General features: G+C 62.1%; 9 protein-coding genes, 2 long non-coding RNA genes and 1 pseudogene across 26 annotated transcripts; 6 read left to right on the top strand and 6 right to left on the bottom strand.

Annotated features, from left to right (window-relative positions):
- Positions 1-2,712: 2,712 nt before the first annotated feature.
- On the top strand, positions 2,713-6,902 carry PTGDS (prostaglandin D2 synthase). Its single transcript, XM_055270297.2, has 7 exons — positions 2,713-2,929; positions 4,150-4,289; positions 4,372-4,448; positions 5,095-5,211; positions 5,331-5,432; positions 5,969-5,991; positions 6,742-6,902. The coding sequence occupies exons 1-6, from the start codon at positions 2,816-2,818 to the stop codon at positions 5,989-5,991; spliced, it is 573 nt and encodes a 190-aa protein (XP_055126272.1). The 5' UTR covers positions 2,713-2,815; the 3' UTR covers positions 6,742-6,902.
- An 88-nt stretch (positions 6,903-6,990) lies between these two features.
- Positions 6,991-10,258, top strand: LCNL1 (lipocalin like 1). Its single transcript, XM_055270298.2, is given in 5 exon segments — positions 6,991-8,879; positions 9,662-9,735; positions 9,885-9,990; positions 9,992-10,109; positions 10,111-10,258. Coding segments are annotated over 5 exon segments (474 nt in total). The 5' UTR covers positions 6,991-8,757; the 3' UTR covers positions 10,165-10,258.
- Positions 10,259-17,722: 7,464 nt separating this feature from the next.
- Positions 17,723-20,389, top strand: PAXX (PAXX non-homologous end joining factor). Of its 2 annotated transcripts, XM_063636710.1 has the most exons (8): positions 17,723-17,947; positions 18,026-18,086; positions 18,322-18,371; positions 18,450-18,640; positions 18,740-18,808; positions 19,293-19,377; positions 19,483-19,828; positions 19,946-20,389. In XM_063636710.1, the coding sequence occupies exons 1-8, from the start codon at positions 17,829-17,831 to the stop codon at positions 20,009-20,011; spliced, it is 987 nt and encodes a 328-aa protein (XP_063492780.1). In that variant the 5' UTR covers positions 17,723-17,828; the 3' UTR covers positions 20,012-20,389. The 2 variants fall into 2 exon arrangements, with proteins under 2 accessions (XP_063492780.1, XP_055126270.1); XM_055270295.2 differs by lacking the exon at positions 19,946-20,389 and having other exon boundaries at positions 17,737-17,947; positions 19,479-19,689.
- CLIC3 (chloride intracellular channel 3) lies at positions 20,339-31,234 on the bottom strand. Of its 2 annotated transcripts, XM_063636711.1 has the most exons (7): positions 29,959-31,234; positions 27,574-27,833; positions 21,350-21,459; positions 21,144-21,269; positions 20,888-20,994; positions 20,633-20,808; positions 20,339-20,543 (listed from the first exon to the last, which is right to left on the bottom strand). In XM_063636711.1, exons 2-7 carry the CDS (start codon positions 27,739-27,741, stop codon positions 20,385-20,387), a joined length of 846 nt encoding a protein of 281 aa, XP_063492781.1. In that variant the 5' UTR covers positions 27,742-27,833; positions 29,959-31,234; the 3' UTR covers positions 20,339-20,384. The 2 variants fall into 2 exon arrangements, with proteins under 2 accessions (XP_063492781.1, XP_055126269.1); XM_055270294.2 differs by lacking the exons at positions 27,574-27,833; positions 29,959-31,234 and adding an exon at positions 22,214-22,489.
- A 328-nt stretch (positions 31,235-31,562) lies between these two features.
- On the bottom strand, positions 31,563-52,250 carry LOC129478653 (ATP-binding cassette sub-family A member 2). Of its 3 annotated transcripts, XM_055270292.1 has the most exons (49): positions 52,092-52,250; positions 48,180-48,273; positions 47,875-47,877; positions 47,016-47,127; positions 46,777-46,940; positions 46,426-46,553; positions 45,993-46,103; positions 45,494-45,712; positions 44,815-45,182; positions 44,450-44,609; positions 43,291-43,419; positions 43,017-43,184; positions 42,833-42,929; positions 42,294-42,467; positions 42,089-42,191; positions 41,904-42,018; positions 41,619-41,809; positions 41,313-41,463; positions 41,029-41,233; positions 40,684-40,848; positions 40,401-40,581; positions 40,072-40,284; positions 39,786-39,982; positions 39,525-39,707; positions 39,107-39,291; positions 38,867-38,987; positions 38,345-38,581; positions 38,011-38,217; positions 37,640-37,742; positions 37,198-37,514; positions 36,909-37,122; positions 36,682-36,787; positions 36,464-36,575; positions 36,307-36,367; positions 36,049-36,223; positions 35,838-35,953; positions 35,611-35,758; positions 35,414-35,537; positions 35,202-35,334; positions 34,880-34,997; positions 34,404-34,582; positions 34,194-34,335; positions 33,986-34,120; positions 33,757-33,860; positions 33,586-33,678; positions 33,232-33,334; positions 33,012-33,149; positions 32,700-32,906; positions 31,563-32,253 (listed from the first exon to the last, which is right to left on the bottom strand). In XM_055270292.1, exons 1-49 carry the CDS (start codon positions 52,155-52,157, stop codon positions 32,218-32,220), a joined length of 7,311 nt encoding a protein of 2,436 aa, XP_055126267.1. In that variant the 5' UTR covers positions 52,158-52,250; the 3' UTR covers positions 31,563-32,217. The 3 variants fall into 3 exon arrangements, with proteins under 3 accessions (XP_055126267.1, XP_055126266.1, XP_055126264.1); XM_055270291.1 differs by lacking the exon at positions 47,875-47,877; XM_055270289.1 differs by lacking the exon at positions 47,875-47,877 and having other exon boundaries at positions 36,909-37,514.
- A 687-nt stretch (positions 52,251-52,937) lies between these two features.
- Positions 52,938-56,966, bottom strand: FUT7 (fucosyltransferase 7). Of its 2 annotated transcripts, XM_055270293.2 has the most exons (3): positions 55,884-56,032; positions 54,706-55,740; positions 52,938-53,001 (listed from the first exon to the last, which is right to left on the bottom strand). In XM_055270293.2, the coding sequence occupies exons 1-2, from the start codon at positions 55,894-55,896 to the stop codon at positions 54,725-54,727; spliced, it is 1,029 nt and encodes a 342-aa protein (XP_055126268.1). In that variant the 5' UTR covers positions 55,897-56,032; the 3' UTR covers positions 52,938-53,001; positions 54,706-54,724. The 2 variants fall into 2 exon arrangements, with proteins under 2 accessions (XP_055126268.1, XP_063492758.1); XM_063636688.1 differs by lacking the exon at positions 52,938-53,001 and having other exon boundaries at positions 54,191-55,740; positions 55,884-56,966.
- Positions 56,941-59,389, top strand: LOC129478655 (putative uncharacterized protein LINC02908; annotated as a pseudogene).
- A 119-nt stretch (positions 59,390-59,508) lies between these two features.
- On the top strand, positions 59,509-62,242 carry LOC134736272 (uncharacterized). 2 transcript variants are annotated; one of them, XR_010120167.1, is made up of 3 exons: positions 59,509-59,732; positions 61,195-61,342; positions 61,567-62,242. It is a non-coding gene; the product is annotated as an uncharacterized lncRNA (long non-coding RNA). The 2 variants fall into 2 exon arrangements; XR_010120166.1 differs by having other exon boundaries at positions 59,509-61,342.
- A 1,467-nt stretch (positions 62,243-63,709) lies between these two features.
- NPDC1 (neural proliferation, differentiation and control 1) lies at positions 63,710-70,494 on the bottom strand. 2 transcript variants are annotated; one of them, XM_055270287.2, is made up of 9 exons: positions 70,143-70,494; positions 67,187-67,333; positions 65,313-65,438; positions 65,065-65,235; positions 64,922-64,988; positions 64,765-64,849; positions 64,608-64,687; positions 64,216-64,312; positions 63,710-64,109 (listed from the first exon to the last, which is right to left on the bottom strand). In XM_055270287.2, the coding sequence occupies exons 1-9, from the start codon at positions 70,252-70,254 to the stop codon at positions 64,017-64,019; spliced, it is 978 nt and encodes a 325-aa protein (XP_055126262.1). In that variant the 5' UTR covers positions 70,255-70,494; the 3' UTR covers positions 63,710-64,016. The 2 variants fall into 2 exon arrangements, with proteins under 2 accessions (XP_055126262.1, XP_055126263.1); XM_055270288.2 differs by lacking the exon at positions 67,187-67,333 and having other exon boundaries at positions 70,143-70,487.
- Positions 70,495-72,378: 1,884 nt separating this feature from the next.
- ENTPD2 (ectonucleoside triphosphate diphosphohydrolase 2) lies at positions 72,379-79,319 on the bottom strand. Of its 7 annotated transcripts, XM_055270286.2 has the most exons (10): positions 78,759-79,319; positions 78,357-78,570; positions 76,373-76,490; positions 75,647-75,797; positions 75,348-75,507; positions 75,040-75,267; positions 74,350-74,676; positions 74,152-74,271; positions 73,229-73,363; positions 72,379-73,151 (listed from the first exon to the last, which is right to left on the bottom strand). In XM_055270286.2, the coding sequence occupies exons 3-10, from the start codon at positions 76,449-76,451 to the stop codon at positions 72,948-72,950; spliced, it is 1,404 nt and encodes a 467-aa protein (XP_055126261.1). In that variant the 5' UTR covers positions 76,452-76,490; positions 78,357-78,570; positions 78,759-79,319; the 3' UTR covers positions 72,379-72,947. The 7 variants fall into 7 exon arrangements, with proteins under 7 accessions (XP_055126261.1, XP_055126260.1, XP_055126256.1 ...); XM_055270285.2 differs by lacking the exons at positions 78,357-78,570; positions 78,759-79,319 and adding an exon at positions 77,926-78,331 and having other exon boundaries at positions 73,229-73,294; positions 74,422-74,676; XM_055270281.2 differs by lacking the exons at positions 78,357-78,570; positions 78,759-79,319 and adding an exon at positions 77,926-78,330.
- On the top strand, positions 74,448-77,124 carry LOC134736271 (uncharacterized). 2 transcript variants are annotated; one of them, XR_010120165.1, is made up of 4 exons: positions 74,448-74,526; positions 74,935-75,017; positions 76,235-76,334; positions 77,061-77,124. It is a non-coding gene; the product is annotated as an uncharacterized lncRNA (long non-coding RNA). The 2 variants fall into 2 exon arrangements; XR_010120164.1 differs by lacking the exon at positions 77,061-77,124 and having other exon boundaries at positions 76,235-76,429.
- A 6,946-nt stretch (positions 79,320-86,265) lies between the features above and the next one.
- Positions 86,266-95,801, bottom strand: SAPCD2 (suppressor APC domain containing 2). 2 transcript variants are annotated; one of them, XM_063636685.1, is made up of 7 exons: positions 95,151-95,801; positions 91,854-91,966; positions 91,333-91,422; positions 91,113-91,259; positions 89,661-89,768; positions 89,446-89,562; positions 86,266-89,328 (listed from the first exon to the last, which is right to left on the bottom strand). In XM_063636685.1, the coding sequence occupies exons 1-7, from the start codon at positions 95,722-95,724 to the stop codon at positions 89,200-89,202; spliced, it is 1,278 nt and encodes a 425-aa protein (XP_063492755.1). In that variant the 5' UTR covers positions 95,725-95,801; the 3' UTR covers positions 86,266-89,199. The 2 variants fall into 2 exon arrangements, with proteins under 2 accessions (XP_063492755.1, XP_063492756.1); XM_063636686.1 differs by lacking the exon at positions 91,333-91,422.
- Between the last annotated feature and the right edge of the window lie 6,011 nt (positions 95,802-101,812).

Raw genomic sequence — 101,812 nt, 5'->3', positions numbered from 1 at the left:
GCTGGACAGGGCACCACTGCCCCCAGAGGATGCTGGCCAGGGCCCCAGGGTGGAGACAGCTTCCCTCCAGGAAAAGGTTGGGGTCAGTTCTGGGAGCTCAGGCCCAGGCCACCAGGCTTGTCTCTGACCTGCCTGGGCCGCAGGCAGGGGGATGGCCTTGGTGACCTCTTAGGGTGGAGGCCAAGTCCTTGCATTCTGTGACTCAAAGCGACTGGTTCCCAGAGCAGCGGGGTGGGGCGGCCAGCCTCCTTCCTGCCCAGCCCTCCCCCAGGCTCCACTAAGGTCCTGCCTGGCAGCCAAGCTCAGAGCAAAGGGAAGGGCACGGAGAGTGTGCAGGGTGGTCCTTGTCCCTGCTCAAGCTGCAAGAGGCTCTGCGAAGGCCCCTCCTGCCCCTGTCCACCTCGCACAATCCTAGCCGGGGGAGGAGGGAGAAATCTGGCGTGTGTTTACCAGGAGCTGGCAACTGCCCAGCCCTTCCTGGATGTGGTGAGAGATGAATCTCCAGCCCTCGGGTGGGCCCAGGTGCGCCCAGGAATCAGGACTCGTGGGCAGCTCCCACTCACTGGTCCTCGCTCAACTGTGTCTGGGGAGTGTCTCTGACCGCCCGCTGGCCATCTTGACCACAGGGACTGAGGAGTCCGTCCCGAACCGAAGCATAATCTTGTCAGCTCTTCCAGCTCTCCAGGCACCAATGACCACACGGTCTCAGTAACGACTGGTCAGGGAGGAGAACGGACCTGGGACCTGCCGGGCTCTCTGCTGCCCACTAGAAAATGGGGAAGAGGAGGGGCTTGGTCCCTGTTCCAGGCACTGGGTTTGAGGGCTGGACACCCGAGATCCCTGGGAACCCCTCTGGCTATGGGAGGACCTTGCCCCATCTGGCTTCAGGGTCCCTCCCTGGCAGGTGGCCCAGGCCTGCCCAGACGGAAGGCATTCAGACCCAGAGCCACGTGTCCCGGCTCTCCCTGCCCTGGGCCACCTGCCACCATGCCCCAGAGCTTGCTCACCACCGGGAGGCGCTCTTGTCCTGGACCGGCCTAGCCTGGGTTGGGACCTCCAGCCAGGACAGTCAGCGAGCCACCAGCCCCACCAGGGTGGAATGACAGCCAGGACTCCGCTGGCAGCGGGCAGGAGGCCAGTCTTGTGGTGATGTCCCAGCCACAGCCCTCTTCCTGCCCCTCCCCTGTCCTGACGGGCGCCCCCAGCTCTGCAGCTGGGCCAGGCCTGGGGGCCATGCGGGGTCCTGGGTTTAGCCACCCCACCCCTATCTGTTCCAACAGACCCTCCCTCTCAGCCTAGGGCACAGATGGCGTCTGAGCCAGCAGCACACCGCTGCTCTGGGCAGGGGTTGATGGGAGGCCAGGGTGGAGGAGTGGGTTCTCAGGACTGCCTTGGCCCCCTTGGACTGCTGTCCTCCTTCTCCCTGCCTCTCAGGTGCCTCCCGGCTCCCTGGGACTCACTCCCTCACCTTGGCCTCTGCCTGGGACGCTGCCTGGCCACCCCCACCAGCCCCGACATCAGTGCTGCCCACTAGCTGCTGCTACTACACAGGCATGCGTCTCTCCAGTCTGGGCTCCTTGACCCCCGGGCACTGGGGAGGGGGAACAAGGAAACAGTCCACACCAGCCCACTCCCAGGGCTCGTGTGCCCCCAGCAAGGGATGGGCCACAGAATCCAGGAAGAAGACGGACTCCAGCCCCCAGAGGTCGCCAGCAGCCCCGTAGAAGCTCACCACCCCACCCCATCCCACTCACTCCTGCTACATTTCCCAGCTCCCCACCTGGGCTCACCTTCAGACCAGCGGCAGCACTCACCCACCACGCCTGCCAGGGAAGCTCAGTCCCAACAGAATCCAGACAGGGCCCACAGCATGTGCCTGCCTGTGACAGCCTGTGACAGGGCCCCAGCCAGGGCCAACGAGCTGGAGGGACCCAAGGAGCTGGGTGCAGCACTGGGGTAACAGGACAGCCCCACGGGGTGTTCCCGAGTCTGGACCAGACTCCGGGTGGGGAGGCCCAGACTCAGCAGGGGGCAGACTTGGGGTGGGGGGATTGCTGGGAGAAGTTGGGACCTCTGACAAGGGATAGGGGCTGTGCTCAAGCCCAAAGGTGACCCAGGCTGAAATGGGCGCCCAGGGGTCACTATCAGAGCCCCAAAACAGCTGGCCATGGGGGAAGCCGTGCCCAGCCCACCTGGCCCTCAGGGCCCTGCAGGGCAGATCAAGTTTCTCTACCTTGGCCTGAGCTTCTCATCAACACTTCACTTGCTGGACGTTTCAGGATCAAACTCTCAGGATGGAAGTGGGGCTTGTGTCCCCTTCTAGAGTGGCAGGGCTCGGAAAGGGAGTGATGGTAGGGGTTGCGAGATGTGGGTCCCGGCCCCCAGTGGGAAGTGACCAGAGGCCTCGGAGGCGGGCATGGCTGAGGAACACAGCCCCTGCCCTATCAGGGCCGCTGGGTCGGTGGGCCCTGCCAGCAGGAGGAGGGTGGGCAAGGTCCCTGCCAACTCTGTCTCTGGGACCAGTGGGCAGGGGCCTCTGCCTCACCCCCACGCTGCCTCAGCCGGGGCAGCAGGCCCAGGCCTCTTGCATAAGCGCCCTGTGGGGGACCAGGCTGCAGCTGTGCCCGGCCACCCCATCCCCCAGCATCACGAGTCTTCAGTGGGCTGTCCTCGGGCCCGGGGTGGACGCCAAGCCTGGCCCATAAATAGGGGTCTCCTCAGTGCCCTCCGCTCCTCCCGCACACCTCCCGCACACCTCCCTCGCTCTCCCACACCACTGGCACCAGGCCCCGGACACCTGCTCTGCTGCAGGAGAATGGCTACTCATCACACGCTGTGGATGGGACTGGCCCTGCTGGGGGTGCTGGGCGGCCTGCAGGCAGCACCCGAGGCCCAGGTCTCCGTGCAGCCCAACTTCCAGCAGGACAAGGTGAGGGGCTTTCCTGCGTCATCCCCAAAGGCTACAGGGCCGTGTCAGGGGAAGGGCACTTTCCGGCTGGGTCTTCTCCCCGGGAGGACGGAGCGAAGTCCCGCAGTGCCGGCCAGGGACTGAGCGGGCGCGCAGGAAGGAGGCTGGGTAGCTGCCCGAGGAGGCTGACCGCGAGCCCTCCCTGGGCACCGCGTCCCGTCTCCCCTGATGGGCCACGCAGACACCGGGCCACACACGCGACCACGCCATCCAAACACGGCCACCCCTACGGGCACGCGACCCCCGGAGGACACACGAGCGCACGTTCCACACCTGGGTGCCAGGACACGGGCGGGTGGGGCGCAGGGATGGCGCCAAACACTCCGTGCGCGGTGGGGGGTTGGGGGGACGCGCACGGCGCAGACAGCCAGCGACGCGCGCTCTCGCTCGGGAGCTGCTCGGGGACGCGCCGGAGCGCGGGTCCCCGCGCCGCGCGCCCCTCCCCAGCGTCGAGGAGACCCCCGGAGGTCCGCAGAGCGGAGCCGAAGACCCGCCCCGACCCCCGCCAGGAATGCGACGTCCTCTGCCTCCCGCTGTATGGGCCAGGCGCTCAGCCAGGGCACAGAATCGGGACCCGGGGGCGGAGGGGCCGAAGATGGCTGGTGGGCGGTGTGCGAGGGTGAGGGAGTGTCCTCGGGAGGGGCGTGGCCAGACCGGGTGCTGGGCGTCGGGGGCGTGGCCAGCTCCTGGGGCTGAGGCGTGAGGGGCGGGGCCATCTCCGGAGGAGGGGGAAGTGAGGAGGGGTCATCTCCTGGGGGTGGGACGTGAGGGGCGGGGCCATCTCCTGGGGAGGGGACGTGAGGGGCGTGGTCAGCTCCTGGGGAGGGGCGTCGGGCGTGAGGGAGGAGGTCAGCTCCCGGGTTGTGGACGTGAAGGGCGGGGCCAGCTCCTGGGGCGGGGGCGTGAGGGGCGTGGTCAGCTCCTGGGGAGGGGAGGGAGGGGCAGGGTCAGCTCCTGGGGCGGGGGCGTGAGGGGCGTGGTCAGCTCTTGGGGCGAGGATGTGAGGGGCGGGGGTCAGCTCCTGGGGAGGGGCGTCAGGGGCGTGGCTGCTCGGGGGATTGGGCGTGGGGGCGGGGGCCGCGTTGGAGACCGGAGGAGAAGGGGCAGAGGCGAGCCCCGCGGGTAGGCGCAAGTGGGTCCGGAGGGTCCTGGCCGACGCGAGTGGGGGTCTCTCGCCGCAGTTCCTGGGGCGCTGGTTCAGCGCGGGCCTCGCCTCCAACTCGAGCTGGCTCCGGGAGAAGAAGGCGGCGTTGTCCATGTGCAAGTCGGTGGTGGCCCCTGCCGCCGATGGTGGCCTCAACCTGACCTCCACCTTCCTCAGGTGGGCAGGTGGGCTTCTGGGGCGGAGAGGTCCAGGAACACCCTCGGGCCTAGCCTCTGACCCCGAGGTCACCCACCTGCAGGAAAAACCAGTGTGAGACCCGAACCATGCTGCTGCAGCCCGCGGGGTCCCTCGGCTCCTACAGCTACCGGAGTCCCCGTGAGTGGGGCCTCCACCGGCCCCCTGGGCCCAGCCTGGGGGCGACACTTGCCGGGACGACACTGGGCCAGTCCCCTGCCGCGGAGATCCATGGGGTGGGGGGTGGTGGCTGCCCCACCAGCGTCAGAGGCCAAGGCCAGGCCTGGGCGAGACTGCCCATGCACAAATGTTAGGGACAGAGAGACCCTTCCTCCAGGGGATTGGATCCTCTCTGGAGCCCACCAGTGTCTTGCCAGGCCCCTTCCCTGCCCTCTGGAGTTTTCCCCACATAAGCAGCCCCCCAAGGCCCCTCCACATGCCTCCTCCCAGTTCTCCTCCCCAGCACCCAGGGGCTTCCTCACTCCCACCTGGGGAATGGCTCCCACAGGGAAACCTCTTCACTTCCGGTTCTGGCAGCGACTTCTGCGGCTGCACCAGGAATCCTGGTTTTCTGAGCCTGGCTCCCCCAGATGCTGGTTTGGGGACAGGGTTCACAGGCTGTGCAGGCGGGAGCAGGGCACTGGCTGGAGAGCAGCCGGGTGGGGGAGCATCCCAGGCCAGCCGAGGACCTGAGTGCCCCCACAGCCCACAGGTGCACCCCTTCCCTGGAGCAGAGGTGAGGTTTGGGGGGCTGAGTCCCCAACAGGGTCGTCTCTTGGGTTCCCAGACTGGGGCAGCACCTACTCTGTGTCAGTAGTGGAGACCGACTACGACCAGTACGCCCTGCTGTACAGCCAGGGCAGCAAGGGCCCCGGCGAGGACTTCCGCATGGCCACCCTCTACAGTACGTGCCCCACGGACGCCGCCCGCATGCAGGCCTGACCAGAGGGGGCTCCCCAAGACCCAGGGCAGGGTACACACCGTCCCCCTGCTGAGGCCAGCTCCGTCTCCACCCTGTCCCAGGCCGAACCCAGACCCCCAGGGCTGAGTTAAAGGAGAAATTCACCACCTTCTGCAAGGCCCAGGGCTTCACAGAGGATACCATTGTCTTCCTGCCCCAAACCGGTGAGGGGTCCTAATCTGATGGGGAGAGGATCAAGGTCAGATTAGAGGCAGGCAGGCAGTCTTCTGATTGGGGGAGGCAGAGGGGAGGAGGTGGCCCCGCCCTGCTTGAGGCCTGGGCCAGGGACAGAGGGGGTGAGAACCTCCCTCCTGCAGCCCCTTCATGAGGAGCCCCCTCCATGGGGGACATGGAGACCAGGCACCCACTCTGTGCCAGGCCCCAGCAGCTCCCAGGATGTGGGGCTTCAGACTGGTGGGGGGCATAGGGTAGAGGGTGCCCATGGGGGATACAGGGGAACCAACCATACTGGGCTCAGGCACAGCCTCCTAGGGGTGGACAGCCTGCTCTTGGCAGAGGTGAAGAAAGGCCCTCTCTTTGTTTCGAGGGGCCGGGGAGAGGTGGGAGGTGATGGGGGGTCTGTGCAGTTTGGGGGCTCAGTCAAGACGAGCTCTGCATTAGGGGAGGAACAGGAAGCCCAGTGGGAAAATTGGCCTAAGTCTGGGGTTCTGACGACAGCCCTCGGCTTCTTTCTTGGCAGATAAGTGCATGACGGAACAATAGGTGAGCCCCTCCATTCATTCATTCGTTCATTCATTCATTCAACACACATCCACCCAACCCACTCTGCGATGGATCGGGGCCCCAGGACAGCCCTGGTGCTGCAGACCTATCCTTCCCGATGGCTGCCGTCCAGGGCCGGGCGGGAGACACAGGGGCTGCCCACATTGATGGGTGCACAGGTGTGAGGCTCAGAAGGAAAACCTGTCCCAGCGGCTGGAATAGGGCTGACTCCTGAAGGCTCACGGTTGGGGGGTGCAGGTGCGAGGCCCCAGGCAGACAAGGCCAAGGGGCTATACCACAGGGGCCACCTGGCAGCGAGAGCGTCTGGCTCCTGGGGTAGGAGGAAACCAGGGTGGGGGAGACAGGATGGGAGGGGACAGGGGATGGAAGGGGAGGGCCAAGGATGCTGCATGGATGCCGTGGGAGAGCTCGGTGGGCAGGTTCCGGGCAGATTCACCCTCCACCCCCAGAAGGGAGGCCTAGGCTGGAGCTGGAGCCTGTGGACCCTGGGACTGGGAAGGGTGGAGTCTGTGGACCTTGGGGCTGGGAGGGGTGGAGTCTGTAGACCCTGGGGCAGCGGGGATCCGAGCCCCAGTGATGGATCTTGCTCTCTCAGCCTCTCAGCGGGGCTCAGCGGGGCTGGGGGCAGAGAAAAGTCCCCCTAGCCCACACCTGCTCCATCGACTGGAGTGGAGGTGGGTTGGGGAAGACTGCAGTCCTCCATCCTAGCCTTTCGGTCACACCCCTCAGGACTCCCCAGGGCTGAAGCTGGGATCCCGGCCAGGTGACCCGTGCTCTGGATGTCTCTGCTCTGTTCCTTCCCCGAGCCCCTGCCCCAGCTCCCCGCCAAAGCACCCCTGCCCGCTCGGGCTTCATCCTAGTTCTGCGGAATAAACTCTGGAAGCAAGTCAGTAGGCTGGCTCCTGGCTATCTGCACTGTCGTCACCCGTCCTGGGCCTGGCCCTGGCCACCTGGACCTCCTGCTCTAAAATCTCAGCCTGACGTCAACAAAGGAACAGGCCCTCTAGTGTTTGCTCCCAGTGGAGTCTTGAGTCAAGACATCTAGGAGGGGGTGTCCCTCACTGTCTCCCACCCACCTCACACAGTCGTGTGCCCCTGCCACACAGCCCCACACGTCCAGCCATACCCCCTCAGCTGCCACTGCCACCAGGCTGGTGCTAAGCTGGGGGGTCAGTGACTCATCTAATCCCTCAGGCAGGTGCCCTGCACCCCCAACCCCACCCTGTCACCCCTTCAGCAGGAAAGGTCTGAGGCTCGAGGCCCCAGAGGAGCTTTGAACCTGTTGGGCATCTTGAGGTGTGGGATTAACGCACTGAGATTGGGCAAAGACGAGGGTTTCAGGGGACCAAAAGGAACATTTGTCTGAAACATGCCAGAGTGTCTCCACCCCCCATCAGGACCGACTGACGGAGTGGGCTGGGGACAGGCTACCCCATATCCCTTCTGGCTCCCTGAGCGCCCCCTGCCCTCTCACCTGGGCCTCCAGACCACAGCCTTGTCCACTCACCAGAGCCCTGGCACCACGGCCACACCATGCCCGGCCAGTGCCCTACCCAACCCTGCTCCCTCCCAGATTCCCACCCAGGCAGCCATTCTCAGGTACACAATGTGCAGGACTCACTGTGACCTGCCCACCAGGCCCCCCTGAGGCAGGCCCTGCAGAGGCACCAAGCATTTTGAGGCTCGGAGGTGAGGGTGAGCTTCTGGGTGGCCTTCCCGGAGAAGGGGGCTTAGGGCTGTGCCTGAGCTCAAGGTGGAGCGGGGGGAATCCAACATCCCAGAGGGGCTGCAGAAGGCCAAAGAGGCTGGATGGGTGAGCTGCAGGCCCCCTAGCCCAGAGGCCCGTCAGAGAACTACCCTCAGCTGCCAGGCATCCGGCCCCACCCTGGAGGAAAGGCAAGGGATGGCTGGGGTTGGGTGGAGGGAGCCAGGCCAGAGCGCTGCAGGGTGCATCTTGATCAGAAGCCTATCACAGTGGGTGCAGTCCCAGGCCAGCTGCCCCGGGGCACCTCAGGGGCATAAAGCCTACAGAGGAGCCACCTCAGCTCTGCCCTGCTCCCCTGTCCGGAGGAGACGCCACCTTGCTGCACGGTGCTTCGGGTTCTGCTGATCCGTTCCCTCCTTGCCCTGCTCTGGGCGTACCCAGGCCAGGCCCGGGTCCCCATCCAGGCCAACTTTGATGCCAGCCAGGTGCGCCCAGCCCTGTTTCCTCCTCCTCTCCAATGAGTCCTCCCAGCTTTGGTGCTGCACCCCGGGTCCCTGTCCACACCCTCTTTGATCCAGGCTCAGCAGGGCTAGGGGCAGGGGAGACCCCCACCACACCTGCTCCGTCTGACTGGAGTAGGGGTTGGCTGGGGAAGACTGCAGCCTCTATCCTACCTTTTCAGTTGCATCCCCCGTCACTCCCCAGGGCCCAAAGTTGGGACAAGTTGCAGTTGCCTGCGCCTCATTGTCCCCCACCCACCCCACATAGACCTGTGACCTTGCCACAGCCCCGCCCATCCAGCCATACCCCCTGGGTGCCAGCTGCAGATAGGCCGGTGCTGGGCTGGTGGGGACCAGTTGCTCATGTACTGAGGCCCCCCTCCCTCAGTTCTGCATTGGGGTCGAGGTGTGTACAGCAGCCCCTGCCCTGGCCAGGAAGCAGCTGTGTCGGGGCAGAATGTGGTGGGCTCAGGCCCAGGGCACAGGGGCAGCCTCCCAGCCTTCCCTGCACTTGCCCTGCGGTTCCAGGGCACCTGATACATGGTCGGGGTGGTGTCAGATGACCGGGACTTCCTGGACTCCAAGGACACCGTGAAGATGCCTGTGGTCTTAGTGACCCCCTTGGGGAACGGTGACCTGGCCCTCAAGTTTGGATACCCCACGTAAGTGACCACACGAGCCCATCAGACTCAGACTCAGCCTCAGATGAGGGCCAGCATGAGGCCAGATGAAGGTCCAGAGGGACCACGGTGTCCCCAGCACATCCGGGTCAGACCATGGGTCCTCGAGGGCTCTGTGCTGCAGAGTCCCAGATGGCAGCCACACGGAGTCCAGAGGGACCCAGGCCCTGGAGGAAGCACTGCCTGAGGCCTGGTGTTGAGAAAAGTGTCTGCATGTCTGTGTCTGTGTGTGTATCACTGTATGTGGCTGTGTCTCTGTGTATACGTGTCTATTTCTGCGTGTATGTCTGTGTGTGCATGAGTATGCATGTGTGTCTTCTGTGTAGCTGTGTACCTCTGAGTGTGTGTGTGTGTATCACTGTATGCGTCTGTGTGTCTGTGTATCTGTGTCTGAGTGTCTGTGTGTGTCTGTCTCGGCGTGTGTCTTGTGTGTCTGTGTGTGTGTCAGTATATCTGTGTCTGTGTCTGCCTGTGTATCTCTGCGTGTGTGCATGTGTGTATGTGTGTGTCTTCTGTGTGTCTGTGTCTGGAAGGGGGACCTGGAGACCCTGCATTCTAGACTGTGTGCCTGTGAACAGGTACTTAATACCCACCCCACCCCCAGCAGGAGTGTCCCCACCTCTGAGGTCATCTTAAAGTCCCATGTTCTCTAAGGATTGTGAGGGTGAACAGGGGACCCTGGGCTCAGAGACAGCAAGGTAGGCTCTGGGCCTGGGCGCTGGGCAGGGGTGGCCACTCAGGGGACTGGGGCTCTTTCTCCCCAGGCCCGATGGCGGGTGCCAGAAAATGGACACGACCTTCACCAACGGTGCTGCAGATGGGCAGTTCAGCAACCCAGGTAAGTTGGGGCAGCGGGCAGGGCTGTGGGGCAGGGGCCCTCGAGGCTGTGCGGGCTGCTGGATTGGCACCTGGGGCCAGGGCGTGAGGGGTGCCACGCTGGGGGGGGAGGTGCCCTGGGCCTGGGGTCAGCGGCTCTGGCTCCTCCAGCCATGGCCCTGACTGACGTCCGAGTGGCCTTCTCCGACTACCAGCACTTTACCTTGCTGTACTTAGAGACGTGGAAAGGGGGCCTGTGGAACCAGTGGCTGCAGACTCGGCTTCGGGTCTGGAATGTCGCCCCTGTGCCTGCACCAGCGCGTTCTGCACGTGGAAGGCAGAACCGCTGGCTCCTGGTGTCTGTGGCCGCGAGTCCCCGCCCCTCCCTGCACCTCGTGCCCCTCCCTGCCCCTCTCTCCCTCTCTTCGCCTCTCCAGCCCCTTCCCTTTAGCTCACCCGCCCTCCCCACCTTCAGCTCGAGCCCCGGAGCTGTTTCCCGAAGGCGCCCAGAAGATGCAGCTACTGGCGCCCCAAGTGGGCCTGAGCCCCAGCCAGGGCGTCCTGCTGCCGAGGTCGGGTGACGGTGCCCGCAGCCCTGCTGGGAGGGCCAGGCCCTAGTCACTCCACTGATCTCAGATTCGGGACAGAAGTGCCCGGGTCGGGGGAGGGCGAGGCGTTGCCCAGGCCAGTGTTCCCAGGGGGAGACCGCCTTGGGGCAGGTCGGGGGCCTCCGTCCCAGGGAAGGGGGCGCGGGGTGGCGCCTCAGGCCCCATCTCTCTGCAGACCAGTGTGCGGGCGCGCTCTCCCGGGTGAGTAGACCACGGCCATGTGGAGCCGCGGACCATGGGCCCTCCCAGCTCGGTGGGCTGCACCGCGGGGCCCTCTACCTTCGGGGCAGCTAGGGTCGACAGCGGGGGTGATGGGGCACCCGGGCAGATCCGAGCCGCAGCAGCCTGGAGAACCGCGGGGCTGCGCGTTGGGAGGGGGCGGAGGCAGGGGACGCCCCCCACCTGCTCCTTGTTTTGCAGTGAGGGGTCCAGCCCCTGAGTGCCCGCAGGGGTCAGCTGCTCCGTGCGCCCGGCCCTCCCCAAAGAGCCCCCTCCCTCCACACCCTGGCCCCAAGCGCAATAAACACCCTGAATGCCTGTGGCGCTGTGCGTTTCTTGGGGGCAGGGAGGGGTGGCGGGGGGCAGCCAGGTACATAGGCGCCCTGGGGGAGGGGCCGGGTCACCCCCTGTTGCCCGTCTGGGCAGGCGTTGGCCCGGGACGGACCCAGCCTCGGCTCCGTGGCAGGGAGGTTGCTCAGGACGGGCCCCAGCCCCAGCTCTGGGACTTTTCTACCACCGCACGGACCCAGACCCCCAAACCCCCAGACTGGGGGCGCCACGAGGGCGGGATACGGACAACACGCGGCGCGCGCCCCAGGCTCAGCGGACACCGCCGCGGGACGTGGCCTTCCGGGTCCTCCCAAGCGGCTGCCCCAGTCAGTGTCTGCGGCTTCCATCCCCAGGCGCCCCTCCAGGTCCCGCAGTTCCCCGGCCCCTGACTCCTGGCTCCAGGCCCCGCCCCAGAGGCCTGGCTGTTCCGGAGACCAACGAAGCGCCCCCAACCCTGACCCAGGGCCTGCCCATGGAGAGTGGAGGGCGAGGAGGACAGGAGGCGCCGCATAAAACTTCCCTGCCTTGAGTCTACGGGGGACAGTGTTGTCTTTTACAGACAAGTCTTGAAGAATTGGAAGGAAAATAGCCTACTAGCTGTAATGTACATAGTTCAGCAAAATAATAATAAAAATAATAATAATACTGGTTGCAAATTTGTCAACATTTTGATAGTTTTTAATCTGGGCGATGGGTCTATAGGGTGCAGTATGCTCTGATTTCTCCTTCTCAGTTGGTCAGAATTTTTTTTGTTTGTTTTTTTGAGATAGAGTCTCGCTCTGTCGCCCAAGCTGGAGTGCAGTGGTGCGATCTCGGCTCACTGCAACCTCCACCTGCCAGGTTCAAGTGATTCTTCTGCCTCAGCCTCCCAAGTAGCTGGGATTACAGGTGATCGCCACCATGCCCAGCTAATTTTTGTATTTTTAGTAGAGACAGGGTTTTCCCATGTTGGCCAGACTGGTCTCAAACTCCTGCCCTCAAGCGATCCACTCGCCTTGGCCTCCCAAAGTGCTGGGATTACAGGCATGAGCCACTGGGCCCAGCCCAGAAATTTTTTTATTAAAAAACACCACTCGGGCCGGGCCCAGCACTTTGGGAAGCTGAGGTGGGCAGATCACGAGGTCAGGAGATTGAGACCATCCTGGCTAACACAGTGAAACCCCGTCTCTACTAAAAATACAAAAAATTAGCCGGGCGTGGTGGCGGGCGCCTATAGTCCCAGCTACTTGGGAGGCTGAGGCAGGAGAATGGTGTGAACCCGGGAGGCAGAGCTTGCAGTGAGCCGAGATCGTGCCACTGCACTCCAGCCTGGGCGACAGAGCGAGATTCTGCCTCAGAGAAAAAAAAAAAGAGCGCCACCACCACTCAGCAGAGCACAGTGGCTCTGCATCCCCCCTGCATTCCGAGGAAGATTCCGAGCCGGGAAATGCAGGTTGCCCTCCACAGCCTCAGGGATGCCCTTTCCTTCCTTCCAGGGTGGGGCAACCTCTGGGGGTGGCTGTGGGTCCAGTTGTGATCAGCCCCCTATCCCTTGCAGTTCGGCCCTGGATGCGTCGAGTCCCTCACCTCCCATGCTCAGCCTGTTCTCCACCCAGAAGCTCAGGGGATGGATTCACAAGATGTGTCAGATCAGGCCCCCCTGCTCGGCACCCCACAGTGGGTCCTATCGCACTGAGAGTAAAGGCCTAAGTCTTTTTTTTTGGAACGAAGTTTCGCTCTTGTTGCCCAAGCTGGAGTACAGTGGTGCGATCTTGGCTCACTGCAACCTCTGCTTCCCGGGTTCAAGCGATTCTCCTGCTTCAGCCTCCTGAGTAGCTGGGATTACAGGCGCCCGCCACCATGCCTGGCTAATTTTTGTATATTTAGTAGAAACGGGGTTTCACCATGTTGACCAGGTTGGTCTTGAACTTCTGAACTCTGGTGATCCGCCCCCCTCGGCCTCCCAAAGCGCTGGGATTACAGCCGTGAACCACCACGCCCGGCCTCAGGTCTAAGTCTTGATGGTGGCCAACAAGGTGTTCTCTTTTAGGCTTTCCTCTGACCCACCATCCACGCCCCTCCCTCCATCCTGCTGCCAGCCCCTCACGTATCTCAGGGCCTTTGCCCAGGTCACCCCTGCCCGGACTGCCCTTCTCCCAGCGCCGCCCGGTGCACTCACTCCCGTCTCTGAAGGTCTTTTTGCTCAAATACCTCCCTTGGTTCTTGACCTCTGCTCCCCCGAACCTTGACTGGCCCTCACTCCCCTAGAGCTCGTTCTCCGGACCTTTTGCTCCTCTTTTCGGCCCAGCTTCCGGGGCTGTATGCCTTGGGAAAGGTCAGCCCTTTCCCTCCCCTGTTCTGCCTCCATCACCGACTTCAAGTGTGTGGGCGGGGACTTTGTAATCCCTCTGCTTTTGCTTGCAAAGCTCCGCTAACCTTGTATCTCATACACTGTATCAATGTATCCTGCATTAAAGAAAATTGCTCCCATGGCTGGGTGCAGTCGCTCACGCCTGTAATCCCAGCCCTTTGGGAGGCCGAGGCGGGTGGATCACCTGAGGTCAGGAGTTCGAGACCAGCCTGACCAACATGGAGAAACCCTGTCTCTACTAAAAAATACAAAAATTAGCCAGGTGTGGTGGCGGGCATCTGTAGTCCCAGCTACTCGGGAGGCTGAGGCAGGAGAATCGCTTGAACCTGGCAGGTGGAGGTTGCGGTGAGCTGAGATCGCACCACTGCACTCCAGCCTGGGCGACAAGAGCGAAACTCTGTCTCAAAAAAAAAAAAAAAAAGGCCGGGTGTGGTGGCTCATGCCTGTAATCCCAGCACTTTGGGAGGCCGAGGTGGGCGGATCACCTGAGGTCAGGAGTTCAAGACCAGCCTCAACATGGAGAAACCCCATCTCTACTAAAAATACAAAATTAGCCGGGCGTGGTGGTGCACGCCTGTAATCCCAGCTACTCGGGAGGCTGAGGTAGGAGAATTGCTTGAACCTGGGAGGCGGAGGTTGCGGTGAGCCGAGATCGCGCCATTGCACTCCAGCCTGGGCAACGAGAGCGAAACTCCATCTCAAAAAAAAAAAATAAAATAAAATAAAATAAAAAGTATCGCAGAGAAGGGCGTGGTGGAAGCCAATGGAAAGCTGCCAGTACCTGAAGCTGCCCGATGTGAGCCACAAAACAGAACATGACACTAGGGTGTGAGCCAAAGTGTAAAATAAACACCTGAGGTTCACATGGACCTGGCCTGCGGCTAGTTAAACGAAGGTTTTGCAGTTTTCTTGTCATTTTTTGGAACTAATCTTTGTTTCTGGTCTTGTGTCACTTCCTACGGCTGCCACAAATTATCACAAACTTGTAGCTTGAAGCCAGAGTCCAAAATCAGGTTAATAGGGTCAAGGTATCAGCCGGGCTGTGCTCCCTCCAACGGCTCTAGGGGAGCAGCCTTCCTTGCCTCTTCTAGCTTCTTTGTCTTCTTTTTTTGTTGTTGTTGAGACAGAGTCTTGCTCTGATGTCCAGGCCAGAGTACTATGGCGTGATCAGATCACTGAAGCCTTGAACTCCTGGGCTCAAGCAGTCCTCCTGCCTCAGCCTCCTAAGTAGTTGGGACTACAGGCATGCATCACTATGCCTGGCTAATGTTTTCTTTTTAGAGATGGGTCTTGCTGTCTTGCCCAGGCTGGCCTTGAACTCCTGGCCTCAAGCAATCCTCCCACTGTGACCTCCCAAAGCACTGGGATTACAGGCATGAGCCACTGGGCCTGTCCTCTTCTGGTGTGATACCCTACCTTGTTTTCACCTGAGTGACCCTCTCCTAGCAGAGAAAGAGCCGGACAGACTCCATTTTAGTTTCTTCACCTGCAGCCCCCTTTACCTTCCTCCCTTGAGGCATAGCTAGTGTAAACTGACTCAAAGCACGTCCAGGAATGCACCTACTGATAAGACATTGAGGCAAGCTGCACCAGCAGCTCCTGGGGACGCACGCGGTGGATGGCACACAAAACCCCTGCATTTATCCCTTTGTGATAGTTTAAGCCCCTGCACCTGGAACTGTTTATTTTTTGTAATTGCATTTGTGACCAATTAATTTTTTAACTTTTTGCCAGTTCTGCTTCTGTAAAAATTGCTTCAACTAAAATCCCCCCTCCCCTATTTAGACCACGGTACAAAACAAAACTAGCCCCTTCCTCAGGGCCGAGAGAATTTTGAGCGTTAGCTGCCTCTCAGTCGCAGCTAATAAAGGACTCTTTAATTTGTCTCAAAGTACGGCATTTCTCTATAACTCGCTTGGTCACAACACTGGCTTCTGATAGCCTGTAATCCTTGGCTTGTGGGCTGTATCGCTCCAGTTCCTCCCTCCATGCCACGCTGCCTTCTTTTCTGTCTCAAAGCTTCCTCTGCCTCAATTTTAAAAGGCCCTTGAGATGGCACTGAGGGCCTCCCTGGGCAATCCAGGATAATCACCCCATCTCAAGGGCACATCTGCCAACACCCCTTTTCTTTCCTTTTTTGGGGGGAAAGGGGAGACAGGATCTCACTCTGTTGCCCAGGCTGGAATGCAGTGCCCAGCCTTCTCCATACACAATAGCATTCACAGGTCCCAGGGATTAGGGCCTGATATCTGGGGCCTGCTACAGCCAGCATCTCAGAGTTCACATGACAAAGGAGAGGCCCCCTAGTCCTCTCTAAATCTGCCTCACCCCAGTTATCTTGGGGATGAATCTCCCCGTTCCACTCTTCCCAAATGCCGGGGCCATCCTTGATTGTTCTTTGTCTCCTCCTCTCTCCACCTCCAATCCGAGCCCATGGTCCACCCCTCTCCTCTGCAGCCCCCGTCCTCTCTCCTCACAGCACAGAATACGGACTTCACACATATAAGTCAGATGTGCCACTTCCCATCCACCCCTGCTTAAACCTCCAACAGCCACCACTCCCCATTCATTCATTCACAGTGTTTATTCAGTGTCTGTATGTGCCAAGCATTGTGTAAGTGCTGAAGAGATGGATACACTGGCAGGTAAAACAGACAGAAATCCCTGCCCTCATGGACCTCCTGGGGTAAATAAGTGTACCGGTGGTCACTTACTGCAGAGTGACAGGTTACCCCAAATGCAGCTGCTTAACCAGCAGGCATGCATCATCTCCCAGTGTCAGCCGGGCAGGACTCTGGGCCTCTGGCACAAAGTTTCAGGAGGCTGTGGTCAAGCTGCCGGCCAATGATGTGGTCTCATGGGAAGGCTCAGCTGGGGCGTCAGCTTCCCAGTTCCCTTGCTAGCTGTGGGCATCCCCTTAGGGCTGCCTCATGTCACATCCAGCAATTCAAGAGCAATTTTGTCCTATTCTAGTTGCCAGAAGCAAGTCATTAATTAAGTCCAGCCCAAGGGGAGGGGAGTGCAGAAAGGTCTATACCCAAGAGGTTATAATAGGGGGCTAGCTGCCAGAATAAAGCAAGCCAAAGTGTACTTTCTACAGTGAGAAGTGTGAAAAATAAGAAAATGACAGGAGAGAGGGATGTGAGAGCTGGGCAGCATGCTGAAATGTCAGAACAACACCAGGGAAGGTCTCGCTAATGTGACTTTTGAGTAAAGACCTGAAGGAAGCATGTGAGTCTGGGGAAAGGGTGTGCCAGGCAGAAACAGCAGCATGTGCAGAGGCCCAGGGGGCAGGAGCCAGGACTGGGAGTGAACTGGGAAGCAGGAGGAGGTGAGGCAGGCTTGCTGTGGGAGCACTCCAATACGGAAGCATAGCTTACAGACCCACTGGCCCTCCCCAGAGCACCATGCTGCCAACCTGGCCTTTTTGCCAAGTCTTGAACAGAACTGTTGTTTATGTGGCCAGGCCTCTGCCTGGGATCTCCCTGTCCCTGGTGGGAGCCATCCTCTTCCTCCTGACCTCATAGCACCCGCTGCAGTTTCTCCTGGTGCTTGGCCCTGCCTGAGAGTGAGGTGTCTCTCCTATTGGATCCTAGAAGCTCCAGGGACTCAGAGACCTTGTCTGTTGATCGATATCCAGGCCTAAGACAACAGGCACGTAGGAGGAGCTGGAGGAATACCATGCGCGGGACAGAGAGTGCAGAAGCCTTCTTCCCTGGAGATCGCTCTGTACTGTGACTTCTTTTTTTGTTTGTTTGAGACGGAGTCTCGTTCTGTCGCCTAGGCTGGAATGCAGTGGCGCGATCTCGGCTCACTGCAACCTCCACCTCCCTGGTTCAAGCAATTCCGCTGCCTCACAGGCGTGCGCCACCACACCTGACTAATTTTTTTGTATTTTTAGTAGAGACAGGGTTTCACCATGTGGGCCAGACTGGTCTCGAACTCCTGAACCTCAGGCAATCTGGCCGCCTCGGCCTCCCGAAGTGCTAGGATTACAGGCGTGAGTCACCTTGCCGGGCCAACCATAACTTCTTACAATTAGGGTTAGGAAGCTTCCTGTTTGTGTGTGAAGACGATGGGAGGGCGGGGCTCCAGGATGTGTTGGCAGTGCCACGGAGGGAACCCGGACTCAGCCGGCCGTGGAGCCGGGACGGGGACGGGAGGGGGCGAGGTTCGAGTGGGGCTGCTCGCGGGCGCGAGGGCCAGAGCCCGGGATCGCGCCGTGGAGCCCACGCCCGGCGAGGCCAGCGCTGGGGGCAGGCCCTCTGGATCCCTGACCCAGGACGCCCTGCTCCGGCCCGCCCCGCGCACTAAACCCGGCCTCTAGTCGCTAGAAGCCCGCGCGGGTACCGGGTCCGCCGGGCCCGGCCTGTGCCTTTAGTCCCGCTCCCAATCCCCCAACCCCCCTATAACCCCGCCCCTAGCCCCGCCTCCACCTACAGACCCCGCCCCCAGCCGGACTCCGCCCCGCGCAAGCTCCGTAAGCCCGCGACTGGCCTGCACCCAGCTCCGGAAGCCGTTGTTCCGCGCAGGAGCCCTGAGCCCGCACAGCCCCGCCCCTCCCGGCGCCCAAGCCCCGCCCCAGCGGGTTCCCGCTCGCCCGGCGCCATGGATCCGCTGTCGCCACCGCTCTGCACGCTGCCGCCGGGCCCCGAGCCGCCCCGCTTCGTGTGCTACTGCGAAGGGGAGGGAAGCGGGGAGGGGGACCGCGGCGACTTCAACCTCTAGTGAGTGGGGGGTCCGCGGGGAGGTAGGGGTGCGGGGAGCTCCGCGGGCGGCCCCGCCTGACAGGCCTTGTCCCCCAGCGTGACCGACGCCGCGGAGCTTTGGAGCACCTGCTTCACGCCGGACAGCCTGGCGGCCCTCGTGGGTAACTGGGCGGGTCTGGGAGCCGCCACACCCCTCCCTGCAGTCCAGATCGTCTATGGGGTGACCGACAACTGGGGTTCCCCAGAAGGCTCTGACACCCTCTGCCCGCCCTGTAGCTGTAGTCCTCACATTGGCTAGGGGTCCCAGGTGGCTCTGGGGTCGGGCAGGTTTCGGGTGCTCCCAGTGGGTCTCAGGTTCCAGGTAGCTGGTGACAAGCCCCTGTGCTCTCTAGAAAGCCCGTTTTGGCCTGAGTGCGGCTGAGGACATCACCCCCCGGTTCAGGTGAGACCCAAGCACAGAGGAAGGGTGGGTGGGGAGGAGGAGGGTCTGCCACAGCTCTCAGCACCTCTCCTCTCCCAGGGCAGCCTGTGAGCAGCAAGCTGTGGCTCTGACCCTGCAGGAGGACAGAGCATCCCTGACGCTTTCAGGGGGGCCCTTGGCACTGGCCTTTGACCTCTCCAAGGTACCAGGCCCAGAGGCAGCCCCCAGGCTGCAGGCGCTGACACTGGGCCTGGCAAAACGCGTGTGGAGCCTGGAGCGGCGACTGGCAGGTAGGATTGGGGGTGGGCACCTCATAGCTTCACTCGGGTCCCCTGCTCTTGCCCCCACTCCTGACACTGAGTGGGGTTCCCATGGGCTTTCCTCCCCAGCTGCAGAAGAGACAGCTGCCAGCCCGAGGAAGAGCCCCCGGCCTGCAGGGCCTCAGCTCTTCTTACCAGGTAAGGCATGTCCGCCTGTGACTCAAGTAGGGCTGTGCTCTTTAACCTGGAACTCAGTTCCCCCCCACCAGAACAAGCCTCATGCTCCAGAGAGAATGCCTATCTAGGCCGGGCGCGGTGGCTCACGCTTGTAATCCCAGCACTTTGGGAGGCCGAGGCGGGCGGATCACGAGGTCAGGAGATCGAGACCACGGTGAAATCCCGTCTCTACTAAAAATACAAAAAGTTAGCCGGGCGTGGTGGCGGGCGCCTGTAGTCCCAGCTACTCGGAGAGGCTGAGGCAGGAGAATGGCGTGAACCCGGGAGGCGGAGCTTGCAGGGAGCCGAGATTGCGCCACTGCACTCCAGCCTGGGCGACAGAGCGAGACAACGTCTCAAAAAAAAAAAAAAAAAAAAAGAATGCCTATCTATTCCGAGAAGGTTGTGGCTGGGATGCTGCCAGGTTCAGGAGACGCCCCCAACGCCCCCATCCTGTTTTCCGCAGACCCAGATCCCCAGAGAGGTGGCCCTGGACCTGGAGTCAGGAGGCGGTGTCCAGGAGAGTCGCTCATCAACCCCGGGTTCAAGAGGTACCCTCCCACCGGCCCCTTCCTGCGCCCAGGGTCCAACCCTAGACCCCACTCCTTTCTCCACACCATAGTGCCATAGTGACACCCCTCTTCCCTCCCAGTAAGAAACCAGCTGGTGGCGTGGACTTTGATGAGACCTGAAGGTGCAGCACAAGTGTGGCCCCGCGGGGAGTCTGCCTGTGAGGGGAGAGGCAGTCTCAAGGCCCGCATCAGAGATCCCCCCGCCACCACCTCCACCTGCCTGTTCTGGGCCAGGACTAAAGCAGCTCCTGAAATTCCTTCCCTGTCAAATAAACGGCTCCCTTGGTTGGAGGCTCTGACTCCTGGCACTGGCCTGGGAAGGGATCAGGGAACACCCCTGGGCCTGTGCTCTGGGTGTGGGGCCACAGGATGTGAACAGATGCTGCAGCCTCTCAGCTCCCTGGAGACTTCCTTGCTGGGCCGGAGGGAGGTGAGCACTCTCAGACCGTCCAGCTATTCCAGCCCTGCCAGCCCAGGAGCTGAGAGGGGCCCAGCCGGGCAGGGCCAGGGCTCCCCAAGGCTTAGAACTTTGTTCCCACCCTCCCAGGCCGCACCCAGGCAGGGCACGGAGCCCAGTAGGAGGATGCAGACAGAAGTCCCGTGCAGACCCTGAGACACTGTGGAAGTGCCCTGCGGGGAGGGGAGCACCTGCCCCGGGACAGGATTGAGGAATGTGCCAGCCCCCATCCACCTGGGGCACCCTGCCCCACCCCGGCCTGACTGGTTTGGGAGCCCAATCCGGTCCTGGAGATCCCTGAGGCCACCAGTTGCAGGAGGCCTGGAATCTGCGCCTTCTCGGCATGGGGGACGGGACCCGCCCGATCCCCGGCTCTCCTGCCCCTGTGGTTCTGGGCTATCGGGCTGAGCGTCCTACCCTGGGGTTTGGGGATGGGAAGGGATCACGAGACCTCTGGCCCCTCAGATGTCAGGACATCCTCACTCACGACAAAGATGCCTTTATTGGGCGACAGACGCGGGGTGGGGCGCTAGCGGGGGTGCACGGCGGGCCGGTAGGCCGCCAGGATCTCGGCGCTGTGCGGACACGTGTATTTGAACTCTTTCTCCTGTAGCGCGCTGTCCAGGTAGCGGCGGACGCCGCGCAGCTCCGCGGGGATGGGCGCCTGGCGGAAGTGCGCGCACACCGTCTGCGGGCCGGATCGCGGGGCGCGGTCAGGACCTGCCGTGCCCCAGCGCACCGGGCTCGCCCGCCCGCCCGCCCTCCCTCCGCGCTCACGTCGACGATGTGCAGCTTGGGCAGGAGGCTGCAGTCGGCCAGCGTGAGCCGGTCGCCGTCCAGGAAGCGGCGGCGGGACTCGCGCAGCTGCGGCTCCAGCGCCAGCTCGTGCTCCAGGGGCGCGCGCAGGTAGCTGTCTAGCCTGGCGAGGGCGCGCAGCAGCTGCTGGTACAGGGCTAGGGGCAGGCGGCGCGGTGAGGACCCGGCCCAGAGCGCCCTCCCGCCTGGGCACCTGACCCCCTGACCCTGCTTCACCTTCGTCCTGCCCGGGCACCGGGTTCTTGATGAACGCGGAGAACTTGTGGAAAACGTCGTTGCCGGCGGTGTTGGACTCCCTGTAACGAGGCGCCAGGCTGGGGAAGCTGCGGGATGAGGGGGTGAGAGACTCCATTAGACTAGGGCAGCCCCATCCTGGCCCCACAGTACCCCACAGCGACTTCCTGGGCTCTGTCCTGCGCGCGTCCTCCCTGGGCCCCACTCTTTTCGCCTCCCATCCTGCCGGGGCTCTCACTCGGGTGGCCCCAGCGTCTCCTCCAGAAAGTCCTCGATCTGCAGCGTGTCTGTCTTGGCGTCGCTGTCATAGAGCAGGATGGGCAGCTGCGAGCCGGGGGCGAAGTCCTTCAGCACGTCCGGGGACCTGCGGGCAGCAGCGGGGTGGGAGGAGGCCGGCCCACCAGTGTGCGAGGCCAGGCGGGGGTCCACAGGGTGGGGCCTCACCTGCGCGTGTCCACCGTAGTGAGGGTGAAGGGTACGCCCTTGAGGAGCAGGACCATGAAGAGCCGCTGGCAGGAGGGGCAGTGACCCACGCTCTCCCCGTCCTCACTCGCCTGGGTGGGTGGAGCAGGGGGAGTCAGGGCTGGGAACAGACCCAGGCATCCTGCCACCAGGCTGGGCGGGACCCGCCTCCCACTGCCAGTGGGACTGGAGGGCCGCCAGGGCTCCAGCTTGGTTGGCGCGACTTCCAAGTGCCCAGTGAGGGCCCTTGACTTGGTCCCCAGGACGTGGGGAGGGGCGCAGAGCTGCTGGGAGACATGAGGCCTGGGGCGGGCTTGGCCCCTGGAATCTTACCAGAGCCTGGACACAGGCCAGGCCCCTGGGTTCAGTCCCCAAAAGCTGGTTGCAGGGGTGGGGTGGGCCCCACAAGCTGTTTTCTAAGTGATTCACACATGAGACTGGGCACTGTGGCCAACAGCACATCAGCCCCCCCCACCCCAGTCCCCGACCTGAGAGCTGATGGGGCTGCCTGGCCCAGCACCTCCCATCCTGGAACACCGACTTTAAGCTCCACCGCTGGCAGCCTGGTTGGTACCTCCCCACCAAGGGGCTCCCCTCCAGAAGACTGGGCTGGGCCAAGGAGCCAAGGCTGGGAAAAGGACCAGGGCCACTGACCCCTCTCTGGGTGACTCGCTGGGTCCCACTTTACTCAGCCTCTCTGTAGGGCTGCCCGAGTCCCCTTAGCCACCCACAGGAAGGGGCTCAGACATTACTGGGGAGGCTCACCCCACAGCCTGCCCCAGAAAGCAAAGCCCAGAAGAGTGCCTCCTCCCAGACACCCTCCCCGCAGCTCAGTCTGCCCTGCACCTTGACAAACAGCTGGAGCTTGGTCTCCGCCATGGTGGGAGCTGCCGCCGTCAGGCGCGGGTGGGGACCTGGGGAGCTCTTTAAGTCTCCCTATGCGCCCCGCCCTCCCTGGCCGAGGGTCCCGCCCCGTGGAGCCACCTGGGCGGGCAGATGAAGCTGCCCAGCGCGCAAAGCCAGCTGCCTGAGCAACGCCAGCCCGGCCCCGGGGTGTCTGAGCCTGAGGGTGTGACCTCAGGGTGGGGGAATGGTGTGGGGGGCTGCCCTGGACTTGAGTCTGGTGCGCATGGAGATCCGCCCACCCGGTGCTGAGTGTGCTGGGAGCAAGCGTGGTGGGTGGAGACCAGGGGGCGGGGCACAGGAAGAGCCTACAGGCCAGAAGAGTGCAGGGGGTGTCACCTGGGAAGGGGGCGGCTCTGGTTCAGGACCACCTCCACCGTGAACCCAGCTCAGAACCTGCCCTATGGCTCTCCCTTCAGCAAATACCTCTTGTCAGTGCTCCCAGCCCGGAAAGCCAGTGGGTGTGGGTGAGCAGGAGAAATGACCCGCCCAGCCTGGCTTCAGTTCCCCGTCTGCAGCACCAGGGCATTGCGAGGGTGATAAGCCCACCTGGGGGAGCCACCCCTTCCCAGCTACGGAGCAGTCAGGCAGGGCCCTCCCCGCTCAGGGCGGGGCTCAAATTCCAGACCTGCCCGCAACAGGGCGGGGAGGCCAGCCTGGCTTTGGTGTTTGGCCGGCAGTGCAGGTCTCCACCCCACCTCCCATCCCTCCCACTGGCGCTCAGCACAGGTTTCTTACCCCCACCCCTTAACCTTTAAAAAGCAGCAGCAGGAGAGGGGTTAGAAGCCACAGCCTGCGTGGCTGGAAGAAAGAGGCCAGGGGAGGTTGGTGGTCCACAGGTGTGAGCCTGCTCTGAGCCTCCTGGCGTGATGGGAACCCACAGCAGTCTGGCCCTTTGGGGTCGCCAACTGTGCCTTCATCCCGCCTGGCCCTGATGCTTTAGGGGGCAGCCCCAGGGAGGTACACCAAGGGGAGACTCCACCCAGAGACCCGGGGTGCCCACAGGATTGGCCTGGCCACACCTCCCCTAGGCGGTGTGGTGCCTCATGAGCCTGGCCAGGGCGGCTGAGGTGGCACCACTTTCCTGCTCACCTTCTCCCCAGTGCCTTGGTACAGGCCCCACACCCGTCCCTGGCAGACCGCACTCCAGTGCTGCCCCAGCCAGCCCAGCCTGATTCAGCTTCTCTGGATACCACGCCGGTCGGGGCTCCTGGACACAGAGCCTTGGAAATATCATGTGGCTCCCCCATCCTTTGGTGTCCTGAGCCTCAATTTCCCTCCATCCGGCCTCCACCTCGATTCCGAGCCCTAGTATTTCGGCTCTTTCTTGACACTGTGGTTATAGCTGTGCTCACTGTTGACCCACATCCCTGGCAGGCAAATGGCCAACCACAGAGAAGCCCCAGGCCCCCAGCCCCCTCTGCTGCCCCGGTGTCCTGTGTCTTTAACACCGACAGACGCACCCTCGCAAACCCACAGGAAAAATGACGGCACGGACAGAGGCCGTGAACGGGTGGCTCAGAAGGAGAAAGAAAACAAGACACAGGAAGAGCGTTCACCTCACGCCCGTCTCAAGAAACAAACCGAACAAGACTCGGTTCATCGCCGCAGCGGCCCCACTGCGTTCTGTGGGCGTGGGCTGTGGACTGTGGAGCGGCGGTGGCCATCCAACACTCCCCTGTGCCCTCACCACCTGGGATCAGCCCGGTGGCTTCCTTGTTTTTTTGGCTTAATCAATTCATTTATTTGCTAGAAACACGGTCCTGCCATGTTGCCCAGGCTGGTCTCTACCTCTTGGGCTCAAGTGACCCACCTGCCTTGGTCTCCCACAGTGCTGGAGCTACAGGCGTGAACCACCACGCCCGGCTGGTTTCCCTGTGAAGGGCAAGTGAGTGCTGGCTGCCCCACTGCATGGCATGGCGTGTTGTGGCTCCGTGGCACAGCCACCACCCTGTCTATGGGAGACTCCAGTTGTGTCCAGGGAGAAGGACGGAAAAGGTGACTCCATGCATGCCCATTGCAGGGAGGGCCTGAGATTAGGTAAATGGCCTGGCTTGTGTCCCCTTAAATTTAAATCCTTAGGCTGGAGTCCTAACCTCTGGTGCCTCAGAATGTGACCTTATTTGGGCTGGGCACGGTGACTCATGCCTGTAATCCCAGCACTTTGGGAGGCCGAGGGGGGTGGATCACCTGAGGTCAGGAGTTTGAGACCAGCCTGACCAACATGGTGAAACCCCATGTTGGTCTTTAGTAGAGACTACTAAAAATACAAAAATTAGCCAGGCATAGTGGCAGGCACCTGTAATCTCAGCTACTCAGGAGGCTGAGGCAGGAGAATGGCTTGAACCCGGGAGACGGAGTTGCAGTGAGCAGAGATAGCGCCACTGCACTCCAGCCTGGGCAACAGAGCAAAACTCCATCTTGGAAAAAAAAATAAAGAATGTGACCTTATGTGGAAACAGGGTCTTTTTAAAATTTTTTTGAGACAGAGTCTTGCTCTGTTGCCCAGGCTGGAATGCAGTGGTGCAATTTCAGCTCACTGCAACTTCTGCCTCCTGGGTTCAAGCAATTCTTCCTCAGCCTCTGGAGTAGCTGGGATTACAGGTGCACGTCACCATGCCCAGCTTTTTTTTTTTCTTTCCTCGTACTTTTAGTAGAGGCAGGGTTTCACCATGTTGGTCAGGCTGGTCTCGAACTCCTGACCTCAGGAGATCTACCCGCCTCGGCCTCCCAAAGTGCTGGGATTACAGATGTGAGCCACTGCACCCGGCTGAAATAGGGTCTTTATAGAAGTTATCAAGTTAAAATGTGGTGAGTAGGATGTGCCCTAACCCACTATGACTGATGTCAGTACAGAAAGGTGAGTTTGGACACAGACACACAGGAAGGGCCATGTGAAGACGCAGGCAGAAATCAGGGTGGCACATCTGTAAGCCCGGGAGCCAAGCAGATGCTCCCCAAGGCCTTCAGGAGGAAGCAGCCCTGCCCGAGCCTCGGTCTCTATGTCTGACCTCCAGACTGCTAGGCAGTGAGCTTCTGTTGTTTTTGTTGTTTTTATGAGATGGAGTCTCGCTCTGTCACCCAGGCTGGAGCGCAGTGGCACAATCTTGGCTCACTGCAACCTCCACCTCCCGGGTTCACACCATTCTCCTGCCTCGGCCTCCCGAGTAGCTGGGACTACAGGCGGCCACCACCGCGCCCAGCTAATTTTTTTGTATTTTTGGTAAAGATGGGGTTTCACCGTGTTAGCAAGGATGGTCTCAATCTCCTGACCTCGTGATCCGCCCACCTCAGCCTCCCAAAGTGCTGAGATTACAGGCGTGAGCCACCGCACCCGGCGTTGTTGTTGTTTTAAGATGGAGTCTCACTGTCACCCAGGCTGGAGTGCAATGGCGTAATCTCAGCTCATTGCAACCCTCGCCTCCTGGGCTGAAGCGACTCTCCTGCCCCAGCCTCCCGAGTAGCTAGGATTACAGGCGCCCACCACCACGCCTGGCTAACTTTTGTATTTTTAATAGAGACGGGGTTTCACCATGTTGGCCAGGCTGGTATCAAACTCCTGACCTCAAGTGACCCACCCACCTCGGCCTCTCAACGTCAGTTTCTGTTGTTTTAAACAAAACAAAAGACCGCTTTGTGGTCCTTTGCATGGCAGCGCTAGCAAGCTAATAAATAAAGTGGGGAAAAGCCAGGCAATTGCAGAAAATCAGCATTAGGATCTGTCATTCTGAGTCTCTGCTTGTACAGAGCTGAAAAAAGACGCAAGGAGCCATCTGTGGGATGACCCCTGACAGGCAGAAACAGACTTTCAATTTTGCTTCCTGTCTGTCCACACTGTTTGCATTTTCTACCACATTTTTGTAATACCACATTTTCTACCACAGTTTCTTAATGTTTTGAAGTAAAAACAGTATCACAGCCACTAACCTTAACTACACCCTGGTCCCCCAGGCCATGGGGTTATCCCTAAACCTCCCGTCCCCTGTGGCCCCTGCTCCTGATTCATAGAGCCAGCGTTAGAGGGGCCCAAGCTGAGGTCCCGGGGCTGCTGCTCTGGGACTGACCGACTGGTGGGTTAAAACTCTCTCCCTCCCCAAAACCCCTCCCTGTAGGCCCCTTCCAAGGGGCTTTTTCTTTTTCTTTTCTTTTTTTTTTTTTGAGACAGGGTTTCACTCTGTCGCCCAGGCTGGAGTGCAATGGCTCAGTCATAGCTCACTGCAGCCTCCACCTCCTGGGCTCCAGTGATCCTCCTGCCTCGGCCTGCACAGGGCCACACCCCAGTGACATTTGAGCAGCTCTGTTCTGAAGGGAGACACACACCTGTTTGGGGAGCCGGAGGGCTGGGGGCGTTGTGGTATTGGTGGGAACTTGTGCAGAGATTTCTCTGCTCTGTGCATGAGACCCCAGGAGCAGTGTGCAGACCAGAGCTCAGAGTCTGGTTCCAAAACCCATCTTCCCTAAAAGGAACCAGGGTCCTGCTAGGGACTGAATGTGTCCTCCCCAAAATTTGTGTGTTGTAAACCCTGGCCCCTAGGCCAGGCACGGTGGCTCACGCCTGTAATCCCAGCACTTTGGGAGGCCAAGGTGGGTGGATCACCTGAGGTTGGGAGTTCCAGACCAGCCAGACCAAGATGGAGAAACCCTGTCTCTACTAAAAATACAAAATTAGCCGGGTGTGGTGGCACATGCCTGTAATCCCAGCTACTCGGGAGGCTGAGGCAGGAGAATCGCTTGAACCTGGGAGGCGGAGGTTGCGGTGAGCCGAGATCGCTCCATTGCACTCCAGCCTGGATGACAAAGTGAGACTCTGTCTCGAAAAAAAAAAAAAAAAAAAGAAACCCTGGCTCCTGCAAGGTGATGGTATTAAGAAGTGGGGTTGGCCGGGCGCAGTGGCTCACACCTTTAATCCCAGCACTTTGGGAGGCCGAGGCGGGCAGATCACAAGGTCAGGAGATCAAGACCATCCTGGCTAACACGGTAAAACCCCATCTCTACTAAAAATACAAAAAATTAGCCGGGCGTGGTGGCGGGTGCCTGTAGTCCCAGCTACTCAGGAGTCTGAGGCAGGAGAATGGCGTGAACCCAGAAGGCGGAGCTTGCAGTGAGCCGAGATTGCGCCACTGCACTCCAGCCTGGTGACAGAGCGAGACTCTGTCTCAGAAAAAAAAAGAAAAGAAAAGAAAAAAGAAGCGGGGTCTTTTGGAGGTGGGTAGGTCATGAAGGTGACACCCTCATGGCCAGGATCAGCGCCCTCATAAAAGGGACCCCGGAGAGCTCAGTCCACAACCCAGAAGAGACCTTACCAGCACCCAGCCATGCTGGCGTCCTGACCTCGGACTTGGAGCCTCCAGAGCTGTGAGGCATGAGTGCCACCCGTCCAGCGTCCTTTGCACAGCAGCCCTGGTCAGACCGAGACAGGCTCCTTGGAGAGAGGCTGATTCCAGGTGTGGGGCAGGGAAGACGGGACGCATTCAAAACACATCAGGGGCTGGTTACGAAGACACAGAAGCCGCGCTGGAGGGGCACCCACTGGAGGGGCACCGCTGGCTGGACCTCAGGGAATCTGGGCATAAGACGACAGTGAATTGTGCGTTATGAATGGTTAATGTGATAAATGTTACATAGATTTTACCACCGTCAAAAAATTTTGAAAGAGCCAGATGCAGTGGCTCATGCCTGTAATCCCAACACTCTGGGAGGCTGAAGTAGGAGAATCCCTTGAGATCAGGAGTTGAAGATCAGCCTGGGCAATATAGCAAGACCCCATCTATACAAAAACAAAAATAAAAATTAGTCGTGTGTGGTGGCACATGCCTGTAAGGAGGCTGAGGCAGGAGGATCACTTGAGCCAGGAGTTGGAGGCTACGGTGAGCTATGATTGCGCCACCACACTCCAGCCTGGGTGACAGAGCAAGACTGTCTCAAAATAAGTAATTAAAAGATGACAGTAATGAATGTTAACACATTAATTTTTTTAAACCTGCAAGTCTGTAGTGATAGATTTTTTAAAGTGGAGGGGGCCTTTGGTGAGAGGAAAATGCCAGCTAGTAGATGCAAAAATGGAATAGATGCAGGAAATGGCCATTTTGCAGCCGCTGGCCCTAGGTGACAGGGGTCGGGGGGTGCGGCCACACAGCACCCAGATCTCGTTCCCACATCTAAGGGAGGGAGAACTGGGCCTCAATCAGGCAGCCACATTCAGCATCACCTGCTGAGGGACAGATGGACACCTGGATGTGACCGACACAGCGTGTCCCAGTGCTGCTCTGACCAAAAACGTCCAACCTGTATCCGGCCAGGAGGCAAAGATCAGACACATCCAGAGCTCAGCCTGGGCCTGTGGAGCCTGTCCCCGGGGAAGGGCAAGAACGCCAAGGCTGGGGACGGGTCAGAGGGACCCGGGGAAGGCAGCAAAACACAAGGAGTGCCTCCTGGTTGGATCCTGGATTTTCGTTTCCTTTTTTTTTTTTTTTTTTGATACAGAGTCCTGCTCTGTCGCCGAGGCTGGAATGCAGTGGCACAACCTCAGCTCACCGCAACCTCCACCTCCCAGGCTCAAGCGATTCTCCTGCCTCAGCCTCCCGAGTAGCTGGGATTACAGGCATGTGCCACCACACCCGACTAATTTTGTATTTTCAGTAGAGACGGGGTTTCTCCATATTGGTCAGCCTGGTCTTGAACTCCCGACCTCAGGTGATCCGCCTGCCTCGGCCTCTCAAAGTGCTGGGATTACAGGTGTGAGCCACCGGGCCCGGCCTTTTCTTTTTCTTTCTTTTTTTTTTTTTTTTGAGACGGAGTCTCACTCTGTCACCCAGGCGGGAGCGCAGTGGCAAAATCTCAGCTCACTGCAACCTCCGCCTCCCAGATTCTAGTGATTCTCCTGCCTCAGTCTCCCATGTAGCTGGGATTACAGGTGCTACAATGCCCAGCTACAATGCCCAGCTACAATGCCCAGCTAATTTCGCCATGTTGGCCAAGCTGAACTCCTGATTTCAGGTGATTTGCCTACCTCAGCCTCCCAAAGTGCTGGGATGACAGGCCTGAGCCACAGCACCTGGCTGATCCTGGTTTTTTGGAAAAACTCTAAAGAGCATGCCTAGGGCCGGGCGCGGTGGCTCACACCTGTCATCCCAGCACTTCGGGAGGACGAGGCTGGGAGATTACCTGAGGTCGGGAGTTCGAGACCAGCCTGGCCAACATGGTGAAACCCCATCTCTACTAAAAATACAAAAATTGGCCGGGCGCGGTGGCTCATCCATGTAATCCCAACACTTTGGGAGGCTGAGGCTGGGCAATCACCTGAGGTTGGGAATTCGAGACCAGCCTGGCCAACATGGTGAAACCCCATTTCTACTAAAAATACACACACACACACACAAATCAGCCGGGCGTGGTGGTGGGCGCCTGTAGTCCTAGCTACTTGGGAGGCTGAGGCAGGAGAATGGCGTGAACCCAGGAGGCACAGCTTGCAGTGAGCCAAGATCGCGCCCCACTCCAGCCTGGGCAAGAGAGCGAGACTCCATCTCAAATAAATAATAATAAAAAATAAAAATAAAGGGCATGCCTGGGCCACCAGGGCCCGGAAAAGCCTTGCTGTACCCCTTGTTAACTCTGGGCTACCCTGGCTCTTGGGGGACGGAGGCTGCAGGGCCTGGAGCTGTGGGTCACAGCAGCTGCTGCTTGCTTACACATGGGGCAGCACAAAAGCGGGTAGAGTGACAGCGCGTGTGGCAAGATTTCACAGGAGCGTCGGCTGAAGACGCGGCGTGCGCTCTGGGCGCTCTGCTATTCTTGCAACTTTTCTGAAAGTTTAAAATGTTTTTGCTGTTGTTTTGACACAGAGTTTCACTCTGTCGTCCAGGCTGGAGTGTAATGGCGCGATCTCGGCTCACTGCAGCCTCTACCTGCCGGGTTCAAGTGATTCTTCAGCCTTAGGCTCCCGAGCAGCTGGGACTACAGGCCATCGCCACCACACCCGGCTAATTTTTGTAGTTTTAGTAGAGATGGGGTTTCACCATGTTGGCCAGGCTGGTCTTGAACTCCTGACCTCAGATGATCCACCTGCCTCGGCCTCCCAAAGTGCTGGGATGACAGGCGTGAGCCACTGCGCCCGGCGGAAAATGTTCTGAGGAAGATGCTAGGGGGTGTGTTTGCTTCCAGCGCTGCATTACACATGGTCAAAATGAAGCCTCTGGAGACGATGCCCCCATGAACTGTGTCGGTCTGTGGGCGGCTGTCCAGCTGCAGCCTGGCCTGGTCCTGTGCGCAGGGTCTCCCTGGGCCTCGGCTGGGCCGTGCTCCTTTTTCGACCTCTTCCTGCCATGATTCAGCCCCTACAGTTGCAGGACGGAGGCTGCTTCGGCCTGAAGCCCCAACGTCCTGCCTCCTGGCAGCTCCCCCATGCATTTCCCTTGGCCGACCACCAAACCCACACCAGCCCCTCCAGTGAGCGGGTGTTCCTCTCGGTTCTTCCAGAGTTAACCGCCCCCAGGGCCCAGGACAGCTTCACCCCAGTGACCCAGCCTCTCAGGGACTCCAGCACACCCACGCCACTGCCTCTCAGGTGGCCACGGGGAGCGTCTCAAAGGAACCCAAGTGGATGTCTCTGCCCAGCACACCCAGTGCCCTCAAGCCCACAGGACCCTCCCCTGTTGTCCCCCATGTGGCACCAGCCCTCACTGAGTCCACCCTCCACCCTCCTGAGGAGCCTTGAAATGGCCTAAGGCAAGAGTCTGAACTTGGCCCAGATCACGGGGCGTGAGCTCGGGGGGCCATTCATGCCCCTCTCCTGTCTCCTGCCCACAGTGCACCAGGCTCCACCGCCGATGAGCCTCAAAGCTTCCAGGAGCCTCAAAGCCTCCCTGGGGCCTTGGCCTGTGCCCTGCCCTCTGGCTGGGATGCCCTTCCCTTAAGGAATCTTCACCGACTTCAGTCTCCTCCCGGAGGTCGCCTCCTCCTGGAAGCCCTCCCTGTCCCTTCCATGACACGGAGACAGCCCAGCCCAGGCCGCTGCAGGCCCCACATGGGCAGCAAGGGGTGAAAGAGGCTTAGAGAGGGTGGGTGAACGGGAAGATGAAGGCTAAGGGGAAGGGGGCCGGGAACAACCCCTGAGGGTGGGATGGGGGGGGACAGTGAACCACGGTGAACCACCCTGCCTCAGTTTCCCTCCTCCAGGCTGACCCGGCCACCCCCCGCCAGCACCTGTGCCTGAGGGGCAGGACCTGCTGGAGTGCTAACCCAACTGATGGGCCCATCCTCCCCACCCCTCCCAACCCACACACGCAGGCCCGCAGGCATTTTGTTTATTTATTTAAAACAAACATCTGTGCGCTATATACAGGCCCGGCTCCCAGGCAGGTGGGCGGGCAGGGGGCCAAGCTGGGTGGGAGAGCGATGGCAGCTGGGGGTGGGGGGTGTCTGGCCCCTCGCCTGGCCAGCAGGGTCAGCTTCTCCATTCTTGCCACCTGCCAGCTGGCCCAAGCTGATGGCTTCCCGTGAGACAGCCACCTCCCTGCAGGAGATCAGGGCCAGAGGAGCCTCTTCTCAAAGCAAAATAAATATGGGACTGACCCAGCTCCGCCCACAGCCCGCTCTCGGCATCAGCCTTCATTGTAGGAGAAAAAAGCTGGTTCCGAGGCCGGGCAGGAGAAAGGCCAGCAGTGCCTGGTCCAGCCGGCGTCGCCTTGGGCGGTGAGCAGAGCCAGGCAGGGGTGAGGGGCCGGGCAGACCCCGAGGCTTTAAGGCAAAGCAGGGCGAGGGTGTGTGCAGCCTGGGCCGGGTCAGCCTTTGGCACAATTAGGGGCGGCAACCGCAATGACCACAGGGCATGGCCGAGTACAGGGGCTGGAGGGCCAGAGCCCCTTGGTCCTGAACCTCCACTCCAGGCCCTGGCAGGCACTGGGGGACTTCTGTCCCCATTGTTGAGTCCCTGGTCCAGCTCTGAGTGGTCAGCAGAGCGTGTCCGTGTTGAAGGACAGCTGGGCCTGTGCAGAGGCGAGGTCAGGCTTATAGGGCATCCTGTGCCACCCCCTGGTGGGGCTGAGGACACTTGTGCTGGCCCGCCCTGGCCCTCCTGCAGGCTGGGCCTGGACGAAGGGTCTCCCCACGAGCTCCTTCTGTGGGTTCTCCTGGGCCTCCATCTGCCAAGTCTGGGGGCCACTGAGTCTACATCGGTCCCCCGTTCCCAGGCCCTGGTCCCCTCTGCCCCACCCTGGCTCTGTCCCCCTCAAAGACTCCAGCAAGTCTGGACCATGCAGTTGGTCTCTCCAGGCCTGTCTGCAAGTCTCCCTTGCCCACTCTGCCCCCTTGACCTCTGGACAGCAAGCATCCTGGGGCCAGTTCTCCCCCCACCCCACCCGGGGCTGGAGCCTCCAGGCAGCCTGGGTCCAGTGGGCAGAGCCCTGGACAGCCGTGAGGGCAGCCTGCTCACCCGCTCCTCCTCGAAGCTGATGAGGCCCTCGTCCTCTGTGTCCAGGTCCTCGGGCTCATCTGCCACAAGTGCCCGGAGCTCCGTGGGGGCAGGCCGGGGCCGGAGCAGGCTGAGCAAGCAGCCGAGAGGCGACTGCAGTGCGGACGGCGGCTCCGTCTCTTGCTGCTCCAGGTTGTCACTCTGCTTCTTGGCGAAGTTCACGAACACCTGGTGGGTGGGGCAGGCGTGTGGGGAGTGGAGGTGCCGGGTGGGGGGAACAGGGCGGGTGGGGGGAGGGGCAGGTGTGGTGCGCAGTGCCCTCGGGGCGCTCACATTGTCCAGTGTGGTCTGGCTGACCGAATAGTCCTCGATGCCCAGCACGCCAGACACCTGCTCCATCTTGCTGAACACCTGGGCCAGCGAGATGTGTTCCGACTTGAGCTGGTACTGCACCTTCGTGTGGTGCCGCTCCTGCAGAGGGGGGAGGTCAGAGGCCTGGCAGCGCCCCCCACCCAGTCGCGCCCCCTCTGCAACCCTGCCCAGGACGGCACACCTTAAGCATAGCTTCCGGGAAGTTGCGGTTGAAGAACCGCACCACGTCCTTCACGCTCTGGCTGCTCTTGGTCCGCACCGTGATCATGTAACCATCTCCAAACCTAGTGGGACAGGCCGGTGGCCCGGAGCCCTGTGCCGACCAGCCAGAGCCCCAGCCCCCCCGCCTCCCAGCCCCACAGCCCTCACAGGCACCTCAGGAAGCCCCACAGCCTCCCACAGCCCTCCAGGCCCCTCCCCTGGCCCCACTGCCCCAGTCCCCCCAGCCCCCTGGCCCCACAGCCCTCACAGCCCTGCAGCCACCCCCACTCCCGGCCCCACCCCTGGCCCCATCCCTGGGCCTGTCCCGGCTCACCGGTTCTTCAGGTGCTGGATGCTGCCCAGGCACCGCAGGCGACCGTTCACCATGATGGCCAGCCGCGTGCACAGCGCCTCGCACTCCTCCATGCTGCAGGACACGCACAGGCTGGCACCGGAAGGGGTGCTGCGCGGTGGGGGCACAAAGGGGGAGTGGGGGCGCGCTCACCTGTGTGATGTCAGCACCACCGAACGCCCTGTCTTGATGAGGTCGAGGATGAGGTTCCAGAGGAAGCGCCGGGCCTTGGGGTCCATGCCCGTGGTGGGCTCATCCTGGAGATGGGCGGCAGGCTCAGCCGCTGCCAGGCCCACACACCCCGGCCTGAACACTGCCCCTGCCTGTGCTCACCAGGAAGTCAAAGGCCAGGCAGCCGCCCCCCACCCCACCCAGAGCTCACCAGGAAGATGAAGGCTGGGTACCCAATGAGGGCGATGGCCGTGGAGAGCTTCCGCTTGTTGCCGCCGCTGTAGGTGCCGGCCGGCTTGTCTGCGTACTTGGTCAGCTCCAGCTTCTCCAGAGCCCACTTTACCACCTGGCCGGGGAACGCAGGTGTCAGCGGAGGCAGGGTCGCCCGGCGTGCCGGCTCCCCACCCTGCCATCCTCACCCGGGCCTCGTCCTTCCAGGAGATGCCGCGCAGCCGCGTGTACAGCTGCAGGTGCTCCCGGGCTGTGAGCTCGTCGAACAGTGCGTCGCACTGCGGGCAGTAGCCGAGGCTCTGCTGCACCTGGAGCAGCTCCTTCAGCACACTGGGGACACGGCGGCCGTCAGCGCGTGAGGACGTGGAGGCCCCACCCACCCAGGGCTCCCGCCGCACCTGTGTCCATTGACGAAGGCCTCGCCCCCTGTCGTGCTCTCGTCTCCGGTCAGCATCTTGAAAGTGCTGGTCTTGCCCGCACCGTTGACGCCCAGGAGCCCGAAGCACTCTCCAGGACGCACACCCAGGCACAGGCGGTCAACGGCCAGGATGCGGCCAATCTTCCGGGACTTGTAGACCTGGCCAGGAGCCTGCCCGCTCAGCGGGGCATGGGGGCATAGGGGTGTGGGGTGCAGCGTCCCCAACTCCATCCTGCCCCCAACCCTGCCCCTCTGGCCCCACCCCACCCCGGCCCTGCCCCACCCCCAGAGCCCAGGGGGCGCCCTGCCCACATGCCCCACAGCCCCACCCCATGCAAGCCCCACCCCCAGAGCTCAGGGTCCTGCCCACCCAGGCTCCACCTGCACTGCTGCGGCCCCACCCCCCCGGCCCTGGCCCACTCCACCCAGGCCCTACCCCACACGCCCAGAGCCCACCTTGGTCAGGTTCTCAATCTTGACCATGTCGTTGTCCGCGTCTCCCCGGAGCACTCGCTGCCGCTCGCTGGCCACGTCCACATCATCCTCCACAGGCTTGGTAGACACGGGCATGCGCCTTGGGGGACAGGGTGGACAGTGTCTGGCAGCTCGCCACCCCCACCGCCCCTCCCAGCCACCGGCCTCGAGTCCTCTGGCTGTGGCATGCAGGAAGGGTGGGCAGGCCCCTCTGCTGTCCCCTGCCCCACCCTGCCCCACCCCTTGATCCCATCCCTGCTCCTGCCCTGCCCCCTGCCCCCACCCTGCCACGCGCCCCGCTCACTGTGGCTGCCGCAGGAAGTTGTACTGGCACATGATGGTCAAGAGGAAGCCCACGACGCCCTCAACCGCCATGGCCACCAGCCCGCGGGTGACAATGTCCCACTCGAACGGGGACTTCATCTTATCAAACTGGCCTGTGGGGAGCCAGCTCAGGGCCTGTGCTCTGGGCCTTGCGGGGCCCCCAACGCCTCCCCTGCCCCGCGGGCCCCTCACCAATCTTGGCGTAGTACTCATTGATGTACTCGTTGTAGGCCATCTCCATGAGCCCGTGGCCCAGGTTGTAGTTGGGGAAAATGAGGAAGCAGCTTTTCAGGTAACTGTTGACGACCTTCAGGTCCTGCGGGGTGGCTGGGATCAGGGGCACAGCCTCCGCAGGGCCCGCCGCCCCCACCGTGTGGTCGCCACCCCACCTTGTCATGCTCGAAGAGCTGTAGCAGGAAGGTGGCCACAGTGGCGGTGATGCCGATGAAGAGATTGATGACGATGAGGAACACGTAGGCCGAGCTGGGGACCTCGAACCAGAAGGAGGCCGGGTACATGATGGGCGTGATGGACCACCTGCGGGCAGGTGGCGGGCAGTGGTCACCAGGCAGCCCCGGCCCCACCTGAGGCCGCTCCCCACTCCGCTCCCCCTTACCCATAGAGCAGGAAGAGGGAGAGGACAGCAGGGAAGTTGGTGGGCGACGTGTAGGCCGGCAGGTCGAACACAAATAGGATGATGACGCAGCAGGTAGCGGGGACCAGGTAGTTGAGCTGCAGGGGTGGGGGCGGCTGGTGAGAGACCCGGGGCGGGGCAGGGATGGGGTATGAGAAGGGCCAGGGCACCCCCGTGGCCACGCCGGGCGCACCATGTCCCACACGTAGTTCGCCAGCCAGTAGATGATGGGGTTGCAGCCGCTGACAAACTGCAGGTGCTTGGCCTTGGTGGACTTCTCGGCCACGAGGAAGACGACGAAGCTGGCCGGCACAAACGACATGGCCACGATGATGAAGATGGCGATGACAACATCCGTGCCCTGCAGCCTGAGGCAAAGAAGCCCTCAGTCCTCACGGCCGGGGCTGCAGCGCCCACCTGCCCCACCTCATCCCCCACTGGCCACACTTACAGGTAATCCAGGGAGAGGCTGGCGCTGGTCTTGTTCATGGGGTGGTTGGTGACGGTGATGCCTGCACACGGTGGGGCGGGGGCGGCAGCTTCAGGCCCCTGCGCCATCCGGCCCGGCCCCAGCTCCTCCCTGCCTCGCCCCGTCCGCGTCAGCTCACCGTAAGCCGCCGGGTTGCCCTTGCTCTTGGGCAGGTTGGCACGCAGAATGGCGTTGTTGAGGCTGTTGAGGTAGGTGGGCATGCTGTGATAGCCCTTGTTGTTGTAGAAAACCTGCAGAAGAAAGAGGACACGGAAAGGCCCCAGGAGCCCCGTGGGTCCCTGCAGATCTCAGGCGGCGCTACACACCGCGGGGCCCCAGGGCTGCAGCCTCGCTCACCTGGGCAGCCCTGCGCACTGCGATCTTCCGTACCATGGGTGGGGCCCTGGTGCCAAATGAGGCTGGGATGGACTTGAGGACGTTTCCAAAGGTGATGGCCCCATACCTGGGCAGGCAGGTGGGAGGGGCGGTGAGGCTAGGCAGGCAGTGAGGCTAGAGGGGCAGCAGTTGAGACTAGGTGGCTGGTGGCCCGCCACCCTCACCCACAGCCTCCCCACCCAGCTCACCGGTGCAGTCGGAAGCGGTCGGAGGTGAAGAGCAGGTACTCAGAGACGTTGTGGCCGGTGATGTCGGTCAGGATGTCGCCTGTGACCACCCGCATCTGGGGCGGGTGCCCGCCCACACTGCTGGGGCAGGAGAAGCCGGTGCCCTGCGAGGAGCAGGTGCAGCGGACGGGCTCCCGTACCAGGCGCGGCAGGGAGGGTGCCGACGTCCACATTTCTGTGGGCACAGCGTGGGGCAGTGAGAAGGACTCCTCGCTGCCCCTGCCCCCCAGCAGGCCCCCTGAACCGCTACCTGGCCCAGCGGTGGGCGGCAGGGAGACGTTCCAGGCCTGCAGGTCCTCATCCGGGGACGCTGGCGAGTCAGATGGGGCGGGCGAGGGTGGGGGCGGCACGAAGTTGGACAGCGGCAGCCCCTGTGTGAAGGACTCCAGACACATGCTGTCGAAGAACCTAGCCGCCAGCAGGCGCGACTCCCCGCTGCTCAGGTTCAACGTGGGCCCCAGCGAGCCGTTGGCGGGAGACTTGAGCACGCAGGTGGCACCCACCCCGGATGGCAGCCGGAACGTGCTCACAAGCTGCTGGGGGCTGGCGTCGGGTGATAGCCGCAGCCTGCGGGCACGACAGTGTGAGGTGGGGCTGCCAGTCTCCGCCCCCTCACCCGCCCTGCCCACGAAGGCTGTCCCCACCCCCTCACCCGCCCCGCCCACCAAGGCTGCCCCCACTGGCAGCCTCACCGGTACTCGCGGCGCTCCTCGTTGGCATAGGGGATGAAATTGCCACGGGGCTGGGTGTAGTTGTGGTACTGGGAAGGTGACAGGACCAGCGGGGGCAGATCACCTGGCAGGGCAAGCAGGGAGGCCTGAGCAGGTTCTGCCTACTGGCCAGCGGCCCCCAAGCCTCGTTCCCCTTCCCCCAACCCCAAAGGATCCATGCCTGGGGTCTGGGCCCCAAGGAGGCAGGACTCCCGGATGAACCCCGGTGCATGCCCAGCCTCAGGTGCGGGGTGAGGCTCAGAGTCAGGAAGCTCAGGAGTGGGCATCATCAGGGCTCCCGGTGGGCGGTGGGGAGACGCAAGCCCAGCACCCCCGTGCAGCCGGTGGCCTACCAATCTCGGGGACGGACAGGGCCACGGTCATGGCCACGCAGACGAAGAAGGCCGGCAGCAGGATCTGGGAGAAGAGTGCCTTGGAGTTGCGGCGGGCGCAGTGGAAGCGTTTGACCAGCAGCCCGTGGAACTGGCGCACCTTCAGCCACCCGCCATCCAGCTTGCTGCTGCCCTGGCCGACCCTCGACAGGGCCTCCACCTCCACCTCTGTGCAGAGAGGTAGAGGCTGAGCAGGGGCTGCATGCTACCCTCTCCCCACTGGCTGCCCCCATGCCGCTCCCCCCAACCCTGCTCCCCCTCCCTTGCTGTCCCAGCCTCACCCGGCCACCCCCACCTTGCAGGCTGACGTTGTCTGGGTCCTGTGGGTTATCAAAGAGGGGGCGGTAGTCTCCGTAGACATCGGCGTAGCCAGCTCCCTCGTCGCCGCGGGCAGAGCCCACAGATGACACCGACTGCAGTGATGCCTGCGACTGGGTCAGCTCCGAGCACCGGGCCAGATTGCCAGCGTGACCCTCCCCAGACGCCGGGCCCTCTGCCCCGGGGAGCACGTCCTTCCTGGACTCCTTCACATCTGCCGCAGTGGAAGGGCCGAGGGGACACTCATGGCTACTGGCCACTAGGCCTGCCCAGGACCCCCATTCCCGGTCTTGACCCCAATTCCCAGGCTCATACACCTGTCCGGGACCTCTGGCCACCATGACCACCCACCCAGGACGGCAGGCTAACCCTGGGGCATCCCCTGGTTCCCACCCAGTACCAGGGTGGCGCCCCCAGACACCAGGCAGGAGTGACAGCGCAGGCTCGAGCTGGGGCCTTGTGGGTGGGGTGGGCTGAGCGAGTGGCCTGAGCCCCTCACCAGCCTCACTGTTCTCCAGCGACTGATCCTCCTCCGACACCTTGAGGAACACTTCCTCCAGGGTCGTGTCCATCAGCCCGAAGCTGCTGAGGTGCAGCGCATCCAGGCTGCGTTCCAGGTGCTGCAGGGGCGGTGGAGGGGGAGGCTGCGGCAGGGACACCCAGGCAGGAGTGCGTCCACCTCCACCGCCTGCAACTGCCTCCCAACCCTTGCGCCCTGGCCTGCTCTTGGCCCTCACACCTGGAAAAGGCGCTCGAAAGCCCCCTTCTTGGCAGCCTCGCTGGGCAGGATGTAGGAGAGCTCCGTGCTTGTGTCGGAGACCAGCAGGCAGGAGGCCACGTGCTTGCGGATGAACTGGGACACCTGGAGCTCGGAGCAGCTGCTCAGCGGGGCCCGACCTGGGGGGCTGGATGCCAGCCCTGGCTCTGTGGGGGATGTGGGAGCAGGAAGGAATTCACTCTGGGACTGGGAGGAGGGACACCCAATGGGAACCCAACTGGGTCAAGATACGGGCATTGGAGAGGGCGGGCCAGGCCCTAGCAGGCATCCTGGGCCCAGTGGGTGACGGTGAGGGCCCAGCCTCTCCATTGTGGATTCTCAGGTGGGGGTCCCGGGGAGGGGGTGGCCCAAGGCCAGCTCAGGCAGCTTCAACACAGACCTTGGGGGCCCCCCAGCTCGGCGGGCCGCTTGACCAGCGTGAGGCGGTACCCGTCACCATAGGTGCCCTTGAGGAAGAGCGGCGAGCCGCAGCACTTGAGCTTGCCATGGGAGATGATGGCAATGCGGTCCCCGAGCAGGTCAGCCTCATCCATGTGGTGGGTGGACAGAAGGATGGTGCGGCCTAGGACAAGGCCAGACCCAGGGTCAGGGGGCAGGGGAGGCGCCACCCATGCCGCTGCCCGCACGGCACCCCACTCACCTGGCTTGTACTTGAGGATGAGGTCCCAGATGGCGCGGCGCGCGTAGGGGTCCACGCCCGCTGTGGGCTCGTCCAGGATGATGGCACGAGAGCCGCCCACGAAGGCGATGGCCACGGACAGCTTGCGCTTCATGCCACCCGACAATGTCTGCACCAGTGAGTGCCGTTTGTTGGAGAGCTCCAGGTCCTCGATCATCCTGGGACAGGGAGGTGGGGCATGGGGCTGGCGCCATGCAGAGCCCCAGGGCCTCCACCCCCCCGCCCCCTCCCCGCCCAGCCCACCCACTTGTCCATCTCTCTGCGGATCTCCTCCTGGGCCATGCTCTTGAGGCGTGAGTAGAACCAGAGGTGCTCCTCCACCGTGAGCCGGTCAAAGAGCACGTTGTGCTGTGGGCACATGCCCAGGTTCTTGCGGATCTCATCCATCTCCGTGCGGATGTCGTGCCCGTAGATGGTGGCGGAACCCGACGTCGGAGGGAACAGGCCAGTCAGGATGGACCTGGGTAGGTGGACGGGGTCACGACCCCACGCCCTCTGCAGAGGCCCCACCCTGCCCCTGGCTAGGACTCCTGCTCGGGTCAGCAGAGGCCACCGCTCCGCCCCTCTGACACTCACATGGTGGTGGTCTTGCCCGCCCCGTTGTGGCCCAAGAAGGAGACCACCTGGTTCTCGTAGAGATTCAGGCTCAGCTTGTTCAGGGCCAGCTTCTTGTCGTGCTTGTAGACCTTGGTGAGTTTGTCCACGCAGACAACCAGAGGCAGGTGGGTGGGCTCCTCCTCCATGCCACGGGTCTCCTCTGCACCAGGGCTGTGGATCAGCAGGGTGGGGGCGGCGCCAAGGCCACCCAGGACTCCGAACCCAGCGCCCACCCCAGCCACCATTCTGGCGCCAGCCTCACCAAAGCGCCGGCTCTCCATGGCACAGGCCTGGTCCTCCTCCATGACACTGAGGCGGGGGGTGCGTGCCCACGGCCAGCTCCACTCCCAGGCTTCTGTCCGCCCACTGCCCAGCCAGTAGGACTTCTGCAGTGGGAAGTACCAGGGCCGGGGCAGCCCGTACATGCCTGGGGGTCGGGGAGGGGAGGGGAGGCTGACCTAGGGCCTGGGGTGACCATCCACCACGTGAGCCACGTGCCCACCCAGGGAGCCACCCGTGCTGCATCCAGGAGTGGACCCAGAGCACTGGTCCCAACCCTGGCTGGGGACCTCTGCCTCTCCCCTGCCCTCCAAGGGCTGGCCAGTACCTGGGTGCACAGCCTCAATGTACCACGTGAGGATGCCGTAGACCACGGCGTCCGCCATCAACATGGTGACGGCCAGGAGCAGGTTAAAGTCGTCCCCCTCCACTGGGGACTGGCTGAAGGTGTGCCACTGGATGCCCACGCCGGCCACCTCGTACAGCGCGAAGTACTTGGAGCCCAGGCCAAAGGCCGTAGTGGACATGAGGGACTGAGAAGGCAGTGGTGTCAGCACGTGGGGTGGCCCGGCACCCCAGCCGCCCGCCCGCCCGCCTGCCCGCGACCCTCACCGCGATGCACTTCTCGAAGGCCGTGATCTTATCGTGCGCCACCTCCTCTCGGATCGCCACGTACATGTAGGGCACGTAGCTCAGGAAGTAGATGATGCCGCCGCAGGCCGAGGCCAGCTTGGCCTTGGAGTACAGCACAGACACCAGGAAGCTGGGTGGGCAGGGGCCATGTGCGCCGTCAGCCACCCGCACGCCCGGCCTCCTGGGCAAGCCCGTACCAGGGTCCAGGGGGCTCTGAGAGGATGTGGGGTGAGCTTGCTGGGCCAGTGCCTGCCCCAAGTCCCTCCCAGCATGGCCCGCACTCACCAGAACATGATGGTGGCCACCGCGTAGACGGCCAGGAAGAGCCAGATGATGACCACGTGGCTGTGCATGAGCACTTGGCCGTACTTCAGGATGGCGGTGAGCGCTGTCACGGAGATGGACAGCTGCACAAAGCCGGTGATGAACCAGGCCACCCAGTGTACCGCGTTGTTCAGGCCCATGGTCTTCATCACCTGCGGGTGGGCCAGGGGCTTGGGGCAGGCCCCCGGGAAGATGCCGCCCCTCCCTGCCAGCCCGCGCCTCCAGGGAGAGTCCCGGCCCGCGCACCTCCTTGAGCCGGTGCTCCTTCTCCGCCACGATGTGCTGGATGGTCATGGCCACGGAGTAGACCCAGGAGATCACCATGCACAGCGGCATCATGTGCTCAATGACAAACAGGAAGCTGCGGGAAGGCCGCGCTCAGGCGCCACTCAGCCCCAGCCCCAGCCCAGCCCCGGGCGCCCAGCACTCACTCATCGCGTGTGTAGCAGGGGTAGGGGAACATCTGCACGTAGCTGCCCGGCTCCACCACGTCGTGCCCCACAAAGGTGTCGATGATGGCGCGCTCCATCATGTCTGTGGGTGGGGGCAGCCATCAGGTGCCGGGCAGGCCCTCTTGTCCTCCCACCTGTCCTCCCCCAGGAATCCTCCAGCCGGTCTTCCGGGCCCGCCCCTCACCCTGGATCCAGACGAAGCCGTAGAGGAAGTAGAAGCGGCCGCCAGTATTCGGCCCAGGCCGCCAGTAGGCGCGGCGGATCTCGTTGGTTTTCTCGGTGAAGCTGGAGTTCTGGCGGATCTTGTAGTGCACGTGAGGCGGGAGTGAGCCGTCCTTCCGGGTCTGGAAGATCACACCTGGGGCCGGGAGGTTGGGGCGGGGCCAAGATGCAGGGGTGGGGCCAAGGCGTGGTTGGGGGGGGAGCAAGGCACGGGGGCGGGGCCAAGGTGTGGGGGCAGGGACAGGAGGGTCCAGGGAAAGGTGGGACACGGCTGGGGTGGGGGCCCCAGGGGAAAGGTGGGCAGAAGTGAGGAGGTGCAGGGTGGGGACGGGTTGTGGGCTGGGGCCCTTTGGAAGGGGCAGGGGTGGGGAGGGGAAGTGGCGGGTGAGGGGGCAAGGCCAGGGCGCGGCCAAGGAGTGGGAGGGCCCAGGGGTATGGGTGGGGCTGGGCTGGGGAGGAAGGTCTGTGGGGGGCTGGGGTGGGGCGGGGGGGGCAGCTCACTGGCAAACACAGTGACGTTGTCCTGGTAGGCCTGGTTGAGGGTATAGTTGACAATGCTCTCCTCGTCAGGGAAGCCCTTGAAGATGTCCACGCTCACCTAGTGGGAGGGGCATCGCTGGAGCCCGCCCTGGGCATGCGTGAGGCAGGGGGTGTCGGGGGTTGGCTCAGAGGCCCCACCTCTCACCTTGGACATGAACTGGATCCAGCCGCAGGCCGCGTTGTCAATGGTATCCAGCTGCTGCAGGAGGGCCATGCCACTGGGCAGCGAGAAGTTGTCCTGTCTCAGGGCCGGCGGCAGCTCATCCAGCGACAGGTTCAGTGCCTCGGGGTGCAGCCGCAGCTCTGCTACATACTAGGGGTAGAGGAGCGGCTCAGGGGGGACCTGCGCCTGCCGAGCTGGGCAGAGAGGGGTTCCCCGCGCCACCCGCAGCCGCCTCCCTCGCGGGCCCCCTTGGAACCTGCTGCAGCCAGTGCAGGTGTTGCTGCAGCCTGCCCTGCTCCAGGAAGCTGCGGATCTCCGCCGAGATGTTGAGCCAGACCTGGGCATAGTGAGTCACGTTGCCCACAAAGGCAAAAGTCTCGTTGGCCTGCAGAGGGTGAGGCAGGGGCATGGAGTTTCTGGACGGACCCCCGCCAACTTGGGGGCTCTCACCCCACTCACCTCCCCAGTGGCTGGCCCGTTGCCAACAACCAACCCTCCCCACCTTTTTTTTTTTTTTTCCTGGGACAGGGTCTCAGTCACCCACGCTGGAATGCAGTGGTGCAGTCCCGGCTCACTGCAGCCTCCCACCTCCCAGGCCCAAGGGATCGTCCCGCCTCAGCCCTCTAAGTAGCTGGGATTACAGGCACCCACCACCACGCCTGGCTAATTTTTGTATTTTTGGTAGAGACGGGGTTCCGCTATGTTGCTCAGGCTTGTCTCAAACTCCTGAGCTCAAGCCATCCTCCCACCATGGCTTCCCAAAGTGCTGGGATTTCAAGCGTGAGTCCCACGCCCGGGCTCTCCACTCCTTTCTGTGGCGCTCAGGTGAAACCTGCTTTGCCCTCCACTCCCAGGGCAGCATGTCCTCCGGACCCCCAACTGCCCAGCTGTGCCCACCAGCTCCTTTGCTGGACCTCTCTCCATGTGTCCCTTAAGTACCTGATGCTCCACCCTCATCTCTCCTACCCTTATCCTAGGGACCCCCCTCTACACCCAGGATTGGCCTCATCCACAGGCCCTCCCCTCCCAGGCCAATGTCCAGCCCTGGCCTCTGCTTGTTCCAGACAGGACCTCTCACCCAGAACCCAAACTGCCCAGCTGCCCGCCCACGAGACACTCTGGAAGGTCTCCGGACACACCCCTCCTCCACCAGCACTGCCCTGGACTGGCCAACCCCAGCCGGGGGACCCTGCCAGAGCAGACTCTCCAGTGCCTTCCCACAGCAGCCCCTGGAGCTCCCGAAAGGAAAAACGACCTCTGGTCCCCCACCTGCAGAGCCTGTGTCCCATCCAAAGCTACACCCCGTACCCCTCCCATGTCAATTCTGCCGACCCCCTCTGCCCGGGGGTCCCAGGCCTGCAGAGACCCCCTTCCCACTCTGCCTGTCAAACACCGAGTGTCCCAGACCTGCGCACCTTGAGAATGACGCGGTCGACCTCAGAGCCCGCAGGCGCGTACAGGATTTTGGGGTTGCTGGTCATGAGGTGCACGAGGAGGCCCAGGTTCCGCTGCTCCTTGCTTGTGAAGCCCAGGGAACTCATGTTGCCCCGACGCAGCGCCTCGGGTTCAATGGTGCTGGGGCAGGGGGCAGGGGACAGGGGGCAGGGCCAGGCCGTTAGGGGGCGGGGCCATGAGAGTGGGAGGGGCATCGGGATGGGGCGGGACTTCGGGGCACAGGGCAGGGTGCCAAATGAGACCTCCAGAGCCAGGGCCTAGAGTCAGGGCTCAGGCCCTGCCCCTGGCTGTCCTCCTCACCCCCATTCCCCTGCCGCCCACCTACCGGTTATTGCCACACAAGATGGGCTGCAGGCCGGCCCAGAGCTGCACGAAGGCTGAGCACTGGCCCTGCAGCGTATCCGGGGAGGCCGGTGCTGCAGCAGAGGGTGTGCCCTCCTCAGCGGTGGCGTTGGGGCCCACGACTGCCCCTGCCCCCGTGCCATTGGCCACCCCACCCGCACCGCTGGCTGGGGGTCCGGGGGTCCGGCCAGTGCAGGCACCCTGGGGCAGTAGCAGGGCCAGGGCCGACAGGACATCCACATCCTGCAGAACCTTCTGGGCATCCAGCAGGTCCCCTAGAAGCGCCTGCAGCCTCCGTGGGGGTGGCGCCTGTGGCGAGGAGTCCGAGCCGTTGGGGGCATCCAGGCCCAGCTGAGGGGAAACAGGCACATGGGCAGTGCGGGGTGAGATGGACTGCAGGTGGGTGATAGGTCAGGAGCGGAGCAGGGAGACACAAGCTGGCGGTGCTGGGAGGGAGTCTGCAGCCTGGGTAACGGGAGCCCAGGACAGGAGCTGGGATGGTGAGCAGGGATGGGGCACCAGCCATGGTGCCATTGGATACCTACCCACAGGCAGCATCCCACGCACAGCCTGGGCCCAGGAGCCCGGAGCTCTCCAAGCGGCCCCAGCCCCTCCCTCAACTCAGGCAGCAAGCGGCGGGCAGTGGGCAGGCAGGGCCTTACCTGCTGGGAGACCTTGGCCATATCCAGCTGGCTCCGGAGCTCGGCAGACAGCCCAGAGAAGCGCCTGGCACGCGCAGCAGCCTGCCCACTGCAGACAGCATCCTGGTAGCCCTGCAGGGCCCCCTTCTGACTCTCAGGCACAGTGAGGATCCGGCCCAGCTCCCCCAAGCCTGGCGTGCAGGTGAGCTGCTCCAGGAGGGCAGGAGCCAGCAGCAGCTCCTGGGGTGGGCACAGGGGTCAGTGGAGCCACGGCAACGACTTTGTCCCCAACCACTAGGGCCTCAGGCCTCACCGTGCCCCACCCACTGGCTGGCTCTGGGGCTGCCTGGGTCCTACGACATGCCTCTACCCCTCATGCCTGCCATAGACCCCTGGGACCCTCCTCCTCTCCCAGGAGGAGCTCCAAGTCACCAAGGGGGCCCTTTCCTCACCCACGGAGCAGAAGCACCCCCAGAGGCAGGCAGCACTCCAGTCCCATCTCACATATGGATGCCCTCACCTCCATCCGGAACAGGGGATTGCTCCCTAGGCGGCTCCAGGGCTCCTGACCCTTGTGGAGGCCAGACTGTGAATCCAGGGCAGACGAGGGACCAAAGAGTAGGTGGTAGACCTGGGAGATGTGGGAGAATGGCTCAGATGGGGGCGTGGGGGCGTGGCTCAGATGGTGGGGGCGTGGCTCAGATGGTGGGAGCGTGGCTCAGATGGGGTTGGGGCGTGGCTCAGATGGGGTGGGGGCGTGGCTCAGATGGTGGGGGCGTGGCTCAGATGGTGGGGGCGTGGCTCAGATGGGGTGGGGGCGTGGCTCAGATGGCGCGGGGCAAGATTCAGACGGTCGGGGGTGTGACTCAGGCAGGGGCTCCGAGTCCTGAGGATGGCTCAGCAACCAGGGGGCATGGCTGGGGCAGAAGGGCTGGGAGCTGTCCTTGCCTTACCTCGGGGGGGTCCACACGGGCGGCCAAGACGGCTTGGGCCGTGCTATTGGGCAGCGACAGGTTTTGTGTCAGGAAACGCCAGAGCTCCTGCGGGTCTCTGGCCACCGAGTCCAGAGAGAAGGAAGACACTGGACAGGCAGGAAGGCGAGGCTGAGAGGCTGCTGCACCTCGGCAAGGTGCCCCCACATGGGCTCGCAGCCGAGCCCAACACCACAGCCCTGCCACTGCAGCCTGCGTGTGGCTGGGAACTCAGTGCAGGTAGAGGGGCCCAGGGTGGATGTGGGCTTCAGCCCAGTGACAGCAGAGCTACGCTCGCAGCCCTGCCCCCCAACTTCCCTGCACAGGGCACACCTGTGGATCTGTCCAGGTGGCTCCCCGAGGTGCCCGGTCCCACACTGAGGGCCTCCAGATGCTGGCGCAGGGCCTCGAGCTCTGAGCCCAGGCTGGGCCGCGCTGGGTCGAACAGGTTGCCTTCCTCCACCACGCGGTCCAGGCGCTCAAGCAGCTGTGTGACCCTGCACCATGGCGGATGTCACTCGCTGGATGGGCTGGGGAGGGGTGGGTGCTCCGAGGGGCGGGTGGGCACTCACGTGGAGTTGGCGTACTGCAGGAAGCCGAACTCGTCCCGCTGGCCATCCGGGCACAGCGACTGCATGACAGGCAGGATGCCGGCAGACGTCAGGGGCGCCGCTGTGTAGAAGGCTGGCAGACCCACGGGAGAGGGCAAGGTCGGGGGTAAAAGGGGAGAGAGAGACAGAGGAATCCAGAAGGGGAGGGAGACAGAGGCCGAGAGGAGAAATTTAGAGAAAGTCAGGAAGGAGAAGCAGCGTTAGGGAGAAGGCGGCACAGAGCCCTGGCCCCAGCTGGGCTACAGGCCAAGCGTTCTGGGGCGAATGACTCCAACAGGTCAGAGGTCAAAGAGCCACTCACCACCCCTTCTGCCATAACTCCCAGAGCATTCCTTTCCTTTCAGCCAGTGCAGGCCCACGTGCCCTGGCACTCTCCCCCCCGAAAACGTTTCAGGTGTGGCACTGCCTACAGAGCCCAGGGGAGGACATAGGACCCCCTCTGGGCAGTGACCTCTGACCTCTGGCCAGCTGGTTAGCAGAGTGAGTGCAGAAGCCTGAAGGAGTATGAAGGGAGAGTAGCCAGGCCGCTCTAGCTCCAGCCCAGACTCAGCCCAGAAGCTGAGGCACCCCACCCCTAGAAGATGCTGCCTCAGCTTGACCCAGGCACCAGCTGTGCCTTTAGGTGGCTGGGCCTTTCACTCCCTACCACCGCCCACTTCACTGCCCGCCACCCCCCATCTGGAGCCAGCTGTTCCTGAGGCCGGCAGGGGGCCCGGGAGGGCTGTTAATGCAAGCGGGGAGGGCACTCAAGCCAGGACGGCCCATGGGCCCCCCGCAGCTGCTGCCCAGGCCAGCCAGGAGGAGGTGGCCACTCACTTACAGACTGCATGCCAGCCGAGGACAAGAGACCATGCGGGGAGGGGCGGGGATCAAAACAGAACAGAGGAGACCAGTGAGTGCCCACATCACCAGGAACAGGCATTGGCATCATCATTCGAGGCCACAGGCCAGCCCCGACCTCCACAGCCCAGCCAGGAGGCACGACCCAGGACCACACAGGGGAGCAGGCACCGCACCTCAGGGACTCCGGGAGCAGGACACCCGTGTGCAGATGTGCACACACAGCGCAGGCATGCGAGGTGCCGCGCTCCCCCGGCTGTGCCTGGGGCCTCCTGCCGCGCTCACCTTCCTTCACGGAGATGGTGGGCTTCTTCTGCCGCAGCCCCAGCAGGATGAAGAACAGCACCAGTGGGATGAAGATCTCGAAGGCCAGGACCCACTGGAAAGGATGGGCCCAGTGAGGGATAGGACAGACCTGTGCTCGCCTAGGCCCTCCCCAGCCTCCCATAGGGCCGGCCCAGCCCAGCCAGGACTACGTGCTCCCTGGGGCCAGGGAAGGTGGGCACAGGCCCTTCAGAACCACTGAAGGTCTGAGCCCCTGCCAGGGCACTGAGGGTAAGGATTGTCTGGCTCAGCAAATCAGGTTTCCCGTCCCCAGCCCACACCGGGCCTGCCTGCCCTCTGAGGAGCCTCAGGGCCTACAGGGACGAATTGGCCAGCTTGTGGTCTACTCTGACCCATGTATATCCCAGCTCATCTTCTCCCTCCCCACCTCTAGGGCTACCTGGGCAAAACCTTGGGGACCATCTGAGCCACTGGCCCCGCCTACGCTTCCCACACCGCCCGGGGTTCACCTTCCTCACCCTTCCTCCCCACCAATATAGGGGCCTGGGGAGATGAGGAGGCCTGGTTCAGAGAGGCTTGGCCTGCGCCCAGGGCCCTGAGCCTTGGAGAAGACCTGGTAAGGGGTCTGACAGCCCCAGTTCCTGAGGCCAAGGCACATTTTTTTTTTTTTTTTTTTTTTTTTTTGAGACGGAGTCTCATTCTATCGCCCAGGCTGGAGTACAGTGGTGCAATCTCAGCTCACTGCAAGCTCCATCTCCCAAGTTCACGCCATTCTCCTGCCTCAGCCTCCTGAGTAGCTGGGACTACAGGCGCCCAACACCACACCTGGTTAATTTTTTGTATTTTTAGTAGAGATGGGGTTTCACCGTGTTAGCCAGGATGGTTTCGATCTTCTGACCTCGTGATCCGCCCACCTGGGCGTGAGCCACCACACCTGGCCCAAAGGCACCTCTTTCTGCCCTGTCCCCTCTCCTGACCCGGGGAAGCCAGTCTTGGGCCTCCGAGCTCAGTTTCCCTAGGTCGGCTCCTGCTAACCCAGGCTGGGCACCAAGGTGAGCCCTAGTGGGACTGCGTGGAGTGAGAAAGAAGCGCTCTGCTCACTTCACCTGAAAACCAAAGACTTCACTGGTTCTTGTGTCCCAGCCCCCAGCTCAGGGAGAAGGAGCTTGGGCCAGCTACTCTCCAGAGATCCCTTGGCAGACCAGCCCTCTCTGAGACCCACAGGACAGAGGGGCCCTGCCCTCCCGAGCCCAAGGGCGAGCACCCAGCTCGGAGGCATCCTTTATCCTCATCCCCATCCCAAAACCCTTCAAAGCCCCCAGTGTGCTGTGTGGCCCGGGCCGAGTCCCCGGTCCCTGGGGTGGGGGCGGCTGCTGTGTTTACTGTGCTTAGACAATAGGGCTCTGTGGCCGGGAACATCATGCTGTGGGTGTCCCATGCCCGCCCCAGCCCGTGCCAGCCTCCACCCGCTCCCTGAGCCAGGATGGAGCCCAGGGCTCGCCAAGGCACTGTGGGCACCAACAGGCACCAGGGCGAGGGTGGCTGCAGGAGTGAGGCAATGTCAGAGGCAGGGGTCACAGCGCGGGGCGCCAGCCCTGCCCACACCCGGCCTGCTACGGGCACTGTAACTGCAGCAACAGGCCCGGCTGCCTCCCCGATTGCTATAGCAACGGCCTCGCACGAGCTGCTGGGAGGAGGAGGAGAGTCCTGGCTGGCGGGCGGCGGGCGCCACAGGAGCATCTGGTTACAGGCGGCAGCACAGGTCTAGCACGCCCTGGGTGCCCCACACAGGTGCCTCCAGGTGGCCCAACCTCCGTCCCTCGAGACCAGCCTAGTGCCTTCACATCGCCTGGAGGCCTAGATGCCCTCTCTGGGCATGACCCCTCCCTGTAGCTCCCGCCTACTGTGTTGGGGGGAGAACAGGTGAGACCTGAGAGTGGCGCTGCCACCTGCCATCCCAGTGACTTCATGACAGTGACCCTGTCTCTTCACCAAAAGCAGCCTGTAGCCCAAGGGCAGACCCAAGTCCAGCTAACTAAGAGGAGATAGGCCACACTCACAGACAGGGAAACCGAGGCAAAGAGCTTGGAGGAGCCTGCTAGCAGCACAGAGATCCTTGGCACCCACCCTCCAGACCCTGAGCTCTGCCCAGGGTGCACCCCTGCCCCAGCAGGGCGCATGGCACACAGGGCAAACCTCTGTCATCCAAGCTTGGCCCCAAGAGTCCAGCTCTGATGTCCAAGATCCTTCTCAGGAAAGTGGGGACCGGGCAGGAGTGTGCCCAGTGTCCACCAGCCCCAGCCCCACATCACAAGCCTGGCAACGACTCAGCCTCCCTGGGGGAAACAGTTCCTCACCTGCTCCGGCCACGGGCTAAGGCCCTCCACTGTGGCCCAGTGGCCTCTGGGAGCCCTGTAGGGTGGGGACCCAGAAAGGTCCTGGGGGGCAGCCCAAACCAGCAGCTGGGAGCCACTCTTGCAGTCAGGACAGTGCACACCTCCCACCTGCTTGCCAGGTGCCTTCATAGGACACACTCCCTTCCCTGAGCATTGTCCCCACTGGAACAGGGGCCACCATTCCAGCCTTTGCTCCCAAGCCCAGTGGGGACCTTCCTGACAACCACCCGCGGGGGCTAATACTAATGCATGCCACATGCCACATCCCTGTTCCCTTGGCCCTGCTCTGCTGTCCCCAGTGACTCAACGCCAAGGGCTGCAGGCCTGATCCATGGGACCCCACTCAGCCAGCTCCAGGTTCCTGGCCAGGGTGTGTACCTAACCCAGGCTCCCCGCCAAGGCCAGGTGCCCAGGGGAATTCTGCCAGCCATGGTGATGATGGCCACCCCAGCTGACTGCAGCCTGGGTTTCCTGCAGTGCATGTTGAAAGATAAACAGGCAGGGACTGGTGCAGCCCAAGGTCCCGCCCGGGCCCTGGCTGGGCAAGAGGATGTCTGCCTTAGGCCCCCACCTGTTCTGGGCCCTGGCCTGGACAATCCCAAGGGCCTTCAGCAACCTAAGCTGGCCCAGGCCTGTGGCCTGGGAGGTGTCCCTTCCCTTCCCAGGCTGGAGCCAAGCTGGCCAGCTGGGGCTATGGCAGGACACCCATATCCCCAAGCCCCTCGCTCCACGCAGGACTTCTGTCCCTGACAGCTGTGTGTCCTGCACCCTCAGGTCAACTGGCTGCCCAGGCAGTGCTGGGGAACCCGGTGGTCACAGCTCCAAACAGTAGACCCAGCCCCCAGCGGAGGTGGGGGGACCAGGAGGCAATAGAGTGGATCAGGCTCAGGGAGAACTGACCCCAAAGGACAAAGGGGTGCAGAGATTCAGGCTGGCCGAGGCTGGCACAAGGACATTCCCAGTGGCGAGAGCATGAGCAAGGGTCATGGATATGCCAGGAGGGGTGCGGGGGAGGGGAGGCGGAGAGATGCCTGGGACCAACCTCTATGGCAGGCCGCGGCCCAAGGGCAGGGGAGGGGTGGACGGAGGGAAGGGACAGGGTCTCCTCCGGGACCCCAGGGAGGCTGGGCCCAAGGACCATGGAGCCTCGCAGCTGAATGGAGCCCGCCAGGCCTGCCTTCTGTCCTGGGAACCAGGGCCTCCCTCTGGGAGCCAGAGTCCTGAGCGCCGCTTGCCCCCCGCCCACAGCGGCCCCAGAGAGCGCGCAGCAGAGGGCGCGGGTGCCGTGACTCAGCCGAGCACCGCGATGTCAGCGGACGCGGGACCGGGCTGGGCACGACCGAGCCACCTCCCCGGAGGCCGCAGCGCCGGCAGGGGAGGGCAGGGCCCGGCGGGGAGGGGGCTCGGACCCGCGCCGCCCCCAGCGTCCGCCGGGGTCTGCGCGCGCCCGGCGGTCCGCACGTGCGCGCGGGGAGCGCGGCCTCGGGCTGCGGGCGGGCGCGTGGGGTGGGCTCACCGGGCTCCGGCGCTTGAGCGTCACGTTCTTCCAGAGCAGCAGCTGCAGCTGGTGCAGGAAGCCCATGGCGGGGCCACGCTCCGCCGCCTCAGCGCCGCGGCCCGCTCCTCTGCGCGCCCCGCCGGGCCCCGCCGCCCGCCGCGCCGCTGGGCATCGCCCGCGCGGGGGCGGGGCGCTCGGGCGTCCGGGACCCGATCCGTGCTGGCTCCGCCCCGGCGGCCGCGGCGACAGCGACTCTGCCCGCGCCCCGCCCGCCCCCGCTTAAAGGCGCCGCGCTCCGTCCGCGCCCGCCAGGAGGCGCCCACCGCCCGCGCCGCACTCGGGACCGACCCGGGCCCGAGACCCTGCGCGCGCCGCCGCCGGGAAGCCTCCGGGCAGCCCCTTGCCGGGCGTTACGCGACGCGCCCACATCCAATCCGAGACCCCGGCTTAGCCTTCGTAGGCCGGGGGACCCTCGGGCTCTGCGCTCTTCTCCCAGAGGCATCCTGCTGCGCCCACCGCGCTGGCGACTCTGCAGAGGCGCCCCAAGCCTTCACTGTCCCCGGGGCGCGCCGAGCGGACGCTGGCGAGGCGCCACCTCACCCCTGTAAGGGTCTCCTGTGTGCTTTGTAAACCAGCACTTGGAGTCCAGGTGGCGGCCACCTGGAGGGAAGGCAGGGCGGCCAGGTGGGTCCGTCCCGCGGTTTCGAGCAGGCAGCGGAGGGGGGGGAACCCAAGGCCCCAGGAACGCTCGCCGTGGGTGGAGCAGTCAGGGGACCGAGGCTGCCCCTGCTGCACGCGGCTCATTTTTCTCCCCGTATCCGGGCGAGTCTGGTCTCTGCACAGGGAGTTCGGGGTCAGGCGGTTCTGCGGCTGTGGCTTGGCACCTGCTGGGGCGCCCCGGGGAGGTGAGGCAGTTCCTCCGCATGGCCTGTAGAGGGCGACAGAGGGCAGGCTGACCCCATGGGTGGCTCTGACGGCGCCTCCCAGCCTCAGTTTCCCCACCTGTGAACGGGGTGGAGTAGGGCTGTGTGGTGTCCAGTGTCTGGGCGCACATAGAAGGCTCATCCTCAAGTGAATGAAAGACCTCCGAGGCCACAGCTCCCCAGTCCTCCCAGCTCCTTTGCAGCAGGAAGGTGACCCTGGGCTAGTGAGTGAGGGATCAGCCTCCCACCCTAGCCCGCAGCCTCAAGACATTTGCTTTTCCCTGCTCAGTCCACAGGGCTAGGTCAGGGCAGGAAGCTACCAGCAGGTCGTTCCCACAAGCCACGGCCATGGGTGAGGGGGGCTTCCTGCCCTCAACCTGCCCACCCCCACCTGGGGTAGGGACAAGCCCTATGCCCCAGCCCCCGGGGGTTAGCCTGTTGGGGCCTTGGTCAGCACCGCCCGTGGGTTGGCCTCTCTCCTCCTCGCCCCACTCCCCACCGGCCACTACAGGGGCTCCCTGGCTGCAGCCGCATCCCCAGTGCCTCCCCAGCACTGGCCACCAGAGGGAGCTCCAAGGCACAGGTCAGACCCTGTCCCAGACACCCTCCAGCCTGCGGACCTGGGAGATGGCCGCTTTCAGCCTGGCCAGGCCTCTGACGTCCGTTCCCTACTCTTCCCCATCCTTGGCCTGTTTTTGGTTTTGGTTTTGAGACAGGGTCTCATTCTGTTGCCCAGGCTGGAGTGCCGTGGTGTGATCACGGCTCACTGAAGCTACAACCTCCTGGGCTCAAGCGATCCTCTCACCTCAGTATCCCAAGTAGCTGGGACCACAGGCGTGAGCCACCACGCCCTGCTAATTCTTGTATTTTTGGTAGAGATGAGGTTTCACTACACTGCCCAGGCTGGTCTCGAACTCCTGGGCTCATCGCCTTGGCCTTTTGGGGGACACAGAAGGCTCTCTGATAAGGGGCCGTTTGGCAGAGGCTGTAGGAACTGGGGGAGCCAGTGGGCAGCCCGGCACGGGGAGGGCTCTCAGGCGGAGGGTGAGCAAAGTCCCCGAAGTCAGGAGACAGGACCCCCCGTGGAGAACAAGCAGCCCCATGGCCGTGGGGGCGACATGTCAGGGAGGGCAGATGCAGGCTCTGTGGCCCTGCACGGAGGTGACCCATGAGACACTGGCCTGACCCACGAGGCACTGGTCAGACCTTTATTGTCCACCGCCCTCCCTCCCTGAGCCCAGAACAAGCTGGTTTGCTCCCCGTGGTCTCCTGGGCCCTGCCCCAGCCTACACACAGGGACCTCAGAACTGTGGATGTGGCGGGGACCTGTGCCTGTGTCTCGGGGACCACAGTGCCTCTGCTACAGAGGAAGCTCGGGGTCCCAGGTTTGGCCCCCACAAACTGCAGGCTGGGGTGCCCCCAGCCCCAAGGGCTCTGCCTTTCACCCTCTTCCAGTCAGGCCTTGACCCACCCAAGATTTGTTCAGGGTAGGGAGGGTCCTCGGCAGCCTTTCCCCTCCCGACTGCTGCAGCAGGCACCCGTTACCTCCCTCCCACTCTCACCTCCTCTGCATGCTCCAGTGCCCACCTGCACCCCCACCCCTGCTTCCTGACCTCTGTGCCCAGCCTCCCGTTAGCCCGCTGCTTGCGGGTAAGGGCCGGATGCCTGGTGGTTTGATTTCGACACCCAGCCCTTCCACCCACACCCACCTCCCCCGGCCAGCGGAGCTCAGGCCTGAAACCAGCCCTCAAGGTCCTCATAGACTTGGCTGCGGGGCAGGTGCGGGTAGCGGTCACAGATGGCGCAGAAACGTTCCCGCCAGTCGGTGAACAGTCGCACGCGGAGCCTGTCACGCCAGGCAAAGAAGCGTCGGTATCGGCTCTCGTTCATGCCAGTGAGGAAAGCCGCCAGCTCTCGGGCTGAGCCAAAGTCATCCACGTGCACAAAGGCATCAGCCGGCGCGAAGGCCTCGTAGGTGGCCCGTGGGGGCCCCAGCACCACTGGCACAGCGCCAGCCACCAGTGCGTTGCGCCAGAATTTCTCCGTAATGTAGTCACGGTGCTGAGAGTTCTCAAAGGACAGGTAGAAGCGGTACTGGGCCACGGTGGGCACCAGGCAGCCGGCGCACAGTGGCCGTCCATTGGCACGGCCAAAGACATCCACCCGCAGATGAGGCGCCAGCTGCCGGTACAGCCTGGCACGCAGTTGCCGCTCCTGGAAATTGCTGACCACCCAGGCAGCCACCCTGCTCTTGGCTGGCAGCGGTGGGGAGGGCCCCCCGTGGGGCTCCAGGCGGCCATAGGGCACAAAGATGTCCGAGTCACGCCGGTAGCTCAGCACCCAGTTGAAGATGCCGCGGAGGTGGCTGAGGCCGTGGGTGTGGCTAGGCGACTCCATAGAGGCCCACACCCAGGGCTGCCCTTGCGGCCGCTGGGCCAGGGGCAGGTGGGACCGCCGAGTCTGCAGCTCGCGGTGGTGGAAGACCACGGCGTCGGCACTGGCCAGCAGGCTTCGGTTGGCACTCAGGTGGCAGTGGGCGATGCCGTAGCGGGTGCAGGTGTCGCTGGGCAGCTCTGGGGGCTGGTCAGTGAAGGGCCAGTGCCAGACAAGGATGGTGATCATGGGCTGGGGTGCCGGGGTACCCCGAGGGGCTGACCCCAGCAGCCACAGGAGCCAGAGGGCAGCGAGCAGAGCCATCCCGGCCAGGACCTCCAAGCCCCGCAGCCTCCGGGTGGGGCCGTGCCCTGCAGCAGCACAAGGGAGGGGAGGCTTTGTCACTTGGGCTCAGGGACACCCACACGCCCCACTGAGCGCCACCCCTGTCCTCCCCTCCCAGGCTGCCTAGCTCTCCCCAGCCCCGGGGCTTTCCCCAGGTCCAGACACTCACCAGCATTATTCATCCACAGTCTCCCAGGATCAGTCAGCCAAGAGACCCGAGATTCTCAAATCACAGCAGCCGCCAGAGGTGCCCTGAAATCACAGCTGCGCCCTGGCTCAGCCCCGCCTGGAACTGTGCTCCTTTTATCTCTGCCCAAGGTGAGGGAACTCAGGGGACCTTCCTGCTCCTGCCCCGCCCCTGCCCCCACAACCTTTGGCATCAACCACTGTCCCCACCCCCATCTCGGGGACTTGCTAGTCCTGGGGCTGCTGGGAGGGGTACAGCCACAAGAGGAGTGCCAAGCCAGGGCAATACAACGACCCCCAGCCCAGCCCACTGGTCTCCAGAGAGGCCCAGAGATGTCCACCTGGGCAGGCAGAGGACGGGGAGGCGCGGGCAGGCTTGGTCCAGGGCAGAGAAGGCCCAGGTGCGGGCACCCTAAGCGGAGATGCCCCCCCAGCCCCCACCCAGCTACCCAGGCCTGGGCACTGCGGACAGCGAGTACACTTCCCCAGAGGGCCAGGTGGCTCCTCCCACCGCAGCAGCACCCACTTCCCCCAGCTCACCGCCAGCTGGGCCCTGGTCTCCCAGGAGAATCTTACACATTGCAGATGTGCTGTGCTCAGCTCTTTGCCGGAGGCTAAGGCTCCCAATTGGGCCACCCCACCCCACTCTGCCACCTCTGCCATCTAGGAACCCGGATGCCCAGAGACGAGGTCTGTCCTGGGGCCCTTAGCGTCTTCCCACAAGAGCCCAGCGCGCGCCTGCAAGGGCCTGGTCCCGGAATGAACTGTGGATGGAGGCTGCTTTGTCCTTCTCCCCGTCCAGATCCATGCCCATAGACGCCACTGACTATAGGCTGGGCCCAGGGTCCCTTCCTCCAGCCTGCAGCAGAGGGGCTTTCCAGGCTGGAAAGGGAAGGAGTCCTTTTGTCCCTGACGCAAGCGGGTTGGGGGCCGGCACCCGCTCCAGGAAGAGGAAGGGACCCAGCCTGAAGTCCAGACTCCCCGCTCCCTCTAGCCAGGGCCTGGAGCCTTGAGGCCAGGTTCCTTCTTTACACCAGCCCATGTTGGGCGCCAGCCAGGCTGGGATGGCCCTGCAGGGTCACTCTGAGCCCCAGCCAACCAACACCCCACCCTCAGCCACAGTGGGAGGCCCCATCAGCCTCTTCACCCCAACCACAGGGCCACTGTGCTGCACGGGACCTTGTGTGCTCCCGGGCATGGCCAGACCCAGCTCTCACGCCCAAGGTGACGTCCTGGAGATCTCAGTGCAGGTCAGGCTTGGTTTGTTTGTTTGTTTTTTGCGAGGGAGTCTTGCACTATCGCCCAGGCTGTAATGCCAGCACTTTGGGAGGCCGAGGTTTGTGGATCACCTGAAGTCGGGATCAAGTGGTGCGATCTTGGCTCACTACAACCTCCACCTTCCGGGTTCAAGTGATTCTCCTGTCTCAGCCTCCCGAGTAGCTGGGATTACAGGCGCCTGCCACCACGCCCAGCTAATTTTTGTATTTCTAGTAGAGACGGGGTTTTCCCATGTTGGCCAGGCTGGTCTCGAACTCCTGACTTCAGGTGATCCACAAGCCTCAGCCTCCCAAAGTGCTGGGATTACAGGTGTGAGCCACCGCGCCCAGCCAAGTTTGCTTTTTTGTGTGTGGGTTTTTGTTTTCTGTTTTTTGAGACAGGGTCTTGCTCTGTTGCCCAGGCTGGAGTGCAGTGGTGCAGTCACGGTTCACTGCTATCTCAAACTCCTGGGCTCAAGCAATGCTCCCACCTCAGCCTCCCAAGTAGCTGCGTCTATGGGTGTGCACTACCATGCCTGGTTAACTTTTTTAAATTTTTTGTAGAGGCAGAGTCTTGCTATGTTGTCCAGGCTGGTTTCAAACTCCTGGGCTCAAGCAATGCTTCCACCTCGGCCTCCCAAAACGCTGGGATTCTGGCAATGAGGATGCATCTGTCCTGTCAGGTCCTTTGGGGGCTCAGATCATGTGTCCTGGGAGGAATAGCAACCATGAACTGTTGTCCAGGCCTTTGCCCCAGCACCCTCCGAGGGGGCCTTCCTCCCACCACCCCTGTCCCTGTCCTGTTCTACTTTTGGGGCCCAGGGACTGCTGGTCTCTCCCGGCCCCACAGTGAGGACAAGGCTGCCTTGGGAGGGGAACCAGGGAGCTGGCAGCTGGAGACTGAAGTGGGAGGATCCCACAGTGGGAACAGAGGCAAGACTGGGACGGGGTGGTAGTCAGAGGCCCCCACCCCTGTGGCACAGTGTAGCCTCCTAGCTGAGCTGTGCTGCGGAACTTGTGCAACGGCTGGAGGGAGGGGGCTGGAGGGAGGGGGGCTGGAGGGAGGGGGGTTTGGGGGGAGGGGGGCTGGAGGGAGGGGGTTTGGAGGGAGGAGGGTTTGGAGGGAGGGGTGCCTGTGGACGCCGTGGGAAACTGTCAGTGCCTGAGATGCTTGGCTTAGGGGCTGACACCAGAGTGGGCAGCTGCCTCCAGCCCCACCCTTCCAGCCCCCCATGTTTTGGGCAATGACCGCAGCGGCACCTGGGCCTTTAATCCCACCCCAGCGTTCCTCCTCTGGCAGGGGGCGCCCAGGGAGCCACTCCTCGGCTTCAGCCTCACGCCACCTCTTCTCCCTGCAACAGGCACCCGGCGGCAGTTCCTGCAGGAAGGAGGCCGTCCTGCCGCGCCTGCGGGTGACCCGGCCTCTGGCTGCCAGAGCGCGCCATCCTTCCTGTTTGTGCTGCCAGGCTGGCAGGGTCCCTTGCCACCGACCTCAGCCGCAGCCACAGCCTGCTCCCTCCCTGGGTGGATTTGAAGGAGCCTCCCCCACCCTCGGCCCCTAGTTTGCTCCTCCTTGAGGATCCTGGGCAGGCTGGCTGCCATGGGGCCCAGTCGTGCGTGGGAACCTGCGAGCGGGCAAACGGGGCTCGGGGGTTTTGCCCAGAAATGGGTCAGAACGAAAGCCTCTCAGAGGAAAGAGAAGGGCATGAGTCAAAGAGAAAGTCGGGGGGCAGGGGCTCCCCTCATCTCACCCCACCCAGGCCTCCTGACTCCCTGGGTTTGTGTGGACCCAGGCAGGCAGCCAACCCCAGCTCCGTGGTCTGTGAGCATCGTGATGATCAGGACACAAGCTTTTCCCAGCTGAGCCTTCACTGTGGACCAGCTTCCCCGTGGATGCCCATTGAACAGGCCTCAACCCAGTGGGCCCCACTCCAGACCAACAGCAGACCACTGGCCAGCTGCCCCCTGCAGACAGCGGCACCCGGGGCAGCAGCAAGGTGAGGGGCACCCAGCCCCAGCCCGAGGGGCGCCTCAGGGAGCGGGCTGAGCCTGGCTGTCTCCCTGATCCCCCACCTGCTTCATGGGTTGGTTTGCGCAAGGCAGTCCAGATGCGTGTCTCGAGCGCCCCCTGGCGGCCTGCTGCAAAGCTACATGGCTCCGGCAAGAAGGGAGACTGCCCTTTTTTTTTTTTTTTTTTTTTTTTTTTTTTTTTTTTTTTTTGAGACGGAGTCTCGCTCTGTCGCCCAGGCTGGAGTGCAGTGGCGCGATCTCGGCTCACTGCAAGCTCCGCCTCCCGGGTTCACGCCATTCTCCTGCCTCAGCCTCTCCGAGTAGCTGGGACTACAGGCGCCCGCCACCACGCCCGGCTAATTTTTTTTGTATTTTTAGTAGAGGCGGGGTTTCACCATGTTAGCCAGGATGGTCTCGATCTCCTGACCTCGTGATCCGCCCGCCTCGGCCTCCCAAAGTGCTGGGATTACAAGCGTGAGCCACCGCGCCCGGCGAGACTGCCCTTTATTCTCAGTAACAGGTGGAGCTGGGGGCTGGAAAGCCCCTCTGACCTCGCCTTTGGAAAGGTGGGTGTGCGCACGGAGCCTGGCAGGTGGCCAAGGGGACCCCCAAGTGGAGGGATTGGTCGAGGGGCAGCACAGGGTGGTGCAGTGGGTGAGCCCAGCCCCTCCCCTCCCACTCTCATCCCATTGAGCCCCAGGGTGTGGGGGGATCACATCTGTGTCCTTGTTCTCCTCCAAGTGGAGCTGCTGGGTGGGGCTCTGGTCCTCCAGGGACCCACTGTGCACCCTAAGTTTTGCCGGGACCCGCTCCTCTGTGTTGTGTGGCTGTAGGGGAGGGCTGCAGCCAGGGACTCTGAACCTGGGGCCGACCCACCCAGCCACCCAGGCTGGGGAACAAGATCGCCTCCCAGGGCCAGAAGTTGGGGAAGTCCTCGCTTCCTAGGATGTTGGCTAGGGGATCACACGCCCCACATTGTGGGTCAAGCATGGTCCTGTCCCAGCGTCTTGCTGGATTGGGGGCATCTCTGCACAGATGAGTGCCACCCCAGCATCTCTGCCAGGGTCTGGGCATGTCACCCGTGGGCATCTGTGCTCAGGAGGTCACCAGGTGTGGGCAGGGCACCAAGTGGGGAGGTAGCTGAGGCTGGAAGACGCACATCCGTGCCCCGTGGGCTTCCTCAAGTGGGAACTGGTGGAGGGCGCTGGGCTTCCTCAAGTGGGAACTGGTGGAGGGCGCTGGGCTTCCTCAAGTGGGAACTGGTGGAGGGCGCTGGGCTGCTGGGTCAGGGTCAGCAGGCTCAGGCGGGCTCAGGGCTCAGAGTCGAGCCAGAAACCAAGGTGAAATCTGCCTGTTGCTGCCGCCAGGGCCCTGGGACAGGGACAGGAACAGCAGAAGGTAAAGTGGAAAGGAAGTGAGTCATGGGCCCCCAGGCAAGGCTGAGCCAGGCCCCAAGCCCAGGATTGGGGTCTCCAGAATCCCTGGGGACCCCAGGGCAGCTCACCCACAGCCTGGGGCCTATGGGAGCAAGGGGGCTCCTGATGGCTGGGGGCAGGAGCTTTGACAAAGTTGAAGGCCGTCTGTCTGAATTGGCCAGGGGCCAATGAAAGCCAAAAAGCTGGCGTGGTGGCTCATGCCTGTAATCCCACTTTGGGAGGCCAAGGCGGGTGGATCACCTGAGGTCAGGAGTTCGAGACCAGCCTGGTCAACATGGTGAAATCCCGTCTCCACTAAAAATAGCTGGGCGTGGTGGCGGTCACCTGTAATCCCAGCCACTCGGGGGGCTGAGGCAGGAGAATCACTTGAACCTGGGAGATGGAGGTTGCAGAGAGCCAAGATCGTATCACTGCACTCCAGCCTGGGTGACAGAGCGAGAATCTGTCTCAAAAGAAAAAAAAAAAAAAAAATCCAAAAAGGCGAGTGGGGAGCAGGTGCTAGGCTGCATGGGGGCCTACGCCTCAACCAGAGGACCCCAGCCCCCTGCCAACCCCTCCCCAGCTCAGGCCCACCGGCTTCCCTCTCACACAGCTGCTCTGGGAGGGAGGCCCTCCTTGCCAATACCTGAGAGAATGGGCAGCAGGGACCCTGGGGACAGGATGGGGACCCCCAGGACAACAAGAAGATGGGCTACACTAGGAGGCTGCTCTTGGGCCCCTGCGTCAGGCCAGCAGGACAGGTGAGTGTGGTGACCTGAGGGACTGACCATGGAGCTCCAGGGGAGCCTCCTAGCCAGTGACACGCTGGCCTTGGGCCAGACGCTGCCCTGTACCCTTGAGTGACACCTGGGCCTCTCTGCACCCGCCCACTTTCCCTGTGGCTAATGGCTTAGAGTGAAGGACGGTGGGCGTGGCCGTGGGCGTGCCACGTGGGCTCAGCGTCCACCCTGCCCCATGCACGCAGGCACCCATCACACCACGGTCCACACACAGGCTCCTATCACACCCTGCCCCGTCACAGCAGTGCCCAGAGGGACATGGAGGCTCCCAGCTGAGGGCCAGCCCAAGTAGTCACAGGTGAGCAGTGAGAGGTGAGAGGCAAGGGGGCTTCCTGGTCTGGGTGGGCTCTGGCCCCCAAAACATGTTGCTTAGGTCAAGCCAGTCTCCCCCAGCAGGGGTGAACAATTTTCCCCCAGCCTGCCTGGCCCACCCTTTCTCCAGGGACGGTGCCCAGTGGGCCTCATCTTCCCCATGCCAGGTGTGATGGTTAATACTGTCAACTTGATCGGATTGAAGGATACAAAGTATTGATCCTGGGTGTGTCTGTGAGGGTGTTGCCAAAAGAGATTAACACAAGAGTCAGTGGGCTGCGGAAGGCAGACCCACCCTTCATCTGGTGGGCACCATCTAATCAGCTGCCAGTGAATATAAAGCAGAAAAACGTGAAAAGGAGACTACGGGCCTCGCCTCCCAGCCTACATCTTTCTCCCATGCTGGACGCTTCCTGCCCTCGAACATCGGACTCCAAGTTCAGCTTTGAGACTCGGGCTGGCTCTCCTTGCTCCTCAGCTTGCAGACGGCCTATTGTGGGACCTTGTGATCGTGTGAGTTAATACTTAATAAATTCCCCTTCATATATATATATTTCTTTTTTTTTTTTTTTAACACAGAGTCTTGCTGTCTCTAGGCTGGAGTGCGGTGGTGCAATCTCGGCTCACTGCAACCTCTGCCTCCTGGGTTCAAGCGATTCTCCTGCCTCAGCCTCCAGATAGCTGGGACTACAGGCACATGCTGCCACGCCTGGCTAATTTCTCGTATTTTGGTAGAGACGGGGGTTTCACCGTGTTGCCCAAGCTGGTCTTGAACTCCTGAGCTTGGGCAATCCGCCTGCCTCGGCTTCCCAAAGTGCTGGGATTACAGGCGTGAGCCACCGCACCTGGCGCCCCTCTCTCTATATATATATATCTCCTATTAGTTCTGTTCCTCTAAGAGAACCCTGACTGGCCGGGTGTGGTGACTCATGCCTGTAATCCCAGCACTTTGGGAGACCGAGGCAGGCAGATCATCTGAGGCCGGGAATTCGAGACCAGCCTGGCCAACGTGGAGAAACCTCATCTCTACTAAAAATACAAAATTAGTCAGGTGTGGTGGCGCACACCTGCAATCCCAGCTACTCGGGAGGCTGAGACAGGAGAATCACTTGAACCTGAGAGGCGGAGGTTGTAGTGAGCCGAGATCACGCCATTGCACTCCAGCCTGGGCAACAAGGGCGAAACTCTGTCTCAAAAATAAATAAATAAATAAGTGAACCCTGATTAATAACATGAACATGCCAGGGCTGTCTAGGTGCCTGGATCTCCAAACTCCTAACAACCACTGAGGGGCTTCTGAACCAGTCCTCCTACGTCCCCAGCATCAGTGGGACAGAGAGTTTCAGCCCCTGCACCCTGACCTGGTACTGGCCTGATCTGGGCACTTTTGACCACATGGTTCCCCTCCCTCCCTCCCTCGGGGCCTTCTTGCTCCAAATTTAGGAGTGGCCAAGTCCCAGCTCCAGGTGTCCAGGCCCCTCCCAACCTGGCCCCCTGGGTCCACCTGGCTCTGCATAGCTGGTGTCGCACAGGTACCTCTGCCTGCCATCCCTTCTGCATGTGCTGCAGGGCCTGGCGTCCGCGGGCCCCATGAGAAACCCAGACTCAATGTCTGCATTGTTTTCCTTCTGCCTGGAGGTGGTGGGCACCCACATGCAGGTGTGTGTGGACTGTCCCCTGCTCCAGCCCTCTTTATCACACAGGATGGGGTCTTCGGGCCGCAGAGCCAACTCTGGGCTGGCCCAGCCCTACACTGCACCCTTCCCCTCTCCCACCTGTGTAGAACGGTCTGCAGGGGTGAGGCCTGGCTGAGGAGGGTGGGGATGATCCCGTGGCCTCTCCTCCAGCTCCACGGGACGGGAAGGTCCTCCTAATGAGGGGACAGAAAGGCCTCCTCCCTCTGGGGGTGCAAGAGCAGACCCCAGGCCCCCCACTCAGGGGTCCATCTACCAGGGCCCCAAATGGGAGATGAGGGCGGCGGAAGATTAACCCAAGCTGGCAACACAGGCAGAAACCGAAGGTCTGAAATGGACTTTAATTGGCTTTTGTCTCTAGAATTCCCCACCGATTCCTGCGCTCTACGGTTCTCCCTGCCCCCTCCAGTTTGGGGGTCTAAACCGAACAGGAGAGGTGCAGGGGACCAGGAGGTCTCCTGGCACAAAGGTTGGGGGGTCTCCCTGGCAAGGGGTCCCAGGACCTGGAGCCCGAGGCCCAGCCAAAAGCACACGGCATCAAAACATGTTTTTAGTGGGAAGCTCCGGGCCCTGCCCCTCCCCGGGGGTCTCGCGGTCAGGGAGCAGGTGGGCGTCTGTCTGCCTCCAGGTCATGGCAGCGCAGGCGGTGAGCTGGGGGCCGGCAGGGGCGCGGACAGTGCGGCGTGGTCGAACAGAGGGTTGCGCACCTCCATTTCCCCGGTCTGCGAACGTGGGTGTCAGGCCGGGCAGTGGGTGGGCTGGGGGGATACTTGCTGGGAGGGAACCCCAGGAGATGGTATGCCCCTCCCTGCACCCTGAGGCACTCACCGGGGCCAGGCCCGGGCACTCGTACACCGTGAAGTCTCCATCCTCATTCTCCTCATCCGAGGAGGCCGTGTCCAGCTCCTTGGGTGGGTCTTTATGCCTGGGTGGGGGGGGATGGCTGGGTCCTCCCCACACCCTCGAGGTGCCAGTGGCCCAGTCTGGAAGTGGGCACTCAGCCCACCTCAGCCCTGGGGTGGCAGGGGAGCAGAGCCCAGGGTGAAGTTGGCCAGGGGAGGTGAGGGTGCATGGCGGCGGAGGAGGTGAAGGTTAGGGTGCAGGTGAGGGTGGCAGGGCCCAGGGTAAAGTTGGCCAGGGGAGGTGGAGATGGAGGTGGGGATGGGGATGGGGATGGGGGGTGGGTGGGTGGGGGTGGCCGGGCCCGGGTGGCCACTCACCGCTCCAGGCACAGCATCTGCTGCCGTTGGTGCTGGTAGTGGTACATCTCCGCGCTGTGTGCCAGCCGCTGGTCCCCAGGCTGTGGGAAGGAGGAAGCAAGGGTCAGGTGGCAGCCAGAGTTGGGCAGGAGCCTCAGGGCTGAAGGGGGCCACACACCGAGATCCGGGGAGCTGCAGGTGAGCCAGGGGCCTTCGCAGTGGCGTAGTCGGCCTTCTGGGTCAGGCGGATCTCACGCTGCAGCCTGTGGGGAGTGGGGCCTGAGACCTCTGAACGTGAGACACCCTCCCTGCCCTGCCCACGGCCACTGGCTCACCTGCACCAGCAGAGAGAAGCTACGGAGAGGGCGGCCGCACCAGCCACACAGAACGCCAGGATCAGCACTGCGGGAGGGGGCGTGTGAGGGCGGCCTTCTGCGGGGGGCCCTGCCGCCCCTGTCCACCCCCGACCAAGACCTACCAAGGGCGAGGCCGTCGCCTTGCCCTCCCCGGGGCTCCAGGGGCGACATATGCACCGGGTCGGATGACACAGGGGAGCCCAGGGAGGTGTGGGGCGTGGGCGTGGGGCTTCCTGGAGTGGAGGGGAGGCCCAGCTCCAGCCCCTGCCCCCGTGCCGAGAAGCCCAGGGTGGCTGCGAGAGAGGACAGGTTAGAGTGAGAGCACTGGGCTGGGGACAGGGCCGTGGGGCAGGGGAAGCAGGGGTCTCACCTGGCTCTGGGGGCCGCTGTTGGGCCTTGGGTAGGGGCGGAGTTGAGTGTCCAGATTCCTTCCGGGCAAGCTCCTGGGCCAGAAAGTCAATCTCATCTTCCAGTCTGGGCTGGGGCCGGCCCCCGCCTGGGGAGGGTGAGGGGCCATCAGGTGGACGGGTCCATCCAGGAGGTAGCCCCATGCCCAGCCTCCCCGCTTCTGGCAGGTTTCTCCCAGGAGCGTGAGGACTGGGTACACGCCTGGAGGCCCTCTCCCTCCCAGATTGCCATGGAGACAGTGCGGGCGCTTCCTGTGAGGGGCCGTGTTTCCCGGAAAGTGGAGGCGAGGAAGGGGGAGGAGGCGCTATAGGGAAACGTCCAAAGACCAGGCAGGGGAAGGAAGGAGTGGGGTCTCTCGTCCCGACCCATGTCCATAAAGGGCCGGCCAGCACAGCCCCTTCTGCTTCCCCACCTCCAAGCACCTTCTCGGGCAGAGAGGCAGGGACTCCCCAAGGAGTAGGGGGAAGCCAAAGGAAGCCAAGCACCCGGGACCCCTCCCCAGGTCATTGGGAGAATGGGGGCAGCTGTCAGGGGTGGGGCTGGTGGCAGGGCCCCACCGGTACCCACTGTGGGCTGCACAGTCCAGGTGGACACTCCCAGGTTGGCAGGCGATGCATCCACACAGACCCTTACAGCCACTTCTCGGTGCCCCTCTCAACACCCCCTCCAGGAAGCCGCTGCTCCCACCCCCAGCACCTCTGAGCAAAGCCCTCACCACACCTGAAGTCACCCAGTAACTGACCATCCCGACAGATGCGGCTCAGGCTGGCGAGTGGGGCATCCCCAGCGCCCAGCCAGTGCCGGCACCCTTAAACATTTGCCAACGGGTGGACAGGACAGTGAGTGGTAGAAAAGAGCAAGCTGCCTGGGGACGGTGAGGTGGGGGCCTGGGAAGTGGGGGCCTGGAAGGCTTCTGGGCAGACCCTGCAGAGCCCAGGCCCAGGGAGAATGGGCCCCTCCTCTCCCATGGCCACCCCAGCATTTCGCATCGTGCAGCCCTTCACCTGGGAGGGCCTGACTGCCCCAGGCCTGGGTCCAGCTCCATTTGGAAAGGATGGGAGGCTTCGTGGAGAGTGAATGAGGCTCTCCCAGGCCTTGGACCCAATACCCCACAAGGTCCAGGGGCCCTGAGACCACCTGGCACAGGCCTGGGCATTGAGGCTGCAGGCTTCTTTTTTTTTTTTTGAGGCGGAGTCTCGTTCTGTCGCCCAGGCTGGAGTGCAGTGGCGCGATCTTGGCTCACTGCAACCTCCATCTGCTGGGTTCTCGCCATTCTCCTGCCTCAGCCTCCCGAGTAGCTGGGACTACAGGCGCCCGCCACCATGCCCGGCTAATTTTTTTTTTGTATTTTTAGTAGAGACGGGGTTTCACCGTGTTAGCCAGGATGGTCTCATCTCCTGACCTCATGATCCTCCCGCCTCGGCCTCCCAAAGTGCTGGGATTACAGGCATGAGCCACCACGCCCAGCCTTCTTTTCTTTTTTCTTTTTTTTGAGACAGAATCTCGCTCTGTTGCCCAGGCTGGAGTGCAGTGGTGAATCTCGGCTCACTGCAAGTTCCGCCTCCCGGGTTAAAGCGATTCTCCTGCCTCAGCCTCCCGAGTAGCTGGGACTACAGGCGCGTGCACCACACCTGGCTATTTTGTATTTTTAGTAGAGACGGGGTTTCACCATGTTGGCCAGGCTGGTGAACTCCTGACCTCAAGAGATCCACCAGCCTGGGCCTCCCACAGTGCTGGGATGACAGGCGTGAGCCACTGCGCCCAGCCGGCCGCTTCTTACAGGAAGAGGTTCACGCAGGGACATCCCCCCATCGACCTCCCCCTTTGCTCTCGTACCCGGAGGCCGGCGCATCCTGGGCACACAGAGCCCTTGCTGGTCCTCCTGGAAGGGCTGAAGGCAGGGCCCACAGGCATGTGCACCAGGAGGACACCTTGCCCGCCTCTTCAGGGCACAGTCCAGGCTCCCGGGACAGGCGGCTACATCTGGGAAGGAAGCAGAAGGCAGGGCCGGCTCACGGCCCCGCAGGGCTCGGCCCCTGCACACAGCAGCGCTGCCCCAGCCACCCCCAGAGCTGGCCGGGCCTGGTTCTGGCCATTGTTCTGGACAGGCCCTTCCTCTGCCGCCAGGGCTCAGAACCAGGAAGCGAACAGTCCTAGGACTTATCGGAACTACCCTGCCTCACCCCTCCCCAGGGTCCACTTCCAGGCCTGATAGAGCCCTCAGCTCAGAAGCTGGGCCTCACTGTCCAGGCAGTGCTGAGTTTTCTCGGGCAGGGCCGTGCACCCCCACAGGCCCAGCCTCCGGCCTCATCATGCCCCACAGCAAGCCAGGAACCCCATCCAGAATGGGAGTCCCAGAGGGAAGGGCCCAGGTCTGCCTCTGGGGAACAGCAAACGATGCCGCCAGCAACCTCTCCTTCCTGTACGGCTGTCCCCTGAACCCGGCACTGAACAAGTGTGGAGCCTGGAAGGGATGCTGCTCCTCCAGCCTCTGGCTTGTCCCCCAGGCACCAAGGACACCTAAGATGGAGTCTGCTGACCTCATTGGCCTCATAGAACCCAGGCAGGTCACTCCCAAAGCCACCACACCAGGGGCTGCAGTCAGGGGCCAGGTGGCACCCAAGGGTCTCAGGAGGCCGAGGTTGGCAGTGCTGGGGATGGCGGGCCAGGCCCCAGTTCCCTAGTTCCTAACCACACTTTCATCTCGCTGATGAGGGGCCCAGGCCACGGTGCCAGCTGACACATGTGGCTAATCAGTCTTATCCTGGTGCTGGAGAACGGGATGAGGGGGCAATGGCCCTCTGCCTCAGTTTCCCCTCTGGGATACAGAAGCTGAGCTGCCTCAAAGCTAAGGAATGTCCCCAGTCACAGCGAGCCAGTGGAGCCCGAGGAACCCTGCCATCAACCCTGCCGGGGGAGTCTGCAGTGGCACCTCTGGCTAACCAGGACTCTTCCTCTCTGCCCAGCCCCATGCTGCACACTGCAGGCAGGGCCACCGGGGCCACACGGGGCATCGTCCTTCTCCAGACCTTGGCTGGCTGGCTTGGTTTCCTTGGTAACTTGACACTCAGGGCCCTCAGGCTGTCCGCCTCCCTTCAAGGCAGTTCCAGCAGCCTCAGCAGCCGCAGTGGCAGGTGGGCACAGGAGCCAATGCCAGGCACTGCACACCCTCCACGACCTGGGGCAGCAGCCTCCAGTATCAGTGGGCCGGGACTCGGGCACGTTAAACATTAAACCTGTGCCAGCAGGTCCACCTGGGCCCACCCGCCAACTTGGCACCTGGAGAGTGAGGCAGTCCCTGCTCCTGTGCTGATAAGCCACAGTCCACCACGCCAAAGGTAGGGGCCTGAGGTACAAAGCCGGCTCTAGGGTCTGGGTTTCAGGCCCCTCCCAGCCCCTTATTCCCCAGCCCAGGAGCCTCCATCCTCCCACTTCCTCCTCCTGAGAAGAGGTCCCAGGAACAAGAGCAGCTGGACAGTGGCTGGCACATCCCCCCCTCGCCAACGTCTGGGCTGCCTGAGGGCCCTCCCTTCCAAGCACTGGGCACTGGGAGTGGGAGGGGTTGCCTAGGGAGGGCCCGGCCAGGTCTCCCGGTGAGGCAGACACGTAGCCACAGAGGCCGGTGAACTGAGGACTGGCACCCACCACCCACCCGGGCTCAGAACAGCAGCTGCAGCCCCATTTCCTGAATAGGTGGCCTCCGCCTTTCCTGGCTGAGCATGCTGATTCTCAGAAGCGTCTCCAGTTCATGCCCACCTCCCATCCAGGGGCACTGAGCCCAGGAGGAAGCTGGCCTCACTCTGGCCCCTTGAGGCCACACAGGCAGAACCAGGCTGCCCAGGTCAGCGCCTCAGCTGTGCCACAATCCACTTAACTTCTCCATGCCCCAGTTTGCTTGCCTGTAAAATGGGCTCACAGCACCTCTTCTGCAGGGCTGCCAGGAGGACTGCACGAATGCAGTCGCAAAGTCTCCCAGTTCAGTCCCCCGAGAAAAAGGTCAGCTTTGCATCCTGGGTTCCTGCAGGGAGCTCTGCTCTCTGGAGCCTCAGGACCCATCTGTGCAGCTGGGAGGGTGTCCCAGGACCCTGGGCTTATCACCCCCCTCCGGAGTCCACCTGCAGCCCTCAGTCCCAAAGACAGAATGCCAGTGCCCTCGAGGGCAGGGGATGCAGAAGGAGGCTCTGAGGCTACGACAGTCTCCCTCCTATTGAAGCTAGAACAGGACCCCGAGCCTGCGCCATCAAGTGCCCCCAGAACTTCAGCGCCCACCATGGCGCACAAGGCCGGTGCCCAGCGCCACCCAAGGCGTGAGGACAGGCAGAGCAGCACTGAGGCCCCGACCCCGGGACGCGCACCGGCAGCAAAGCCGGCGGGCACTCAGAGCCAGCCCCACACCCGCAGGAGCCCCGAACACGGAGACACACAGAGACGCACACAGGCAGACTCCAGGCGGGCCCGCCCAGAGCTAGATGGCCGCGGCGCGGAGGCCTGAGCCAGCCGGGCCCCCGGCGGAAGAAACCATGAATCTCAGGTACGCCTCTGGGAACCGGCAGAAGCCCCATCCGGCGCAAGCCCCATCCGGCGTGGCCTTTCGGAGGCTCCGTGCTGCGCCCTCCGGCCGGGCCTGTTTATTCCATCCTGGGCGAGGCGGGGCCGCCGCCACCAGCGGACCAGGCCTGCAGGGCCTGCGGGCCTGGGCAGGACGAGGGCGGCGGCGCCCGGCAACCCGGTCCCCGCCCGGCGATCCCGGCCCCGGGGCGCCCCGCGGCCTGCGCCCAGCGCGCTCGCTCACCCGGGTGGCCGGCGGCGGCTCCACGCAGGGCGGCGCCGAGGACGAGGCCGGAGAGCAGCAGCCGCAGCAGCCGCAGGTGCCGCGGGGAGGGCGGAGGCAGCGGCGTCGCCATCCTTCAGCGCCGCCGCGGGGGCAGCATGGCACCGCGAGGCCGGGGGCTCGGCGCGGGCTCCGGGCTCCGCGTCGGGAGCAGCGGAGGCAGCGGGGGAGGACGGAGGAGGAAGAGGAGGCGGAGGCCAAGGAGGAGGAGGAGGAAGAGGAAAGGCACGGGCGGCGGCGCTGACGCTGCAGCAAGGATCCGGGATGGAGGCGCCGGCGAGGCGCGCACGCGGAGACTGCGCCTGCGCGCTCCACCTGAGGGGGCGGGAGGGCGGCTCCAGACTGCGCCCCCTCCCCCTGCTCCAGTTCTGGTCCCCTCTCCAGGCCTCTCTGGACCTCTCCCGGCCTCAGGGTGTCTCGGCACCTGCGGCCTCCGGGGCCGGTGCAGTTCCCAGAAGTCCGGCTGGGTTTGGGCCGCGGGTGAGCTTCTCCGGGATGCGCTCCCTTCTGGCCTCTTCCCGGTAGGACTCCCAGCCCCTCACCCGCACCCGCGATGGGGCAGAGGACCTGCGTGGGCCTAGCCTCGCGAGCGCACAGGGATACAGGAGGGCCGGGCGCACGCAGACAGGTCCTCACGAGCTGGGCAGGTGCGCAGGGAGGCACAGGTGTGCCCACAGAGGCAGGGGCACCCCCACTCGCGGGAAAAGCAAATACAGGAACACAGAACGGCCCCGGCCCCGACTGCAGCTTTGGCTGGAGACGCGGCGGCCGCGCTCAGTGAGGCCACCAGGGGGCAAGAGTGACCCGGAGCCACTGAGGACTGGAGCTGGGAGCTGTCCAAGGTGTTCACGGTCCCCAGGTGACAGCCCTTTAGCTCCCCCAGGACAATGGGCATCTTTTTTTTTTTTTTTCTTTGAGACAGCGTCTCTGTCGCCTAGGCTGGAGTGCAGTGGTGCCATCTTGGCCCACTGCAACCTCCACCTCTCGGGTTCAAGTGATTCTCGTGCCTCTGCCTCCCGAGTAGCTGGGATTACAGGCGCGTGCCACCATGCCGGACTAATTTTTGTATTTTTAGTACAGACGGGGTTTCACCATGTTGCCTCAGCTGGTCTTGAACTCCTGACCTCAGGTGATACGCCAGCTTCAGCCTCCCAAAGTGCTGGGATTACAGGCTGAGCCACTGTGCCCAGCTGACAACGGGCATCTCTGATGCCCCCCTTGCACCTCACCTGTTGCCTCCCAGGAGCACGCCCACCCCATCCCACTAGAAACCTCCTTTGACTAGTCATTCAGAGAACAAGAGTGAGACAGACCTCCAACCCGGGGTGTCCCCTTGGTCTTTCCAGTCTCAGAACTCCAAAGCTGGGGCTGGCTGCCCTCAGGTTTATCAAATGACTCAAAAAAAAAAAAAAAAAAAGTGAAGAGGGGAGGGAAGAGCAGAATAAGAACCACCACTCTCCTCGCCAGGGCACTGAGCAGAGACACAGTGTCTAAGCTCACTTCCCAGAAAGGTGAGGAGGCGAGTGGGCAAGACCAGGCCTTCCCATCCTGGAAAAAACTGGCTTGGGGAGGGGCTGCAGGGCCGAGGCTGCAGGATGCCTTTTGGAGGTGCAGGACACTCAGTCCCAGGTGAGAAGGGCAAGGTGCCCTGTGCCATTGCATGGCTTGGCTCCACAGCCAGGTTCTGTGCAAGATTCCTGCCTGTGGGTCCTGGTCCTGATCTCATCTCCCACTCCTGCGCCACCTCCTGATGAGGGCCTGCCCTCCCTCCAGTCTCTACCAGCACTGACTGCCCCCTAGGAAGCCACCTGGCTGGCTGGCTGCCACCCACTCTCCGCCACCTCCCTGACCCCTACCCTCACCCCCAGGCTCACTGTACCAAGACCCAACCTTCAGTCTGGCCTTGGTCACCAACGCAGATCTGGATGTGATGGTTTTGGGAAACTCTGCTGGCCAGAGAAGACTCAAGGGCCCAGGAATGTTCCCTTGGGCCAGCCATCCTGCAGCTACTCTAGGCTGCCACGGCACAGCAGGGGAGCAGCCAGTGCCCCAGGCCTGGCTCCAGAGCAGAAGGCAGTAGGGAGGGCGGGTGTCCACCCTCAAGACCAGGGGTGGGCCTGTGCGGCCAGAACAGCGGGAAGGTGAGGGCACAGGCCACAGCAAGGATGCCCCACCCCACAGACACTCTCCTTTCACATCTATAGGAAAAACTTTTTATTACAAAATTTTTACAAGTAGGTGCTGGGCTGGCTGCCAGCCCGTGGGCTGTGACCCTCCCCAGTACAGACCCAGACTCCACAGAAGGAACCTCTAAGGGCTGATTCTCAGAACCAAGGCCCCACTCTCTGGAGACCCAGCCCTGAGGAGGAGGAGAAGGAGCACGGGGCCTGCAGTGATGCCCAGGCTGAAGCGGGCTGGAGGGGTTCAAGGAGCTGGATTGAGCGCTCTTTGCCCACCCAGGCCCCTGTGGGTACCAGAGTCTCAGTTCCCATTTCCTGGGCTGCCTTAGGGGCAGAGACGCTGAGGGTGGGGTGGAAGGATGGAGAATACAGTGGTGGGGTGGAGGGGTGGTGGATGGAGGGCGGGTGGAGGAATGCAGGATACAGGGGTGGGGAGAGAGGTAGGTACAGGGGTGGGAGAGGGGTGAGGGTGGGTGGAGGGGTGGGGATACAGGGGTGGGGGGTACAGGGGTTGGAGGAGGGGTGGGAGTACGGGGTGGGGATACAGGGGTGGGGGAAGGGATGGGGCAGCTGCCCCCGCCGGCCCCTAAATGGTGCTCGGCAGCTTGGCGGAGTGCACCTGACGCAGCAGCAGGACAAGCGCAGCCAGGAGCGCGGAGGCGAAGAGCAGCAGGAGGACGACCCAGGAGCTGAAGTCTGTGCCCTTGCGCAGCCCCGGCGGGTCGGCGGGGATCAGGTTGGTCAGGTTCAGCATGTAGCCGAGCGCCCAGCCCACTGCAGTGTCCCCGGCCTGGGGCGAAGGGCGTGGCCTCAGCTCCCGAGAGGCCCCGCCCCCCCAAGGCCGGCCCCGCCCCGCCCCCAGCCCACCTTCTTCTGGAAGATTACGCCGCGGAAGGCGCGCTCGTCGAAGCCGTAGCCGCGACTCAGCAGCTGCTGCACGAACATGGCCCCGGCGCAGTAGTCGGCCAGGCGGGCTCGTTGCCCTGGCACCCGAGCTTGCAGCTGGGACGCGAGCGGGACACTGTCAGGCAGGCGACCACCAGGAGGTCTCGGCCCCACGGGGAGAGGGGGCCGGCGGCGTCCTTCACCCCTCCCCAGACACACACGGGCCGTGCGAGGCCAGAGACCACCACACAGGCCCGGACACGAATGGCAAGACCGAGTCTGAGGGGCACCCCCGGCAGGGCACGCTTCCATCCCTCCCCAGCCAGCGTCCATGCCTGGAAGGCCGTGAGGAGGGACAGCAGGCATGGCCACCAGGGAGCAGGAGGCAGCAACACCTCGGTGTGTGGCCAGGGGAACAGGATGAGCTCCAGGCCCGAGTCTGCCCGCTGGCTCGCCCCCTGTCCCCACCTCCCCCACCCCAATCTGTCTGAGACTAGGCCCTGGGCGGACAAAATGGGGCCTCGCTCTCACGACCCCAGTCCTGGGACTGCTCGAACGTTTCTCCTGGACTCTCTGGTGGGCACACTCCCCGTGCCCAGCCCCACTTCCATCTTCCCTTGCGTGGCACCATGGAGGGGACCAGTGGCAGAAGCCAGAAGCCTGGGCACCGGCCTCCCCTCTGCCCTCCAGATCTGGGATGAGGGTCGGGCCTGGCGACGCTTCCCCAACCCGCCCGACTTGTTCACAGCCTCCCGGCCACAGCCCCGCCACCTCTGGAGTCAGCCTAATGCCTGCCATCGCCCCCAATGCAGCGGGTGCTCCGAGAGGCCTGTCCATGCAGGGCTGGGGAGGCATGCGGAGGCGGAGGCTCCGTACAGCCCTGGAGGAGGGGGAGCGGGGCTCACCTGCGCCCAGGTCTGGTTGCAGACATTCACCGCCGCTGCCTCCAGCTGCTGCAGGGTGGCCACGGGCAGCCCCATCAAAGTCCGCAGGAAGTCCACCGTGTAGAAGAAGGCAGAGAAGGCCTGTAGGGGGCGCAGTCACACTGCGACCGGACCCCAGCGGCTCAGAGCACCTGCAGCCACCCGCCTGCCCCTACCCACGACAAAGTTCCCAGCCACCCGCCTGCCCCTACCCACGACAAAGTTCCCAGCCACCCACCTGCCCCTACTCACGACAAAGTTCCCAGCCACCGGGGGCTGGAAGACCCCATTGAAAGAGCATCGGGAGAAGGGGCAGGAGGAGAAGCTGAAGAGCCCAGAAACCAGATCTCGGCAGAGGTGGGGGTCACTGCTTCCCGACAGGCTGACCCTGGCACTGCTGTTGAAGGTCTGGGGCCGCTGGGCCACGGTGCATGGTGACTGGTACACATCCCCGAGCAGCACTTGGGTGGAAAAGCCCCTCGGCCAGCAGGGGTGGAAGCCGTGGGTCTGGGGGAATCACCAGCGTGACAGGGTGGCACCACAGTCACTCCAGAGGACCAGCCAGACGAACCTCCCACAGGTCTCACTCTGGCAACTTCACTTTTGTGCTCAGGGGCAATCCATGGCTCCCCACTGCCTGCTTGACAGATCCCAACACCCCTGACCACGCTCCCTCTGAGAGCCGTCCCTGGCCCTCCCTCCTCCAGGCCCGGCCCAGCCACTGGGCCTTTGCTCATGCTCTGACCCTCCCACCTGTCTTTCCAGCCAATTAAAGCCCAGCCTGGAGAAGCCTTCCACAGCACGGTGGTTGTCCAGGCTCTGCTCCAGGAGGGGACAGTGCAGTGCAGGTGAGCCAGAGTGGAGGGGCACCTGGAGGGCGCTGGCCAGCAGCCTCTGGAGGACCTGGTCACGGCCATAGCAGAGGAAGCTGTGGGTGTAGACTCGGTATTGCTGGCCGTAGAGACGCAGCTGGACCTCGCTGGCTCTGTCCTCAGCTGGACTGGTCGTCTCAAAGGTGATCTGGGTGGAGGCACCCCCCAGGTCCATGGCCCCCAGCGTCCCCTTCCATGGCCGGAACCACCGGCCCACCCAGCCGTACTGTGGAGAGGGGAGTGTGGGGTCAACCGGGGCCGAGGGCGCCCACGCCCCCTGGCTCTTCGGCTGGCTGCTGGGCCCACCTTGATGAAGTTCTCCAGCAGGTAGTTGGCAGTCACCCAGCCAAATACCCCCTCTTCCTGGCCCGAGAGGATGCGTGCACCCCGGAAGTCAAAGGGGTACTGGGTCAGTGTGCGTGTCACTGCCGTGAGCACACTGGTCGAGGCCTCTGGATTGGTCAGGCTGCAAAACACAGAGAACTCCAAGAGGCCTCCTCCCCAGATGGCTGTGAGCCTGCTGTGGGGGTGCTCGGGGTCCGCCCCACAAGGGGTCACAGCCAAAGGCGATCATGGGGACAGGGCCAGGGCACAGGCACACTCACTTGAGCAGGCGCATACCCGCTGTGGCTCCCAGGTAGAGGGGCGTGCCCGCGTGTCTGTCTTTGGGCACATCCCGAAGCGCCTGTTCAAGGCATCCAACAAGACTCTGGCCGGCCCCAGAAGGGTTGTCTGCGTAGCTGGAGATACCCCCACCTAGAGGGAGGCAGAGAGATGAGCCTGTGCCTCACAGGCAGCCCCTAGGTGGGCCGTAGGCCAGGCGAGTGAGGGTGGGGGTGGGGGCCGTGGGCTCCCAGACCAGGCGGCACACCTTCCCAGCTTAAGCCCCCAGAAACGCCCAGGTTGGAGACAAAGGGGCCCAGGTGCCACCCAGAGACCAAGGCTGCTGCCTGCTGAGAGGGTGTGGGTGCAGGTGCTAGGACAAAGCCCTGGGCATGGTTGGCCTCCTGAGGCCTGCCTGGGTGTGCCCGCCAGGCCCCCAGACCTCCTCCTGCTCCATCTGGGGCACAGAAGCCAATATTGGGCCCAGCAAGGCCCAAACCTCCCACCTGCTGCCTGGGCTTCCTTTCTAGAATGCAAACGACTCCTGGCCCCACTCAGGCGCAGGGAGCCCAGCCTCTCTCTCTTTCCAGGGCTTCTGCCTGGAGTGAGCCCCACCCAACAATAAGCAGAAGGCCCTAAGTGCTTGGACCTGTACTGGCTAAAGCTGGAGAGGGCCCCAGAGACCCTGCAGTGAGTGGGTGTCCTGGCTGGGCTGGGCTGGGCCTCACCTGGAATGTCACAGGAGCTGTGCTGGCCCACAATGCCTGTGTCGTTCTCCTTGTCTGCCGGCCACTTGTAGATAAACATGGACGTGTGTGAAGAGCCAGCGTCCAGGACGATGCCGTACTGGGGGGAGGGGGAGGGAGTCAGCCTAGGGTGTCCGGGGGCCCTGACACCCTGACACCAAACGTGAAGTTGGGTTCCTCCAGTTTGCCACCCCTCCCCAACTCAGTCACGTGCCAAGCCTCATGCAGAAGCTCAGAGGAGGCCAGGACAACCGTGGTTGGAAGGAGAACCAGGGGGGAGGTGACTCTTCCCTCCTGACTACCTAAACCCAGCATGCCAGGGTCTGGGCAGCAGCCTTCCTGGCAAGGGCAGACTAAGGGACTGAGTCAGGGACAGAGGGACAGAGGGTCCCCAGGGTCAGGGAGAGGAAGCCCCACTGCAGGAGGAGCCCCTAGAGTCGCTCTTCCTTCCTCCCCTCTTCCTTCCTCCCCTGTCTCCTTCCAACTCCTCTGACCACAGCCCAACTTGAGGATGCAGGAGGCAGGTCCCCAGGTGAAGAAGGCCCGCTGAGGCTGGCCGTGGGCCTCCAAGCCAGGGCCAGAGAGAGAAGCTGGTCCTGCCTTGTTGGGGGCACTGGGTGGGCCTTCCTGCAGACCTGGGTGGCATGAGCTTGTAAATGCCCCTTTCCAGCTCCTGCCCCAGCATCCTGGATCCACCTGGAAAGCTGGGGACCAGCCTCCCAGGCCCGGGCGCCAATTCCAGCCTGCAAAAGGGCTGCACCAGTCCATCCCGACCAAGGCCTCCCCAGAGCCCAGAGCATCAACAAGCCAGCGCGTGCGCTGCCACCTGGCCGTCCTGCAGGGCCGCAGAGCTCCCTGCTTCTGACTCCCCACCGGGCTGGGGGGCTTGGTTCTCCACCCCACCCCCAACAAGCCCAATAAAGGGTTAAAGGGGCCGGTCAGGAGGTCCCTGGGCCTGCTGGAGTGCAGATCCGGGATAGCCTGCTCCAACCTTCTGAGGACCGGCCAGGGCTGTTCCGGTCAAGCCCTCCTCTCTTTCTGGGCCACTCCCGTGTCCTGGAGGGGGCCCTGGGTCCTGGGGCTTGTGGATCCCCATCTGGGCTGAATCCCAGTCGATGTGCCTCTAACCGCACCCTCTGGGGCGGCGGCACAGGGCAGAAGTGGCTCGGAGTGTCCATGGGGGTCCGCACAGGCCTGGGGGCGGGCGTCTGGCAGCACCTAGCGGGCATCGCTGGGCTGCATCCCGGGAGCGGGGACACAGCCCCTAGGCTGCGTTGACGGACTCGGCGGCGGGAGCGGAATTCCCGGGACTTGTTCCTCCAGCACCGCGTCGTCCTGGAAGCGCCACCGCCACCCCGCGTACCCGGTAGGGGAGCGCAGAGCGCGGAACCCGGGACCCCACCCAGCCCGCCGGGAGCAGAGCACGGTGGGGGTCCCGGGCTGATCCTGCTCAGGCTTCCAGCCGCGCACCCCCTCCCCGGCTCCGGGCCCGGCCCGCTGCTCCCCAGACGTGCGCTGGGTGCCCGGGCGCGCACCTTGAGGGCGGGCGGCTCCCGGACGTCGCGGGTGGGGACGCACAGCAGTAGGAGCCCGGCAAGGCCCGCGGCAGCCAGCAGCAGCGGCGGCAGCAGTGACCGCACCTTCACGGCCATGGGCGGGCGGGCGCGCGGGAGGACGACGCGTGGACCCAGAGAGTGCGGGGAGCCGGAGGCGAAGGCGGGCGAGGCCGCGGGACCGCGGGGTAGGGGCCCCGGGGCGGGACGAGGGGCGGGAGGCCGGGCGGGCCCGCCCCGCCCACCACCGGCCACGCCCACGGGCGGACGGGTTTCGCCTCTGCTCCCAAGCTTCCGCCGTCCGGCCCGCGCAGGTGAGAGACGCGGGCGCGGCTGAGTCAGCGGCGCCGCTCCCCCGCTCCCGGCTCTCAGCCCGGGCGCCCCGCGGCTATGGTCCACCTTCCCGTTCCCACCCACTCAGCAAGGGGATCCCCCGGCCGTGGAGGCAGGAGACCTGGCGTGGAGGTGGGCGGGCGAGGCCGGCTCAGAGGGTCCTGTGCTGGAGAGCCGCGCTTTTCCCGGGCCCGGGAAAGGAGGCCAGACTCGCTTGCAGGAATGAGGCACTGTCGGCTGCGGAGCCACGCGGGGCCCGGGCTGGGGACTCAGGGGGAAGCGGAGGGCCAGCACCTGTTTATGGAGCAAGGCCCTGAGCGCCAACTCCCACGGCTGATGAGGACCAGGCTGGCCTGCGGGATGCCCTCCCGGCCAGCAAGGATCCGCCAGCCTGCGGCGCTGAGCCAGCACAGGTCAGCTCCAGAGACACTCAGCTGACCCAGACCGGACCTACCCTTGAGGCCCAGTCAGATCCACTTCACCTGGCCCTGTACTGAGGTGAAGGTGAGGACGCAGGGGCGGGGAAGGGCAGGGACGGCCCAGGTCACACCGAGCCGAGAAACAAGAGAAGCGGCACAGACCGGGCCAAAGGTCCCTGCCTCCCAGCCCAGGGCCTCGGCCGCGCCGGCTGCCCCCTCGCCCTGAAGGGCACAGAGGCTTGGGCTGCGGAGGCCAGAGGAGGGTTCCCCCGGACGGGAACAGGTGGGGCCTCTACGTGGCCTGAAAGGCAAGGAAGAGGGTCCCCAGGCCAGGCTTGGGGTGCGGGTCAGCAACAGGCTTCTGGGGACGGCTGGGGCAGGCGAAGCGCAGCTGGCCCCAGACTCAAGCCCTGCCCTTCCGTCCCACGACATGGCTGGCCTTTCGGCTCTGACGCCTCACAGGCCCCGCATCCCAGCCCGGCCAGGGGCCACCCCCTTCGCGCCTGCTGCGAAGTGGGAGTTCTTGTCCCAATAATTCCAGCCACACAGCGTCAGGGAGCCACGAGGCAAGGCCACCAGGGAGTGCAGGCTGCTGGGGCGCAAAGGGCAGCCCCACGGGGCAGGGTCCAGACCATGCCTGGCCTTCTGGAACGGGCAGTGACAATTGTGCTGGGATTGCTGCCTGGGCTGAGGGTCTGGCGCCACAGGCCCAGCAAAGGCATCTTTCTTCCAGCTCAGGACCCCAGAGGGAGGGGTGGGAAGCCGCTCTGCTGCCTCACAGCCTGACAGCCCAGCCTGGCGGGGCTCCAGCAGACAATCTCTGGGTGTGGCCGGTGCTAAGCTCCAGGCCCCAGGCCCCAGTTTCCCCCCCCACTCACCCCAGGCCTTTCTTCCACCCCTGACAGCCCAGAGGAGGGAGAGGCACGCACAGTGCATATCACGCCTGAAAAGGAAGGAACAAAGGCCGCCCAGAGGCAGGGTGCTGCCACCCCCACTGGCCTGCGGTGCCCCTGCTTCCTTCCAGGCCCAGCGGGGCTTCCTGGTGTTCTGGACTCTTTTCATGGACAAAAAACTCAGGCCAGGGAGCGGGAGGCCTGCCAGGCCTGAGAGGATGGGGAGGGAGAGGGGAGCTGGACTCTACCCCAGGGAGACAGGCTCATGGCCGAGTGCCCAGCTTCGCCTGCGGAGGGAGAGGCAGGGAGCCGAGAGCGGCCAGGACAAAGGCTGAGGCTGAGCTCCCTTTGAGACAGAGTGAGGGCGGGGGAACGCCCCTTCCTGGCATGGACTCAGGGACCCTGGAAGGCAGACTTGGGAGAGCGTCAGAGGGAAGCTGGCAGGAGCTGAAGGGGTGGAGGGGCCTCTGGGTGGGGCAGCCCTCGGCCTCCAGGACCCTCTCGGGGACCGGGGCTCCAGATGTGCTGCACACGGCCTGGCCCAGGCTGAGCTGGAAACATGCGGATGCAGAGGGGTTAGGGGAGAACCCCTGGGGGAGGGAACTCAGAGCCTCCCTCCCACACAGGGCTCAGACCTCCCAGGGAGGGGGCTTTCCTGAGGCCTGCTGAGATCTTGGCTGCCCTGCCTCAGTCTCCCCATCAGAAGCTTGTGCTGTGTGGCTCACATCTGTAATTCCAGCACTTTGGGAAGCTGAGGCAGGTGGATCACTTGAGGTCAGGGGTTCAAGACCAGCCTGGCCAACATGGTGAAACCCCATCTCTAGTAGAAATACAAAAATTAGCCGGCTGTGGGCCGGGCACGGTAGATGACGCCTGTAATCCCAGCACTTTGGAAGGCTTAGGCAGGTGGATCATCAGGTCAGGAGATCAAGCCCATCCTGGCTAACACGGTGAAACCCCGTCTCTACTAAAAATACAAAAAATTAGCTGGGCGTGGTGGCGGGCACCTGTAGTCCCAGCTACTCAGCAGGCTGAAGCAGGAGAATGGCGTGAACCCGGGAGGCGGAGCTTGCAGTGAGCCAAGATTGCGCCACTGCACTCCAGCCTGGGCGACAGAGCGAGTCAAAAAAAAAAAAAAAAAATTAGCCGGCTGTAGTGGCAGACACCTGTAATTCCAGCTACTTGGGAGGCTAAGGCAGGAGAATCGCTTGAACCTGGGAGGCGGAGGTTGCAGTGACTGCACCACTGCACTCCAGCCTGGACGACAGAGCGAGATTCTATCTCAAAGGAAAAAAAAAAAGGAAACTTGTGCTGTGGCGGAAACACCTTAATTGTTTAATTGTGAAAGGCCTTTCACTCACTGCTCCCTTTCTGCAGGTACTCATTAAGTCATTCAACAAACGCTTGCTGAGTACCTCCTGTGGGCCCAAAGCACGCCAGGCTCCATGCATGCACAGTGAGCCCTGTGGGGAGGGCACCCACTGGCCTGGGGAAAGCAGACTTTGCAAAGGCCGCTGGGAGGCGGGGAAGCCTGTGCTGTCCTGTTCGAGGTCGGAGACACAACAGAATGGGAGGTGCACATATGCACAGTTGGTAAGAGCAACGCCAGGGCGGCAGCAGGACCCCATCGGTGGTCTCTGATGTGCTGGACGTGCTGTTGTGGGACTTGCTTCTTTCACTCACGTTAGGCGTTTGGGATTCACCCTGTTGACAGTGAAAGGTGTGGCTCCTTTGTTCCTTGCTGTGTTCCATCCTGTGAGTGAGAACATGCAGATGGCGTGTCACTGCAGCTGGTGAACACAGTGTCTGGCTTTAGGCTTTGCTGAGATTGCTGCTCTGCACATATGCACTCTTTTTTTTTTTTTTTTTTTTTTTTTTGTTTGAGGTGGAGTCTGGCCCTGTCGCTCAGGCTGGAGTGCAGTGGCGCGATCTCAGCTCACTGCAACCTCCACCTCCCGGGTTCAAGCGATTTCCCGCCTCAGCCTTCTGAGCAACTCGGATTACAGGCGCCTGTAACCATTCCCCACTAATTTTGTATTCTTAGTAGAGACGGGGTTTCACCATATTGGTCAGGCTGGTCTCAAACTCGTGACCTCAGGCGACCCACCCGCCTCGGCCTCCCAAAGTGCTGGGATGACAAGTGTGAGCCACCGCACCCGGCTTCTCCACCTGCCTCGGCCTCCCAAAGTGCTGGGGTGACAGGTGTGAGCCACCGCGCCCGGCCTCTCCGCCTGCCTCGGCCTCCCGAAGTGCTGGGGTGACAGGTGTGAGCCACCGTGCCGGCCGCGTGTGCACTCTTGCAAGCACTTCTCTGGGGAGCGTCCTGGAACTGAACTGCTGGTTGTCAGGCAAGTGTGTGTTCTGCTTCTCTAGCAAGTGCCAAATTCTTTTCTGAACGATGGCTCCAGCTGGCACCATGAGCATTTTATTTTATTTTATTTTATTTTATCTTATTTTATTTATTTACTTTGAGACAGACTCTTCCTCTGTTGCCCAGGCTGGAGTGCAGTGATGTGATCTCAGCTCACTGCAATCTCTGCCTCCCGGTTCAAGCAATTCTTCTGACTTAGCCTCCCAAATAGCTGGGACTACAGCCGTGCGCCACCAGGCTAATTTTTTTGCATTCTAATAGAGACGGGGTTTCACCGTGTTGCTCCCAGGCTGGTCTCGAACTCCCGATCATCCGCCCATCTCGGCCTCCCAAAGTGCTAGGATTACAGGCGTGAGCCACTGTGCCCAGCTTGATTTTTGTATTTTCAGTAGAGACAGGGTTTTGCCATGTTGGCCAGGCTGATCTCGAACTCCTGACCTCAAGTGATCCACCTGCCTTGGCCTCTCAAAGTACTGAGATGATAGGCGTGAGCCACCAAACCCAGCCCCCCATCTCCTTTTATTAGAGACCGGGGCCTCACTATGTTGCCCAGGCTGGTCTTAAATTCCTGGCCTCAAGCAGTCCTCCTGCCTCAGCCTCCTGAATAGCTGGGGACTAGAGGTGTGTGCCACCCCGCCTGGCTTTGGCCTTCTTTCACTTTGAAAGCAGCTCAATTGTCCTTTGGAACTGATGTTTATGGTTTCTTTGAATAAACACAGAAATTGATCCTCTTAGTCTTAAAATTTGAGAAAGTGACATTTGTCCTATTTGAGTTTCTTTCTCAGAAAACCAACCATGAGGCCCCCGATAGAATGAAAGAGCTAAAACCCACCAGATCACGGTGTCTCGACAGTGAGACGCCAGAACCCCCAGCTGTCAAGATTGCCCGACCAGCCGCCAGCTTCCTGTTAAGCAGCTCCTCTTCTTTAGCTGCCCCTAATTCCTGTTTTCTCACACCTAGTTACGTGGCTTCCCTGCTCTACAAACCCCTAATTTTAGTCGGTCGGGGAGACGGATTTGAGACTGAGCACCCATCTCCTTGGCTGCAGCCGGCTTAAAGCCTTCCCCCGACGGTGCTCCTGGTCTCAGTGATTGGCTTTCTGTGCAGTGAACAGCAGGACCTGGACTGAACCCCTGGTGTTTTGGTAACAGTCTCTCCCCTCCCCCGCCACCCGCTGCCTCTTCCCTGTAAGAAGGTAACAGGTCTTTGGTTTGCTTGTTTTAGCAACAGGGTCTTGCTCTGTTGCCCAGGCTGGACTACAGTGGTGCAATCATAGCTCATTGTAGCCTCAAACTCTTGGCCTCAAACGGTCCTCCTGCCTCAGCCTCTGCAGTAGCTGGGACCACAGGTCCACACCATGGCTGGCTTCCCTTTGGCTTTTTTTTTTTTGAGACAAGGTCTTGCTGTGTCACTCAGGCCAGAGTACCGTGGCTGAATCTCAGCTCACTGCAACCTCTGCCTCCCGTGCTCAAGGGATTCTTGTGCGTCAGCCTCCTGAGTAGCTGGGACTACAGGCACGTGCCACCACACCCAGCTCGTTTTTGTATTTTTAGTGGAGACGGGGTTTCCCCGTGTTGGCCAGGCTGGTCTTAAACTCCTGGCCTCAGGTGATCCACCTGCCTTGGCCTCCCAAAGTGCTGGGATTACAGGTGTGAGCCACTGCACCCGGCCTTCTCTACGGTTTTGATATCATGATAGCCTGACCTGTAATCCCAGGACTTTGGGAGACCGGCCTAGGCAACATAGTGAGACCTCGTCTCTACCAAAAACAAACAAACAAATTGCTTTAACTTTTTAAAATTAGCTGGAAAAATTAGCATAATATTTGGATTATCTGTTCCTGCAATTTATGGTAGAACTCACCTGAAAAAAAAAATACCTAGGCCCGATTTTTCTGTAGGAAGTTTTATGTTCTGTTTTTTTTTTTTTTTTTTTTGAGACGGAGTCTTGCTCTGTCGCCCAGGCTGGAGTGCAGTGGCGCAATCTCGGCTCACTGCAAGCTCCGCCTCCCGGGTTCACGCCATTCTCCTGCCTCAGCCTCTCTGAGTAGCTGGGACTACAGGCACCCGCCACCACGCCCGGCTAATTTTTTGTATTTTTTAGTAGAGACAGGGTTTCACCGTGGTCTCGATCTCCTGACCTCGTGATCCGCCCGCTTCGGCCTCCCAAAGTGCTGGGATTACAAGCGTGAGCCACCGCGCCCGGCCTTATGTTCTGTTTTTAAGAGATGGGTTAGAGACCAGACTTACTGTGTTGCCCAAGCTAGACTCAACCTCCTGAGCTTCAAAAATCCTCCCACCTCAGCCTCTGGAATAGCTGGGACTACAGGAATATACCACTGTGCTGGCTTCTACGGTACTGTTTCAATTTCTTTGATAGTTACAGGGCCAGACCCCTATAACTATTCTTCCTGAACCAATTTTGTATTTTTTTTCTTTTCTTTCTTTCTTTTTTGTTTTTTGAGATTTGTTAGTATTATTTTTAGAGACAGGGACTCACTCTGTTGCCCACGCTGGAGTGCCGTGGTGCAGTCACAGGTCACTGCAACCTCTGTCTCCTGAGCTCAAGTGATCCTCCCACTTCAGCCTCCAGAGTAGGTGGGACCACAGGTGCACGTCGCCACACACAGCCAATTTTTTTTATTTTTTGTAGAGATGGAGGGTTTCCCTGTGTTGCCCAGGCTGGTTCCAAACTCCTGGGCTCAGGCAGTCCTCCTGCGTCAGCTTCCCAAAGTGCTGGGATTACAGGCGTGAGCCTGCCCATGTGGCCGATTTTGTATTTTTCTAGGAAGTTACCCACTCCAACTAAATGGGCATAATCTCATTTAAAATGCCCTCTTACAATCAGCTTAACTTCTGCAGCATGTGTGACTATTTTGCTCTTTTTTATTCCTGATATCATTTATTTGTGCCTTATCTCTTTCTTCTTGATTAATCTAGCCAGATGTTTTGTGTACTTTTTCTCAATCAAGTTTCTGTCACGTTTGTTTCCTATTTTACTATTTTTTTCATGAAAGAGGAAAACCTATTTATACCTTTATTGTGTGTGTGTGTGTGTGTGTGTGTGTGTGTGTGTGTGTGTGTGTGTGTGTTTGAGACAAGGTCTCACCCTACCACCCAGGCAGGAGTGCAGTGACGTAATCTTGGCCTCACAGCAGCCTCGACCTCCCAGGCTCAAGCAATCCTCCCACCTCCACCTCCGGAGTAGCTGGGACTACAGGCATGCGCCACCACATCAACTAATTTTTAAATTTGACACATAAGTTGTTTAGACGTGTGTGCTTTAATATCCAAAAGTCTGGGCTGGGCGCGGTGGCTCATGCCTGTAATCCCAGCACTTTGGGAAGCTGAGGCGGGCACATCACAAGGTCAGGAGATTGAGACCATCCTGGCTAACACAGTGAAACCCTGTCTCTACTAAAAATACAAAAAATTAGCCAGGCGTGGTGGCAGGCACCTGTAGTCCCAGCTACTCGGGAGGCTGAGGCAGGAGAATAGCGTGAACCTGGGAGGTGGAGCTTGCAGTGACGTGAGGTCGCACCACTGCACTTCAGCCTGGGCGAGAGAGCGAGACTCCGTCTCAAAAAAAAATATCCCAAAGTTTGGGCTTTCTCGAATTCTCTCTTTTCTTTCTTTTATTTATTTTGAGACAGGGTCTTGCTCTGTCACTCCGGCTGGAGTGCAGTGGCACATCATAGCTCATTGTAACCTCAAACTCCTGGGCTCAAGTGATCCTCCTACCTCAGCAGCCCCAGTAGCTGGGAACACAGGCATGAGCCACCACACCTGGCTAATTTTTGTATTTTTGGTAGAGTCAAGGTTTTGCCGTATTGCCCAGAATGACCTCAAACTCCTGGGCTGAAGCAACCCTCCCACCTCTGCCTCACAAAAGACTGGGATTACTGGTGTGAGCCACTGCACCCGACCGATAAATGTTTACTTTATTAATATTATTTTTTGAGACGGAGTCTCACTCTGTAGCCCAGGCTGCAGTGCAGTGGTGCCATCTCAGCTCACTGCAATCTCTGCCTCCTGGGTTCAAGCAATTCTCCTGCCTCAGCCTCCCGAGTAGCTGGGATTACAGGCGCCCGACACCACACCTGGCTAATTTTTGTATTTTTTATAGAGACGGGGTTTCACCATGTTGGCCAGGCTGGTCTCAAACTCCTGACCTCGGGTGATCCACCCACCTTGGCCTCCCAAAGTGCTGGGACCACAGGCGCAAGCCACTGCACCCGGCCTAGTCTTCTTTATAGCGTTAAGAGATCATGCTTTTTATGGAGTAAGAAACTATAAATACCACTCCTTGTTCATATTTCCAGAAATCTCTTTTATTTCTTTAGATATATAAAACACTGTTACTTTATATTCTCTCTGATAATTCTAGTATCTGGGTCTACAGAGTCAATCTGTTGCTTCTGCTGGGTCTCATAGTGTATTGTTTCCTTGTGGTGTTCATGAATTTTTAAACCTGGAGATCTCATTTTCTTTTGTTTCTTTTTTTTTTTTTTTGAGATGGAGTCTCGCTCTGTCACCCAGGCTGGAGTGCAGTGGCGCGATCTCTGCTCACTGCAAGCTCCGTCTCCCGGGTTCACACCATTCTCCTGCCTCAGCCTCCCAAGTAGCTGGGACTACAGGCCCCCACCACCACGCCTGGCTAACTTTTTGTACATTTAGTAGAGACGGGGCTTCACCATGTTAGCCAGGATGGTCTCGATCTCCTGACCTCGTGATCCACCCGCCTCAGCCTCCCAAAGTGCTGGGATTACAGGCATGAGCCACCGCGCCCGGCTTTTTCTTTTTTTTTGTAGAGATGGGGTTTCTCACTGCATTGCCCAGGCTGGTCTCGAACTCCTGGCCTCAAGTGCTAGGATTCCAGGCGTGAGCCACCACACCCGGCCGAGATGTTCCTTTTCCTTGGAACTTGATCAACACAAAATCCTGAGGCCTGGTGTGGTTGTGTCCTCTGGGGCAGACTCTCAACCGGGGACACTTCTGCCCCCAAGGACACATTTCGACGTCCTGAGACGTTTCCGGGTGTCATAACAGTGTGCATGCACGTGTATGTACCTGCACACGCTACTGGCACCTCGCGGATAGAGCCCAGGGACGCTGCTCACATCCTGCATGGAGACTGACCCACCCAGCGTCCCTAGGGCGGGCTCTAGGCAGAGTCTGCATGTGCCTCTGCCAGCCACCGACCCTGCCAGCCGGGGCCACTTTAAATTCTCCGCTCGTGGTCTCCAGGGCCACACACTAGTCTGATTTCAAGCTGTAAACTTGGAGGACCTATTGTCTTGCACCTTGCACGGAACACCAAGGCTGAAAGGCAGTTTTTCCGGAGGTGCCGGCCTGTCTCGCATTTCCGCTTCAGCTGTAGGGTCCAGCTCTACGTGAGCGGTCTCCTGATGAAGTCACCCCGGGACAGACACTTCTGTCTCCTGCTTCCAGTCCAGTAAAGATGCCAGGATCCCCCAGGGCATGGCAGGCACCCTCAAAGGCAGACATGGGGAGGCCCCAGTGGGCAGACCCCAGCCTGCTGATGGGGGGCTTTCCCTGGCGGCCACTGGCCCACCCGCTGCGCTGCAGTCCACCTGGTGCTGGGGCTGTGGGGCACAGACCCTCAGGACCTGCTCCCTTTCCTGCCCAGGAGGTCCAGGACTGGCGTCCTTATGTCCCCTGGAAAGCCCACTCCCATCCTCAGGATAGGAGGGCAGCTGCATGCTGGGCTGACTTGGGCCTGTCCTAGGACACCCCTGCAGGCCAGGTGCAGCAGGGGATGTGGCTCTGTGGGGTTGCTGTGGGCAGGTTAGCATGGAGCCGGGTTCCGGAAGGGAGTTGCCACACTGCCTGCCAGGACCCCTCCTCTGAGACAGGTGCCTTGTGGGACAGTGTACCAAAGTGCCCTGGACACAGGGGGTCCCTGCGCCACACACACGCTGACCCCGCATCGGGGACCCTGTGCCCCACACACACGCTGACCCCGCATCGGGGACCCTGCGCCCCACACACACGCTGACCCCGCATCGGGGACCCTGCGCCCCACACACACGCTGACCCCGCATCGGGGACCCTGCACCCCACACACACCCTGCACCGGGACCCTGTGCCCCACACACGCTGACCCCGCATCGGGGACCCTGCGCCCCACACACACTGACCCCGCATCGGGGACCCTGGGCTGCAGAACCCATCGATGACGTTGCCGTGCCCCTGGTTCTGGTGACGCTGGGACCCTCCAGGCTGGGCTGAGCAGGGTCCCCCCACCAGTGCGTACTCCAGCACCAGCGGGAGTGGGCCTGGGCAGAGGGTGAGGGAGCAACACCCAAGGGGAGCTGCCCCGGCCTCCTCCTGTACCCTGGGGGTTCTCATTTTCCTTGGCTGAGGGAAGTGGCCTCTCCCAGCTGAAACTTGGGGTCAGGCTGGGCGTGAGAGGAAAGGGGGGTAAGCAGGACCCTAGACCTTGGGAATCCTGAGTGGGGGGACAGGCTTTGCCTCTGACGTGCCTGGGAGCTGTCTGGGGGCCCTCCCGGGGAGCCAGGCTCACAGGTTGTTGTGTGGGACTCAACGTGGGGCAGTGTCCCGGCCAGGAGGAGGAAGGCGGTCACTGCAGGTCTGTAGGGCACATGCAGGCCAAGCTCTCGCCCACCCGGCGTGCCGATCCGCTGCAGCCAGTCCCTCAGCCTTGGCCAGGACCTGAAGTCCGACCGCTATCCCTGGGGCTCCCCTGCCAGGCGGGCACCCCCCCGCTTACAGGCCATCCCCACCCCCTCCATCTGCTTCCGTCCGAGCTACAGCCACCTTGTCCTGGTGCCCTGGTTGAGCGGGGTCGCTGCCCTTGGACCCGCGTCGGAGTCGCCCCGCGCCCTCTGCTGGCCGTTGTCGGAAGTGCAGCCTGGCATGGGCAGTGCCTTTCCCTGAAGATGGGACCCAGGGCAGCACCGCTGGAAACGGGGGGACGGTAACTCGTGGAGGGGTACCGCACTGTCCACTCACAGCGGCAGTAGTAGCTGCGGACTATGCGGACTCAAGAGATCCCCAGCCCATGTCAGCACCAGGTGCCAAAACGGAGTCAAGCGCTTGGTGCAGGGGCCAGCCGGGGACAGGCCTGGGGCCCACTCCGGGACTGTGCCAGGGCCTGCCGGGGGTCTCCAGCCAGAGAGGGTGGGTGCGATGGGGCGCCCACCCTCGAAGGGCTGAGTGCCAGGCCGGCCCTGGGGGCCCGCGTGGCCCACGAGGACTAGATAAAAGTGGAATCCAGAGGTCCCCCGTCCTGCTGGTTCAGGGCGCGGGCCTCAAACAGCTGTTTAATGAGCGCCGACTTCTCCTGCTCCAGCTGCGTGATGCGTTCACTCTTCTCGGTCACCTCCTGGGCAGGTGCGCTTGGTCAAGGCCTGCGAGGCCTCACCCCCACCCTTGCACCCCTCCCGGCTGCCTTAGCCGGGTGAGGAGTCCCCCACCCACACCCCTCCCGCGCCTGCCCTACCTGGGTGAGGAGTCGGTTCTGCTCCTTCAGCATGAGGATGGTCTGCTGCTGCCAGCCCGGGGGTGAGGTGGACGTCAGGGCAGGGCAGGGGGGCCCGGAGGAGGACGGGGGCAGGGCCTGCAGGAGGGCAGAATTAGGCAGGCCTGGACGAGGTCTGGGAAGCACTAAACTGGCCTGGGCCCCAGCGTGGGCGTGGGGGTTTGGGGTACACTCACCCGGCTGGCACAGGCCGCAGCCAGCAGCTCCCCCAGGCACCGGGCCACCTCCTGTACCTTGGGCAGTAGCCGCCCCAGTGGGCGGGGGCTCCCTGCAGCCCCAAAGTCCTGGGAAGAAAGCAGAGGACAAGCGGTCAGAGAGGAGGGCCAGCCGGGGCCAGCAAGGTGCCTTGACAGGGGTTCCCACAGGTGGCTCTCGTGCCTCCTGATGCTGCAGAGAGCCTAGAGGGGTCCCAGGGGCATTGCTGAGGTGGGAGATGTGGGCGGCAAGCCACCCAGGCGCCGAGGCAAGAGACCGAGGACACGAGCTGTTTCAGTATAATAAAATATAAAACAAGAATAGTTATACCAGATATAGATCTTAGATATGATTATATATGAATATCATTAATCATTAGTTGGTAGTAATTACTCTTTATCCCAATATTATAATAATCCCCGCTCTATAATCATAACCTAGGAAAAACCAGGCCATACAGAGATAGGAGCTGAGGGGACATAGTGAGGTCTGACCAGAAGACAAGAGTGTGAGCCTTCTGTTATGCCCAGACAGGGCCACCGGAGGGTTCCTTGGTCTAGCGGTGACGCCAGCGTCTGGGAAGATGCCCGTTGCCAGGCGGACCGTGGTCTAGCGGTAGCAAAAGGTGTCAAGGAACAACACCCGCTACTTAGCAGACCGGGAAAGGGAGTCTCCTTTTCCCCGGGGGAGTTTAGAGAAGACTCTGCTCCTCCACCTCTTGTGGAGGGCCTGACACCAGTCAGACTTTCCTGCAGTTATCCGGAGGCCTAACCGACTCCCTGTGATGCTGTGCTTCAGTGGTCGCGCTCCTAGTCCACCTTCATGTTCCATCCTGTACACCTGGCTCTGCCTTTTAGATAGCAGTAACAAATTAGTGAAAGTACTAAAAGTCTCTGATACGCAGAAATAATGGCGTAAGCTGTCTTTCTCTTTGTCTTCTCTCTCTGCCTCGGCTGCCAGGCAGGGAAGGGCCCCCGTCCAGTGGACACGTGACCCACATGACCTTACCTATCATTGGAGAAGACTCACATTCTTTACCCTGCCCCTTTTGCTTCGTATACAATAAGTAACAGCACAGCCAGACATTCGAGGCCACTACCGGTCTCCGCGCATTGGTGGTAGTGGTCCCCCGGGCCCAGCTGCCTTTTCTTTTATCTCTTTGTCTTGTGTCTTTATTTCTACACTCTCTGGTCGCCGCACACAGGGAGAGACCCACCGACCCTGTGGGGCTGGTCCCTACAGGAGGTCTGCCCAAGGCACCTTAGGCCCTAGGAGTGGGGCAGCCACAGGTGGAGAAAGGGATGTCCCAGCATCCTGGGTGGAATCGACAGCCACTGTGTCCGGGAATAGGGGCAGCCATAATGCCCAGGGGTGCCTGGGGTTAGCTGGGGTCCCCATGTGTGGGGACCTGCGGACAGGGCGGTGGCACTCACGGCGCTGGCTCTGCTCTGGCCCAGGCGGCGCTGGCGCTCCTGCACTCGTTGCAGCTGCTGCTGGTACCAGTCGCGGCCCCGCGCCATCATCTCCAAACCCTGGAGCAGCACCTCCTTCTCCTGCTCCAGCTCCTTCATCTGCTTCAGCTGCAACACATGCATTTACATGGAATGCCCGGCCCCAGTGAGCACGCACACATCCACACGTGCATGAGCTCACCTGTGGGTGGGCACCAGAGCCACAGGCACAAATGCAGCAGCACGTGTACACGTTTGCAAACACAGGCACGACGCACGCTTCTGAGGACACCTGCGTGTGTGAGCCCCATAGGCCCGTTTAGAACAGGAGCCCCGTGCCTCCCGCTGAGGGGTCTTGGTCTTTCTTAGCCCCTCCACTCAGGCTTCCCTGGGGGAGGGGTGACTGACCCTTCAGCTGAGCCCACCCTCCCGAGGCCCGCCTGTGGTGAGCACACAGCTGGGGAGCCAGACTGGCTCGCAGCAGCAACCTCGTGAGGTGGGCTGGGCAGCCACCATGGCTGCCCTAAACGACCTCTTGACCTCCCTCTGCCTGACGCTGGGCCATCCCTCCAGGGGATTCAAGCGCAGGTATGGAGAGAGATGTTCAGAGCTGACTGTACTTCCACCATGGACTCCCCCAGACTCAAGGCCCCCAGGCTCCCATCCCGGCCTCCAGCCTCCAGGCAAGATGGAGAGCCCCACAGAGCCCCAGTCCCTGCTCACCAGGCCGCAGTCCACGCCGCTGGTGATGGTGTGCCTCCGACGTTCCCCTCGGGCACGGGGGGCCCGCCGGGCATCCCCTGAGTCCGCCTCCAGGGCCCTGCAGGCCACTGCACCTGTTGTGGAGAGGCACGGGCCTGGCTCACCTCCAGACCTGCCTGGCCAGGTTCTGCTGAGATGCAGCGGCCTCCACATCTCAGCCCACCCTCGAGGTCTCGGGCATCAGCCTGGCATGGCCCACGTGTAGCCTCTGTGCCAGCCTGGAGTTTGGTCCCTCTCCCCTGCCCAGCTCCTCACACTGGCTTGGGGAGGGCTGTGCCGCCAAGCCTGCATGTTTGCTCATACACACGCTGTGCCCCCTCATCGGTCCGTGAGCTCCCTGGGGCCAGGGGCCTTGTCCAGCTCTTTTCTGCACACCCAGTGCCCAGAACATCACAGGCACACCCTGGGTCTCCAAAGCGGCTGGGTAAGGGAAGAGTGGGCGGGGGGGGGGGGCCTGGTCCTGACTACGCCTCTCCCATCTGCACAGGGCCCTGCGAGGTGGCAGGAGATGTGGGTGTGAATGATGGAAACCTAACTTTTCCCAGAATGGTGACTGATAGAAAGTTAGTCCTGCATGGCCGGGCACAGTGGCTCACGCCTGTAATCCCAGCACTTTGGGAAGCTGAGGAGGCGGGGGGATCAGTTGAGGTCAGGAGTTCAAGACCAGCCTGGCCAACATAGTGAAACCCCGTCTCTACTAAAAATACAAAAATTAGCCTGGTGTGATGGCGGGCGCCTGTAATCCCAGCTACTCAGGGGGCTGAGAAGAATCGCTTGGACCTGGGAGGTGGAGGTCGTAGTGAGCCGAAATCATGCCACTGCACTCCAGCCTGGGCAATAAGAGCAAAACTCGGTCTCAAAAAAAAAAAAAAAAGTGGCTCGGCACAGTGGCTCACGCCTGTAATCCCAGCACTTTGGGAGGCCAAGGCAGGCAGATCATGAGGTCAGGAGTTTGAGAACAGCCTGGCCAATATGGTGAAATCCTGTCTCTACTAAAAATACAAAAATTAGCGGGGCATAGTGGCATGCACTTGTAATCCCAGCTACTAGGGAGGCTGAGGCAGGAGGATCGCTTGAACCCAGGAGGCGGAGGTTGCAGTGAGCTGAGATTCGCGCCACTGCACTCCAGCCTGGGTGACAGAGCAAGACTCCATCTCAAAAAAAAAAAAAAAAAAAAAAAAAGTCCCGCGTGTGTGATACGCCAGGCCGTGCACCCAACTGACAAGTCAGACACGTCCTGGTGCTCGCAGACCCCTGCTCTGAAGTTTGCTTGAGGGCTCCCCCTGGGGGCAGCCAAGAGTATCGCGTTGGTGCCACCCCGGCCTAGCTCCCTGGTGAGGGAGTACGTGCATCTCCCCAGTCCACAGAAGTGGGTACAGGTGTGGAGGAGGGCATCCTCCTTCAGCCTCCAGCTGTAGCCCCAGCACCAGGCACATTCTTAGAGGCCATGCCCCTGGCACCCGGCCACAGGAGTGGGGGAGTGATGCAAGAATTGGGCCCAGGTAGGCACGGCAGAGAGCCTGGCTCCACGCAGGCCTGAGTTTGCACTCCAGCCTGCGGTGCTGAGCGGCTGGCAGCTCTGGGGCAAGACAGTGGAAGGGCACACAGCCCTTCAGGAGGTGGGAGCGGAGAGGGTACAGACAGAGGGAGACCGTGGAGGAAGCCCCGGGACACCTGGGCCCGGTCTGTACAGTTGAGTCCATAGAGCAGCTCCTGGGTCCCCAGATGACAGCATGCTGGGTGTTGAGCTAGATGGCCTCTAGGTGGGATGGTGGCTCTGCCCCTCCAGGGCCCTGAGCCAGCAGGCCGCACCTCCAGGGCCAGAGCCAGCCTGGAGCAAACACGCAGTCCCAGGAGGGAACAAGGAAAGAGGCCCTGAACTTCCAGGCTGAGGGCTTGGAAGGCTGTGTGTGTTGAGAGGCTTTCTGGGAGTTGGGGTGACCTCAGAGCTCCAGATTTGACACCCCAAAAGCCAGCTGTGTCAATCAAATATGGCACGCCATTTGTCTGGCCCTCCGTTTGCCTGTGAGAGGATGACAGCTAGAGCCCTAGCCATGTGGCCTTCAGGGAGGCGTGGTGAGCCAGCGCCACATGGGGCATCAGAGCAGAGCAGGGGTGGACCACAGGCTTAGGCCTCCAAACCCCAGGCCTGGCCACTGCGTGCAATCCCATGGCTGATTTCAAACTGCATGGCCACATGGATGACGCTGACCCTGCATTTGGAGCCAGCTACCCTCTGAAGCCTCCCTCACCATAGGACTAGGGGTCCCCCAGCCTGGTGTGGCTGCTGGATCAGATCACCAGGGAGGCCAGGGCCACTATGGCTCCAAACACCAGTTGTAGGGCTGGAGAATATGGCTGAGGCGGGGGAGCAGTACAGGGAGGGTGGCAGAGCGGCAGGCAGCACGGGGACTGGCAGGAGCCGCTGGTGGGCAGGCCTGCCTCTGGCAGAACAGGTGCACAGGCTGAATGGGCTGTGGGGCCTGGGGCTCCTCTGGGAGCTTGGCCCCCACCCCCAGCCATAATGCAGGTCCTGTTCCCAAGGCAGGCACTGAGTTGGGGGAGACAGGGGACCATTCAGCAATCTCTCGTCACTGCCAACTGGACCAGAAGGCAGGAGAGGAGTCTGCCAGCCATCCCCAGGGACTACGGCCTATGTCCTTCCATGGCATCTCCCATAGTACAGCCCCACTGGGGTGCAGGAGATCCACCCACGCCCCTGCCCATCCTGGCAACAGGCCCAAGAGGACCACCGGCAGCAGCCCCCGCCTGTCTGGGCCTCGGTGGGGTCAGTGGGCCCAGCCCCCCTGGCTGAGCTGTCACACTCAGAAGGGGGACCCTTTCTTTGAGAGGGAAGCACCTCTGCCTGAGCAGCCACAGACAGGAAACTGAGGGCCCAGGTGTCCCCAGGTGCCGAAAGGGTATTGGCGATGGAGAGCCCAAGCTCAGGCGTGGTACAGGTTGGGCTCCCGGTGGGTTTTCTGAGTCACCTGCCACCCCCACCCCGGCCCTGGTGGCCTTATGCTGTGGCAGGAGAGGGTCTGGCTGGCCTCTCTAAGCCCCTGGGCTCACCGCGACAGGCATGAAGCCCTTTCCCTCCAGATCTGCCAAGGCGCCCTCCAGGATCCGGAGTCCACGAAGAGCCGCTCCCCGGTCCCGTCCCTCGTGGGAAATGCACGGGCAGCAGCTGTGGGACTGCAGTTTCTGGCCCTGGCCCGGGAGAGCTACGAGGGGGCCCGGGGGCCGTTCGGAACTCACCTGCGTCCGCGCTGGAGCTCGGTTCCAGCGCCGCGCTCTGGGACCGCTCGGGCTCCGCGGGGCAGGGCGCCGCCTCGGCCGGGGCGCACAACTGCTCCGGGCTGCGGGCGGCGCCGCTGGGACCGGCCAGAGGGGCGCGCACGCCCAGGGGCAGGGGCTTCCTCTCCAGGACCGTCCGCGGCTCGTCGGCCGGCGCGAACACCAGGCGCTGCGGCGGCGGCGGCGGCGGCTGGTCCCCGGGCCGGGCCGGGGCGCGCGTGTGGTCCCGGGGGCCGCCGTCGGCGCTCAGCAGGGAGGTGCGGAGGCCGGCCACGAAGCGCTCGAAGGTCAGGTAGCCGCTGGCCGGGGCCACCTGGCGCAAGCCCTCCAGCACCCCGCGAGGCAGCTCCCGCGCGTCGGTGCCCTGCCAGCGGGACTCGATCTCGCGCAGGTGCACGCAGCCGCGCCGCCGGTCGTCCAGGATGTCGAACAGGGTGCGCAGGCTCTGCAGGAAGGCGCGCGGCAGCCCCTCGGTGCTGGGCGCGGGTGCGGGGGGAGGCACGCGGCCCCGCTCGGCCATGGCGGCCCCGGCCATGGGCGCCCGGGCTCGGTCCCCGCGTCCACCCGCGTGCGTCCCTGCGCGGCCCCACGGAGGGGCCGGCCCGGCGAGCTCAGCCTACGGCGACAATAGTGACTACTTTTGAATGGGGCCCTCCTCGCGGCGTCAGGCCTCATTAACATGCGCCGCGGCCATTGGCCGAGCCCGTCCCATCTGCTCCCCGATAGGCTGAGAGGCGGTTTGATTTTTTTTTTTTTTTTTCCTGCCGAGTGGCCCTGGGAGGCGCGCGGAGGCCCTGGGCAGGCGGAACCGGATCCCCCAGCTCCGGCTCCACTCTGGCCTCGCAGACCTTCCTTTCTGCCCCGCCCCAGCCCCAGCCCCACCAAACCTCCCGCCGCAGCTAGGCGCTTTCTCGAATCCAGCTGTGGCTGGCTGCCCCGGCCACCTCTCCAAGGGGCGGGGCCTGGCACCCTACAAAAAAACCTGTCCCCAGGTAGCCTCGTGGGGTAAGGACGGGGGCGCACCCCCTCCAAAGATCCCACTTTTCCCCTCTAGTTCCCTGGCCACAAGCACAGGTGACCCTGCGGCCCCCTTCTCTTCCACCAGGAGGGCCCCAAGAGGATCATAGGCTCCAGCCAGCTGGGCGCTTCCCACTCACAGAGGCCTTTCTGTCCCCACCGCTGCTGGCTCCTCCTCTGGCCCCTCGGGACAATCTGGCCTGGCCTGCCCGCTGCAGGACAAAGTCACTTTCTCCTGTGTCCCCAGATCCCCATCTGGTGACCAGCTCCCTCTGCCTCTTGCTCTCCTCTCCTCCTTCCCCTCCTCTCCTCCTTCCCCTGGCTGGACACCTCCTCCGGCTGCTGTCCTGGCTCCCATAGCCCTGTGCCCCTGCCTCTGCCGTGTTTCCAGCTGGGATCTGGGCACTCTGTCTTCATTTGGTCTGTCCACATGGGAGGTGAGACCAGGCCTTAGCCTGGGTTCTAGCCCTCGGAGCCCATCTCAGGGCTGGCCAGTAGCACCCTCTAGGTGCCAGGGAGGTGTTCAGGGTGCAAACACCCTCTCCGGACAGGCCCCCAACCCGGGACTTGCCTTGGCCCTCTGCGGTTCTCCCACCCTCCCTCCTGGGCAGGCCTCAGCTGGCACGCCTACCTGGGCCTCTGTCCTCAGGCCTGAGCCACTGGTGCCTGTGTCTCAAGCTGTAGAGGCATCTTCCCAGGCCAGGGAGTGTCCTGGGTCCACTTCTCTTCTGGGTCACTCACTCTAAGTGGGACTCCTTCATGGTAGGGAATGTTGGAAGGACATAAGAAGCTCTGAGCCTGGAGTAGCCTGTCAGAGCTCGGTCCTGTAAGCCAGCTTCCCCTTTAATGGCAGGTCTGCTCAAAATCCCAGCACAAGGCCGAGGCGGGAGGATCACTTGAGCTGGGGAGTTCAAGACCAGCCTGGGCAACATAAGGCAACCCTATTTCTACAAAAAGTTTAAAAAATTAGCAAAGCGTGGTGGTGCATGCCTGTGGTACCAGGTACTTGGGAGGCTGAGGTGGAAGGATCCCTTGAACCCAGGAGGTTGAGGCTGCAGTGAGCTGTGATTGAGCCACTGCTCTCCATCTTGGGTGACAGAGTGAGATCTTGTCTCAAAAACAAAACAAAACAAACCAGCACAACACGCAAGCCCTTTATTCATCAGTCTCACATCCCCGCCCCCCGCCACCCCCCCCAATCCCTGCACCTACCCTGCTTCCAGCACACCCCTCACCGCCGGTTCCAGGCCTGGGGTCCCTGCACTCCCTCACTTCCAGGCCCCTGTGCCTGGTGGCCCTTCTACCAGGAAGGCCCTTCCCCTCTGCTCCAGGCTGACCGCACCACATCCTTCAGAACTCTGCTCCGGCCCCAATCCCCTTCCCCCTGAGGCCTGGTTAGATAAAGCACAGCGGGCAGCTTTCTCCTGGCCCCGGGGGCCCTGGCTATTTGGAAGCAGGGCAGGGCTCCCTCTAGGCCTGGCATTGGCCTGGCCCACAGTGGGTGCTCTGTGAATGGCACTGGGGAGCCTTATCCAGTGAAATCACACGGGAACCACCATCCTTGAGTGGGCACCAAGTCAGGCTGAGGCCTGAGGGATGGGGAAGGGCTGGGAACAGCTCAGTGGGATGGCAGGGGAGGCCAGTGTGGATGTGGAGTCAGTGGCCAGCAGTGAGCAAGGCTGCTGCAGCTCAGGACAGCGTGGCCAGTAGTGTCCAGGCCAGGCCAGCCACGGCCCCGCATGGAACTGAATCCACCGTGCAGACAAAACAAGGGCTTTTCACACCATCCAGAGCCTTGGGGAAGGCAGCCCCAGCTGGCCCTTGGTCTGTGGGCGTCTCTGTGGCCCCTGGCTGGGTATTGGCGGAAGGTATAAAAAAGACTGGAGGCCGGGCGCGGCGGCTCACACCTGTAATCCGAGCACTTTGGGAAGCCAAGGCGGGCGGATCACCTGAGGTCAGGAGTTCAAGACCAGCCTGACCAACATGGAGAAACCCCGTCTCTACTAAAAATACAAAATTAGCCAGGCGTGGTGGCACATGCCTGTAATCTCAGCTACTTGGTATTACTGAGGCAGGAGAATAGCTTGAACCCCGGAGGTGGAGGTTGCAGTGAGCCGAGATCGCACCATTGCACTCCAGCCTGGGCAACAAGAGCAAAACTCCATCTCAAAAAAAAAAAAAATGCCGGGTGTTGTGGCTCACGCCTGTAATCCCAGCACTTTGGGAGGCCGAGGGGGGCAGATCACGAGGTCAGGAGATCGAGACCATCCTGGCTAACACGGTGAAACCCCGTCTCTACTAAAAATACAAAAAAAAAAAAAAAAAAATAGCCAGGCGTGGTGGCGGGTGCCTGTAGTCCTATCTATTCCGGAGGCTGAGGCAGGAGAATGGCGTGAACCCAGGAGGTGGAGCTTGCAGTGAGCTGAGATCGCACCACGGCACTCCAGCCTGGGCGACAGAGCGGAAAAGACTGGAGGCTGTGCCTGGCCTTGGGCGTGGGGCTAAGAGGTGGTCCTGCGTCCTTCCTGTCCTGAGCTCTGACCACTTCCTGCTTGCGCTCCACTTTCCAATCGGCCTGATAGTTTCCCAATCCTTCAGGTTTTAGTGTTGTGTCACCCCTGGGGGTCCCATGCTGTCCGTGTACTTTTGGAGGCCCCATCTTAGCTGTAATTGTGTTCTCATTGTGCAAGCCTGGACCACTCTGGGCAGAGGTGACAAGAAGACCGGCCCCTCTGTCCCCTGATGTATCCCCAGCAGTGGGCACCAAGTGAAGAACTGGCAACGGCAACCCAGCCCCTGAGCCTCCCAGGGCTCCCCATCTGCACTCCTGGCCTCTGAGCCTTAGGGCCCTGCCCCCCTGAGCCCCTTGTGAAGACAACTGCCTGGCCACAAAGTGGTCCAGGAGGTTGCTGCCCACCTCAGCCTTGCCAGCACTCCTACCCATCTGTAGGCTCTGTCGGCCTGGGTAGGGTCTCTCCTCCCCTTCTGGTGCCGCAAGTGCCTCTAGCTGTACAAACCTTGATTTTCCAAATCCTCGATTACAGTCCAACCCACACCTTGAGGTGGGATTTGGAATCGCCCTGACCTAGAGGGCCAAGAGTTCATGTCCTGACACCTGCTTCCAAGAGACATGTGCCTCCTCTGCTGCCCAGCCCTGCGGGGGTGATAAGGGTTGCCACGGACTCTGGCCTGGGGCGTGGAGCCTGCTCGGCTCACTGGATTCTGTGTGTGCCATGCCTACCTCCAACTCCAACATTCATCTGAACTGATGTTCAACCACCACAAACTACTGGAGTAGAACAGGCCATTCATTAATTCATTCATGCAGCAAGTACTCCCTGAACATTTGCTGTGGCCCAGTCACGGTGTGGGCTTGGGTTCAACACTCGTTTGTTCAGTCAACAAACATTGATTGAGTGCCTACTGTGTGCTGCATTTATCTGAGGTGATGGGGGCAGAGCAGTGGCCTAAACAATGCCCTGCCTGGGCCGGGCACGGTGGCTCATGCCTGTAATCTCAACACTTTGGGAGGCCGAGGCGGGCAAATCACAGGGTCAGCAGTTCGAGACCAGCCTGGCCAACCATCTCTACTAAAAATACAAAAAATTAGCTGTCTGTGATGACGGGCGCCTGTAATCTCAGCTACTCGGGAGGCTGAGGCAGGAGAATCACTTGAACCTGGGAGGCAGAGGTTGCAGTGAGCCGAGATGGCACCACTGCACTCCAGCCTGGGCAACAGAATGAGATGCCGTCTCAAAACAAAACAAACAAAACAAAACAAAAACAGCAACTCCCCGCCTTTGTGGGGTTCACTTCTCACAGGGGAGTCAGGCAGCCAAGAATGCAGAAAGGCAGCCTGGCACGGAGGATGGGAAGGTGCTCGCTGAGTGGGCGTGGCCTGGGGAGCTGAGGCCTGACCAAATGTGTCCCTAGTCACACGTTTCTCTGGGGACAAGCGGTCCAGGAGGGAGGAACAGGAAGTGCAGAGACCCCAAGGCAGGCCCAAAAAGCAACTCCATGCAGGTCCAGGACAGTGCATCTGGGCCTTGCCCCAGTGTTGAAGCCCCTTCCCAAACTCAGTGAGGGCATGTGTGTGGAGGTAGGGGCAGCACCCAACTGCAAGGAGACGCAACTGCCTGAGGGGTCCATGGGGCGGCACGAGGGAGATGTTAGTCTTCATTTTGGGTCCTAGATCACTGTCAGAGGTGTGCGAACCACAGCAACACCATCTTGAATGGGAGCTGCGTAAAATAAGGCTGAGACGTACTGAGCTGCATTTCCGGATGGTTAAGGGATTCTTTTTTTTTTTTTTTTTGAGATGGAGTCTTGCTCTGTCGCCCAGGCTGGAGTGCAGTGGCGTGATCTCAGCTCACTGCAAGCTCCGCCTCCCGGGTTCACGCCATTCTCCTGCCTCAGCCTCTCTGAGTAGCTGGGACTACAGGCGCCCGCCACCACGCCCGGCTAATTTTTTTTTTGTATTTTCAGTAGAGACGGGGTTTCACCGTGGTCTCGATCTCCTGACCTCGTGATCCTCCCGCCTCGGCCTCCCAAAGTGCTGGGATTACAAGCGTGAGCCACCGCGCCCGGCCGGTTAAGGGATTCTAAGTCAGGATGACATAGGAAGTCAGCACAAGATACAGGTCACAAAGACCTTGCTGATAAAAGAGATTCCGTTAAAGAAGCCGACCAAAACCAAGATGGCAACGAGAGTGACCTCTGGTTGTCCTCGCTGCTACACTCCCACCGGCGCCATGACAGTTTACAGATGCCATGGCAACATCAGGAAGTTCCTGTATGTGGTCTACAAAAGGGAGGGATGAATTATCCACTCCTTGTTTAGCATATCATCCAAAAAAACATAAAAACGGGCAACCAGCAGCCCTCAGGGCTGCTCTGTCTGTAGAGAAACCGTTCTTTATTCCTTCACTTTCCTAATAACTTGCTTTTGCTTTACTCTATAGGCTTGCCCTGAATTCTTTCTTGGGCGAGACCCAAGAACCCTCTCTTGAGGTCTGGAACCTCTTTCCTGTAACAGCATGATTTGGTTTTTCTCGGTTTGTTTGTTTGTTTGTTTGTTTGTTTGTTTGAGACAGAGTTTCGCCCTTGTTGCCCAGGCTGGAGTGCAATGGCGCGATCTTGGCTCATGGCAACCTCCGCCTCCCAGGTTCAAGCAATTCTCCTGCCTCAGCCTCTAGAGTAGCTGGGATTATTAAGCATGCAACACCATGCTTATATATTTATATTTATATTTTATATTTGTATCTATTTTTAGTAGAGACAGGGTTTCTCCATGTTAGTCAGGCTGGTCTCAAACTCCTGACCTCAGGTGATCTGCCCGCCTCAGCCTCCCAAAGTGCTGGGATTACAGAAGTGAGCCACCGCGCCTGGCTTTTTTTTTTTTTTTTTTTTTTGAGACAGAGTTTCGCTCTGTCACCCAGGCTGGAGTGCAGTGGTGTGATCTCAGCTCACTGTAACTTCTGCCTCCCGGGTTCAAGTGATTCTCGTGCCTCATCCTCCCAAGTAGCTGGGACTACAGGTGCATGCCACCATACCCGGCTAATTTTTGTATTTTTAGTGGAGATGGGGTTTCATCATGTTGCCCAAGC

Source organism: Symphalangus syndactylus, chromosome 3, assembly GCF_028878055.3.
Source record: "Symphalangus syndactylus isolate Jambi chromosome 3, NHGRI_mSymSyn1-v2.1_pri, whole genome shotgun sequence".
NCBI lineage: Eukaryota > Metazoa > Chordata > Mammalia > Primates > Hylobatidae > Symphalangus > Symphalangus syndactylus.
This window is presented reverse-complemented; position numbering and strand designations above follow the sequence as displayed.

Bases quoted from the DNA above. Each gene is read 5' to 3' on its own strand.
- SAPCD2 (XM_063636685.1), bottom strand. From the start codon at position 95,724: ATGGCCGGGGCCGCCATGGCCGAGCGGGGCCGCGTGCCTCCCCCCGCA. The intron at 91,423-91,853 runs GTGAGCAGGGAC...TCACACACGCAG, and splicing joins GCGGCGTGGACTGCGGCCTG to GTGTCCTCAGAAGCGTGCGT. The intron at 89,329-89,445 runs GTAGGGCAGGCG...GCACCTGCCCAG, and splicing joins AGAACCGACTCCTCACCCAG to GAGGTGACCGAGAAGAGTGA.
- CLIC3 (XM_063636711.1), bottom strand. From the start codon at position 27,741: ATGCGTCCCGTCTTCCCTGCCCCACACCTGGAATCAGCCTCTCTCCAA. The intron at 20,995-21,143 runs GTGAGAGCCCCG...CTCATCCCGCAG, and splicing joins GAGACGCTGGGGCCACCCGA to CTTCCCCAGCCTGGCGCCTC. The intron at 20,809-20,887 runs GTGAAGCAGGGT...GCCTGCCCCTAG, and splicing joins GGTGCCCGGGCAGGACGAAG to CCCTGTACCAGCAGCTGCTG.
- NPDC1 (XM_055270287.2), bottom strand. From the start codon at position 70,254: ATGGCGACGCCGCTGCCTCCGCCCTCCCCGCGGCACCTGCGGCTGCTG. The intron at 67,334-70,142 runs GTGAGCGAGCGC...CTTCCTTCCCAG, and splicing joins AGCCGCCGCCGGCCACCCGG to ATGTAGCCGCCTGTCCCGGG. The intron at 64,313-64,607 runs GTGAGTGGCCAC...CCCCCCACCCAG, and splicing joins CAGATGCTGTGCCTGGAGCG to GCATAAAGACCCACCCAAGG.
- PAXX (XM_063636710.1), top strand. From the start codon at position 17,829: ATGGATCCGCTGTCGCCACCGCTCTGCACGCTGCCGCCGGGCCCCGAG. The intron at 18,087-18,321 runs GTGGGTAACTGG...TGTGCTCTCTAG, and splicing joins CGGACAGCCTGGCGGCCCTC to AAAGCCCGTTTTGGCCTGAG. The intron at 19,378-19,482 runs GTACCCTCCCAC...CCTCCCAGTAAG, and splicing joins ATCAACCCCGGGTTCAAGAG to AAACCAGCTGGTGGCGTGGA.
- PTGDS (XM_055270297.2), top strand. From the start codon at position 2,816: ATGGCTACTCATCACACGCTGTGGATGGGACTGGCCCTGCTGGGGGTG. The intron at 2,930-4,149 runs GTGAGGGGCTTT...CTCTCGCCGCAG, and splicing joins CCAACTTCCAGCAGGACAAG to TTCCTGGGGCGCTGGTTCAG. The intron at 4,290-4,371 runs GTGGGCAGGTGG...ACCCACCTGCAG, and splicing joins CTGACCTCCACCTTCCTCAG to GAAAAACCAGTGTGAGACCC.
- LOC129478653 (XM_055270289.1), bottom strand. From the start codon at position 52,157: ATGGGCTTCCTGCACCAGCTGCAGCTGCTGCTCTGGAAGAACGTGACG. The intron at 46,104-46,425 runs GTAAGGCAAGGA...CACATCTCCCAG, and splicing joins CCCGTGTGGACCCCCCCGAG to GTCTACCACCTACTCTTTGG. The intron at 36,368-36,463 runs GTGAGCTGACGC...CACCGTGTGCAG, and splicing joins GGGCAACCCGGCGGCTTACG to GCATCACCGTCACCAACCAC.
- ENTPD2 (XM_055270280.2), bottom strand. From the start codon at position 77,190: ATGCTCTGGGCTCTGGGGAGGCCTTGGTCGGGATGGACTGGTGCAGCC. The intron at 75,508-75,646 runs GTGAGTGTGCCT...TGTGTTTTGCAG, and splicing joins GCGGGTATGCGCCTGCTCAA to CCTGACCAATCCAGAGGCCT. The intron at 74,272-74,349 runs GTGGGTAGGGGC...CGCCCCCTACAG, and splicing joins GGGTGGCTGGGAACTTTGTC to GCCTTCTCTGCCTTCTTCTA.